General features: G+C 40.2%; 1 protein-coding gene across 1 annotated transcript; it reads right to left on the reverse strand.

Annotated features, from left to right (window-relative positions):
* Window positions 1-26,018: 26,018 nt before the first annotated feature.
* Window positions 26,019-90,133, reverse strand: LOC130181839 (contactin-associated protein-like 4). Its single transcript, XM_056396294.1, has 24 exons — window positions 89,845-90,133; window positions 72,864-72,974; window positions 66,685-66,878; window positions 63,569-63,716; window positions 60,933-61,136; window positions 52,352-52,527; window positions 52,065-52,211; window positions 50,155-50,422; window positions 49,226-49,372; window positions 48,894-49,065; window positions 44,989-45,095; window positions 43,190-43,309; window positions 42,774-42,974; window positions 42,404-42,566; window positions 41,996-42,123; window positions 41,598-41,768; window positions 39,283-39,501; window positions 37,095-37,334; window positions 34,561-34,791; window positions 32,829-32,962; window positions 32,231-32,318; window positions 30,637-30,852; window positions 29,051-29,122; window positions 26,019-27,295 (listed from the first exon to the last, which is right to left on the reverse strand). Exons 1-24 carry the CDS (start codon window positions 89,927-89,929, stop codon window positions 27,099-27,101), a joined length of 3,939 nt encoding a protein of 1,312 aa, XP_056252269.1. The 5' UTR covers window positions 89,930-90,133; the 3' UTR covers window positions 26,019-27,098.
* Window positions 90,134-126,271: the final 36,138 nt, after the last annotated feature.

Consider the following 126,271-nt stretch of genomic DNA (forward strand, 5'->3'; position numbering starts at 1 on the left):
TGCTTCAGGGGCATGAAATATGAACCAGAAATTCCAGTTTCAGGTTTATCAGCCAAAACACGACACAGAGCTGTGTACTAGTGTTGGCCCTCAGTCAAATCTAATGGTGTAGACATGTTCTTTTGTTCTAAAGAGGGCCACTTCAACTCAGTCCCACAGAATCCTTCACCTTTCACCCCTGGGTGTGAAAAACCCACCCATGGACCTGAACCAGCTCCTATTGGTCACTGTGAGTATCAGCAGATCTACAAAACCTCCAGATGCACAGGCTCCTCTCACTGGAACAACTTCAAAATTAATTGATGTAATTACTTAATATTAATATTTTGTTAATTTCTGATAATAATTGATAACAACACTTTAAGACAGTATTCTACAATTTTGGAAAGTTTTCACAGAAGAAATTCTTTTATCTTTTGTCATGTAAACAGCAGGAATATGATGCTCATGTGACAAAATGATCTACCTACAGCCATGCTAGTGACTCTGTGAGAAAGTCCTGAGACACAGTGCTGCTTTGAGCTAAATGTGACATGAAACAAACGGAAACTAGGTAATCATTAAATCTTGCAGGTATTTGGGGGGGGGGGTCAATTTAAAAAATGTCACCTGACGACGCGCCAGACGAGAGGTCGGGATTCATCAAGTGACTCATTCCGAGAGACAGCTGTCAGTAGTTGTCTGATAAATATCAAGACTTTTCATTAAAAAACACAAATGTAAATCTTGTGGTGGCGCTAGAGGAAAAGTCATACATGGTCAAGGAACCGTGAATGTCTGTGTAAAATGTAGAAACTCCAATAATTGTTATTAGATATTTCACCAAAATCCAAAAATGTGAAATGTGAAAAATCAGGGGGTCAGTAAAGTCAGCAGGTTTCATCCTCTGGGGACCATGAATGTCTGTATGAAGGTTCACAGCTTAATGAATAACTAATTAAATAACAAGTCAGCATCTCAGCATGACTTCCTCAGTTAGTCACAATACACCCACATGTTGTTGTACAAGACGACACTGATGATTGCACAAAACACAGGTAACCAAGGTGACATCATCCACCACGTCCTTTTTTTAACCTTGTGAGTGTTTGTGTGAAAGCTCTTTGAGAAAGTGTAGTGTGGGCGCCTGCATCAAACAGCCACACCCAGGAATGTAGGGATTCTCCTCTGCAAACTCCCGTGGGTTAGCTGCTAGCACACACAAACAACCAGATTGCATCATCCAAACCATTTATATCACGATCTATCCACGGCACAGCCAAACACGACAGAATCACCTCACATGGGTTTAAGATCAGATATGGTTAAAGGTTTTTATTCCAAATAAACTTCCCCCATCATATGAGACGGGGATTCCCTCTGAGCTGAACATGTAGAGTGCTTTGTCTGAAAAATTGAAACCAGCACCATCAGGATGTGTCACACACAAATGCACTGCAGATGTAGATGACCAAATTTGGAAGACACTTCCTTTGATAATGACAAAAAGCTGGAAACTTGGCTGGAGGCTGGTACAGGAATGTGTTGTGCAATATCAACACTGACCAGCAAGCGAGCATTTTTATAGTTTTTGACAATTGCTAAAACACATTTCTTGAAATCTTCCATGCTTTTCTCAAAAGTGTAAAACACAAAACCCAAATGTCAAACTACATTCACCAAACCTCAGACCCAAAATCAAAAATTGTTTATGGTTTTACTAAAAGAGTGATTGGTTCAATAAAAATGTGTTCAGGCCACTGAGGATTTGGTTTCAGAGATTGAATTTAGTGTTTTAGCAATTCAAAAAGAACTGTAAACTGCTCTCTGTCCTCGTCCAGGTCACAATCTATTACACAAGAGCTGCATGTCAACAGAATCCCCTCACGTGGGTTTTAAGATCAGCTATAAAATAAAGTTCCCTTATCACATGAAACATGGACTTTCCCCCTTCACTGAACTGAAAATGCCCAGGTTTCACACATGCTGCAGATGTAAATGACCATATTTGGTTTGGACACAGTTACAGTGTTTTTTTTTAATGTTGTGGTTGGTGAGGTTCACCTGAACAGCAACATACGCTGTGTCATTATCAGTGGGGGAGGTAACAAAGTACATTTACTAGAGCACTACACAAGGAACTAACGTCCTTCTTTCTTTAACTTTACTCCATTCAGAGAAAGATTTTATATGTTTTACTTTTACTAGCTGGTCACTTTGAAGATCAAGGTTTTACAAACAAAATGTATGATGAGCTTATAAAATATGATGCATTATTAAATATTAAATGATCCAATAGAGAAGTTAAAATAATCTTTACAATATGCACGCTGCATTCACAGTATTACATAAATAGTGACCGACAGGGACTATTGTGCTGTGCATGAGTGCTTCTGTTTCAGCATGCTCTCCACCCCTCATTAGAAAAAACTGTGTGCTGCGTCTCGTGTGTGATTTACAGGAAGAGCCTGATTTCTCTTAACTCAAATATATTCGTCAGATGTTTGTGTTTTAAAGAGAGGGAGATTGGTGCAGTCCTGTTTGCAACCCCACCCTTCTGAACAATGCCAGCTGGGAAGTCCCGGCAGTACAGACAAACACTGCGATGCAGCACACGTTCACATATGCAAACATACAAGGTCGGGTCAGTTAAATCTTTATCTTTATAGCACCTGAACAACAGAGATCATCTCATGGTGTTTCACTACTCTTTGATTGATTACAGAGACCCAACAAATGAGAGAGAGAGAGAGAGAGAGAGAGAGAGAGAGAAGATTACGGTAAGTACTCAGGCTCAGCACATGCTGCGCCCCGGACTACGTGAGCTACAGGGGAGCCCCCCCCCCCAAGAAAAAAACCCTCCTTTTTAATGGCAGAACCAGGGTGGGAGTTGGGTGGGAGGATGGAAAGAAGAAAGAGAGGGGGATATGGAGGGAGGGAGAGAGAGAGAGAGAGAGAGAGAGAGAGAGAGAGAGAGAGAGAGAGAGAGAGGCATACAGCATGAACAGAGTCAGAGTGACACAGTGGTTTACAGTTGGATCGTGTGTTTGTGCTTTGTGTACCTTACCCAGCCTCATCTCTATCATCCTTATCTAAACATCAAGCTCCTAAATGTGTATGAACAAACATGGAAAAAAGAAAAAAAGACAAGATGAACAAGAAGGAAAGTAAAAAAACAAAAAAGACTAAAGCTCGGATTTGTAACATGAGTGACATGACACCTCTAACACTCACTATCCACAGAGAGACCACAGACCACGATTAGATTTGTCACTTGATCAAATAGAAAATTAATCTGCAGCTAATGTGTAAATAATAAACGACATTGCTGAAGAAATAAATGCCAAATATTCCCTATAGCTTCAGGTCTGCCAATATAATGATCATGATAATCATCACCTGATTATCTCTGTAGGTCAAATAGAACTTATTTTCCACTCTCTTGTAATTTCCTTTAATTAAAATTTTAAGATAAGATAATGCCAAAATCAACAAGTCAATTTCACAGAAAATAAACAAGACGAGGTTTTAAAATAAACAGCAGTTCACAGCTGCAGCAGCTGGGTGTGACCTGCATGAATGGAGAAAATGCACGCATGAATTTGTCTGCTTACACCCATGAGTCCCAATGAATGAGGTTTATACTCTATATGCACTCATGCACACTGTTGCCCATTTGGAATAATTTTGTTTTCAGACACAATCTTCTGTTTATTCCTGTTTAAATGCATCAGTTATCACTTTGGAAGAGATTGACTACTAAAGTTTTGAGAAGATATACACTTTATCTGTCAAGAATAAATCACACTGTCACAATCATTTAATGGAAAGAGTTAAAAAATATTTGATTCCAACTTTATGAGCAACTCTGTATAAGGAAAAACTAAAAGGTAATAGTGTTAATGCAACATATTAGTGTTAATCTTGTTTCTATTTTTATGTTCAATCTGAGACGTGGTCAGGGACAAGTATATTTTATCACTAATATGAAACAAACTGTATAAGAGACCAACAGATGTGCAGCTGCGGCGTTGCTGATGTTCTGTATCCTTCTTATTTATTTAGAGACTTTAAACCAACCAACAATCTACCTCTGTCTCCGACTTCCCTCGCTCCCTACCACAAACAACATGTCACCGAACTGAAGTTTGTGGCTATGAGTTTGAATTTGTTTTTTTTAGTCATTCTGTTGTGTTTGTCACAGGCCTCCCCCCGTTCACACTTATTTTCTACAGAAAGCTTTGATTACAGTAAAACCAACACCTGCTGCCAGCGCCGCCAACACCCACCTCACCAGCCCCTTTCACTTCTAACACGTCTGTGGTTGTTTCTCTCCGACCCACCTCAACCGTCTCTCTCAGGGGACAATTATCAGTGATATTAATTCAGTAAAAGTGAAAGGAACCGTTCTCTCAGTCTCTCAGCTGCTGTAATCAAACTGATTGGATATTTGAAACATCAACACATAAATAAATAGTAAATAAAAACAATTTTTTTTGACCACAAGATGTCAGCAAGGCCTCATGTTTCTCCACAGGCCTCCTGTTTCTTTGTGTTTCAAGTAAAATAAAAAAATACAAATTAATAAAATAACTACATCAGCTATTATCACAGTTTTGGTGTCACTACATATTATCATGAGACTGTGTCACAAATGTGTGAAAGATTTGGAGAAATGAAATTACACCAGCCACACTGGTGGACATGGAAACTTCTCTTCTTTATTCACCACATTTTCCAGAGATTTGACATATTTTTGTAACATCATTTCAACGATAAAAGAATTAACGCAATAAAGTTTTGTTTAAACACCAACCACATTAGCTTCAACATTACTGTGTCACGAACAGACAGCTGTTGGAGCATATTTCAGTTTATTTGTTTTTTTACAGGCCTACTTTTTCATGTGTATATGATAAAAGAACTCATCACATCTGCCCTTTTACAACTTCCTTTTCTTTTTAAATTTCTACTTATAAATAGAATCAGTATCCGGTAACTTCCTCACACAGTGGCTACTACAACCTAACACTGTGGCTAATTGTTGACTGTAGCTGATGTTCATGTGGCTTATATAACTGGAAATTCCACATTGAGTGCATGTTGGAAAGAGAGAAGAAGGCAGAGAGAGAAATTAAGGGGGTGTTGCAACGTTGTTTTTAAATCAGAAGCCAGATTAGGTTAAAAGCTGAATCACCATGATTTAGTACACATCCAGAACGCAGCTGTTACTTTATCTCAAAGGCATATTTTATCTTGAAGTTGGCAGCAAGTGTGATCTCACTGACTCTGGCTAATATCAGTTTAATGGCTTAAATTACATATCACTAGGATAATGGGAAAATTGCTAGGATTGTTTCTTTAAAGTAATAAGTGCAAAGATTGTTAATATGTGGTGATCTGCACTCGGCCACATAGGTCTAAACTTCACACCGAATAAAAGTACAAATAAATCAATGAACAAATAATTAAATAAACTCACAGGGGTCCCGACAAGGGCAGAAGCACAAGAGCACACCCGGACACACAAACCCATACAAAGGGGAAAGTACACAGGACTACCGGGGAACATTGGACTTTCCCATGAGCCACTGGGTTCAGCACAAAAGAAAAAGAAAGTTCTTTAAACACTGCTTAAATGGCTGCTGATTGACAGTCATATTGTCACCGTGTGCCGTCATTAAAGCCCCGTCCTGCAGATTTCTGCGTTGGTTTCAGACCTCTCTACCTCCCTGCTACCTGTCAATCACCCCCAGCCTCTGTCCCGGCTCCAGCTGTCTGGCCCCTCGCCGCCTGCGATTACCCATCACTTCACCTCAGGCAGCAAAACCAATTAGTGGCCGATAGTAAAGCAGAGACCTGCTCCCTAAACTTCTGAGCCCCTGGCATCTCAGGTCAAGTGGAGAGATTTTCAAAGATACAACAATTTTTTCACGCTCCACTGTTCATGGACAGTGAAAAATAAACCGCCTGCCCTTATTAGTGTTTTTAAAATGCTCTTTGTGTCCCCCCCCTGTGCATTTTAAAGTTGAAGTATTTTGATATTTACCGACTACATTTTTGGATCGTGAACATATTAACATAACAAATACTTTTTTCTAGTCCTCTAAATAGAGATGAAACCAAATAATCATAGTAATGGCCCTTGTGAATCAATTAGTTTGGTTTATCTGCATGTATTTGCATCCAAAATGTGCTTTATTGTTTCCCGATGAGGCAGCGTGTGTGTGGTTTCGCATTTGGCTGACGGAATGAGATTCACTGCTGCGATTGTTTTAATTGAACAAAACCCAACACAGGCAGAAACAAAAGGAACAAAATCGTCCTCTAATGTCTCTGTCGGAATCGTCTCATCAAAAGTTCCCACTCCTCTTATAGTGAGAGAAGCTGGTGATTAAGGCTGATCTATCTTGGTGCTTTGTGGGAACATTTCAGCTACAAAGGGCCGAGTGAGGATGGTAGGAGGGTTGTTCACCTGCATCAATAACTTTTTTTCTTCTCCCTGTGTGTGTGTGTGTGTGTGTGTGTGTGTGTGTGTGTGTGTGGTCTCTGTTTGACTGACAGGCTGAGATGCTTCAGGGGAAGATAGATGCTCATTGCTCAGAGATATGGAGGCCTGGGGGTCATTCTGAAGTGTCTGGAAATAACCCGGACTCTGTGGCAGCTATATTATTTTCATAGTTCTATAGTTATGAGTGATAAGTAAAAAGGTTAATTGTTATAGGTTGTGATAATGGCGTGATAATGCAGTGAGGGAGGTCAGAGGTCAGGCTCATTGCAGGGCAGTTGAAAGGATTGACTATCATGTTAAATGACACTTTCACCTGGGTCAGAAAATTGTTGAGTTGTTCTGCTAACTGCTGCTGAAGGGTTGAATCAGCAAGTTTTAAAACTAGATTTTAAAGGTCAGGGAGACATTTCCAGGTGACACTTTTACACATTGTTGGTGTTATTTCAACAGAAGAAAACTATTTTAACTTCTTTTCCACATCAATAAGTTTCATTATAGTTTATACTTGTGATTTAGTGTTGATGATAATGTAACATGCCACTTTAAACACATTCCCTCCAAAATGTGTAATTGTGTTGTTCCCTTGAAGCTCGTGATTACATGGTCACAAGACTACTTCATGGCACAACACCCACCTTCCTTCACGTGTTTAAATACGAGGAAGGAAGGAGGAGGAGATTGTTTCCGACATGTTGCCTCATTGTGTGTTGGTGTGGGAGAAAATGTCAGAAAAGGTTTTGCTTGTGGCAAGAAAATAAACCAAAAGTATTAGTCTTTCTGTGACACCTCCACAAGCAGAACATCAAACCTATGTGTCTTACAAATACAAAACACTGATACATAACATATTCAGAGAAGAGTACCAACGACCTAAAGATGTTTTACCATATGAATAAATAAAAGGAAAGAAAACCTTTTATGCCTGTGAGTTATCTGTAAATAGAAAACAAGTGGCAGCCAGTGGAGCATGACGAGTGTGTAGGCAACATTTTAAAAAGGGCAGCTCCACCTGTGACTCTGTGTTAATCAGACTGAAAATGACGGAAATGTTTGTGTCACTGACAGATTGCTTTGTCTATGAGGCACTAAATGGTCTTGAGCCTGAACACATCTGATTGATTTGCACATTACGAAGCATCTGGACCCGTCAGGTCGTCTGGTTCAGGTTCACTCAGTATTCCCAGACTGAAAACCAAGTAAGGTGAAGCAGCTTTTTAGTTTCTATGCTGCCCACATGTGGGAGTTGGGTGGAAATCAGTTTGCTGAAGCTTTCCAATAAATGTATACTTTTAAAAAAATTATCTATTTGCTTGCTTTTGCTTTTGTTTCTGTTTATATATTTTTTTTAAATACAATTTCAATATCTTCTTAATGCCTTATTTTTAATATATTTCTATTCTATCCCATTTCACACTTTGAAACTGATTTACCACTAATCACATCACCAGTTACAGTAAAGTACAGTTTCAAATTAAATGCTGCTACCTTGCAGTCACAGACACCCACCGACTCATCTATTGAAAATACAGTCCGATGCTATTTAAACTGTATTTTCATGATATGTCATGTCACAAATGCATTACATATCTGGGTCCTACTCGATACTTCAAGGTTATTTAATGTCATATTGCGTTTTAAACATCTTTTACTGTCATCTTAAGCAATTATAACACAAAGCGAATTCACATTATTCATCTGAGACTTGAACCCAAACTGATGCTGCAACAAACTGAGCTAAGAGAGCAGATCAGAGAGGCTGCGTTCAAAGTCTGAGCTCACGGCTCGTCTACAACACGCTGACAAAAGTGTTTTTGCAGTGGTTTGTTTATGCTCCATTTTGTATATGTAACTTGCATGTCTGAGGCCCTGAACATCCCACTTTTGTCTTTTTCCCTAATTGTACAAAGTGACGTGATCTTCGCTCAGAGTTGTTTTGCATATTTGGGATTATTGCATTCAAAAGTGAGTCAACTTGAAACCATGACAGAGAGAAGGAAATGTCTTTAATGTTAATGTATGAGATTATGGCTTGAATTTTATTGTACATCAAAGGTGATGACAAAAAATGAAACACACACACACACACACACACACACACACGAATTGTCACCAGGAAATCTCTGTGGTAGAACAGAAAAAAAGATGCAGAAAGAAGCAGACAGACGGTGACACACAGAGAGAGAGAGAGAGGGAGAGAGAGATCAGAGTTGTCAGGGGGAAACAAAGGAAAGAAAGAACAAACAAACTTTTCTTCTTTCACCTTTACTGTCTGTCTCTATCCTTCTCATCACAGCTCTCTTTCTTCTGAAATCATGAAAAAGGAGAACGCCAACGCCTCTTTCAAAGCTACCAGAAATATATTCAGCTATTCTACAACGTTTCAACTTGAGCTGCTCTTTAGTTTTCTGATGGCTAAAAGACTTCAGGTCAGAATATCAAACATTTTTCATGCATTTTTCTTTTTTGTAGGATCACATTTCTTTTCCTTGTTTTCTTGATTTATTTGTAAGCAGCTAACACGTGTCAGAGGGATATGACAACCCTGTCTCCTAGAAATTACAACTAAACTAACAACAGTGAATGTTTTGTCACAAACGTATTCACTGGCTGGATTAAGATGCAGCTTTCTACATGAATGAATGAAGCTAGAAGTGTATTAACAGCAGCTGGTATGGTTAAGGTTAGGTCACTGTTGATTGTTCAGTATTAAAGCAGAGCACAGTCTTCCCCAAACCGTAAAAGAGCTATTTGGATTTTGCTATTGCTACATAGTTAATGTTAGCATTAACAGCCATTGGACTGGGGCTAGCTGGTTAGCATGCTAACTTCAGTAGAAGAAAGGAAGTGATAGAGACAGAAGCAAAGCAAGAGGGTTGCTTTCCACCACCAAAGACAGCTCTTGGTGAGTAAAGGAAGTTTGATTCTGAACTCACATCGTTTCTTCTAGACTGGTGAGTACACAGCTTTTAATGCTAACGTTGGCTATGTAGCAATAGCAAAACTCACAAATAGCTCCTTTAACCAAGTGCTGTGAGAAAAAGTTTAATAATGATGTAGTCGTTACTGTCCTGCAAGATTTGATATTTTGGCAGAAAACAAACACGGTGTTTGTGAATATTTTACGTAACGAAAATGAACATATATCCTCGTTATGTTAACAGAAAATGTGGTCACAATTATGTTTCCTACAAAACATTTGTTGTTTGTTGTTACAGTTTGGTTGTATAGAAACATGATCTCTAGGAGACAGGGTTGTATATACGCTATGCTTAGTTTAGCATATTTCCTGTATTAGTTTATTTGGAACTGTTTGGAACAAGTGTTTATATATAAAATAAAATAAAATGTTAGCATTAGCCTGTTTACATGCAAGTCCAAATATTCAAAGACACTTTTAAATTAAGATGTAATAAAATCAAAAATTGTTACCTCTATATATAACCTTACTAACAGCTGAATCGACCATAATGTAGCTGTCATCACAGTGGCTTATAGACAAGCTTCACCAGAGAGCAAACAATGTGTTTCTGCAGAGCCTCCCTAACACAACATTACTCTAAACTAATAAGCTGTTTACGCACTAATATCCCCACTGAAGGAACAGCTCTCAGCTGATTAATGGGTTTAATGGGATGCTGCTGTTGTAACTTGGCGGTGTCTTTATGAGGGATGAGATGGAAACAGATGGAAAATCACAATCACTCGCAAAGACAGGAGAGCAGCGATCAATTTATCCCCATCAATTACACTGATTTATTTTCAGTTATAGCCTCTCTTACCTGTCTGTGTTTAGTTTATTAGCGCTGCTATAAACAATCAGAGCAAAATGCTGAAAAAAGAGCACATGCATTGAAATGAACATTCAGGGGAAATGCTTTTACAAGTACAGTTGGTTCCAAGAAAATGTGTGGGAAAGGTCTATAATGCCTCTGTATCCCGTGGCTCTATACAGTACATGCAGAGGAGTGTTAGATATATTTGGACTGAAATGACAGTGTGACACATTCTGGCTGCTGGCCACAGGTGAACATTAAAACGAGAGGCTGAGATATGACTATAATTTAAATGGTAGCAGGATATGACACGGTTGACGTAAAGGGGTTTTACTCTGAGATGGAAAAACAAAACCAGGCAACAATCAAGGCACAATGACAGAGGCCATAATAAACACAGTGAAGAAGAGGATGTGCAGGGAGGAGGATGAAGGCTGTTGTTTCATCTGAACCTTGTGGCACAACCAGCGTTCATCCGTCTTCTGTTGGCAGTAAAAACAACTCTCTCCTGCCCTCTGAATAGAGGCTGTGCATCAACACAATAACAATACAACACGATTCAGTACACAGTGCCAAGAATTCATAATAGAGAGAAGGTTAAAAAGTGATTATGGTAGAGAGAACAGCGGCGGAAGATCAAGCACAACCCTGTTACACTGCAACCTCCATCACGTATTATTAAATATGTTTGGATACACGAATGTACATAGAAATGTACATTTGTTGTCCACCACGGTAAAAATCTGAGTATGATTCACGGTAGCAGGAAGTCCAGCTTGTTCCAACAAACACAATAGACCGATTATAAGTTGGATTCTTGCTATTGTTGTTGCACTAGCTACTCCTATTGGTTAGTCTGTTCAATTGGGGTGGTCTGCTCTGTGAAAGTCAAGGTTAAGTTTGACACGCCAATGTCAGCTGTGATTGGCTCCAGCCCCTCCTGCGACCCTAAAAGGATAAGCGGTATGGCTAATGAATGAATGAATGAATGAATGAATGAATGAATGAATGAACAAGGGGTTGACAGCAGTCCTGCAGCAGATATTGGATGGCATACAGCCCCTTCTCACAATTATAAATATACTTTAGCAAATGACAAAAGTGGTGGACGGACTTAGTGGCAGACTGACATTTTCATCCCAAAAGGCAAACTGCTGTTGTGGCTTAAAATCACAGGTGCTTGTTTTTATTTTTTCTTGGTGGATGACTCACTGTGATATGTAAACAATCAAACCAGGGACAACAGATGGAAATTAGCCTTCTTGGCTAACGATATTTACAGTTGTGGACAACACTGACAAACCTACAGTATATTTCCAATATGAATACATATTTCATTTGATAAATGTCCGTGTGATATCCTGCTGATATAGAGAAAATATTTTAACAATTGGTACCTGATGATTATCCAGTGATAATCAAATATCATCTGGGAATTGCTTCCTACCACCTCCTGTGCTAACCCCTTCACTTAATCCCTTTGTCATTGTAAACTGCCATTTATCACAACTGCACTTAAAGCATCAACTTCATGGGGCGCTGGGCTGATGTTGTAACAGGTAAAGTCCTCTTTCCACACACGCACACACAGAGGATAGAGTTGATTTTACTGTTTAGCGCAGATTACCATGGTAATTAAAGTTAATGAAAAGGGGGGTCAGAGCAATTAGCCATGTAAGACATCAATAGGGAATCCAGTATTTACATTAGTTTCTCTTCACTACCAAGCATCAGTGCAAATCGTTGCCTCCCTAAATTCATTTTATAAGCTCTGTGTGAGAGACGAGACGAGACGAGACAAAAGGAGGGAAAATGGTGTTTAGCTGTTGTTTCAGATGTTGTCTATCATCTGATCTTCATCTAATCCGAGGGAAAAACTATTTTATCCCAGGAAAAAAAAAACTCTCTCACACACTTATATGTTTCTGAGCATATGAATGCATGAATCTCAGCTTGTGTTTCCACCGGGGATTCATGATGTGTTTGATCCCTGTTCTCTCAGAGGGCAGAGGGATGTGTGAAGAGGATAAAAGATGTGAGGAAGCACTGCAGTCAGCTCAAACACTGCCGGCTTTTGACAGACAGCCTCAGCTGCCAAATCTATTGATCTGTTGATCAATTCTAAGAGTCAGATGTGAGCCACACAGGCTGTATGCCATCGCTTTCAGGAGCCTTTAGGGGATCCCTCTGTATTCATCCTGCTGTCTCACTGTAGGACTCAACTCTCTGCATATTAAAAGACAACTAATTGGCTTTCACTGGAACTTGTCAAACATATCACCGTTGATGCTTCAGCCATATTTTCTGTGGGTAAATTTCAAGTTAATTGCAATTGACTCAGAGAGATAACTGTGCTCATTTCTGCTCATATCTGCTTTAATTTGTTGTTAATTGTAGCGTTCTGTATGGACGGCGCTCTGCTCAAAAATCCTTGGCTGGTACATGTCAGGCTGCTCAGATTCATTTGTAGTCCGAACAGCAAAGTGACACAATCTCTGCTTCAGCAGCTGGTGTAGACATGCTCTGGAAAATGGGAAGCGCTGATTTGATCATCCCTCTAATTGTGAATGCAGGTTTTTAATATTTGACAGAGATTATTTGGCCAAAACAAAAGAGTGGCCCTTATTGCAACATATGCTTTGTGGTTTTACTGTCCCAGCCTCTGAGGTCTTTTAATTGGAGCCATGCGGTTCTTTTCAACAAAGCGCCACGTCTCTCTGATTTCACTTCACACATTAATACTCAGGAGATGCCGGGTGTAACAACAGTCTGACAGTCTGGTCTCACCAGAAAGTGGCACGGCAATATTCAGTCACCACCTTTCAAATAGATGCTCCTGGAAGCTCGGTGACGAAGTGACTTGTTGCAGGTTATGTAGCTGTTACCTGGACTTAGTTTGGCTGGTTTCATTTGACACAGAATAGATACTAAGAGGAAAGCTCTATCGGCTTCTCATTCAGCAGAGCAAAATAATATAAGATCTGGATGGTAAAATTATGATCAACAAATTTTTCGTGAAATCAAACCTTGTTTTTCATGCGGTTTATGGGAGGGATTTTTTCAGCAATACCCATCAAATGTATTAAATTCCAGAATTGCCTCTTTATATATTTATTTTCATTGTTAGTTGCAAAGTTTGCCAATCACGCAATGAATTTGCCTAACTATAGGGAGTCACAGGAAACAATGTGGCATGTAATCCAGCATTACCATTTTTTAATTGTACGTCACTTTACTGTTAACTTTTAATTTCTAATGCTGTGTGAAAACTGCATTAAGTTTCTACTGCCGTTGAGGTATGTACGTTTTAATCATTTCATTTGGTGGGTCTAATAACTTTTATTGTAGGTGGAAAAACTGAAGAGAGATGGGAGATTGTCAGCTGCTGCTGAGATATGTAATTCATTAATTTAGCATTGCCAATTAAAAGTCTGGAATACCAACAAGGTGTTTCAGGCACTTCAGGTGCAGTGTTTTCTGAAGGAGACAATAACTCGCTTTGCAGTGGACCTTGGGCTTTGTAACTTAGCTGACCTTTTACATGCACAATGCAGCTATAAAACACTGAAGGAAAGGGAAAATCCTGTGTTTGATCATGTGTTTGACTTTGCTGTAAACAACTGCTCCTTTTCTGTCAAAACAACAAGTTGATTTGTACAATTTATTGAAGAGTTCACATTAGGTCGAGAACTTCCTCTGGAAGTTTTCCAAGATAAAATGCTTCAGTCTTGTCATTTGGTTCTTGATATGTATGTCTCCTATATTTTTCCAGTGTCAGAAGCCATCATTGATTTGCAACATTTCAATGAATATCGTGGCAGTGAGGCTGAGTTGTCACATAGAGACAGCAGAGGAACAAAGTTCGAGGTGCTGGCTGCTGAGGCTGACAAATCAAAAGTCAGATCATGACACTTCTGTTTACATGGAGTCAATGGATGGAAGATTACCCATGAGCCTCTGGGACTGGGCCATGGCATGCAGACAGTGTCTGTGGATTTGACAAAGTAGGAGGCTCTCAGTCAGTATCCCTCAGGGAGCAGGACGTGGCAACGGGCTGAATTCTGAGTGGGTTTCAGAGACTCAGACACACCTCAACACTCCCAACTACTGATGTCTGAACAGCTGCTGGTGTGTTAGTATCACATCATACTGATGCCTGCATGTAGTGCTTCAGTAGCCACACACTGAGGAAAACAAAACCCCAGAACTATTTGTTTATCCATAGTTTCTGTTGCGCTGTAGAATATCAACAAAAAGACATTGAAACTGAATAGAAACTGTGAATCAAAGGTTCACATTCAGGTTGTGCTAATCATCTAATTTTCCTCTCTGCGCTTCATTCCTCCTCCTGGTGTCTGCACAATAAGCATGTATGGAAATATTACGGCTTGTTTTCTTCTCGTCCGAGGAGTCCATTTGTTTCATGCCATTCACTTTATTTAATGTGAAAACATCCACAGAGGAGGATGATCCATCACAGCAAACATGAGGACACCAACAGATGTATCTGCCAGGAAATTTAGCTCGTATCACCTGAGACACTTTGTCACGTTCATATTTTCTTTTTTGTTCTTTATACTATTTTTCGTAGTTACAACACGATGTGGACTATATTGAAAGGGAAATAAATGTGGGGGAAATCACAGACAGAGCGGATAATACAAATGTATAGAGAATTAAACATACTTAGGAGGCACTGGTATTTGTATTTAAAGGAATATTTTGCTCACATATTTTCACCCCTTTAGGGCTACAATGAAATTAAAAGACAATAGTTCAACATTTGGGAAATGCATTTATTTAGCTTGATGAGGATTGTTACCACACACTCTGCCACTCTCACATGTGTGCACCAAGTATCTAGGTGATTTTCTTACCTTAATATTAAAACTGTAAGCATGGGGGAAACACTTTGCCAAGCTCTTTCCGAAGCTAAAACAAGAGGCTGTGCATCAGGCTGAATGCTAACATCGCCATGCTAACATGCTAAAAAAAAAACAATGCTAACACTATGATGTTTAGCAGGTATTATATTTACCATATTCTTCATCTTAGAGTGTTAGCATGCTAACATTGGCTGTTTAGCACACAAAGTGCATCTGAGGAAAATATTGGAGAAACTGAACTTTTGATCAGAAGATGATGCAAGTCATCGTCATCCTCTGAAAGATATTTCAGCAACAACCAAACATGTCGACCTGACGGTGGGGCTAAAGGAAAAGTCAGACGATCACGTTAGGATGTTGAATTTCATGACAATCCATGCAATAGTCAAGATATTTAACTCTAAACCACAAATGGCAGCTTCATGACAGTGCTATAGGAAAAGTGAGGGGATCACCAAGGTCAGAGGAATTGATTCCCTCAGCACAATGAATTTTTGTACAAAATGCTAGGACATTTCATCCAGTAGTTATGTTGTTAGATATTTCTGCCTCGACCAATACTGGCATACCTAAAATCCACCAACTAGCACCTCTTAAGTTCACTAATTAACATTAACATGTCGTATTACATGTTATGTATGTTATTTCTGGTAAGCTCTTACACTAGAATCGATTATTAAACGCTTGGGAGAATATTCTGAATAAAAAGTGTTCCAGTTTTGAGTTTGTTTGCGAGTTTGGAGACCAGTGAGCATCACAGTTTACCTCAGAGCCCATCTACCTAAAAAGAGCCAAAGGGAAATGACAGTACCTCCTGCAGCTGGCTGAATTGGTAAGTCTTAAAATACTTGTACATGATGGTCAAGATGATGAGTGCATCTGCCTGATTTTCATACAAATAAATGCAGTTCTTCATGTGAAAAAGTTCAAATATGTCCTGAAGCAACACTGAAAACATTCCTTAATCTTCAAAGATCTGCACTAAAGACAAATCCTTTGTTTCTTGATCCAAAGCTGAACTTTCCAACAAACCTAATTAAAATGTGTTCACACTTTCGGAGGTATCCTACAAAAACAGAAGCAACTGGTTGAACAGTTGAAAATGGCTTTGCAGCCGAAAGCAGGAGATATCTGAAAATGTGCTGATTTTCTGACTGAGCCAACAGAGGTTATTGTTCCTCTATCCTTTATCCTCCTGAACTCCTCCTCCGAACACACTGATTAACAAACATGACTCAAAACCAATTTCTAACTAAAAATCAAACATTTGTTTTTTCTTTCAAGTGTAGGAATAGAATGTTTTTACCATAATGAAAAGCCCCACTAGTCTCTGGCTGAGGTTGATGTGCTCACAGGTGCCATCTTTTAGCTGAGCATTAATTCATTTCTACTCATTTGGAAGTTGGTGTGATCTAGATGGCAAATATGATGCTTTTAATTTTAATGGGCAGAGTTACAGGGCATTCAGAACATATTCAGACTCCTTTTTTTTTTTTCACGTTTTGTTATGTTGCAGCCTCATGCCAAAATCATTTCAATTTATTTTTTCACCTCATCAATCTAGACTCAGTATCCTATAATGAACAGAATTTTAGACATTTTTGCTATTTTCTTAAGAAGTAAAAAATGGAACGACAGTGACATAAGTATTCAGACCCTTTGCTATGACACTTGAAATTTACCACAGGGGGACTCCAAGGTGTAGTAACATCTCAAAGATGATCAAGAGAAATGGGAGGTACCTGAGCTATTTGTCTTTGTCAAGCACAGACAATGAACATTCTTTCAAAAAGAAGCCAGTAAGATTTTTTTTTCTTATGCAGCAGACTTATGAAATCTTTGCTGAGTGCGAGTTTCCCGTGTCATATTTCTGAATCCCATTTTAAAAAATAACCTGTTTGCTGATAAAAGCAGCCTCAGTAGAAGCCCAGTCTTCTCCCTCTGATCTGCACCACTTTTATGTTTATATCAAGCTGTCGTGATGTTATGGAAGCCCTGCGGAGTTCTGAGTTGTAAAGAGAGAGAGACTGGAAGGAGAAAAGTTAAAAAATTAAAAAACAAAATAAAGAACACACATGTCCTCGACTTTAACCTAAACCCAAACCCAAAAGTCTTAAACCTCAAATAGCCATTTAAATTTGTGGGCACCAGGATTTTGGTCCACAGCACTGCAGAGTTGAATGATTGGTTTGACTTAGTTCACCACACCTTCCATAATACACAGAAGCAAAGTTTAGCATTAGCCTCTGAATACAGGCAGAGCACAGTGTTTACGGCAAAGCATCAACCCTTCAGATAAAGCACAAGAAGAGGAAGAGAAGGAGGAGGAGGAGGAGGAGGAGGGAGGATGACTGAGGCCCCGATGGCAAAGCTTTCCTCTTAACAACTTGGAAATTGTCGTTTCCTCAGAGGGAGACACTCCATTTATCCTACAGTGTGATAAGGATCCACATCAGAGCATCACACGCAGGAAAACTCTGAGGCTACTTTTTCTTCAGGCACTCTGAGGTGTCAATAAAGACTCAGAGAAAAAGGTCTGTTTCTTGATTTGCTGAAATCTGTCATTGTCCTGCAGAGTTCAAGGCTTTGGAAAACAGTAATCCATCACTGCCTCAGCTCTCTGGACACTCGGCTCTGACCTTGAGCCAAAAACAGCATTACTGATGTATTACAGCAACTGAGACTGAATAATTACACAGGAGAGGAGAGGACCTTTAGCACGCGGCTCAGCTCGTTCGTAGATGGCTATAAATATGGATAGAGAGGTGTGATTTAAACATGGATACCGCTGCAAAACTGATTATTTGGAGTGAAAAGCACTGTGTGGGTGGTGATTGTGATAGAGGTGGAACACCAACTTGAGTGGCTTCCATGCAGAGGCCCCCCCACCCCACTGCTCTGTTGTGAAACTATTTGGATTAAAGCCATAAAGTGAACTCTGTTACAGGTTTGTTTTATTCTTGTTTTATTGAGTCTGTTTTAACCTTTTTATTTATCTGCTGGTTTGGGTCACTTACCCTGAAAAACAGAAACAGGTTGGGAGGCATCGTGAGATTGTGCAGTAAAATCGCCAGGACTAATCTTCTGGAACTCAATATCTGTATTGTACAGAGCCAGAGCCATAAAAAAGGTCCAGTCAGAGCTGGCTGACCATAGTCACCCCCTGTTCAGTGAGTATGAGCTGCTCCCATCTGGTTGCAAATATATTATGTCTAACTTCAGGACCAATAAACTCAAAAACTAATTTGTCCCTGCTACCATTGGTTTCTTGAATGGTCTTATGTAACTCTTTGTTTTTTGTGAATATTGTTTGAGTTGGTGCATGTGATTATTGTATTTAATGTATTTACTGGTGGCTGTGCAAAAAATTGCCCCTCAGGGATAATAAAGGTTACCTTGAGGTTTGAACTGATTTGAGAAGTTTTTTATGTTTTGACATAATTTTTGATGCAGCTTTGGGTCGACACTGAACTGCTGTGAGTTCAAGGTGACTGCAGCTGCTGTCCACAGAAAGTGCAAAATGCAGCACTTGTAGAACGGCCAACTTCGATGCCTTCAGTTCTGACTGAGTATTTGATACTTAATTTACATTTTTGCTCATTTTTAATACAAATAACAACACAAAGATGGGTCTGAAGTATTTTCCACTACTTTAAAATTCCAATTTCAAAATTATCTTCCAATTATATCCTCAATACAGAAACATAGGGGTCTTCTGGCTGACCTTAATCTTTTTTAGGCTCTGAGAAGATAGAGTTTTTTTCTTTCAGTTAGGTATAATATTATGGTATGTTAAATATGTTAGCAGAAACACAGCAGGTCAGTCACAACACAGATGTGTATGGTCAGCTGCATGGGATTTATAACTACATATGTACATACACAAAAACCAACAGGGACGGTTATATTACTATAATGAATCCCAATGAACTAAATCTGCCTGGTGGGGAAAACAAACTGCAGCTATCAAACTTCTTTGCTGGCTGGGCTGCTGCAAGCTGTCCAAAGAAATAAATGTAGGAAACTCATCTGGACTTAGATAGATCCATTTGCGGATGCATTACACACATTTTTTAAACCTAGCTCCATCTTTAATTCATTTCTCCTTACTGGGTTCATACATTGTCCTCCTGCAGAGTGCTCAGTTGGTCAGACCAGGACTTGACATGAACACGTTTTAACATCCTGCTCCATCTTTTAAAAGTGATTTTGCATTTTTAAATACACTTTCAGGGTTCAATAAAGTATGGAAATATATGGCTGATCTTAAATGTCAGTCTATTGCTGTTGTGTAAATCATCCAACAGGGAAGAACAGGCACATTATACAAGATCTGTTTAGTTTGATCTTTGCATTCCAAGCTTTAATATAAATATTATATATCACTCATTAAATAATATTTTCTCTTGTTTTAATGAGTTTATAAATCAAAGTAAACTATGACTTCTACAAATAATTTTACAACAGCATTGTCAGAAATGATCTCCTCCCACAGTGCCTTTGATAATGCCCTCAGAAAAAAGAAAAAAAAAAACTGGCAAAGAACCTGCAGCATAACATGATTGTGATTGGCCTCGTGCAAATATTTGAGATGCTTACCTTGCAACTCCCATCCTGCAAACTAGCCTCTGATCAGCACATCAGGCAGCAGCAGCTATATTTATCAGCTACTCCAACTGCCCAGACTTATACCACAACTGCCTCAAACATCCGAAATAGCTCAACCAACACTAACAAATCAACACAAAGCTAGCTTACACAGTGTGTCAGTTAGTATAGAACAAATAGCCATCAAGAAAAGCACAACTCATTATTGGTCTACAAGGTATGAATCAATGGATGAGGTCACCTGATCACACAATCATTTGAATCTAGAAGTTCATCAGCAATGGCACAGTGGCCACATTATCACACACAGATCACAACAACTACGCACTGTTATGGATGTTAATCCCTGAACCCACTCCAGAAACAGAGAAACCTGCAGGCTACTCACCCATGAGAAGTCCAGCGCCGGGCCTCGCGCTCAGCAACGTCACTAACAGCACTGCTCAAGGCCAACTTCCGGTCGACCGTTGCCCATCGTTAATTCGTGAAAACACGAAAGGTTTATTGTCCACACGGACATTGCCATGGTGACTGATGCCCGCTGTGTCACTGGTCACTAGCGGGGGACTTCCGGTTTAGCAGCCTACCGTCCAGCCTCGTTTTGGATTTCAATATGGCCGACAGGTGAATAAGGGAAATTGAGAATGTAGCCAATCAAGCTAACGTTAGCCAACGGCCGCACGTTAACGTTGCTAGCATTCAACGAACTTGAAACATAGTGAGTAAAAAGTGATCTAATGTCATTTATCAGCGAATTCATCCTGTTTGGTTTTATCCTTCCTCTTCTGAGCGCTGCTTTTTTTGTTTGGACTTGCTAAAAATTACACTTTTAACTGAATCGTCCGTTTGCTGAAGGACACTCGCTTTTTGCCGAAAAGGGTGAGAAAAAAATCTGACGTTCACTCACGCAAGTTTTCTCAAATGACACGGAGCAAGCTCATTGGTCAAAAGGGGATTTCCCAGCAAGCCTTACTTCATAACTTTTGAGAAGAAAGTAACCAAATTAAATAAATTGTGGGTAGAAGTAATATTTATTTTTGATAAAACATGCAAACATTTTCAATAAGGGAAATAAAAATATAAACGACTCAAAACCGTAAAATGTGACCTGTATTAAGTTCTGTCACTTTAAAGAGCTAGATCACCACACAGAATTATTTAATCATATACGTGTTTCACCTCGTCAAATGTGTAAGTTGTGCTATGAAGCAATGTAGATCATATTGTATAAAGTAGTTAAAACTGAGTTAAATAAAATCAGTTTGAACATGTGCCATCCACAAGTGATTATGATGAATCTTAGCTCGACTACCGGGTTCATTTGAGAAATATCTGAATAAAACTCCTCCTGTATTACACTCTCTCATATGAACAACAGATCAAAAACTTTTATAATAATGCCTAAGACTAATAATACCAATTTAGTCGTTTAGAAAATTTTTCCAGTTTACTGCAGCAGGAAAAGAAAAATATGAAAAAAGTGCAAATTAATGTTTGTAATAAAATATTATTTTAATCTGGCCACTGATGAGAGACTTCAAATCCACTTAATAGATGAAAACAGAAAATAAACTTTTTAAGCACAAAGAGATGGTCTCATCTTCAGAGAGTCTGTGATTAATGGTTGTCCTCTAGAATTGTTATTATGGCATTGCAGATTAGCCCAACATCCTCTGGGTGTGTTCATTCGTCATCAGACTGGCTCAGTATTATCTCAATTTAAGAGTTACAGGCAGCTGAGCATCTAATATCGTTAGTGCAACTGCATTAACCTCATAAATATTCCCAGCAGGCCGTGGCAGTTTGGGACCATTTCAACCACAGTTCTTTCAGAGGGGCCACTTAAATTAACTCTCAATAAGAACGACTCATTTTAAAAACATCATGGCATGAGAAAAAAAAATTATGAGGAAGCCAAGAACAACAGGACAGACAGAGACCCAACAAACATCATCTAAATGGAGGAGCATTTAGCACTTTTGGAGAGAAAACAAATTTAGAAAATGCAGATGTCAGTGTAGATGTGCAGCTGTACAACAGATGACACTAGTAATGACCTCTGTAAGTTTTACACTTGTGCCACCTGCAGGCAATAAATTATACAGCTGAACTCTTTTTTTTTTTTATAATAGTTTCTCATGCAGCTGGTTGTCTGTCATTTCTCTAATTTAGATATAAAACTTGCAAAATGTACCAGTAAAAGTTTATAAGTACAAAGTATTTTATCTGCTGAATATTGGGAAGAATACACAGGTAGTTCTGCTGTGCATATTTTTTGTCATATGGATTTTAATAGCACAGTATGTATAGGATTTTTTACCCTGCATCTGGATAGGCAGCATAATAGATATTTTCCCCATTCTGGAGAACAACTAAATTTTATGTATTTGTATATGAGTATTTGGCACATCTTTTCTTCTACAAAGTTAGCACCAGCTGCACGCACTGTAGCCGCCAGTCTGCCCTGAAGACGTAGTGCTGCTCAGAGGTTGTAAAGACAACGATGGCTGAAGCTCTTGTCAAGCCACAATCACCACTGCCCTCTACTGGCAAGAAACAACGTTCAGTGGTAAAAAAAACTTCATGTCATGACCTTAAACTCATGAAATTCATCATGTTGAGACATAGCGTTGACACATACATGTGTCATCTCTGAATTTGGTTGCAACTGCACGATGCATTATTTATTATAAAATGCACCACATCTGCAACGATTTGGAAAGAAATACATAAAAAGCACCAAATTTATAACAAAATGTTTTTGGGCTAATGGGCTAATCCCAATATGTTATCTGATTTGGTGAATTTATTACGGGTGGTGGACTGGTAAGTAAACAGCTGTTAATGCTAACGCTAGCTATGTAGCAATAGCAAAACTTACAAATAGCTCCTTTAATCAGAGGAACTGTTTGTGCTCATCACAGTGCAGTTTGCTAAAATGCAAAGCATCTTTAAGTGGCAACCTGATATTGATCTCATTATTTAATATGAGGACCAGGTGTCAGTGGGAACCTGTGTGTATGATTTTTCCCACTGCTGCTTTGCTGCCATCACACCTTGGAAAATGTGAAATGGAGGAAACGGGGGAGGGAGCCAGGGCTGACAGGCATGCTGTGCTCTCTGGCACGGTGTAGGAGGTTAACTATCACAGTGTGGCTCTCTCGCTTCGAATAAAGTTGCATGAAAAACCAAGTCTCCAGCGTTGACAGCTAAAACTGTGAAAAGGAGCAACTGTTCCTGTGATTTTGGTGTCATGTGGTGAGGCTCGCTGCCACTGTGTCTTTTCCCGTCGGCATCAGCAGCCAAACAAAAAAAGTTGTCATGAGCTGAATTTGACTCTGCGGGAGTTTGGCTCTGGCAGTCCAACCTGCGGCCCGTACGCTGCTGACCCCTGACGGCTGCGCTGTCAGCGAGCAAACAGAAGCGGTCCACATGCTGTCAGCAGGGTTTTTAACAGCCCCGGCTGGCTGACACGGGGGGCAGCAGAATCTTGACTGTGACACAGCCGGCAGCTGAAAAGTCTTTTAACATCAATAAATATCACATTTATATTCTGGATGCATTTGCCTGCATGATTATGATGGATGTACAGGCGATACAGAGCCAGAGGTCTGTGCTGTCCCTCATGATCTTTGGGTGGCTTTAATCAGATCTTTAATCTTTAATCAGATGGCAGGCGGCTGTTAATTGTCCAGACCACATGCTGTTTGTAGGAGATCACAACATCACAGAAGCTCCTCTCCTTTTCCGTCCATTGTCACGGCTCCGGCTGCGAGTAGCTATTTTTTTCCCTCGAGTTTCTCTGTGGTCTCCCTGTTCACAGAGAGTCATTTTGTGTTTCCCTGGATCCAGCCACCTCCACACATACTGCCTCAGCTCATCCTCCACCACTCCACCATTCAGTCAGCAACCCACACTCCACTGTTCCTACACCCCTTCATCCTACCCTTATTTTTCATTAAATCCACTTTGTGTCAGCGTTTGGGTCCTTTAAAAACAACAGCCTTAACATTCAGCTTCTGTTTTCTACTGAAGCGTGACGCCTGCTCTGAACAGAATGTAAAGTTCGGTCAGGGTTTTGTCAAGGCTGCGTGATCCGTAAGTCCACTAACTTTTTAAAGGAAAGTGTGAACTTTTATTTTTTTGTGGTCTTCTAAATGCCCTTTTTAAGAACCTTAATCTAACCAGAACATGTCTGTGCATTAATGGGACGCTTCTATACTTTGTTTTTTGCAAAAAGGTCAGAGTCGAAGGGCCTCCTATCCCTCTGTGGTTAGCTCAGGAGACATTCTGTTGTGACCTCGGAGTGAATTGAAGCTTAAATCTTCAGTCCTGCAGAGTTCTTAAATTTCCCCCCATGACTGACCCAGCTGCCTTATTCAGTCCTGAGACCGACCTGAGCCCCAAAGTTTTTCAAACCGAACCAGGGTCAAAGTTATATTTTATTCTGAGCTCCCTCTCTCGTACAGACCTAACTACACCCAGGCGCTGGTGCACTGTTCACAGTCTAGCTGCTGAAACCATCTGTCATGAGCTAAACTGTGAACTGATAAATATCAAACCGAAACAGTGGTAGTGTTAACGTAGCTCCAGTTAACCAGCTATCACGTGCACAGAAAAACACTTTAAACCTCTCCCCCACTAATACCGAAGCCCCGCTTGATTAAAAGATGATTTACACCGAGGTTAAACGGTCGGCCACTTTGGTTTTATGGAGCAGTTGTTTTCTGGTTCATTGTGATGCAAAAAGCAGATTCACTAACCAACGCAAAACCTCGGACAACAAGTTCAGAAGATAGATGCAGAAAGGCTTAAGTTTATTACTATATATTTGCTCCTTGGCAGCTTCCACTGGAGGTCCTCCAGGCATGTTCAAGTGGAAGGAGACCTTGGGTCAGACCCAGAACACATCTGGGAGATTATATATTATTATTATTATTATTATTATAATTATTATATAACTCATCTGGCCTAGGAACGCCTCGGGTTCCCCCAGCAGGAACTGGAAAATGTTTCTAGGGAGAGGGACGTCTGGACTACTTTGTGACCTGCAGCCAACGCGACCTGACCTCAGCTAAGTGGAAGAAAATGGATGGATATATTGGAATCAGTGTATCATTATTGTTCTATTATTGAAAGTAACATTTGATATTTAGTGTTAATATTTGGACTATATTCGAGCCCTGATCCAAACTCAGACTGACATTATGCAAACTAAAATCTAAATAATGTAACCTTAACTTCTTCCCTTACCCTGTAGTGGTGCCTCTCGTCACCCCTGCGCCTCAGAGAATCTGTGCACGCCTCTTTCATTGCCTTATAATGAGAACAATTTCTCATCCCAAATGAAGCTCACATTTTCTGTGTCACTTTTCCCCATTATAATCTAACTTTAATAATATAATTTATGGTGGCATGCTGTCACATAATCCAGGTTTTGTTGGGGGAACATAATATTCACATAATTGTCTTCACTTCAGATAAGTGAGGTGAGGATGATCTTGACTTATGATCTGAATTGTTTTCCCCTCTTGGCGCTGCAGCGTGTGTCATTACAACAAGTCCTCTTGTCGTTCTCCCTAATGAGGTGTTATTAGGTGCACGGAAGAATCCCTCTCTGTAAATAATACCTGCTGACAACCACCCAGCTGCTGTCATCTGGATCATCAGAGTCCTGTTGTGTGTGTGTGTGTGTTTCTGTGTGTGTAAAAGGAGGGCGGATGGGCCATCACATATCAAAGCTGTGTCTGTGTGTTATCGTTTCAGCTCGGAGAGAGGCTAGGTGGGTCTTTTGACAGGAATTAGCTTGACATCTCCAGCACCTGAACGCTTCACAAAGCAGCACAGAGAAGTTATCTCCCCCTCTGCAGACAGATGCATATTAATATCCATCAGAAATGCCACACGGTGAAGAAAAGACCCATCCACCAGCAACTTTTAAAGTGCCAAATGTATGGTAATTAAAATTGTTGTTTCGGCTTCATGTAACAGAGAAATAATTAATTCAGACATTAGGTTTCTAAACCTCAAATGAAGTTGCTTTTTAAATGAGCTAAAGGGTGTTCATTGATCAAACTGAAAATCTCATGTTCATTAATTCAACTCTACTTTGTACCATTTGACAATCACCACTGTTTTCACAATGGAAGCCGTTGGAGTGAGTGATAGAAAATTATGTATAATAGAACAGAACAGTTAATAGCGCAATAAAAATGCATGATTGTAATTTAGCTAAGAGGAAAGATAAAACCACTCCAGAAAAAAGATCAATCATTTAATTTTCACTGAACAGAAGTGTGTTTGTTACTAAAATATCTGTACAAATTAAGATCCAACAGCAGATCACTCAAACTCATTGACATTACAGTAAATCTCCAGCACTGTGAAGATCATTGTGTTGTCGTAGGTCAGAGGTCGTGTAGCGCCTGAAGAGAAAACAAACATCTGTTGGATTTTATCACTTGCTTTTATCCAGCTCTTCTTCATGAGTTTGGCCACTTTCTGTGAAATGCTTTGCTTTGCTCTCCATCAGCTGATACATGATTTTCATTGCAATTTCCAACTTGTTTTACTTCTCTGCCTTTTCAGACAAAGACGTGAGTTTTTAAAAGATAAAATGTTTTTCTCGGACCGATGGTGGGAACAAAAAGGCTGGAATATTTTGTTGTCCTAACTGTATCTGTCTCTCTACCAAAACCAGAAACCAAACAAAGGATATAAAAATAAATAAAAGCGAAACTTTTTCAGAGAATGAAACGAGAAATGTTCAATGTAAATAGATACATCTTGATCGCCCACAGTTCATTCAGTAGATGGCCAAAGGAAGAAGAATATATATATATATATGAATACTTGCCTCACTCACCAACAACAGCAAACACATTATCCACGTCAGAAAATGCATTTAACCCATTAACGCATTTAATTTACCGACTCCATGAAAAATACAGTTGCTCACTTAATAATTTGAAACATCTCAACAGAACAGAAAAAGAGACTGATTGATATAAAGTCATAATTTTAAGATTTACATCATTAGATATTTACAATTGCTCTACTGACAGTATCCACACATTATAAATTCAACACTTTGTTTTTGTGCATCTATGTACAGTCTTTACAAAAATACAACCACAGAAACAAAAACAAAACCAAAGCAAAGACGACAGATCATGAGTGCGTCATTCTGTTTGTATCTTCCCGTCTTGTTGAGCTCTTGTTGCTCGGGCTCAGTCTCTCTCTACACTCTTTTAGTGTAAAGCACTGAGGCTTGACAAGGCATCACTGTCTCCGTCTCCTCAGCTCCAACACCTCCAGGTCAGCAGCGGGTCAAACCTCCACCTAAATAAAATATTCCTTCTGGCTCTCGCTCGGACCGTTGTGCGAGCTGCTCTGGCTGCTGAACGGCAGCTCGGGGCTGTCTTCAGGTTTCACTGTTTTTATTTCCTGGCTCTGACACAACCCTTTCCTCCTGTAGAGGAATCGGGCCATTACGGCTAATGCAGACACGGTCACAAAGATCACCACCGCTATCACACCTGTGAAGCAGAGAAATGGAAAAAGTTACAGCCTTCCTTACTCACAGTTTAGATCTATGTGAGGGAAGTCCACTTTAAAAAGCAAGAACAGGCCGGTAGAATAAATACAATGATTCAAACCTGTCACTGTAAATGTACTGATCCAACTTTGACAGATAAAAGACTCTTTCTTCACAGAGAGAAAAAAATCTACAAAACTAAGTAAAAATACGAAACACAACACAATTGATTTAATAAGCGTTTACCCCTCCTTGTCAATATTTAGAAGAGGAAGCGTTGACAGTAATTACAGCCCTGAGTCTGCATATTTAGGTACGTATCAGCTTCACACATCTGGACACTTTTAAAGCTTTTTCCACTTTCTTCTTTGCGAAACTAATCAAAGTCTGTAATTGTATCGCTGCCAGACAAACGCTCTCATACTGACTGCAGCAGATCTCTGTGTACGCTGCTGCGTTCGTTTTACCTTCAAGGTAAAAAAAAAAAAATTAAAAATTAAAAAAAAAAGTTTCATCTAGACATTAACGACTTTGTGGAGCAAAATGTTGAGACTGCCACTGTATTGAGACAGAGGACACATCAACAGCTGACATTTACTGGTTTTACAGACTTCACTTTTTTATTGTACAGAAACAGAAGTGAAAAAAGACGATGTTCTTCAAAATAAAATCCGCCTCATGCGGTGAAGGTTACGTCACTGTTGATATGAGAGAATACACTTCTCTTCTTGGGCTGAACAGTTAATCAAAATATTATCAAAATCACAATATGGCCAAGTGCAATATTCAAATCGCAGGATAAAATGCATCACAACTCGCCATAAATGAAGCATTGTGGTGCTAAAGAGATACAAATCATATTCTCCACATATGTACATGTTGTTTGGTACAAGCCCCAATAAAAATCACATCATCATCATCTTTATATTATCAATAAATATATTTTAGTGAAAATGAAAATCTGCCAAAATATATGATTTTCTTTTGCATATCGAACACCCCTGACCGTAACATAACAAAAGTAGCGTTTTATTTTGAAGTGAGCTTTCGTAACACAGGTGATGGACTGTGTTGTGCACTTCCTGCAGCTGTATTTAGCTCTACATACAAACTGTATCAGGGTGTGACGTAAGCTCAAACAGATGTGTCAGGAACAGAAAGTGTGAAATCTGTGTGTTGGTTGTGGTACATTTTGAAATGTATAGATATTTTAGGATGCAGGCAGCAGATTACACAGCTCTGTGACTTTACAAGCCTCGTTTTCAAAGGGGACAGAATTGAATTGAAGAACCCAAAATAGAGACGAAACATTATGAAAAAAAAAAACTCCTGCTTAAAAAACAACTGGTAAGAGGCCAAAGAGGCACGAGAAAACATTAGATTGCTTTTGCTTCATCATTAGTGCTGCTGTCTGCTCATTTTCTCCAGGCTCCCGGGGCATTTTCATTTATTAGAAGGTCTCTGCACCAATGTCAGCCAATAAAAAAATGGCCACTAGTTGTACGTGCAGTATAAAGTCATTTGTATTATAATTAGTTGTGTTTTACTTTGTGTACTAAGACACTCAAGGTTTTGTCAAGCTTTCATTTACGCAGTATACAATTCAGTGTCACGTCTTAAAAGAAAAGAATTCAAAGTTTTCAAGTATCTTAAACTCTTGTACATCACATTGTCACAGCTTGATATACAGAGAATTTCTGTCTCATGATTGATGATAATGGCAGAGTGACAGTGAGACATGTTGCAGTTACAGTACCTCCAATTAGAGCCGAGTCACTCCTGATGGCGTTGACCAAAGGCTGACCCGTTCCCACTGATCCAGCCTGGCCTGCAGCGCAGAGAGACAGAGGAAATAGGCAGGAAAGATATGAGGACACGTTTGGAAGGAGGATAACAGGGGAATAAAAAGAGTGAGGAACAAATAGAAGAAATGAAGTCAAACTAAAAGAGACTAAAAGAAAAAAGGAGGGGAGCAGGGAGGTCATCCGTGACATGAAAAATAGAAACGGAGATTCTACACAGAGACGCTCAGCGCAGGAAATGTGCAGGGAAACAGGAATCATCACATACAGTCAGACCATCAGTCAGAGCAGATAAGGCATATTGGAAACCACAGTACGTTTCACTATTATCCGTACGACTGACCACAGGGGAAAGATATAGCGAAGGAAACCCTTTCCAGGTCTGAGTCAATTGCTTCATCTAGTGGCCGTTAACCTGGTGTTGTTACATTATTAGGAACAAGAAGGTCCCATCACAGAGGGCTGGACAGCAGTCGATACAGTAACCTCAATAACATTTATTAATTTCAGCCTCCGGAGAAAAGGGGTGCTCTAATTTACACCTGTAGTATGAGTCTATAGTGTCTATGAGCTCATTATGAAACATGAAGAACTCATTGGCTGCCATCTTACATCAGAAAATCCAACGTTTTGATAAAGTTAGAAGCTGAGCGGAAACAGGTTTAAATAATGAATCAAACAGGAGTTTAAAAGGCCGTCTAAGCTTTAGACCATGAACTACACATCTGTACATTTTACATTATTGTCAATCATTTGTTCGTTGTTCAGTCCTCCATTGTGAACAAGAATGTGCAGAGACATGAAACCTGCCTCAACGTGCAGCATTCATGAAACCAGTTCAGCCGATGGGCCAAACATGCCAAACCACCGTTATGGTCCGTCTAACGGAGGACAGCTCTCCATGAGAGACACGACAACAAAAACCCAAAACAAAACAAACTAAAGCCTGACTGAAGTGTCTGACAGTTGAGAGCTGAGCCTGACAAACTGAGTGTTGAGATGTCCTGAACTGTTTTTTGTGAATGCAAATATAAACTATGACAATAATGGAGCTATTGTGCAGATTTTTCAAAAGAGTAAACAGAGTCCTTAATCCACAGGGTGAGCGTTTCCCAGCAGCAGTTGACTGACATTTGAGAAGTTGCTTTGAGACTTTTGTAGCAATGAATATTTTTTTTTTCCACTTTTCAACATGAAAATATAACATATGGGAAGACCCCTCGTACTATTACCTTTGTATTTTGCTCAGTAAGCTAGTACGCAAAGCTAGTTACAGTAAAAGCTGGCTTAACATGTACAACTATAAGAGCTAATTGTAGCTCACTGCAATAGTGCATGATTTATTCTTCTTGTGCGGTTTTTGGCAGTTACCAAACAGCGTCAGGTGCACCCTGAACTTTGGGCTTACCCCAGTTTGCCTGTAGACGGATTACAGTCAGATTTGTGATCAGGCCGACAGAGACATTATTAAATAGCATGTGGATTCTCGCAATGACAAGTGTGAATGGAGTCCAAGATAAAAACACAATGTCCCTCTGACCTGATTGGTGATGTGTGGTTTCTGCTGCATAGGGATTGGTTGAAGTGGAGCCACAAACGGACTGGACCAGTGGGCCGGTGACAACCACAGGGCTGGTGTCTGGGTGGAGCAGAGCGGCTTTCAGAGGGCTGATGGAGTTAAAGAGGACAGCGGACAGGCAGCCTGTGAAACCCAGAGAGGTGAGCCGAGCCAGGTCTGGATCCAGCTCACCGGAGTCTGGAGAGAAAGAGACACAGCACTATTTTAGCAGTAGACCTTTAAATCTTTGGAACGATAACACACACTTTCCCTGGTTGTAATATGTATCACATGAAACGTGTGATTTTACCTTAAAACCCTCATATCACTGGTTCAGTCAAAGCGTGCTGATGAGGACAAGCGTGACTTTTTATAGTGGGATTGCTGCACCGGCGCTACACCTGGGTCAGGAGGTCCCACAGCCACTCATCTTATTAGCAACCTATTTCTTAGTCCGTCTCTGAGGGCACGATTCTAGGCGAACATAACTAGGTCATGACAAAGCAAATTACAGCGCTGCCGTGTCTCTGTTACACGTCTGATCTGTTTAACAGTCACACCGCACAGACAGAAGACAGCAGCAGATGTATTTTGGTAGAATCGTCGTTCATGCTGTTTTAGTTGAATTTCAATCGATGCAGAAGCCGAATCCTCCAGTCTCCAAACATTTTATCGGAGCACCTGAGGTATATTTTCGTCCGTGTTTAACCAAACTTTATTGTTCAATACTGCGACAAACCCACATGGAAGTAGAAAGCATTGTGCACTGTACTGCTACAGCTCTCCAGACCAGGTAATACTGCAATGCCATCGAAGCAACCTTAACCTCCCAAGAGGAATGAGTACTCTGTTTGGAAAGTTGTTGTGTACACACTGTGAACAATCACAGGAGCAAATAACAAAGGGAAAGCCTTCTTGCCAAGTTACCACCAGGGGAATAATTGGCACATTAGATTGTGTTGTGAATACTACAGTACATGCTGTAATATTATGAGCAGTGTCCTTAATGTTGAACTCCTGCATTAGCGGTTAAGTAGAGGCTTTGTAGCGTAGCGCCCTAAAGACCTGGTGCAAGTGAAGTACGGTAACACCTGCTGGTGGCACGGTTCTGTCGGTCTGTCAGTCTTTAAGTAGCTTCATAAAACTGGAACTGTGTGTTATTAAGCTGCTTTGCCAACAGGTCTGACAGTGCTAACGGTGCTTTACTGTCTTCTTTGAAGCATTGATTTCAATTCTGTTGTTTCCATCATGATGATTAACACGATAAGAGATGTTTACACCCTACTGATACAGTTAATGTAAAATTTGACTCTGGGTAGTTGGTGTCTGAATCTCCAGTCAGGAATGTGTCGAACTGTGATTTTCTTAGTTAAAACAGAATCATACTGTTGCATTTCTCGTGTTAACAGGTGATAAATTCCCATCTTAGTGACAGACATTTATATTAATTTCTGTCTTTGTTCTTTACCTGCTGCATCCTGTACAACAGCATACAAAGTAGAAAATCTCTGAAATGAGTCTGAGTGCTCTGCAGCTTGAAAGGCCTCGTCTGGGTTTTTGAAGCCGTCTCACTTACCGTGCACTCTGCCAAGAACCAGGGACCTGATGCCATTGAATTCTACATCAGATGTCAGGTTGAAGTCCTCTTTGGTGTTCTGGTCGATCTGAAAGAAAATCACTGGTGGGTAAATTCCTCAAAACATACAACTGATGACACAACAGGAAAATGTTAGTAATGCTGCACAGCTTTTTGAGTGTCCAGCGCCCTGATATTTGTTTCTAATAAGTCATGAATACAGTGAAGTTTCATCTGTGATGGAAACAGAGTTAGAGGAACGGCTGTGTGTTTTATCAGCGTAGGAAGTAAAACTTGTGCTAAAACAAACATCATGTCTTTGAATCAGGTGCCCCAAGGTTACACTTTGACTTACAGGGAACCCAACTGCAGAAGAAGTGCTATCTTCAGCAAATGAGAAAAAATGTGTTGAGACGTTTGACTGCAGCTCAGACTTATCGGTGATTCCTGCAGCTCGTCCCTGCTGTCTTCCTGTTGCTTCTCCTGCTGGTCGCTGAAGTTGACTGACGAAGTAGCTGCTGAGAACACCAGGCCGACTCGTGCTTTAAATACTGACTGAGTAGAACAGTGTGATATCCTGTGTGTGTTTGTTTGTTACCTGCACAGAGACAGCGTCTGCCAGTCTGCTGATAGTAACAGCATGTAGCTGTCCATTAGCGAGGTTCCTCACTTTGCTCCTCAGGATTTCTGTGTCTTTGCTGCCGTCCAGTCTGTACCGTACCTCCAGCTTGTCTGAACACACAGAAATCAACAAAACATCACACTGGCACTCAAACACAGAAAGAAACAGGACGTCATGATGAAAATGAAAACATGTTCAAAAGCAACCTCTTGTAGGGTTTTTGGCATCTAAATGCTGATGGTTCTATAGCAATTACATTGTGAAATCAACATTTACTTCAGAATGATAAGTCAAAACAAAAAAGCTGTCTATTGTCACTCTAACATATTAATCAAATATCATTAGTCTTTTGTGATTCTTCATTGATGCAATCGTTTTAAAAATTCACAATTTCACCTTCTACAATAAACATTTCAATTTCCTTAACTGCTTAAAAAACCACCCAACTATGTGCATTAGAATCAGAACCACTGAAATGCTCTACGGATATTTTCTATGCTAAATCTGCCCTTGTACCCATCATCTTCATTAATAGAAATTTATTTTAGTGGGTATTAATATGTATCAAGAGAGGCCTGGATGTTCCAGGGCAACAGCAGCTGAATAATAAACCAAATAAAATTCAATATTTAGAAAATTAGGGCCAAGTAGTGTCAATAATACCTCACAGAAACAAGATCATTTATAGGATTTTTATGGCGTTCCATGGGAGAGAGGGATATAGTCGAACTTAAGGCTTTCCTGGAAAGCTTATTTTCTATTGTACTGTTGAAAAAAAAAAAAGCCATTTAGATGACGACCAATTCACATGAGCATATCTTGAATAATAACTGAGAACGCATGTAATCCTTGTGAGGCCAGTGTAATCTGAACAGAATAGATTATATGTATTCAGGAGACACAGACGGAGTGAGAGGGAAAGAAAGTTTTCAGATCATGCATTATTCATGTTTTCTTCAGCCCTGCTAATTATTTTTAACACTTACCTTTTGTACCACATTTATTAGAGGAGAGGAGACAGAGGGAAGTGAGAGGCAGTCTTACAGTGACCACAATTAACAAGTAACAGGAGATGACTGCAGAGCTGACAGACTCTATACGGATTGTCAGCGAGTTTGTAGGAGGTGAAAAGTTTTAGCTGAAATTTTCACCCTTCAACCGTTGTTAACAAGATCAGATTAACACACGTCTATGTTTTCCAGACAACGAAGCGACACAGACTCGGATAAAAAATTAATTTGAAAAAGAAAGTTTTCAAATGCAAGAAAATGTTTCTTTCATTTCAAAGGATTTCAATAGTGATGCTCTACTGAGACATTCAGGGCCGTCCAGAGAAGCAGATGAGGGTTACAGAAGCTGTGGACTTCGTTTCCAGATTAAAATAGAGCAAGAAACAAAAGCCTCCTTCATGCAGGGAGAGAGAGAGAGAGGAGATGAACCTCATGACGATGCTTAGACACAACATATCGTGTTTTTCCACCACATGGTACCGACTCCACTCGACTCTACTTGCTTTTGGCACCAGGTACTTCTTTCGCTGCAGACAGTACCCCCCCCCCATTTTTTGCCTGATGGAAAACCAAAAAGAGTCGAGTTGAGTTGAGCTGGTACCAGGCAGAAGAAAAGGGCTACTGGTGACCACTCGACTGAGAAAAGTAAGTGTTCCTTGTTAAAAATACGATACAGGTAAGAGGATGTGAGTGCTCACCATGCTTGTTGAGCAGCAGAGCCAGGTACTCTCTGTGGTAAGAGCCGACGTAGAGCAGCAGAGCAGGACTCTGGCTGGTCCTGAAGCTCAGGGAGATGTTTTCTGCTCTCAGGGTCATGTCAGAGTAAAGGGAGGAGGGCAGGGCGCTGTAGCTCCTGTTCGGCTCGTTCATCACCTGCTCCTTGACGGTGTAGGTGATGGAGGTGCCTGACTTTAAGATGGCTGACACCTCTGCAGGGAGGGAGATAATTACATTAAAAAACAAACAAACAACCTTTTGACATTTTCTTTACCATTTCATTTTGTCTGGAAACTAAGGCCCATTAACCTTTTATCCTGTGCATACACTCATTAACAGAGTATGATTTGCATTTAAATTGGCATCCAGTATATATACAGTATACCTTCACACTGCATCTAAGTAACAGCTAATCTCACAGTGGCTATAGCAGTGATTCATACAACACTGACAATGCCTAATTAGTGAATTGGTGAACAGGCAGCCACAGGAAAACCAGCTGACAGGTGAAAAGAAAAATACAAAATCTGGCTGCTAATTCTAACACAGTTGCGACCCAGAGTTGTGACTTACGTCGCAGATATAACTGTGGATCTCCAACAGACAATACAGCTGGGGCTGTTAATTATTGGATACATATGAGGCTGCATGACAGTGCTGACATGATGACTTCCTGTGACGACTTAAAAAACAAGTCGAGTAGGCGTGAGGTCTTTAAGAAAACTAATTTTTGCAATGCATTAGAAAACAACAGTCTGGAATAATGCCCAAGTTACTTTACAGAAAACTTTTTAAGACACCAAGCAGTTGGGAAAATAACAGCATCTACGTTTCTATACAGATGATTACATCTTATTATAAAAGGAGCAGAAGTCTGCACTCAGCTCTTTGCTCTCTAGTATCATACAGTTTAAAAAGCCCAAAATATTAGAAACAGAAAGTTATGTCTCTTAAATACTGAGGAAGACTTCATCGCAGTATATTAACTTTAATGTTTTCCTTCAGTGTTGGAAAAAAGACAATAGACTGATATTTTGTTCCTAAAGTAGAAAGAGTCAAAATTATCAGACAACCACAGACGTCCTCAAGACTTATTTTACCACGGGATTAAGATGATTAGCAGCTGTGTAAAATAAGGATTTCATGTGTTGAGTACACGGCGGTGCAGTGTGCACCTGGACTCGACTTTATTCGTGACCTCCTTTTGGCGTGTATGGTCTCTCCTCATATCTCAAAGTGTGCGTGTGTTTTATTTATAGACCACTTTCAGGTGCTGCACTGTAACAGCAGCTTAGGAGCATCAGTCACTGCTGCTGAAAAGCTACTGAATGACTCACATTCTTGCTCAGCTCTGTGTTGTCTATGAATGAGAACCTCTCCATAATGCCAGTTTGCTTCAGAGCAGCTCATCTACTCAACAAGCTCCTGCGGTATTTAAACCCCGGCTCCTTAATCCACTCTTCATCAGATTGTCCATCCACTCGTGTCGTACCACACTACGGCCAAACTCAGGGTTTTGAGGTCAAGTTTTCCTGGTGTTGCTTTTGACTCCAGCCTAACTATTCTTTGCCTGTGCTCCAGGTTCAACTTTGTCTGTCTGCCAGAACTCCTCATTGTGTCTATGAACCCCAGCCTGAGATCCAGCATCCAGCCCGCTCTGTGTTCCTCCTCCAGTCCCCTGCTCGGCTGCCTGTCCTGCTCTCCAGCGATCCCAGCCCCAGCCTTAAGCATAAAATCTACAATAAACAGCCTTTGTTAAACCGCTCAGCTCTCTCTGTCTGTCCTCCCTTTGGGTCCAACAGAAAGCGTTATTTAAAATGTAACAATGTCAGGATAAATTTGGGGAGATCTTTATAAAACGATGGTCTAATGGAATCGTGCAAACATAAAACATCAAATCTTGAGTTTGAAAATTGAACTCAGGTTTATCATAAATGAAATCTCAGCGACGAGTTGGAACAAGGTGATAAAGATTATATTCTACCAGACAGGTTTGAAGTTACTGAAGGGGAACCTAAGAATGAGAGAAAATGGATATTAAAGGGGCTATTTGTAAGTTTTCTCTGCCACCGTACGTGGTTTCTTGCCAGGAGAGGAGGGTGGCGATTGTCTCGTTGAAGTTTTGAAATTCAGTGATGAGCTACAAAACATCAACATTTGGGGATTTAGGGGTTCAATAAAAAAAAAAAAAAATTAGTGTGTGTGCATTTAACTGAAGCTAGCTGGCGGCTATAGCTCCATTTTAACATTGCTGGTTCACTAGCTAACTAATAGATCTAAAAAGTTCACTGAGATCTCACTCATATGGCTTTGACTACACAAAGAGCTGAAGACAGAATCGGCTTTATCAGAATGTTTCTGAATTGAAAACACCATAACAATCTTTTTAGGCTGACTATGTCTTCAGTCATCCTGTTTCTCATTTAGTCATTATTTGCATAAAAGCTAATTCTGCAGTGTGGCGCTATGATGGCCCCAGGCGCTGGAGGGAGATTGGTGAGAAAAGCTTGTGTACCTCTGTCGCAGAAGGCTCCAGTGTAAGCAGACGGGCCACAGTTGCAGGAAAAGCTGTTGGATCTCTCCACACAGCGTCCCTGGTTCTGGCACAGGGAGCCGTAGCTGCTGCAGTGGCCTGGACATCCCGCCTGAACCCCGGGGGTGATCTTGGCTCTCTCCTCCAGGTCCAGTGTGACGCCATTCAGCTGCAGGGAGCGAATACAACCCCGAAAGCCTTTCTGCCTGGAGGCCGTGCCTCCTGAAGACAAAGGAAAAACTCAGCATTTGGTCTGTCTTTTCCTTTTTCCTGCATGTGACACATATAATCTCTAGTTCAGTCCAGCATAATCTATAGTCATTTGATTACCTGATTAATCATGTAATACATAACGCTGTTAAAAATGCATAAGGTGACATCTTAAAATTGCTTGACCAATAGTTCAAAACCTGAAGTGACAATGATATAAAACATAGAAAAGCTGTAAATCCTCACATTTAAGAAGCTGTGAATCTATAATTGTTGCAGATTCATTTTCTCTCAGTAAACTAATTGATTAATGGAATAATCATCATCAATCAACAGTACACATACAGTGTTGTGTCTTTGAATCATGCTTTTCTGCTGATTTTGACTGCAGAGGATCTCATGCAGAGGCTCAGTTTTTGAAAGCTCAAGTGCCAGTAACTGACATTTTGTGCAGTTTGCCGATTCAGTACCCTAACTGTGACAATCGAAGGCTGTTTAAGACACCTCTGCACCACTTTATGTTCTCCACACAGGTTAATTGATAAGTGGGTGGAAAATAGTGTGAGCCATTTTAAATTTTTGGACAACATAACTATTATTAAACCCTTGCTAATGTTCTTTTAGGTGCGGGTTATAGCATGTCATTACAGAAGCATAGCAGTGCAATATTCTTTAATGTATCTTTGCTACAGTTTTCATTCAGTTCTGAAGGTATGAAAATCAATCTTGAAACTGTCATTATGTTGTGCATCTATCACAGTGAACATCAAGTCTGCATAATTTTCTTTAAGATCCATTATTGTTGCATGGTGATGCAGATTGATTTCATATATGTATTTGATTTTATTATTAACAGCTGAGCAACCTTTGAACCTCCAGAAACAATGATTTGTAACCACACGCATACTGAATCTTTTTCAATCATGAGGTGATGAAACGCATTGAAACACAAACTGGCAGGTGAAAAATTCAAGGAGTTGACTTTTTACTAGCTGTCTGTCTGCCAGCTGAGCACCATGCTGATTGTTGATATCTGGAAAGTTGGCGAGCTGTCAGTCTCTCTGACAGTCTGCTTGTCCTGCCCGACTGGCTGACTGTGACAGGAAAACAGTTTTTTTTCTTTCCTTCACCGGCAGAATTTAAACTCCAGAAGTTATTGTTTTCCGACTTCTCGGATTACAACCTCCAACTGTCCTCAGAGTTCAGGCTCTGCTACTTATAATTGTCTCAGCATGCCAAACTGGCTACCTCAAGACTGCTATGATGAGATAAACAGCTTTCCAGGACTGCCCAGCTGATGAGGTTCATATCAGGACCCAGAGTTTCATCAGGAGCTGTCACTAGCCGACTACCTTAAGTAATGGACTGGATTCAAACACTGCAGCAAGGATATTGCAAGGAAACTGACCAGTGCAAATCATTGTCCTGAGGATATTTATAACAATTTGTGGTGATTTTATCCCAGTCTTTTAGGTCATATAGTATTAGTTCCAAAACCTCGGCCTAAATAACAAGAATATAGGCTCATTAAAGTAACTTAAATGTGTCAGTTTCAATAACCAGACTGCAATATGTTCCCTGTACACCATGAGCCAGGATGGGAAGCAGTGCTATAGTGGGGAGTGTTGCTCAAGGGTTTGGATTCTGTGACAAGATGTAAAATCACCCAGTCTCCCTGGGGTAAGTGAAATGTACCGTACGAGCACAGAGTCGTTTTGTATTATGGTGTGGGTGTGTGAAAAAGAGAGGGACACTAAGTGAGTAAAAGAAACAGAGTGAGAGGAGGGGAAAAACAGAGAGTATTGTTACATGGGGCTCTGGAAGATGTGTCCAGAGCTGCTGAAGAAAAATAATGACAGTAAGAACAAAGGCCTTGTCTGAATATTGTTTTTGTCCATGTTGAGGAATTAAAAAGGCAGCTTTGCATTTCAAACAGAAACACACACACATTCACACTAACCTATGAATAACTGGCTGTTGAGCTGCAGGTGGATGTGCCCGTCAGCAGGAGCCTCCTGCGTGGCGGCAGGGAGCTCGTCGAGGCGAAGCGACGCCTCTTTAACGTTGCGCTCGGCTCGAATGCGATGCCACCTGTTGTCGTTCAGTGGGAAGCCGGCCTTCACGCCGACCTCCAACGGGCCGTTACCCACGTCGAAGGAGAAGAGGACCTCAGTAGAGGCTGCGTCAGGGAAGGAAAAAGAAAATCAAGTCTTACTGTAAATATTGAGCAACATCCCTTTCTTACCACCCAGTGTTCCTGTCTCCCTGCAGCCTATCAACTTGTTCCACCTGTAGACAGACCAGGTGTTGGCCAGTGCTCAGACACACAAACACACATACAAAGGTGTGCTTAGGTATATATGTAATGCACAAGAACATTTCTTAGAGTGTATCTGCATTTGTAAAGCAAAAAATTCAGCTTTTAATTCCATACATTAAAAGAAATATAGAAAAAAAGAGAAGAGTGATTTTACATGAAATGCACTTTCAAGTAAAATCGCTAATGATGTCGCCCTATTTGCATGACAGAAATTGGTGCCAACAAAGCACATCGGCCTGTTGAGCTCATGCTGAACCTGTGAGGCTTTCTCATTAATATCCAGACTATAAAGAGCCTTTTAAATTCGCAAACGCTCTCTCGTCGCCTGTTTTTCACTTGTTAGCCTTTGACCGAGGACCACTCTGAAGCTCTTATTCCCTGTGAGAGTTTCACCGTCTGTGGAGGGAGCAAGATGAAGTGATTTCTGCTGAGGGAGCGCACACAGCTACTTGACACGTTGACACATGAGCTTTACTGGAACTTTGAGAACTATATCCTGACCAAAATAATGTGATGCAAACTACTGACATCGACCAGCTCACAAGGATGTCACCCTAAAAAGAGCGGTTGTCCTAGCAACCAGAAACAATGATTGCTGGACATCTAAACTGCTGTAGTGGTGACAACCAGCGAGATAACCATGGCCTAGACTAGGAGCTGTGTGGCGTACTGAGTCAGGTAAGGTCTGATTTTTTCGATGTTGTATAGAGCAAAGCAGAGAGCTGGTCATCGAAACATGACACCCAGGTTTATCGCAACCTTGGTTGGGGTGAGAGATGAAGAGGCGATTTTGATATCGATATCGTGATGGAGAGAATTAGTGTCAGCACTGGTGACTGATTTCATGAGCCACAAATTGAAAACATTACTCTGCATAAAACGCTTTTTTTGTGTGTGTTTACAGATCGTTGAATGTGTGTGCATGGATCGCCTGATACGTGTGGACTGGGTTACAATTACTGTAAGTGTGGAGCTTTGAGACTGTTTAACAGTCTCCAAGCCACGAAGGCTTGTTGCCTTTTCATGTTGGTGGAAAACTCAGATGTCTGATGCTTTTCAGTAAATTCGTGTGGAATTTTAATGTGGCATCCCCAAAAGATGAAAGATCCACACACGCACATTCAATCATTGGTGAATAAATACTATCTAATATCTTTAAGTATTTATAAACACAAAAACACACTTAATTAGATTAGGGAAGTGAGTGGTGTTTGTTTGATCATAAACTGAGTTTCTGACTTCTTATCCGTGTGCATATGCAGAAGGAAGGAAAGGTATTGCTGTGGCAGCGGTGTGACAGGAGTGATGGTGTGACTGTCCTCATTTTGCACTGTCAGTCTAAAAGCTGCAGTTTCATACTATATATTACTGACAAAAAAAAAAAAAAAAATGGTTCCAGCGGTTCCAGGAAAGAGATCAGATGGCCGGCTTCAACGTTAAACCTAGTTCATAGTGTGGATATATTATATAGTCTGTCATAAAGAGTTACCTGTACTTCTGTTTCTATCAAGACCAGCTACGATGGTAGATTAATTTTAATAAGTAACGTAAAATCATACAACACTTTATCAAGAGCTGAGAGACAGCTACAGCAGCACACACTATGTGAAAGACGATGAAGTGTTCCAGTACAATGCTATTTCAACACCAGTGCAATACAATGATACAGAGAACTATAAACTCTGGTGGTTATAAAGGAAATGTACTGCAGCGGGCTGGAACAATGACACTGCAGTGATTTCCCAGAGGAGGAAAAATAAATGGTGGGGTTGCAGGAGAAGAATATTTTTTTAGGGTTTAGAGGACCTGAGGTTGAGCTCCATGCAGGTCCATCACCCCCAGCTGAGTTCAGTCCACATGAAACTTTAGCTACCAGGATGGTCCCTCCTGCTCAGGTTGTACCCACATTTAAGTGCAGTCCGGATTAGACTCCGGACTTGAAAGGCTTTACTTACAGCTGAGTTCGATCCGAATGAAGTCTTTGATGCCCAGGTTTTCCAGGAAGACGCCAGAGGATGAGGTGGTTTTAAAGAGGAAGGAAATGTCTGCGCTCAGCTCTCCGTGGAATGTGGGAAAGTGGAGGTACGATGTCTCCTTGTCAAAAAACGCAGCGTTCCAGACATTTTCTGTAAATAAATTAAGAAAAACCTTTTCGACCCAGTTTTAAAATTAAAAAAAAAAAATTAGATTAGAAGAAGGAATGAGTTTGCAGTTCAGCTTTTTACTACACTACGATCCATCATTTAAATGCTGCTGATATTTGACCAGTATTGTACAGAGACCTGACACACAACAACCCTTCATTTTAAAACACATGTACAAGGTGACATTGATGGCTCTGGACTGGACTTACTGTCTCCATGGCAACGGAGGGGTCCTACCCTGTAGGCGCTCTCTGAGCCAGGCCTCTGAACATCACCCAGCACCAGAGATCTGACAGGGAGGTTTTCTTTGTGGGTCAACAGGCCGGTGTCATTAGTCCTGGATGGTGGGGAGAGGACGGAGAGGGGTGGGGGTGGCAAGTATAATTGAGAGCATGAGAGGAAGAAAAACAGGAAGGAGGAGGAAGATGATGAGGGAGAAAAAAGGGAAAAATCATTATCACCAGTAAAGTGACCACAAGATGAACCTGTAAACACGATCACTGCCTCCTAGGATATTTGATATATAGCATATAATATTCTTTTGACGTAAATCAGACAAAGGAAATGTTTTAATGCAGCATATTTTACAATCTCGTCGCCCTGTAAACACATAATACCATTCGGTGTAGTCAGCATCACAGTTGCAGTGGTGTTTGAGGTCCACACAGCTCTCCTGTTGTCCGCAGGCACACTGCTGGCTGCCCGGTGAAGCCCCGCCCCAGTACGTTTGCACCTGTCCTTCACCTGGACCTCCCACCCACCAGCTGAGTGCAGAGCCATCTGAGAGAGACACACACACACACACACAACACACACACACACACACACACACACACACACACTTGTTTTTGTCTCTCGTGCCAAAGTGCCAAATCCCAACCTTAACACTAACATTCATCAACAAACATTTTTTTTCATAAATGGAGAACTGTTGAATCATGGATGAACTGTGCTTCTATGTGGTGTCACAGAACATCAACACCTCACCTGGTGTGTGGAGAAGACGTGACTTCCTGCAGTGGTAGGTCACTTCCTGTTCGCAGCGCTCTGATTGGCTGATGATGGCCGCCAGCTGCGCCTCTTCAGATGCGTATTCAAAATGAGCCGAGTGCTGATTCTTTCCCGGCGATGGTCGAACTCTGGTCAGTTCTGTGTTATTGTGCTGAATCACCATCCACGTCTTGTCCTCTGGTGGAGAGAGAGACGGAGAAAAGACAAAGAGTGTGTTTTTAATTTTCTTATCCATTTGTGTGTGTGTGTGTAGGAAATTCAGTGTCAAGACGCCTCACTCAGCTGGAGGACTGACAGGCAGAAACAGAGGCAGGATGAAAGACAGACTGGACACGAAGGCCTCTGCGTGGTGTGATTTGATGTGTGTGTGTTTTGATGTGTGTGTCAGCTACCTGTCATGTTGCAGTATATTAGCTGTGGTCTGATGGGTCCGCTGCCATCCACATCAATGTAATAATAGCCCGACGTGTTCCCTTTGTGCTTGTATGCCTCACAGGACTGCTCGTATATCGCTGAGGACAGAGACAAACATCATCAATATCGCAGCCATTGGACATGTTTTTTTCAGCTGTTTACAGTCGTATGTATCCAGGTTAATATTCTTCTCTCTCTTTTTATTAAAGGAGAGATTATAAGACAATGGACACATAAAAAGCTCACCACACCCGCACTGCTGACTATTATTTTGTTTCTCTTTCAAAATTTGATCTCTTTCAGCGATTAGCAGGTTAACCATGACAACAAAGTGCAGCTTTTTGTTGCATTGGAACTTCAGTAGTTATTCCACAATTATTAAATCACATAACACAAAACAACCTGAAAGGAACCATGTAGTGCACTTTATGTATTTTAGGTATTCTGCTATCAAACATGTTTAAAATGTTTACTTTATTAAATTTTATGACTGTGTAACTGCTGTGCAGATATGTAGGAAAAAAAAAACTGTCAACACCTCAGTGTGAAGACAAGACTCCACGAAGTCTCTGCTCAGAGAGCAGAGATTGACACATGATCCCCTGTGAAACCACAGTGTGATGTTTTCGCAGTTCAGGGTTTTCACTGATTAAACAAACGAGATATAATGTGTTAATTAAAGGTGCTGTTAGGTGGATGTTGTTACCTTTGGACGGAGCCAAGCTAGCTGTTTCCAGACCTTATGCTAAACTAAGCTGCTGGGTTTAGCTTCACATTTAACGTACAGACATGATGTACTTTGTCTAACTCACGGCAAGAATGTGAACAATTATATTTTCCCAAAATGTCTTCTACTACTGCTACTACTGTTCCTTTAATGGAGGTCTTTGTCTTCTTCAGGAGTGTTATTGAGAGCCATTTAAGCAGAAGCTCTGGTTTTAGGAGCCATTCTGTAAAACATCCAAGCTGCTCGCAGGTGCTGAGATTTGCAGTCAGGAAGGCTGCAAAATATTTCTATGACTGATGCTTATCTGATGAATTGTAATTGGAAAATAAGTTAAATGGCTTGGAACACATCACTCTAGACCACAAAAGTGTGTAATAATCAAATTCATATAAGTCAGCAGCTCCCTCCTTGCTTATTGCTTATTGTAGGAACCACTGAGCACCTTATTGATCTTTCTTGCTCCATTTTTGATTAGATTTTGATTAATTTCAGCTTTGACACGTCTGAATACTGTAGTAAATGGTACAAATATCTTGTCTGTAATTTATAGTTTGTGCAGAAGATTGCAAAAGGAGCACTTTACAGGGTCTTTATACAAAATCTTTACACTACATATGGATGCATGGATTGTGAAGAGGCAAAAAACTGACATAGCTTTCTAAGGAAACTCCTTCTTCGCTGAAATTTTAGAGCTAACGACGACCTATTAGTTCTTTGTTCTCTTTAGCTCTTTTCATCTTCCTCCCTTGCTCCTTCTCCTCCTCTAAGTTCCTCTCTTTGTGTTGAGTGGTTTCCCCTGGACTGAGACTCCTCAGCACCCAAACAATGATTATTGCAGCAAAGGTGTTTGATCTCAGCCTGACCTTCTGCTTCAACGGCATCTGCAGGGACCTGACATTAAAAGCAGCTGGTTGTCTCATTACAGGAAACAGCTGAACACAAGTGCAAACATACACAGACACACACACACGTACATGCGAAAACACACAGAATCCATATTGTATTTTTGACCTCTGCAGAACAATAATTGCCAAAGCGTCTGGCTCTTACAGCTGTGACAGGTTGCTCCGCTGTAGCTGGTGCTGGAGCAGTTGCAGTGAAAGGTGCTCCATGATTGACTGCAGCTGCCTCCATGTTCACAGTGATTGGGTGAACACCTGAGAGACAGAGACAGGAAGGAGAGCCCTCATTTAGACCTTATCCCAATAACCGGTCCCCATGACGTACAGGTAATGAGTTACACTGTGCTTTATTAAAATAACTCCACAACAGAGGGGGCACTACTCCTGACTTAAACACATCCTGAGAGGCTGAGAGCAGGACAAAAACTGACAAGGACAATGTGGATAGCTATCTTTTTGACTTGACTACAAAATGTTCACCCACTTGCGATATTAGCACAAACTCTACAACAGAGAACACAAGTTAATAAATACAGTGTGTGTTCAGGGTAGCCTTTTATTTAAAAGTAAGGAGGTGAAACCATTGTGTCAAGGTTAGGGTAACGTTTTCCTGGTGGTAAAATAACACTTCCACTCAAAGTTTGCTGCTTTAGCCGGGACAGATCACTGCATAATTTAGTTAATGTTACTCACCTGCAGTAAACACCTTACTTTTCACTATACCTGTTTACAGCTTGCCTTCATGAAAGTATATGTCACCCATTGGAATGATATGGCAATGACAAGGCACAAAGGCATAAACTATGTCAGACTTCGGCTGAACAGACTTTTCAGTGCTGGTTTTTGTCAAAAATAATAAAACAATAATAGAGTTGTGTAATCATAAAAACAGTGGCCGTCATCATCTGGAGGATTTCTTAAGCCTCTTTCCTAAACACCTCACTCTTCTAAATGTTGAGCACAATTGACAGCATTAATAAATTAAATAATTGACTGTAAAAATCTCAACAGGAGGAGTGAATCAGAAACGCTCTTCCTTCCTTTCCTCCTTCCCTCCCTCTACGACAGCTGTCATGGTGTATCGGAGCACGGCACAGTGAATCCCCTTGGATGCATATATTTGCCCAGAAACATATCTCCAAACTAATAACTGTTGAAGTGAAGGCACACATCTGAAGCGTCTTTCTGACAGCACTGAATGGAACAAAGCTCTGAAAACAATGCTCATACAGGGTTGCTTTTTTTCTTGTCTTCCATGGACATTTTCCTTTGGATCAGTGGAGTGTTTGCGGGTTCTCTGCGATGATTTCTCTGATTGGAAAACAATCCTGGTGTTATTATTTTGTCCTTTAGCATAGATCGTGGTATCCAAAATACTATAGACTAATACTTTATGAGGTGAAGGACTCAAACTAGAATAGTCTTTATATTTTGATATAGGGTGAACAGTGTTTCAGCAAGAAGCCGTGTCTGAGTTACCACTGTCTCTTAAGCTGGTATTTCCTTCACCTTGTACTCAGCCACGACCGTGGCCCAGACAGGGTTACTTACTCAGTATTGGGAGCTGTGAGCACTGCCTCTTTTTTTCCCTCCTAACACTATATGAGCAAACTCTGCTGCAGCTAACTTTTTTTTCTTCTGAATGTCATCCTTGTGTCAGGATGGAGCTGGCGGTGGCAAGCAAAACAAGAAAGAGAGGAGGAGGAGGAGGGGAAGAAAAAAGTGAGAGTGAGAGGAAAGAGACAAAATGATGGAGATACTGCAGGGAGGGAGAAATCCAGGAAGGGGAATTGAGGTTGAGAGAGGGATCGAAGAAGAGGAAGGGGGAAGGCAGCAACAAAGCGGATGAAGGTTGGGATGACTGGAGCTCAGCGGTGACTGGGTAAACATATTAGGAAGGGGAAATGAGGTCAGTGACTGCAGAGAGACTGAAAGAGAAAAGGGAGAGAGCGCAGCGTGTATGTTTAATCTTTTAGCTGGTGGGAAATTCACTGCTGGAAAAGGCCTTACTCAGCAGGATTGTGAGATGGTAAAGTTTGGTTTTTAGCACCAATTTCTTTGCGTTCTTTTTATCTAAAAGTAAGTTGTGATGAAGGCAGGTGCAGCACTTTGTATTTACTTCACTGCTTTGTGCTTTTAAATATATGGATTACATATTATGGCTGTCCTCTGTCGCCTTGTTTACATTTCTTTCTGAGTCCACTGATAAATTCTGTAAACATATGATTAGTCAAGCGGCACATATTTCAGGAAAGTATACTGCAGGTTGGAGGTAAAGGGTTGGAGAGGTGTAAATCAATTTTTCAACTTGACATTTCATTGAAACAAAAGCTGCTTGGTGGATAATATGTATGCCATTTACCAATGGGCTCTAATGATTTGGAAAAAGGTCTAATGTCTGAGAGCAATGTGTTATTGCTCACACATACACAACAACATTAAACTGACACAGTGGAGTTTGACTTGACATTTTCTGGATTACAGACAGAGAAAAGAGACATATTAGAAGCCAGTGTTTCTCCAGTGTTTGATGACACGGAAACGTCTAGAATATTGATTCTGTCTAATGGTTGTAATGGATTTTATAGTGTACAATATATATATTGGTGAAACAGAGTTTTAGTCTCCATATATATCTATACAAAGGTCTGGCACACGTATGTATATATAAATATATTGTATGATGTATCTATATATAAATAAACACCTTGCCAATCGCTTGCCAAAAGCTTCTTTTGTTGAGGCATTTCTAATTTAATTGTCCATATTAAAGGGGCCACTGAACTTGGCAGGAGCGGGTGGTGGTGATTGTCATTTGACAAGAGCTTCAGTCATTGTTGCGTTTACAAGATAAGAGGTTATTATACGCCCTCTGAGCAGCGCTATGTCTTCAGGGCAGATTGGAGGCTGCAGTGAGTTGCTATTGGAAAGTGATGAGACGGGCCGGTGCTAGCTAGTTAGCATGCTAACTTCAGTAGAGGAAAAGATGTGATAGAGACAAGAGTCTGGTGTTGCTTTTCACCGCTGGAGACAGCTGTTGATGAGTAAAGGCCTTGCAACGTTTCTTTTAGACTGGTAAGTAAACACCTGCTAATGCTAACGCTGGCTACGTAGCAATAGCAAAACTTACATATAGCTCCTATAAGAAATTCAGGGTTTGTGACTCGAGTCCAGGAGATACTCTGATAAATTGTGCTTCACACACAGTAGTGCAAAGTTTTACTCCTCAAACTAATAGTCTGTCATGAAAAGAGAAATGCCATCCTGAATGAAAAAACTATAACGAAGATAACAATCATCTGGTAACAACAATCAGAACAGCAGACGCAGAGAGCAAACCAGGCAAATAAGAAATCTTCTTCAAACATGCCAATTTTCTCTGTCCAGTTACAGTAACTTTGAAACATAATATCCTAGAATTTTTCCAAACCCACACACTGAGACACAGTGCGAGTCAGGGCCAAGCAGATAAAACACTGGGAACAGAATGGCAACTTGGCAGAGAAAAAAATGTTTTTCTCACTGTGCTCATTTCACTCTGGTCTCCGCTGAACAATAACTCACTAAATGTTGTGTCTGTGCATGTGCGTCTCCTGGATGCTGTTTTCTCTCCATAACAATCCATACAGGCTCACTGCTTCTCTCAATTAAACAAACAGAGAAGTGAAATCACATTGTGGCACAGCGAAAAGAAGCTCCATCTCATATGATGCTAAATGACGAGAACAACAACAACAACAACAACAAAAAGAAAAGGTTTTTCTGTTGCCATAATTCCCCCTGTATCCAATCCACGTCTGTCTAATAATCCACATGTAACCCCATTTCACAGGAAGCCAGTCACTGAGCCTTCAGAGGGAGATTAACAGGATTTACAAAGGAAGAGTGACAACAAAATCAAACATTTTAACATTATCGCATCCTCTTTGCTGATAATTCCTTCTAAGACACAAAATCTTCTGGATAAATAAAAGTAAAAGCAGATTTAGCATTTGCTTGGGTCAATCCGCCTTATATAAATATCACCAAACAAATGCTGCGTTTAGGTCTGACCTGTCGATGATGCCACACATGTCGATCTGCAGGTGACTGTAGTTTCCGATCATTCTCTGCTGCACCTTGATCAAATCCATCTCTTGGCCGTCCACAGTCAGCAGACGCATGCAGCCCTGGAAAGCTTTGAAAGGGTTCATGCACTCCTGGCTGCTCACATCAGCGGGGCAACCTGCACATGAACAACGCAGAGGAAACCACCACATCAAGCTTCAACCTGAAAAAAACAACTGCACTGACAGATATATCATATATTATCATATACAATTAAAGTGTCTCAAGAACAGAAACCTTGATTCATGCATGTGTTCATTTGTTCGTTCCTCTCTTACCACCAAAGAAAAGTTGACCTGTGGTAATAAGAAATGAGGGACTGGCATGAGCAGTGGCTCCTTCGTCCCCGTCCACTGCGATGGTCAGACGTCCTCGTCTGGAGACCAGCACCACAGAGTGCCACTGACCGTCATTCAGAGCTGAACCTGAGGACACAGAACGACATATCTTTATCTTGATTTTAATTTAATCCTGTAATTCAATATCAGCTGTATCACTCGTAAGGATTTTTTGTCTAAATCTGCAGTGAACCTGGGTCAGGAACTAGAATCGATATGTGCAGGATTTTGTAGGATGTTAAGAGCGAGGATGAGGTTTTAAGAGAAGTACTATAAATGTTGTGACTTATTGGTCTCTGGAGGGAAAATTCTTTATGACTGTTGTACTCTATGTGGAGGTGTGTCAAAGGTTGGGCTCAGCAACAAAGCAGTGCTGTTGCTGGAGCTGGCAGAGACTTTTCCCAGAGATGTATGTTTGGCAGCAGAAGGGGGCTGAATCCGGATCTACTGGCTGAAGAAGATTACCACTCCTTTTTTCTGGCTTTTAGAAATAATAATAATAAAAGCTTTTTTATTTCAGCATTTGTTTCTTGAAATTTGTGCAAATTTGAAAACCTGTCATCTCTGTGTATGACAATGAATATGAGGAGTATTGTCTGATTTGTGCCGAGGGCTCAGCTTCCTGCAAAACGCCACTGCAAAAACAAAGACCAACTTCATTATTAAAATCAAGATGTTCTTCTTAATGATGGGTTACATTACTAAAATCACAAGTAAACAAAACACAAGTCGGTTACAGCTTTGCTGAATCTATACTTTGAATGTGTGAATGCTAATCTGGACCATGATGAGATTTAACTGCACACAAGATAGAGACACTTGGCATGGGTACACTAAGGTCTAAGTTGGAGGCTTGTGGTCAGACTGACCTGCGCTGAGCTCCAGCGGTGCCCTGCCAGGCTTGTGGACCTGAAGATGGAGCATGGCTTTGCTCAGGTACAGCCAGACCGCACCCCCTTGGCTTGGGAGATCAAAGGTCAGCAGCAACCCTGCCTTGTTCCAGGTTCGAAACTGAAGCCCCACTGACATGCCCATTAATGATGGTTCGGTCACCCTTAGCAACCAGAGGAAACTCTGGGGGCTGGTGAACGTCATGGCAACAAAAATGGGTTCAGCACAGGAAAAGGTCACATTGCCCTGAGATAGATGGAGAAGAGAGGGGAAAAGATATGGAGAGAAAGAAATTATTATAGCCAAAGAGGGAAAACACGATAACGTATGAATATAAATTAATTTCCAAGGCTGTGTGGCGGTGCCCTCATGCACAGAGATCTCATCAGCAAGTCTCCTTAAAGAGCATGAGAGCATTACCATAATGATAATGGCCAGGCTTAGAATAAGCACCAGCAGCTCAAACTGAAGGCACCAATGTCACCCAACAGCTATCTAAGGTCGTAGAGGAAGTACGGGCGAGCAGAAAGAGCGAAAAAGTGGAGAGGAGAGAGCGAGAAATAAGATGGCGATAAAAAGACTGGGGGCATTTGGCTTTCTCTGTGCGTAAGTGGTAACTGCAGTAAGTCCACTGCTAGGGCAGTGATACGTTACATCCCGGGTTCCCTACTGGGAATACTGGGTTTCTATTTTCAGTGGCGTATGCAACACACAGACACATGATCATATCTGAAAGCTCTTTGTGGGGCAGTTAAAGTAATAAACAGTAATGCAGACTGAAGAGGAGAGTGCCGCAGGGATTCAGCAGAACCCACAAGCACACATCCATGCATGCACACAAACACACTGACAGAGATACATGTCTTCTCATTATGAGCATTTACAGTAAAACGGATTTTAGTGAGGAGATATTTCCCTCAAAGACCCTTCAGATGCAGCTAAGCAACAGCAAAGGACAATATTTATTCAGTAAACATCTGGTGTGTCATCAATCATACACTGTTAGGCTGATAGACAAAAATGACAGACGAGTAGGAAGCATACCACGACGCAAGGTGGACGCAAGGTGGACTTAACTATCTGTTAATGCACTGTCAAACACAAGTATTATTGCTATGGTTACCAGCAAATTATACTGCACAACGCCTTGTCCAGTCATTTAGATTGTTGAATCAATGTCTGTGAGTGTTAAAGATTTATATTTTTCATGGTCAGTGGTGAAAAGAGTACATTTAGTCCGGCATTGTACTTTCCATTTTATGCTGCTTTGTACTTCTACCACACTGTATTTAAAATATTTAAATTCTATATGAATTCTGATGTAGTTTTATAGATGAAGCTACCTGGCAGTATATTAATTAATTAAAATTAGTCACATCTTTACCAGCTGCAACACTGAAATGATGCTTATATAATGATGCGTCAGTACCAATAGTATCAATTAATATAAAGATATTATTCTGAAATGGGCCATTTCTCATAATTTGTACTTTTATTTTTGGTACTTTCTGTACTATATTTTGGTATTTTGATTATAATACTTCTATAATACACTTGACTTAAGTATTAAGTATACACTCTTCTTCCACCTCTGCAGTGGTTGCTAAATGTTCATTCACATGTATTTGTTGAAATAAAATCTATAATACTTGTTGCTAATGGACTCATGTTGGACTGAAACATATATGAGGCTCATTTCAGGCCACAATGTTACTTATTCCCTTTACAAGCCCTCAAATAGATGACATGCACCAGTGGATCCAACGTGAGGCATCCCTGAGGCATCCACCAAAAGGCATTATGTCTAGCGTGTCCACAGTGCACATGTGGTAATATACAAACACAAACACACACCTGCTTTTCAGTAGCACATTGTGAGCCAGTGTACCTTCACAGAGACCCGCTGGTCTCTCTGTTTGGCGAGGTCCGCCAAGTTCACGCCGTTGTAAACGAGGTTTTCCAAACAGCCGTGGAAATTTCTGTTCGACCCGACTGACCTCAGAGAGCCGAGGCCCTGCTCTGCTCCCACACTCATCTGTAAGGGGAAAACACAAGCACACAGACAAATACATACAAAGATTAAAAAACCAACAAAAAAAACAAAATGAAAGTGGGTGTTTTTCTGTCGCCTACACACACACACACACACACACACACACACACACACAAACACACCTGGTCGTGGTCCCAGTGGGTGAATCTTGGTGGAATCTGCACCCACAGCGTGCTTTTGTCCACAGTGAGGTTGAGGTGATTGCTGTGATGCTCCACGGCGACCTGGTGCCAGTGCTGGTCGTCTAACAGGCTGCCCAGAGACACGAGATGCCGGCTGTCAGGAGAAGAACTCCTGCCTGGAATGTGGGGAGGAGGACAAAGAGATGAAGATGTGGTGATGGTAGATAAAGGACAAGATGAGGAGAGTCTGAAGGAGAAAATTTATTTTTTAAAGTAAATAAGTATAGGTGACAAATTCTGCTCTGATGTCTTTGGATTGAAGGAAATGAACTGGTACAGTAGTGTCACAGTTTTCTGGCGGGGATGACATCTCAGAACCAGAACCAAATCTACATTGACAGCCAAGAAAGAACCAGACACAGTAGATGATAACACATAATTAACACTAAAGGGAGTAGAGGAAGAGGTAGACAGGCAGAGGAAACGACAGAGGAAATACTGCTGGTGTTCTGCACTCCCTAAAGTGTTGGCAGAGCGCAGAGTTATTGCTGAGACAAAGAGGTGAAGATGGAGCTAAATGCAGTCAGTCATTAAATATGAATTAGATATTGTTTGAAAGGAGACAACGTTGTCTATGTGGGGAAAGAGAGAATGAGTGAAAGAGAAAGTGAGACAGACAGAGCCCGAGTCAAATGTGTTTAGTCATCAATCATCACTGATCGATCAGACAGATACTTGGCATAACAGAGGGAGAAAGCAGAGAGAGGGAAGGAGACAGACAGAGACAGAGGAGGAAAAAGTGACGTGTACTCAATCATCATTGATCAGCAGACTGATGTTTATAGAGAGAAAGAGACAGAGAAATTAAGGTAAAGTGTATTTAGTCATCAGTGATACTCAGTATCAGCAGCGAATTTGCAGCAGCAAATATGTTTTGAAAGAAACATAATGCCTTGCATACAGTGTTACATTGTTTATCAACATGACAAAACACGCATAAGGAGTTGCAAAAGGTTGATACTGAACATGTCAACAAAAATGTTCACTGACAATGTTTTCCACTTGTTTTCGCACATCATCAGCTCCTGGCAAATGAAACATTATTAAACTCTCCTATCGCTATGTTTAGATTATCGTCAAGACAGGATGTTTTTACTTTATTAATATTTAAACCACAAAAGCACAGTCTCTTTCAGAGTCACATGGGTTAGAAGCCTTTCCCGCACCCTTGTGGATAAACCAGATATAGTAGATATGACAGATAGTAAATAAGGGTTTGGGCACTGCATTTAAAAATGCTAAATGTTGGACTGAAATCTATTTATTTCAACGGAAACAGTGCGAACAGGGAATTTTCTCGATGACATGAAGTTAATTCATGTGGAGTTTGACTTTGATGAACATTGACATGCTGTTGACCAATTGCAAAGTGTGACAGAGAACCACTATTAGCTTTACATTGCCATCCCATTTTATAGTATCTTGCCAAAAGGAGATTTCCTACTCATATCCATTTTGCCACGAATGATACTGTTCACAACAGCATGAAACTCAAGTACCATTTTGCAAGGAGTTCATGGGTGAATTTTGCTGCATCAGTTTCTGGTGTGAATGTGCACTACCAGTCAGGTGAACAGAAAAATGCCTGATGTTGTATTATCTTTATACTCAAAGCTACTTGAAGGTACTCTGTGGCTGTGATGCAATACATAGTCCTGATAATGGTTTCACACTATTCTTCTGATCTGTAGGGGGCAGTACTGTGCAACAATGTGCCAACAAAGGCAGGGAAGAACAAGACTGGTAATTAGTAAACACGTCAGGTTTCAATGTGCTCAGGCAATCAACTTTTCAAATGTTTTATTTATTTGTTGGACCTCCAGGATTGTGTGTTTCTGGTGAGAAAAGCTGAATGTAAACATGACTTTGGCTTATAACAGGGCACCTTGAAATATTGAAGAAGAACAAGGTTATAAAAACAGGGTGGTTGTAGTAAGGCACAGATTATTTTATACCCTACAGATACAGATGTATGCTTTTGTTTAAATCCCTGTTAGCTTTACTAGCATAGACAATCCATTATCTACAAGGTTAATAAGGTTAGGGTTTGTTCTGTAAGTGCCCTCCATCTCTTTAGTGCTTCACAAAACTCCAGAATCACCAATTGTTCACCGAGGTCATCTTAATTTTTTGTGAGTATCCTCAGGATTCATTCAGCTTTCTTCAAGGAACTGTCTGAACTTCTCCTGCTTTATGACCTGAGGAGCTGCTAAAAGTTTCTCATATCCTTTTTACTTTTTACAGTGTGGGCTCGTGTGTTAGATCATTGCAGACAGCTCCCCAAGGCAATATCACCTAATCATCTTCTGTCTGCTTCTGAATTACAGCTCTTCGCCGCGACTCTAAATCTAATTTTGTCGGAAGACATTGACAGGTCTTATCAGATGACAGACTGCTGTAATTGTGTCAGCATTTTTATTTTATTCTGTTCAGCTTAAATGACTGAGACGGCACACACAATCAGTCAACACAGGTGTAGCGTGTAACCTCGGAACCTGTTCACAACAAGTGCTCCAGGAGGACGTTTCTGAAATCTTGTAAATTTCAAGATGTTTAAAAAGCCAGGTCAAATAAAAGAAATGAGAGAAAAAGTTTTTAGATTTAGTTTTTCCTTACGCAAGCCCTTTGATGATGCAGATTTTAGTCAAATTTAAATTTTCCATCATCGTATACAAGTTGTCAAACTGTCAAAAAAACTGCCTCTGTGATGCTGTTAGAAAAACGCAGACTTTGTTTCTTTCCTGTAATTTTTTTTCCTGTTCCTTGTTGTGGCCGCGATTGTCCATCAACACAATCAGCAACTTTCAAGCTTCAGTACCAATCAGCAGTCTCTAAACATATACATCACAACAACTCCACCAGGAAATTAAAGTTTGATGTGACATGTGTTTGAAGAAGTCACTCGGATTTCTTTGAGACATAGAACAAGCACCTGAATGCGGGACCGTTCGAGCCTCACAGGTTACGCAGCTAATCAGTTTGCCATTGTGAGTCAAACATCACCTCTGTGCTCCCGCAATGAGTCAGCTGCAGGCTGTAAAATTAAGCACAACTGGCTCTGCCTGACATGAGCATGTTGCTTCTTGGATGAAGGCTAAGCTGTTGATTTACAACCCTGTCAGACTGAGCATAACTGAGAGACCTTCCTATAAATCACTATGGATAGAGTAGAATAACAGGGCAAGTCAATACTGCAGTATTGAACACAGCGCACGGCCCACCACTCACTGTGACAACTGAGCTGACAGACTGTATCCAGAATGAGTCATCGTCTGCGTCCAACAGGCATCTGTTTTCCCATCTACAGTAGACAGGGAAAACAGCTACATGACAGGAATAATTTAAATATTTTTCACCTGGAAAATTTGATTATTTATATATTTGAGGGCAAAAAAAAAAAATCTTGTTTTTCTATCGAGAAATAACCATCCATCCATTAGCGATCCTGTTTGTGGGGGATCTGGAGTCAATCCCCGCTGACATTGGGTGAAAGATTACCCACATGAGACATGTCATCAGTCTATCACAGGGCTGACATATGGAGACAAACAACCATTCATGGAGAAACCACAGTACTCAGAGGAATAACAAACTTCACACAGAAAAAGCCCCTGCAGGTTCGAACCCAGAACTTTCTTGCTGTGAAGAGACAGTGCTAACCAAATACCAAAACCAAAATAAAATAAAACAGAGAAAGACCAAACCAGTGCTTATGACATACTTCTGGTGTTCTGATGCTCTGTCTTATAGTCAGTTACTATGTGATGGAGGCTCCAGCAGGAACTGAGCCTCCAGCCCATGCAGTTTTAATACGACCACAAATCAATCTTCTCTATTTCAACAGCTTCTACATGAAACTCTGAGCTTCACAGGCAGCGGCTGTCAGCTCCTCTGGGATAAACCTGAGCCCTTTCCTGCAGGTCATCAGTTAACCTCACGGAGTGATCCGTCTTTCAAATTTACTCTGCTTGCTGTAAACCTGCGCAGAAATGAAAGCGATGACCTCACCATCCCACGAGTTGAATTACCTGGTTCATTTTTTCTGTGTCTTCATTTTGATCTGTCTTGTATGCATATATGAACACCTGTATGAACTGTATTCTGCCTTGTGCAAAGAAATTTCCCATTTGAGATTAGTTTTTAATCTTGAAATTAAGCTTAAGCAGAGTGTAACATATGCATGAATGTCAGCGAGGCAACTCCGTACTTTAGCAAACTGCAGTGCAAGGACTTCACCTGTGTGTCATTATACATAATTTATATCAGGACTGCTTTTTTTATCTTTTACGAAAAAAATCCCCCTAGTTTTATCCTGTCTACCTGTCTGACACCGACTTCATACTTCACCTTGCAAAAGCTCAACCTGAGCGCAGAGGATTACTGAATATTGACCCCTGGTATATTTACTTTAACAAAATATTCTAGGGGTAAAATAAGAACTCATCTTAATTATGAACCAGTGAGCTACAGAACTATAAACTGACATTTTGATGAATATATAGTAACGAGCAAATGGGATGCTTTTGGAGAGAGTGCATGCATTTTAATAAGCCAGTGTATTCATTCAAACAGTTTGGACAGCTCCTGGCAAACAGAGTGGAACTAAGTGTCTTCTGTTAAGTGCTGCTGAAGCTGCTTAGTCTACACAAGGGAACAAAACCCTCATAATGGGTTGTTATGGTGGGGGGTGGGGCGGCAGACTCGTACACACTAATGGGAATCTAATGCAAGTAAAGGTGCAAATCAGTTAACTACCTTTGTTTTAAAAGTTAAACTTTTTAAGGTTTAAAGATGCACAATGACTTGGAATTAGCGAAAAGCAATGCAGCAGAGCAACAAAACTGCTCATGGGACGCTACACTGTGGTCAACTCTTCTGAAGAAATTTACATGTCCTTTCTTCTCTTTATCTGTGAAATTTTTAATGTTAAAACGTCATCATAGTTGACTGTTTCATTGGTTGGTTATGGTTACAAAAACAAACTCCTCTATGAGAGCTTGATGCAAAAATAGGCCTGCTCTTACCAGTGATCAGTTACAAGTAATTTGGCATCTTGGACAAATGTAGGACACAATTTGATGTTTATTCATATGTGCTCTATATAAGGGATGAAGCGGAGTAGCTGAACTTGACACTTCAATACCCCAAATCCATCAATGTGCAAGGAACGAGTTACGGGCTGTGAAGAAACAGCTCAGTGAGAAGTTAGCCTTCAGGGTTTTCTGGCAGAAAGCCAGAAACACTTTTTGGCAGAAAATTCTGTAAAAACTGACAAGGTCTAATTTCAGAGGATGAATGGGTCAAACATAGGACTTTCTTCCAGGAGACTTGGGTTCATGTGCCATTTGACTTTTTGACCCTGTTAACTTATTATTTTCTCTTTTTGTTTACTTTTATTTTCAGTTTTCAGTCACAGTTTGGTTTCGGTTAAGGAAACAAAACTAGTTGGTTAGAAAAGCTTTCTGTCAGAAAGGCCTCAAGGCAAACTTCTCCCATGTGCTGAGAAAACACATCAGAGTAAAGAAACGTGTGGCATATTGCAGAGGGGTTAGAAGAGGTAAGAATGAGAGATAACAGATCTGAAGGTCTTAGAATAAAAACTTAGAACACGTCATGCGAGTCAGTGAAGCCTTAAGCCAATCAGAGCAAAGCTGTGTTGTTACAGAGGTGGTTCCCAGCCGCCGCCTCACAGCTGCGAGATTTTAATGTCGTGTGACATGGTGACGTTCTGCAGCGTTGATGACAGTTGGGCAAAGTTTCTAACCAGCATTTGTTTTAAGTCCAGCATGCATCATGTTAAGTCAGCACCGCAATAAATTGAATGCACCTAATCTGTGTCGGGGGGGACGGATTAAGTGCATTGTGATAACGAATAAACATGAGCTGAGCGAAGTGACAACTCCCCCAACCTGAGCAGCCCACGACAAAGTCGGATTTCTGTGTAACAGCAAAGACAGAGATGATGCTGCACAATGAACCTTGTTGTCACTCTTTCAAGATGGTGTGACTTTCATAACTGTCAGTAATGAATTAAAAGTTCAAGCTTTACTTTTTTCCAGCCTCATGTGGCACCCTCTTCTTTGGGGTTTCTTAATCATATAGACACACATGCAACACACACTTACCAACGTGTGATCAAAAGCTGCTGTGTAGCAATCATTTTGTCGAGTTGCACCAAATTTAAATCTAAATTCTTAAAGGTCCAACTTTGGTGCTTCTGAGTTTCTTTAATAAATGTTTACAGAAAGTGAAAGAATACATAGTGGTGGGTGTGCTTGCTAACTTAAAATATGACATTTTCTTTTCACTCAACAGCATCGTACTGTTGTTGCAGAGAGCTCCATCATGCAGAGGAATCACTGTCAATCATCAACTGTACGTGTTTTGTTCAGGCTGAGGTTTCTTTTACTTCCACACAGTCAGGCAGTAGAATTTGTTTGTACATATGAAAACCCATCTGACATTTACAAAATAGGAAATTAGCTGGTTGAATCATTGAACATACAATTTGCACAAAGGACAGGCAGATTCATGGGCATGTGCCAAATGTATGTATTATTAAATCCTGCTCACAGAAACGCAAACATATAATTTGATGTCTCATGACATGATCTTCTGCAATGTGCTCAAGGCAGATATACAAAGCTCATGACAATAATGATATAGTTTTTATATTTCCCATGACAAGAAGGCACCGCAGGAAGAGACAATTAACTCAGGTGATATGAGATGGAAGAGGAACCAGAAAACGAATATTATACAAAAATAATATTATTAGAAAGAAAATGAATAAAGGGGGAGGGGGAAAAGGGAAGGAGGGGGAAGAGAAGGAAGGAGAAGAAAGAGTGGAAGAGGGGAGAAAGAAGGATAAAAAAGGGAAGAAAAGGGAGAGAGAAAGAGTTTTTAAATGAGCTAAACCTATTTCAGTTACCTTTAGTTTTTCTTTTCATTTTATTTATTTATTTATGTATTTATTTGTTGTCCTAAATTAACCTGTTTATTTAATTATTTTTTGTTTTTTTGGATGGGGGTGGGGAGGATATATACAGTGGCCATCATAAAGTTTCCTTTTGTTCTTTTCTCAGAAATAACTACTGCAAGGGAATGCAACTTAACAAATAAAGAGTATAAAAATATATACATAAATAAATAACTCAGTATGAAAACAAAACATAAGCAGACAGGCAAGAAGAGAAATGTAATGACACATTCAAAGGATGGTAATAAAATTGAAATATAGAGCCATAGAAGTAGAACAGCAGGAGAAGAAAGAGAGCAGAGGCCAGAAAAGGCAGCAACAACCGTGACAACAGCTGCAAATGAACCGGGGAGAGGACCAGCATGGCAAGAGTTTAGGCTCCAGCATCAAACTCAGAATGGCAAGATACAGATTTCAAAGCCATTTATACTACTGTGTAGACCAGGAACTGGCCATCAGTATGGCTGCTGTCCTGCTGCACACCTCAGACCACAAAGAGAATTTACTGTTTAGTGAAATGAGATGGATAAATAGAACGTAATAGAAGTAATAGAAGTAGAAGGAGCATCAACCACAGAACACAAGCTCAGCAATTTAGATGCAACTGAAAGCAATAATAGTAAAGCAAGATGACACATGACTGCAAATCTCTCTAATTCCTATCTGAATATTAAGTATTTCACCACTACATTAATCAGCAGCTGGAAAAATATGCAACATCCAACAGAAGATGAACTCAGCCACAAAAAATTATTCAGTATTCACTTCCATAAAGTTCGGGAACTGCAAGAAAGAGTGATCAGCAGATATTCTGACTTTTAGTCTCCAGTATGGGTCAACCATCAAAAACACTGGATCATAAACCTCCCATAATACCGCTGAATTGTGCCTTTAATTCAATCCTCCTACATGCCAATATCTCTGAAACCCCACACCCCCTGTATATAATGTAGGCGGAGATAACCCTGAAGGCAATAACCCATCAGGGGTCTTTTGTCAGACTTTGGAAAGCTCGCTCAGCGGTAGAGAGAAATTATACAACAAGCCTGAGGAGTGCTGACTCCTCATGACAAGTCACCTGAACATGATGCGTAAAAGCAGTGGAATACCCCTTTAATTCTCAGCAAACACAGCACAGTAGATAGCATCAGCATAAGATCAGAAACTAGTAGTCAGCAAACACCATGCTACTTAACGGTCTACCTGAATTGCTGGAAGAGCAGTAAAACAACCACCCCGTAGCTTATTGAGACATATTGCCCAGCACACAACCTCAGACTAGTCAGAACATGAAATGCATGTTATCACAAACAGTAAATGCTTTGTCAATAAAGAGTCAGTCTGCAGAAATGGGTGTTATGACTTCTATTGCAACAATGACAGAGTTATTTGCATCACCAGAAAAGTGTTTGACATTTGAAAGTAAATAAAGTTAACTTAGCTTGTTTAATTAAAAATCAGACCTGTTTTATAATGTAACGCAGCGCCAGTACGACTTTGAGCAATCATGACATGGTCTGTACGGGGAATTAATCACTTTACCTTTGCGGAGGACAAGGATAAGCTTTCCTTTCTCTAGCTCCAGGGTGAGGCTGTGCTCGCTTTGTCCCTCTGCATGAAGCAGCGTCCCAAAGTTCCTCAGGGTTTTAAATTTCAGAGAGATGCTTTCCCTGGTCACCTGCCTCGGCCTGGGTCTCAGCCTGTACAGGAGGCTGCTGTGGCCATCGAAGCTCACTACGTCAGAGTCTGACAAAGACAAGAAAACCACATGTTACTTAAACTTTAAATGCAAAGTCAAAACAGTTCTTAAACATCCTGTTTGTAGACTTTTCAATTAAATGACTTTTCAAAATTGCTGTTAGTTTGGTTTATGGCACAAAAGACAGAAAAGATTTATTGTAATAAAGAAGAAGAGTTTACTTTTGGTGCAAACAAAGTTAAACTACTGAGAGAAGATACCAAAGACTGACTGAAAAAAAAAATTCACATTAAATAATTTTAGGAAGATGATAACAAATGTTCGTACACACAGATTTGTGCAGGGACTGTGGGAAATGTCTTGATGACTGATGAAAGAGAAACGATAAGAACACAACTTAAAATCAAATATCTGTCAAGTATTAGTTTTGAACAATACACACAATTCACAGTTTCCTCCAGTGCTGAACACATTGATTTATAGATACAACCTTTGGATAGAACTTTAAATCAACACAGAGACATTAAGAGAGGTAAAAGGCAAATGTGGATAGTGCAGAAGCTCTGAAAAGACTGTAATTCAACAGCTAACGTGTAACAATGTAGACCTGTCTTTCTATTAAACTTAAATTAAATTTACCAGCACTAGAAAACATTAACTCTGTACATTATTTGGTGCTGGGACTACCCTCATGGATCATGGATCTTATTTTCATAAAGACATAATTCAATAATATCAGTTTCCATAAACATCCTTTTGATTATCTAAAAAAGTTTCTGAGATTTTAACTTTCATTTAAAAATGTGGACTCTAATGTACTGTATGTCTTAGTTTTTGAATTGCATTATCTTTATTTGTCTGCATCATCATCTAGTTTGTTATTCTGGTAATAAAAAATGACCAAACATCTGTGTAGTCTGCAGTTTGAAGTTTGGATTCTTTATCTAATTTCCATCCAGAGCCAAGAACCAAATTGGGTTTCTTAGTAGAAAGTAAAGTGAGTGAGTGACTGGACACTAAATGCAGACAGTCTATAGAGAAGCTGGTCTTTAAGCTGGTGTCTGAATATGAGAAGCAAATTACAGACTATGGAGCATCTTTCAGGATCCACTACCATCGCCCATCTTGGTGGCGAGTGAGTTGCTGTGCTCACACTAAAAATCTGCCACCTACAGTGTCGCTATTGAAGCATCAAATTAGAAATGTCAGCTGTGATGCATCAATTATTTCATTCAGTGTGTTTGGACCTTTAGTGCTGACAGTGACGCAGGAAACAGCACAAACCCCAAATTTTAATTATTCAAAAGTCAAAGTCCAGAAGTTTTTTGTGGTTTTTTTTTCTCTCTTTTCCATCACCTTTTGGCTGAAACGAGGAAGTGTTGCCAACATCCTCAGAGGCAAATTTATTCATTTCCCTGAGCTGAAAGCAACCGTTAAATCAAACTGAATCTACAGGCAAACACACACTTTTGTGCCAAGCACTCTGTCAGAGATAATTGATTCTTGCACAAAGGTTATAAAAACAATGTATTTTCATAATAATATTTTCATGTATTGAACTGTTGTTGTTTACAAATGTCATAACTTCTGTTATTCCTCTTTTAAATGTGAGATATTTCCATACTAATTGAATTTAATTGTTTTACCTGTGGCGTGTGTAGTGCCTCAAGTTTAAAAGTAAAAACAAGCAAAAAAAAAAAAAAAACTGTTGCAGAAAAACTTCTCACACTTGGTTGAGGTGAAAAAGCTTCAATGTTGCTGAATAGAGGATGCAAAAAAATGGAAATGATGGAGACATATTTTGTGAATAAATAATAACATTACAATATGTTACACCCCTCGCTAAACCAGAAGGCCAGAGAAGATAAAGAATTGAAAGGAGGAGCTGTAATGTAACCCAGTAATGCTGCACATCACCCTCCTCTTGTTTGTGTCAGCCATGAGAGCTGATAAAAATGCCAAACGATATGGGTGGATGAGAGAAGACAAATTGATTCATTAAACTAAAGTAACGTGAATGCCATCTTAAATTATGGAAATGCCATGATGTATCATCAGTGGTGCGTGACTAATTATGAAATCCTGGAAGCATCTAAACTGTTTAACATAAACATTAAACAGTGGAAATTGGCATTGTCGTGGGATATACGACAAAACAAAAATTATTACTGACAAGGAAATAGACATAGGCTAATTTAATCTGCACCAAATAAAACTTGAATTTGTTCTTATAATTACGGGAAATTCAAGACGTCTTTAGATATTGAATTTGAAACATAAAATATAAGACAGGGTCAACCATAATGGCCACTGAAAAACAAAACAAAACAAAAAAGAACAGTGGGCTAATTGCATCTCTGCTAAAATGCTTATTGCTAAAACAAAAAAAAATCTGTATTTTTGTACTTCCACCGTCATGTTTTCAGTTTATGCCTGTAAGTGGGAGATTTAAAAAAAAAAAAAAAAAGACAGAACTGACTGTAAGGACATCCATAGGTCTCCAGTCTGAGTCCGATGCGACCATTGGGATTCCAGTCCAGGGGGAGGAGGCGGACATAGCGAGCAATCACTGGATGCTGGAGCTTGTGCTGAACCACACTGTCTGCATTACTGTTGCCTGGAAAGGCCTGGGAAAACACATCAGCAGCAGAGAGTTACCTCATTTTCTGGCTTCCCATCCATGCATCTGTCCATCATTAGCTTGTGAAATAGCACTGCAAAGATAACGGTGAAATTTCTCCCTCTGGATCTTTATTGTAGTCAAGCTTACGACTAAATGCGTGAACGTGTTCTTTCATCTGTTCATTGAAGTTGAACTGCAATCCCCAAGGCTTCTGTGGGAAGTGATGCGTTTGGTTTTCCTCTTAATGAAGGGAATATTGTGGAGATAGGGCCATGCTCCTAGTGAATGGTTTCTCAATCAGGTAGAAAATTAGATTTGTGAAGCATTAGCTGTAGCTTAATACGTAGTAAACCTTTTGGTAAACACTTGGTCCGTGGAGAACAACATTTATTAACCTCACACTCTTTCTGGTTGGACTTGATCTTAAGCCCTTTGATCAACTTTCTATATAAACCATATACATTTTCTCTACTTTTAGTCTCTATTGGTTTCAGGTAGCTCTGCTTCTTTTCGCAGTGACATAGAAGTAAAATAGTGTTACATAAATAAATAAAATTTTGTTTGATTATGCTTTTAATTGAGATGCAAATAAACTCAATCTACAATTAAAGACCAGAATTTCAGCACCGTTAGGAAGGACAGGGGCTGAAGTATGGCTTAGTGACTGATGTCCTTCTTCGGAGGGAGGACGTTTACTTAGCTACTAGCTCCAGCCTGCTGTGCTGTAGCCGACCCTGACCTCTGACCTCTTATTATTAGGTTCGATTTATAAGTTAGATTTCCTTGGGGCTGTTGTTGCATAGAGAGTTTATGCACATGTGAATATTTGCATCCCTGTGTGATACTGTGACCCTTCTTCTGAATCATCTGAACCATAGGCTACAATTCTGTGTTGCACATGTTCTGACAGCTTTGAACAGCTGAGCCTGTCCTAACCTCCACTAATGACTGCATCCTGCTGAGGAGAACACTGCCTCATATATTTTTGGCTCTGGCTTTTGAAATACGACCTGAGTTGAGGTATTAAATCCTTGTAGGTTCGAGAGAGAGTCTTAGAATAAAGCAGAATGTCAGACATGATATGACAGAACTCTTTCTTACAGTGCACCAAAGAAACAAGAAATACCAGGTTTGTCTGACCTAATTATCTAAGAAACTTTCTGAAGGCCTGGACACACCAGGATTTAAAAAAAAGCTAAACTTTCAGTTCACTCGAAGGGATTCACCACAATTAGATCAGCTTGAGGAGGCAAATGTTCCACATAGGTTCAACTTTTGTGAACTTTGACACAAGCCTTGGCGCCGCTGACCGAGAGCAAACTGTCTTGAGTTCTGATCTCTGAAGGAACGGAGAAGCAAAGAGTCCAAAATAGAGAAGCTACTGTGGCTTAATAGCTCTGTTGCACCGATCACTTTTATTAACCTACTCTGTCAAAAGTATGAACTGCTCCACAAAGGACAGTAATGACACAGGAATCAATGGTACAAATAAGTCTTATACTAAAGAGAAAATTGGGATGCTGTGTTGCCTCCGCTTAAAGCAAAATTAAAGTTTAGAAATATCATATTATTCATTATTAGGAGTGTATGAGTCAAAAATAGTCAACTACTCTGCTTTATTTCACTGTGTGGAGGTGGTTTCATCAGGTTTGACTGACAGTGCTGGCAACTTCAGCAAACTGTCATCACATTCTGATTGAAATGCTGCAAAACTGTGGATGGTGCACAGAAATATGTGGCATCTTCTACATCACTTGCATGAGAAAAAATAGGGATCAGTAAAGGTAAATAAAGCCAATATCTATAACCTCAAACTTCACACTGACACTTTCTACAGCCAGTTCGTAGCTGTTCTCACAGAGCCCATATTTGCATTTCAGGATGACGCTCATTAACAGAATCTGCGACTTCGCCTGTCCTACTGGGAAATCTGTTATGTACTTCCAATCCCTTTACCTCCATTGACACATAACGATGCTATATCCCATGGTTAGAAGAGTATATACTTCCAACAACATCTGCACTTTCACATCCTTTGTAGCAGACATAAAGAGGAAGAAAAAAAGAGGAGAAAAGATGAGACAGGAGGAGAAAATTAGCGAACGAGAGAGTATTACTCAGCCTCACTAACTCTGGCCCCTAAGCTTACAGGAAAGAGGGGTCCTCGAGGAGTTGCGACCGACGAAGCAGCCTCACCAGTCAACTCTGTTACCCGAAAGCCATACTAAACTAGGCTGACTAATATGAGGAGCTTCAGAGGGACTTTTGAGGCATGCAGCGGATTTATCCCGATTTATGCTGAGTGTGAAATCAACAAGCTTTTAAGCTGTGAAAAGCCCCTTTCTGTTCTTTCTCTGAAGAAGTCTTAGCCTGACATTACTTTTACCCTCACTGTGAGAGTCTTACATCTCACCAACTTTAAACTGAAGCTGTTTGTCACAGCGTCGCTGTAATAGGGAGAATTTTCCGTCTATGTCACGAGATGTGAGGTAATGCTTGACTACCTCTATCTACTATCTAAGTGTAATTTGGTTAACACAATGGATGAGAGAGCCCCCACTGGAATAAAATAACATGTAAGCAGAATTGTATGAGTAAAACTGATGCTAATTCCTTTGGATTTGGTGAATCTGAATAAATCAGAGACATACCTACTTTGGTCGGGCCTTCAGCACAGTGGCAGAGCTTTACTGAAAGACAATTTTTCAGTTAATTCTGCTTCTCCAGTGCAGTGCTGTACCCAAAATGTCATACGCACTGTTATGGCTCACTGGGACACAGAGACATCAGTAAGCTAATGTTATTCAATTGAAATGCCTTTCCTAACTCGACAAGTGAAAATATCTGTTGTGACAAAAGGCCTATTGTCTCTGCTGATAGTGTCTGATACAGCAGCAGCAAAATCACCGACCAACTGATGTTTATTACACCAACAACATGGGTGTCAGTATGATTTTATACAGTGCACTCACCCCTATGTTGTCCTCCTGTCGATACTGTTTCCAGTTGTGTCCTGTGTCACTGAACATCAGCAGGTAGGCCGTCAGCCAATCGGAGCTGCCATAGCGACCTTGCGTGGCAACAGCAGTGATTTGTGTTCGCCCACCCAGGTCGACCTCCAGCCACTGATACCTGTCTGAACTCAGAGGAGACCAACCTCCAGCGCCTGTGTAGGGAGAGAGAAACACCTCTGAATGATCCAAAGAATGAAGTGAAGACTTTTATTCCTAAACATAGAAATCATATTTGGGTGGTTCAAAAAACTCACAGAATAATGACAGAATAAACACTGATAATAAGATTAATTGTTACATTAATTTACACTTTTCTCAAGAAAGTTAAGAGTGCTGGAAAATCAAAGGGGAATAAAAATTAATTAAAACATATGATCTGCTGAATCCTTTAAAATACTATCAATGCATTAACAAGAACAAAAAAGTTTTCAGACAAATGCAAATCCATCCAGAGTTTTCAGCTGTTTCTTAAAAGAAGACAAATCTTACTATCTAACGTCTTTCATCAGACACAAACTTTTCCATAGTTTAAAAGCCCTGAGCACAAAGGCTTTATCAACGTCTCTCTTTGATGTTTAATTTGGAACAGTCAAAAGAGTTTAATCTGTAGCTTAAGGACTGCTCTGCACATAATATAAGCTGCAGCTGAGGCATTTATGGTGGACACCGCCAGCCTTATACAATATTAAAACTGGCCAGCTCATAGAAGACCTTCATATAATCTGACTACCAGAGCACAGGACCATAAAATGAAGATGTGTTAAATAATTAAAACACCAAAAGGTGTGTGTGTGTGTGTGTATTTGTGTGCATGTCAAAGTGCTGAGTCATACCAAAGTGACATTTTGCCGCTAGAACACCATCCTATACGTATTCATTACCAGTTCTACTTTTGTGAGAATTTTCATGGTGTAATACATTCTCTAAACCCTAGACCTAAACCTTTCCTAGTGGCGATTGCAGCATTTATGGCTTTTATTTCACCTTCCTTTCCTGTGAAATTACTTTATTCCTTTAAATCCTTTAATTTCCCACAAGTTAGGTTCCTAACCTTAATGGTGCCGTACGGAGTTTTGAACGCTAGTAGCAGAATGTTTTTATAAGTGGGTCCCTGTTGTGTTTGTGCCATGCATGTGCAATAGCACGTGGGCAGCATGACTCATGTCCTGCCCTCGGTTTCACACTGTTTTGCTGATCGACACTTGATGACGCCAACAAACTTCGCAATGCACCACTAAAAGTAGGAAGAGAGGACTCTGAACGGGTCAACATGGATGTGAACAATGGAGGATATTTTTTTTTTTAAAATTGCAAATATTTTATGAAGAAGGAAATGTACCCAACATGTTTGTTACACCTCGAGGACACAAGGAAGTTACGGTTTACACTGAATGTAAAGGTAACTTTTAATTGTTTACAAGAAAGCTCCTCAGGGCGTCTTTAACAGTCCCTCATCTGCCCTGCAGAATCTTCTGAGCAGCTTATCCCACTGACAAATGATTGGTTCTTTTCTTAACCGTTGCTATTTCAATGTTTCACCCCCAACATCTTACCCAAGCACCATTTCTGGATCCATTATCCCCATGAACACCGATGGCCCTCACCTCCACCGCCACTTGGTGATTGGCATTAGAGCTGCCATTATTTTGCTCTTTCTATGAGGTTTCAGATGGAGCAGAGTCTGGGACAGGGGGAAACAATAACCTAACTCACAATACACCCAATAAGTCATAACGGGCCATAACCCACACACAGTTCAGATGTGTTTTTAATTTTAGCCGCCTGCCCACTTTTGGGTGACTTTGAAGACATATCTAACTAATAATTACAACCTGTAATCAGTCTCATCCTTTTGAGACTGAGGTATCTGGTTTGGTGACAGCAATAGATTAGAAGAAGAAATATATTGATGTCTGTAACACAGCTCCTTTTAGAAAGAACTTTTTGGATCTGGGCTCTCTGCCAGCTCAGCCACTTGGTATCAGCAGAGTTAGAAGTTGCGCGAGAGCCTTCGGGATAAAATAAAGAAAAATGACTTGGTGCTTGCATAAGCCTTTGTATCTTCTTCTTAGGAGCAAGATGTTTCAACATTTTCACCAATAAGCATAGTACAGGAATCAGACCCCTATTTCATGTGGAAAAATGTAAACATTTCACACAGCAAAGGACTTCTGGAGCCAGCATCTCGTAGTCATTAGATGGTGTTACTTCCCCTCCCAAGGCAGATATTAGATTACGCAACTTTGATGACTTACTACAGCAGAGTCAGAGTCAGAAACTCAAAGTTGTACCCAAGTCTCTGTCTGCCCAGAATGAAATGTGATGAAATGCCTTCTGCATTTTTTGAACATAGAAGAGCTGGTAATTTAGATGGCTTGAATATCAACTGTTACAGGAGACGCAGAACTACAATAAGCTATAAGCATCTAACCATAGACCTAGCTGGTCAAGCTTGACATCATCACATTGTAATCGTTAAAAGGTAAGAAAAACATATAAATGAAGCTGACATTTCTTGATAAAACACATTTAAAGCTTCATTTGATATGAGAAAGATTTTCATTAAGTACTTAGAGAATACCATTTTCTATAGGGATTTAATTAATCTACAGTATTGTTAAGTGGCAGTAAAAACAACATGCACAATAATGAGCCTGACAGTATTTGTGAATACTTAATTACTTCTTTGACTTTGCAGTCCATGGCTTGTGTACAGAGACTGATGCAAATGACAAAAAATAAACAAATTAAGAAAACATCAATATGACAAGTCATCCACAGCAAATAAAGAAACGTACCACAAGTAGCACAGACAACAATGGAAGTGTTTCCTGGGGACATAAGAGTGATGAACCCGGCTGGTCCGAGCCAGGTTCATCTATGTTACTTGCAGTGCGTTTGTCTATTTGTTTGTGTTGTGAGTTCTTGCTGTACACATGTTGATGAACAAAGATGCTTACATAATTTGCCTGTATCTTCTTCAGTTCCAGTGCAGTGAGCTCTCTCAGCCACTGTACTTGTGACTACCTAATAAGCATTTATAGGGTAGAGCACTTTTCATTTATACAAGGAAGCATCCGCATTGTTTTTCAGTGGCCTCCATGTTTTGTCTCATTCAATTGCAACCTACCATCTGCACAGAATTACTAGGTTAAATCTTTTTCACATTTTGTGGGAGGTTTATTAAATAACCACCAGCAGTGCTGGAGCAGAGGCAGCAATTTTGATCAAAGGGATTTCAATTTTTTAAAGGCACTATAATCACAGTTTATATGTGATTACAGCATTTGTTAAATTAGTATGATTGCAATAGGGTTTGTGGAAAAATGTGGCAATGCTGGTGAAGTCTGTGTCGATGCTTTCACTTAGATCCATATCAGTCAGACATTTTAAAATCCTACACATATGGGCTTTAATGTATGATTCAAATAAGCAACATGAATTATGCTGTAAAAATCACATCAATTGTTTAAAAACAGCTTTGACAAAGGAAAAACATGCATCTTGTATTTTGTAAGGTTTTAATGAGTAATCAATGATTGATCAAGGATGTTCCCAACAACCAGTTAAGGAATTTGGGTAAACTTGCATTCCTATCAATTCTCTCACAGGTTAATGTGCAGGCTAATAGTGCAACAAGACTGCAGAGTGCTGGGAGGAAGCAGAAATCGCTCTGTGTTTCCCTTAAACAGAGCTGTGTATTGTGCTGTGCAAGTCTTTGCTCATTTTGCTTGTAAATTAACTCTGAATGAAGCGGTTCCTCAGAGAATGACTGTAGAGGATGAGGAGCATTAGCGGCAGCTGGAGGAGGCGTAAATGAGCAGCGGTTTGATTTCTACAAAGAACAGCTGGGATTCAGGAATCAAAGCACTTTTTTATTTTTTACATCAATTAAGCATTTTGTTATATTGTGGATTCCTTCTGAAGTTAGGGTTGTTGCTTTCAAAACTTAATTAGATTTATTGATCAGTCAAATTCAGTTCTAAAACAGAGAATTAATAAGGCATTGTAACCTGTGAGGCGGTTTTGTTAGTAAGAAATCATTGATGAGGCTCACGTTTAGCTCAAGACATAATGAGCTAAAGCCTCACCAATATGAAACAGGAGATACTGAGATTTGTTTCATGGAACACCCTCAGCTCTAACGTTTCATCTGAAAGGAGGTTGTTGCACTGGCTCTATAATTTCGCTTGTGCATGTTTAACTTTGCATGTAAAGCAGCTGCTTGTTTGTGTGCATAGAGGCACGTATGCATGAATCCATACCATGAAATAGCTTTCTAACTATCAAGTGAAATATAAAATGATGCTGAAAAGGTATGTTTTACGTGTGTTTCCATCCTTTCTTTGTTTGTGTGCCAGGTAAAACATATACAAAATCAGAAGCACATCTTCAGTTTCCATCTTGTTTCATCACTTCCTCTCTTTGCTTCTCAGTTTTTCAGCTGTACCAAAAAAACCCAAAAGAAAAAGTATGTTTTGCCATTCAGATGCATCTGATCTTTCTTTAGAAGCATCTGATACTCCTTTATGCAGATCAAACTCAGATCGGTAAACAGACAGAGCAGGTTGACTGAAGCGGGGGAACACAGCGGGTGTGTTTGCTCACAGCTTTTGCCATCAAACACACCAAGGGAACAGCATCCTGCTGGCTGCGCTTCCTGCAGTCTCACAGGTGGTGAAAATCATTCAGATCCTCTGTCGTGTTGAAGACAAAGACATCACTGCGCTTCTATCGGATTCGTGGCTCTAGTATTAGTGGAAAACAGCCAACTCTTCATGCCAGAGTACACCAAAAAAAAGGGCATCATTTCTCACACCTCTGTGTATCAGCACATAAGTTTTATGGGGTTTTTTTTTAACTACTTGTCAGCTTACTTAGTTTTTGTGACAAACGTCAACCTTTTGCTAAGTGTGTGGTGCACTTATCTAATATATTCACCTAAAAACAGCACAAAAAGGAGGCAATAGGCAGTGTACTCTCCTCTGTCTGTACAACTGGTGAAAACACTGGAGATAAAAGAAAAGAAAGAGCGAGAAGAAAGAAAGACAAGGATGCGGCAATAATTTATTGATGTTAAACTGCTAAATTTTATATGTGAATACTGGGGAGTATTGCTGAGGCAGACATGGAACAGTTGAAAGACCACTGTGGCTTAGCTGACATGTAGGAAATTGTAGTTGTCCGTTTCTAAAGAACAGTAACATCCAGTCCCTTGATGGTCAAGCTAATTCTTACTTTACCTTAAACTGGAACAATATACTGGAACAATATACTCTCTTTAAACATAGTATGAGGAACAACCTGGTTGAAGGACAGTTATCACTGAAATGTGTATGGGAAATTTATGAGCACAACTCACTACTGCACTGGTGAAGTATCTGCAGTGGGAAGCCATGGCTGTGTAAAAGTGTCCATAAATATGGAGAGAGTTCAGCTGGAAAAGGTCATCTTTAAATAGGCAACTGAAAAATATCTGCCTGAGATGTTTTCATTTGGGTAGAATGAAACAACCCAGATATACGTACATTTGGATTATCACCTGCAAAAGGCCAAACTGTTAGCAAACAAGTGCCTTCTAACACACCCAGCCTGTTCACTGGAAACAGCAGCCTACAGTGTTTCATCTGGAGCTGATGAGAGCAGTGAGACTCAATCATGTGTGAACTGCAAAAAACTAAAAGCTGCAGAGTTTTTCTGTTAACCATTTGATTAAGTGTTTATATGGAAAGCATTGTCTGCCTTGTGCATGTTAATGTCTTTAAAGCAGCAAGAAGTGCAACACAACACTGTAATGGAAAGTTTCTCTATATTTTCTGTTAATATAAATAAGCTATTGCCGAAGCGATTGATGTATAACATTTTTTTCCTTGCATTTTGATGAGTAAAACCACAAACATGGTGTGTAATGTGGCCCAGTATTACAAGGATTTGCCATTGTCAGCTAAGACAGATGTTATCCAACAAACTAATTAACCTTTCCTGGTGGAATAGTTTGGGGGGAGTCCCCAGCTGTATATATATATATGAATATGTCGGTTTGTGTTGTACATTACCCCACCACCCAGATTTACAGTCCAAACACACATTACAGCTCACAGGCATGACAATGGTTTGTGGTAGCTACTGTTACTCACCTTCTCTCCGGTTCAGTTTAGCAAAGCCTGGCCCATGGCTGCTCGACAGCTGTGAGGAGCTCCTGAAGGAGGATGGCAGCAGATTCGACACCAGTGGACTGTGACACACCTCTGTTAATCACAGAACAAGGGGAACAGGTTATTTAAAATCGTGATGTAACTTGCAGAAGACAAAACGCTGCTGAAAACTGTGCTCCTTCCCTGAACAATCAGTTGCCTCACAATGAGAATGCTATCCTCAATTTCAGGGCTGAAAATGTGCCTTGTGTAAACAGCTGTTTTGACTATAATGAGAAACTGCTGGAGAATTAATGCATTGTGTCCTAGCTGCCTGAGGAGACACATAAAATAGACAAACTGGCCACTGGTGGAGTGGATCAGTGACAGAAGAGGCTTTTCATACTACATACACAATGGTGGTTAAAGCCATTATAACATTAATGCAGCATATACAATAATACATATTTGACCTGCTTTTGAGTGATTTACAGACACAACTGAATATATGTAAACATAAGCTGTACTCCATCTGACAGTACATGTTTAACTTTGTGTTGGTGAACAATACAAATGCAAACTCGTACATGTAGTCTGCACAAAAAAATATGCATTCATGTTTGATTTAATTTATTAAATTAGTTGAATTCCTCTTGTAATACACTACAATGCAAACTTAAACAACCCGGTGGAGTTGTCAGCTAAATCCTCTCTTTGATAAAAGATGTTTAGCTGAGAGCTGATACATCTCTTGGTGAGATTATATTAATGAAGGATCTTATGCTGTCTTTATTTTGTTTAGTTGAGATTTAATCAGACTTGGCCTCACTGCTTTGATATTGGATTTCTGCCCACTGAGGGAACTTACACAGAGAGTTTGACTTTGGTCTCTCTTTCATGGTACTTTGATTTTATCTGGCTTTTGTCCATTGATGTGTTCTGTTTTCACAATGCTCTACGTAATCAGTTAGTGTTACAATAACAGTCATGAACTATTATTACAGATTAAAATGTTCTTCATCGAGTCTCTGAAAACCTAAAATACTAGCAATGTATACATGATAAAAAAGTGCAATTTTTTACGTTTATTCATTGTTTTATCCAGAAATATTTGCTGGTTTTTGAAAGCAAAATAAATTGATTGGCCAGTAGCCAAATATAACTAAACGTGTTGTAATGACAAACTAGATTAGCATATAAAGCGTATGAAACTGCAATAAACAAAATTGGGAACAGCTTGAGTACACTGCTGTGATTCTGAGTCTGTAGAGTTAATATGCTAATTCTCTGCTCTGAAAGCTCGAAGTCAACATCTGAGCACTTCATCTCGAAATAAAAACACATACTGATGGCAGTTGCTAGAGGGGAACAACTGTGCACAAGAGAATATTTGATTTTAAAAAAGTTGATGTGTGAAAGGTTTTTCCAAGCTGCCTGTGTGTGTGGTTGATTTAAATTGATCAATTAACGACCTCTGTGCCAGTGACAATTGTTGTTTTGCAATAAATCTATGGGTTTCCTCATTAGTTCTCACTCATGGGTAAGGTGCCCTTAAGCAAGGCACCTCACCCCCAACTGCTCCCTAGGCGCTTCACCGCGGCTGCCCACTGCTCCTGTGTATGTGTGCGTTCACTACTCACACAGAGGTCATATTTCCTTTGTATGTATAACATAACAACTAATTAAATGAGCTGTGGTGGTAGAGACTGAAGGCAAGAACCTAATGAACTAAACATAAACACATGAGGGGCTGTGCATTCATCACCTCTCAATATAACATGACAAACACAACACGACAAATTGTCATAGTGAGTTATCATCCAGCATATGTGTTAAATTAAAAGCTTGCATGAGACCTTGAAAACATAAGAACATACAATATAATTAAAAATATATAACATTTATAATACCGCAAAATTACTTTTGTCCATATTGCGGTACAAGCAATGTTTCATAGCAGGGGAACCCAGAGAGCACAGTTGTCTACTTACTGAAATATGAACATACTTCTTTATTTATCTATCTCTCATTTTTTATTGCATACTTGGATCCCGTGTATTTTTTGTCTGTGTCTTTGATTGTATTTCATTGTTTTTAACTGAGTTGGTTTGACATTTTAATCTATCTATCTATCATTTTATGATACAACATGTGCAGCAACAAACCCCTGGTCTGTACAACTCAACGGTTCAATTACAAACCATTATAATGCACTTTACAAACGGTACATACAATTTATAAGGCTCTAAACTGTCATAAACCTGCTGCGTGAAAACAGGTTGAAATAGAAATTAATAAAGTTATAAAATATTAAACAACTGACTTAAATTTTAAGTTAATACTTCTGTTACTAGACATAACGGTTAAGCTAACTTAGCCAAATCTTTCGTTTCATCCACTCCATCACTTACTGAATTTAACACGACGTTTTGCAGTGTATTCTGCGAGCATGTGGATGTTCCGTGATACAGAGTTGAGCTAGCAGTAGCCGGTCAGTGTAACAAAGTTGAGCTTCACAAAAGCTGAGAAACTGTAGAAATTAAGTGAAAACAATGAATAATGCCGAGCGTTTATCACATGAGAGGGAAACGGTTTACCTGAGGAAGCCACGAGACCACCGGAAGTAGTTGCACTTGCCTCGGTAACGGTAAGCTAGCTTCTTAGCCCTTAGCTAGTTTTGTTGTGTGTTAGCAACGAAGTTACCGCCATGTAAAGCTCGTTTTAGCATTTTACTGTGGTTTGGGGTTACCAGGTGCCCAAAGGGAAACGTAGCTGATGCTTAAAAAGTAAGTTTCATCCTAATATTCATCATGTTACTGAAAGAGTAAAATGTGGAGTTCTACATAACTTCCTCTTCATGCTGCTAGAGATGATTGATTTGCAAAGCTGAATATTGGCTGAGCTGGAGCAGTTTAATTCTAATTACATGTGTGATATTTGTATTGTGTCAATACATTCTAAGCATATTTTCTTAGAACAAAATAAGTTTGGAAGTTGAACTAGAGAGTAAATATGTTAAGTATTTGCATTCAGTCCTCACTCACTTTTATTTCGTACAACATAAGAGAAACATAAGATGAGATATGAAGGAAATAAGAACAGAGACTATAAGCCTGTTTGTAAATGCAGGTTGGGTGAAGAAGATCCAACAATCCCAGTAGATGATGAGCTTCCCAAGCTTGGAACCCAGGAGCCCAGATTTACATTGCCACTGAAACAGCCGGATGAACTATCTGCCTTGTGGTAGGATCGTGCCAGTCTCTTGGCTTGGTACCAACTTGAACACACATCATAGCTAAACAGGGCACTCTGACTCATCAAACGCTGACGAATCAGTCCTCTATCTGATCTGAACAGTTGACTTTGACCAATTTTGGACCAACTTGAAAGTTACTTGAACTGTGGGAAATCCCATACAAGGGCAATTTTCTTAGGTTGAGTTAATTGTTATTGCACTTGAAACTTTGCTCCTTCTGAATCTAGAGGTGTCCTCACCCAGGACTGGGTTACACCGTTTTACTCTTGTCAGCTCTGCTGATCAGATGAAATTTATCTGCTTGCTAATGTTGACACTGTAGATTATGTTATTTGGCTTTGGCTTAGCTAGCTGTTAGACCAGTGTTTCTCAACCTGTGTGCCATGAAGTAAGATCAATTGTACCATGGAATTTTATAATGCATCAGCCAGTATTTTTGTAAAATGAAAATTGACGTCTACCCTAAAACCATGAAATATTAGGGCTGCTGGCTCTGTTAGCCCAGTTTATTTTGTATCACCAGAGCTGTACACATTTTCTTTCTCTCTCTCTCTCGCCCAACTTCACACGCCTCCTCTCACAGCTGTATGTGCTTATTAACAACACATTTTGTCAACTCTAGACATCCTTTTAACACCACAGGGCTACCCCATTAAATATTACTAGAACCGGCTCTGTGTGAAGGTCCACTAGGGTCGGAGAGACGTAACTTTTGTCATCAGAGGGAGTATTCAAGGCTCTGTGCAGACACCTGTGTACCCTCCAATCTGTTGTGACTGCACAGCCACAAGGGCACCATTGACAGTCCAAGTGGACTCCAAAAGGAGTAGAAAGTAGTATAATAACAACTATGTGTCCATGGTGTTTGCAACTTTCCATGTGCACGTCTGCAAGAGAATATGTTTTAGGCTTAACACACAAAACCACTTGACTAGCCAACAGCTGGCTGACCCCTTTTTTCTCTTTCAGTGGTTAGGTTTGCTCAATAATTAACACAAGGAACATAAGAGTAGTGAGCATAATTTCAGAATCACTGTGTCCATCAGAAATTGCTTTTGATGCGGAGATAAATTCACAATCGTTAAGAGTAGTCTTTTGAAATGCTTCAATAATAAGCTGTTGTTAAGCCACTGAGATACGCAAAGTGATCAACTATCTTGCAAAGCGCAGGAAATTACATAAGTACACTCTTAGCTGTACATAATCATGTTTGGAAACACAACACTTACTCAGTAGATAGTTAACTGCTCTTGGTTTGCATTGTTGGCTCCATTTAGCTTTTTCTCCCAGATATTTTTAAGCACTCAACATATTCGCATTCACAGTCTGCCAGTTTTAACACTCAACATGCTGAAGAAGCATTTCAGAGGCACGCATGAGGACTGAGTGTTGTGGTTGCTAATGGAGTGTTAGGCCAACAGCCCTTGGCCTAAACAGAGATATTGTGAATCATTAGTCTCTCCCACCTTGTCAGCTCTCACATTCAAAGCTCTGCAGGTTTGAGAGCACTATAAAGTGAAAAAAATCCCTCTCGACTCTCAGTATCCTTTACATACATGACGTGTTTAAACATTATTCATCCAGCAGAGTGAGCTCCATCAGTATGCTCTCGTTCATCATCTTATCCCCCTATCTCTCCATCTATAGCATCCACTTTATGGTGTCGCTGAAATAGCAGCAAAATCAAGCTGATGAGCATCTTCTTCCACTTCAATAAACAACAACAATCAGACAATTTACAGGTTCACAGCTCTTTAAGAGTCCGGGACAGTCATAGTTCAGTGCTGCTCGATGTGCATCTCTTTACAGTGATGTAACCATTAAACCCTGTTTCACTGAGCACAATAATCACACCGCGCCTGTTTGTCCTCTCAATCATGAATCGTCATCCGCAAACAGAGAATTGTGGTGATCTTTTGTCAAACTGGCACCTCAGTCCACATTTTAAACAAGAAGAACCAAGACTGCTCATTGTATATTTGTTCTATAATGTGAAGAAATATGTCTAGATATACAGCAATGTATTATTGGCTTTTCCCTGCTGCTGATGCAGTCATTGAAGTTTAATATATTATAAGGATAAAAGGAGAACGAGAGTCAGGGAGCAGCATCAATAGTGCATGCACTATACATTTACATTACATTTTTGGTATTTGGATGTTATCCAGAGTGACATTTTGAACAAAACCCAGGGGAAGAAAATTTCCGAGTACTGCATGCAGAAGTGATAGCAGCAGTAATAATACAAAGATCTTAGGATCTATAATTAAGATCATGAAAGCTGTCATGGGTGGAAAAACAATACGGTAACTGAAATAATTAAGCTGTGAATGTTGCCTCCCACTCTTCAAGACCTTTGTGATCCCAGGAGAGTACGTGCGTCTGTGCTGCAGTGTGTTATATTGAATTTAATTTCTTCAAACTTTTTTTAAAAGCAGAAGGCTAGCAGACTTGTGACTTGTTTAGTCTGAGATGTCAGTGATTATCATTTAAGTGCTGAAGAGAAAATGGAAAGAGAAATGCTTTCTTTACTACTTCGACTGAGGATTTTTTGAGACATAAGTTGTCTGACATTAATGGGCCTCTGATTTGATCTGGTGTGATTTATCAAGCTGTCTTTCATCAGTCTGGTCTGATTTTTTTTTTTTTTCCCGTTCTGAGCTGCCTGCCTTCCTCCCCGCATGTCTCTCTGGCTAGAGAAAGGACTCTGTTTGTCTAACAGCTGCTGAGCTGTGAGGATTAGCACATGGATGCTGAAAAACAATGCTTCCAGCACATCATCAGCTGGTCATGAACGTACCTCACACACTGATATTTTTTATGTCGAAAAACAGCCGTCGACAGCTGTAGCCACAGGCATTATGTTATCTGGTTGTCTGTCAGTCCGTCCCAATCTCATGAACGCGATATCTCTGTAACACCTTGAGGGAATGTCTTTGGCCATAATTTAATAAGAATTCATACGCTAATTATGACACAATTTAACACAAATAGGATAAGATCAAACTTTACTGTGACATCATCATGACCAATATTCAATGATGTAACTCAGGAACAGAAGGGGAGATTGTGAGCATATTTCCTGCAATTTGATTGGTCAGCGGAGGCATACAACCACAAGGAAGTAATTCCACTTGTGACTCAAGGCCTTCTGAAGCTTGCTCAGTCAGAAAATGCCAGTCAGTAGCTCAATATACTGTCAATGTTTGTGTTTACGATACATACATTTTAAAGTTCTTCTCGGGAGAATATTATAATTTTTAGAAATTAATTATACAACTCTGTGTTTTTCTAGAAATCGTAAAACTGAGGGCATGGTCACATGTGAAACTAGGGACAAAATAACATGAACTCAAACAATAATGAACAGTTGATTAAATAACAAAACTGTATAGAACAAATATTGCAATTGATCTAATCCGACATGCAGATATGGAGTGTGTTTGTAAAGTCCCTGATTATAAACAGCTGAACATTCAAGCGCATGTCCCTGATGATGTCCCTCTGGGTGTATGGTACACAGATTAAAAATCCACAGGGCCCCTGCTCCGAGCCGAAACTCTTTGTAGTCTCCTCCCCTGATGGGAGGCCCTGACCTGATCTGTGTGGTGGAGAATTTCAACGCTGTGAACGTGTCCGCACTCCATGCAGGAAATTGTAAGCAACAAGGGAGGCAGCAAGTCCTTCCTGTTGGTGCTGCTCTTGTGTTCAGTGATGCATGTCCTACTCCCAAGTATACTCACTGCCTCACCCACATATAATTTAGGGCAAGGGCATTCAAAAACATTAATAGCACCTTGAGAAGCAGAATCGCTTCTCTAGCTTATACATTCAAGTTTAAGTATCTGGCAGAATGCCTCTCCTCTCCTCACCACAACTACTTCCACTTCTTCTCTTTAGAAGCAGCACTAACATTTAAAGTTGTAACCATTTGCTTTTTATACTCACTGCAACTTCACTTCAGAATCACATTTTCAGTCTGTTTTCTGACATCAACACATATTGCATATCGTGCAGATTATTCTCCCAATTTGATCACCAATTCGGAGGTTCTCTCTTGCAAATCCCTTGTCCTCAGAATTTGCCAGGTTTAACTTTCATCCCATCTACACAGGCAGAAAACTGAAACCCCTAATGGCTGGAGTGATGGAAAGGTTAGAGAATCTGGCTCGTGAAGAGAAAGTCACAGACTTTAATCACCGACCTGGCAAGAAAAATACAGCGGATATTGTGCCCTTGAACAAGGCATTTCAAAACTTTTCCAGAGGACTGATGTTGGGATAAAAGGAACAAAATGACTGAAATCATCAATACATTGGTGGAAGAGAGATTCATTAAAATCATTAAAACACTTCACAGTCCAATTCATTAATTGTTGGAATGTCTTCAAAACAGCTTGTAGCTGCTAGTTAATGATATGAAATAGAATATTATTATATGTCACAGCAGGTGACTCATTCTCCTTTTCTGCACATTATACTTTTTCTCATTTGAGCAAAGTCTGCAGGCTCTTCCATTACGTTAAATCACAGCAGAAAAGTGTCCAGCCCCTCGGTGAGGAAAAAAAGAAAACATATTTCAAAACTGAGATAGTGAGTCCAACAAACATACTGCACCAGTAGAAGAATTTAGTCTCCACAATATTAATGGGACAATAAAAAAACAGTGATGACTGCCTTGACTGTCTTTGCTCATGCTGTTGCCATCCTGAGGCCAGCTGGTCTTTGTATAATCCAGGTTTTGTACAACACCCATCACATGCGCTCATTTAGCTTTCACCGGCACTGCAGTATTCTAAATTATACATAAACATCAAAGACAGACGGTGTGCAAGTGTATGTGTGTGTGTGTGTGTGTGGTGCAGGTCAGTGACACGTGACCACTTCACTGCCAACACCACTGCTGCAGTCACACTTCATTATGTCTTTGTGTTGCAGCCTCCGCCCTGAAGAGATGTTAAGAACCAATCACCTGTTGGAAAGTTCTGCACTGATCACACAGACACATTTTTGAAGTGTCAAACTGACACAGGGGACTGAACCTGGGCTTCGTCTTTGAAGGGCAGACTTCTAAACTTCAACCTGCTGTCTCACATTTACACCCAGAGTTGGTCTTTTTCACAGTCAAGTGTTTTTAAAAATTTAAATCTGCTTCACTGATTCCCAACCTTAAATAAAGAACTGTATAAATGGTACACTCCCTGGGCTTAGATGTTTGGGATGAAATTGTGTTAATCAACACTGGATGTTTCTTTTTCCTTTTTTGGGAATCAGCATGCGAAAAAATACACTAATGACCACCTAGTTTATGATGTTTTTAAATGAAATTTATTAGAAATCATCAACACTACTTGAAGAAACTGCCTAATATCTTAATTACCCTATAGGCTGTTCTGTAAGATTCAAGCTTTAGTTTGTGTTACAGTTTGTTTGAGCTCAGCATAACACTTTTATAAATATGCAAAGCTTTGCTTATGCATATTTCACAACATTTCCTTCCGTGGAGCAACAAGAAATTAACGTGGATGTAATGACGGAGGCAAAGACGTTTGTCTTGAAATAATGATGAAGCATGGGTCAGTCTTTTCATAGGATAAAGTTGCTGAAAAATCATCTTCATCACATTTAACTTGATGTGCATTAGGTTCTACTGAACCACTCGACCCAGAAGATCAGAATGTGGAAGATTTTTCTCACATGCATGATGTGAAGAATTAGTCTTTTCTCAGTGTTGCAGTATTGGAGGGAAATCTTTGCTTCATTATCCCAGTGAGCGCATCGGCTGCCAGTGCTGTGACAGATTTTATGATCATTACAAACAGTCCTCTGATGTTTTCTCATAAGTGTGACAGGTATGCATGATATAGAGACTTAAATTATCCTTCATTGGTACATGTAGTATTTATATTGTGTCAGCTGAGGATTCACCACTATGGACAGATAATAACTGGGCTCTGCAGTGACCCAATATTTGCAATATATCCAATGTGTGGCCTCATGAGTGACCTGTAGATTTGTCACTCTGTTCCCACGGATCCTTGATATCCTTGAAAGTTTGAATTTGAAAATAGACATAAATCGATATTGGCCATTGAATTTACATATCCAGTGCAAAAAAAAGAAAATGCAAGTTGTTTTGGAACAGTAATAACTGTGATCTTTGTCTCAAATTATGCTGTGTTTTGGTCATTGAATTTGAGGGAATTGGGCCTGGAGAGTCCTTGAAAAGTGTGGTCACTGAATTGCTGCCAGCTGCAGAGCTGCAGTTCTGTAAGTGACTCTGATCCTAAGTACCATAAAAATCAGGTGAAGTGGGAAAAAGTTTCAGAAATGCTTTGGCACTGGAGCAACTGCAGGTGTGCGCCCCTCTTCCACCTCATTAACTGAGTTATTAAATTTCTGATCAGATACCTTATCTCTGTTGCATCTTAAAGTTTTGGCATCGACTTAGCTTTGTCCTGCGGTGTTCAATGTCAGCTACGGTCTTTAATACCAGTGACATTTCTTATGCACTCACATTTACCTAGACATTGCATCTGATCTAATTATCCCTTGTGGCAGCTCGGAGTGAGAGAGGTTGCAGCTGGCGATTTACAGTCTAAAGAAATGTGGAGGCAGCTCCAATATGTAGATGTTTTGTTAAATTATGCCCAGACCTCCTCCACAAGCCTCAGAAGTAGACTCTCGCAAAATATAGAATACCACATTAGTTGTCAGCTGAATTCTCAACACACCATCAAGGCTCGGCTATTCTTGAAATGTATGTTAGGAACAATATTCAACTGTCAGCTGCGTCCATTAGAGCTACATTAAGTTAATATATTACACAGTGGCAATGAATAACAAGTCATTCACTGTGCCACAATGAGGTGACGGGAAAATATAAGCAGCATCCAGCACAGAAGGAATATGGTCATTCATCAGAAGTGGAAACAGTTGTAGAGTAAATACAGAACTGATTTCACTGGGGTTTAGGAGAAAATTAGAGAGGTCAGTTGTAAACTGAAGATGAAGGAATGTTCTCCTCTTCCTCATCATCGATTATTTCTTCTTCTTCTTCTGCTTCTTCATTGTCATTATCTTCCTCTTGATCTTTTTCCTAATCATTATCATCATCCTAATGTTCATTATCGTTTTCATCATCTTTATCATAATCATTGTCATCATCATCACCATGACCTTCTCTTTCTTCTTCATCACATTTGTCATCAACATCTTCATCTGAGTCTACTCTTTCTTCATAATCATCATCATCATCATCCTCTTCTTCGTCGTCCGCCTCACCTTCTTTATCGTCATTATATTCATCCTGTTCTTCATCTTTTGTCACCAAGTTCATGACGTCATCATCATCAGTGGAAGGGTTGTTGGTCATCATAATCATCTACTCTGTCTTCATCTTCATCATCATCTACATGTTCATAAGGACAACCATCATCATACTCTGTTTCATCTACTTCTACATCATCATCATTAATTTTATCATCTTCTTCTTCTTCTTTCCCTCATGAGCTGGTCCGAGTATCTGCATGGATTCTCACCAGTGTTGCTTCTCTCCGGTCCAAACCTGGACCCACGATGAGTGACAGAGTCCCCTGACCTTAGCAGAGTTTGACAGATTCTTCACCCGACTACAAGTCATCTAAGGTGATGACAGGACCGTGTGATGAATGAGTGTGTGTGTGTAGTGAGCCAGAGCTCCAGTGGGACTGGCCTTGAGTACATATCAATGCATCACAAACTCAGATGGATGGACTGCAGGCCTCTGTCAGTTTTATCACTTAACTACTTGTCCCTGGGTTAATAAATCTAGATTCCTGACTGATGGCTCCAAGTTTACCCCGATGGCTGCCGCTGCCGTAACGTAGCCTTGACTTCATCAGATCGCATTTATGGCTCCCCTTCTTTGAACACACATATTCATAAATGACACTAAAGAAGAAATATGAGAGGGGCTTTCCCCCTCTGCTTCCTCTCACTTTCCTCATCTCCGCTGTCACAAACTCCAGTGTCTCATGAATCATAAATGACAGTGGGATTTTGAAGTATATATTTTTTTTTGGGGCTTTTATGCCTTTAATGGACAGCACAGTGGAGAGTGACAGGAAACAGGGAGGCAGAGAGAGGGGGAATGACATGCAGCGAAAGGCCGTCCGATGCGGGATTCGAACCGGGGCCGACTGCAGCGAGGACTGTAGCCTCTACACATGGGGCGCCTGCTTAAACCGCTACGCTACACGACGCCCCAACAGTGGGATTTTGCAGGGAAATCCATGACGCATCCAGACTAATTAGATTATATCATATGTTTATCTTCCTCTCAGGGCATCTAGATCATTGTAAAATAGCACATTCTCATCACATTTAAAAACGTGTGATGTCAAATAATGTGATGATAGCTTGAACAATTATGTTTTTGTAGTAATAATATTACACAAACTTGTTGGTCCTGGTGAAACTTTAAAAGTAACACAACATGTTTGCACAGAACAGCTTTCAGGTGCTTTACTTCTATCATTTAGTCCTTTGCTGAATTACCAAAGCACCAGAGTCAACAGCACTGCCTTCATCATCAGCCAACAATGCCCACTTCAAACGATCTGACTGAGAGAAGACAACACTCCGTCTGCCTCCTCTCTCTGTAGAAGCAGCACCTCGTGACACATTAGTCATAAGTTGAGAACCTCTCGCCTCGAAGACGTGGCTGTTAGTGGTGAGTCATTCGTTATCTGAACACAACACGAGCACACACTAGGACATTATCCACATTTGTAGGCATTATGTATACACACACACACACACACACACACACACACACACACACGACCGGCGTGCTGCCTGGCATTCCCTCACCGTCTTTACATCATGCTCGCATGTGGATATTTGCTTCTTATCTGAAGATACACGCTTGCACACACAAACACATAGATACATGTGTATTTACATACACACACACACACACACACACGCACACACACACATATGCACAGGCACACAGGTTAGGAGAGCAGCAGCACTATCAGTCATTAGGCTGTGATTAAAGCACACACTCCACTGACTCCAAATCAGCTGAGAGAAGAGATAACAATCCCATGGGGGTCTTATGTAACCAAACTGGAGAGACGGAGCGGGAGAAAATACAACATTAAGCGCCTCCTTTGTGTTTCCAGCTGTGTGTTTTTTATCGGACATTCACAGCATCCTGGAAACACACTTTGCCTCATCAGAATCACTCTCTGTATGTTAGCCGTGACGAGCGCTCCTGCCTGTTACCAGCACCTCCACCAAGGACGTTATGTTTTCCACCGTGTCTGTTTATTTGTCAGCAGCATTACACAAAAAGTACTGAGCCAATTTCCACCAAACTTGGATGGAGCATGGGTTAGGAAAGAACCCATTAAATCCAGATGTGGATAATTTGCTATGAATTTGAGTTTTTTTTCCCTGTAGACTGGTGTATGTTGTTTGTCACTGGCATTGGCAGAGGTCTGTGCAGTCTGAGTGCCATTCTAGTCGCTCATGCAATTTGAGGGGGTCCTTATGCATTTGCATAGGGATGCTTATAGATTGTGCAGTTAATTGGAAGAGCTATGACAAGTGCTTGTGCTTCCACGTGGACTTACTAGGTTCACACAATTTGTGAGATGCAATTATGAATTGAAAATTGTACACCTTTGAAGAGCAAATGCAAACAGAGTGCATGAGCTTGAAAGAAAGGTTGTGGTAGGAGAAAGAACTCAACTTTTTCACCCATCGCATAAAAAAACATAAACGTCCCAATCATTTTTAATATCTGACTTTGCTGCCCCCTCATGGTAGAATCAAAAAATCAGTCTGCCAAAAACTAAAAATACAGGCTATCTCCAAAACCACTCCCAATTCACTGTATACAATAGGGCAATGTGTCCAGATTCATCCACCATGTCGCCCTCAAAAAGAGAACAGAACAAAAAAGTAGTGTCCATGTACAGGTATTTCTTTTAACAGTCCCATAATGCAGTGCACTGCATCGTAGAGATAAGTGAACTATGGTTAACTCTAAATGACAAAATAGTGACAAAAGTTATTGACATTTCACCGTGAGATCTTGAAAAGTAGATGTGACTGAGCCGTTCATGTGTGACAATTTACACCTTTATCATTCTTACTATCATTGTAAATGAGATCTCGATCTCAATCTCAATGTGACTTACTGATTAAATTGTGTGTGTGTGTGTGTGTGTGTGTGTGTGTGTGTGTGTGTGTGTGTGTGTGTACATATGTATATATATTAGTTTGGTGAACCCAGCCCAACTGCAGCCTGAGCTGAGCTTTAATCAGCCAGAATAACTGAAATGTCTGCATGGGTGTTGGAGGACATTTAAATAAGGCAAATCAATGAATATTGAATAACCTGAACATATTTTTTTAGGGAAATTTTTATAAGGAAAAGGTCTGTAATAATAATAAGTGAGCACAATATATGACTATTATACAGTATAACGCCAATCAGGAATGAGAACTTGTGGTTTTGCCCTCATTAAGACTGAACATGAACTTGACATGGATTCCCAAATCGCTGTTGGCAAATCACTGCACTCTTTCGATAAATGATGCTGCATTTACCTCGTTGTTCTAATGAGACATCACCCATATCAACACCATCTCCTCCCTCCACCTGCTCTGCTCAGAGCTGCTTCTGGCTTTCTTGCTCAGTCCTGCTCAGCTCTCTCTGCTCCGCTGCTCCACAACCATAACTTCATTAAACCGCATTTCTATGCAGCATATGATTTCCTCTCTGAGCTCCGTGATCTCAGACAAATCCCACCACTAAACTGCAGCCGAGCTCTCCGTCACACGCAGAATCACCTGAAGGCAGTCACAGGTGCTGAGTGAGCCGCTGCTTTATTGTATCAGGAGGAAGTGACACATAGATAGTGAACACAAGTTGAAGGAAACAAGCGGCACAGATTAGCTCTGTGTTTGCATGCTGGTTCAGTGTTGCATTAGATCAGTAATGTATTGGCAGGCAGCATGTACAGTATCTGTAGGAAAAAAGTTTCAATAAAAAATAAACCGGTGAGTTGCAGAAACTGTTTCTACATTGCCATCCATATCTAATTAGCTTCTTAGCTTGCTGACTCAACCACTCTCCACATCTGTATCTATTGCAGGGACATCAACACTCTTTAAAGGTAGAATATATGCAAAGTTCTTCTTGTCTGCAGCACTGAAAAAAAGGGTTTGTTGATCATCTGTAATGATTTGACAACGGATTTGCCAAGTGCTGAAAGTTCTGGCTTGAAAAACAAATTCCGCACCTTTGGAAATCTCAGGATGCTCTCCCTCTCCCCAACCCCTCCCCCCACACCTGCAGTATTAATATTACATGACTTTGAATTATTATATATTGCCTCCTCCTCAGATGTTTCTGTTAAATGTCTGTTCTAATTATCCAATGCAGGCATCTCTAATGTAATTCCTCTGTTCATAATAAGCTGTCAGCGAAAGCTTGGGCCATTTAGTATAGAAACTTATATTTAGAACAGATTCTTATTGTATTTTTTTTTAGTTATAATACATTTTTTATACATTTCAATATACATTTATTTATTATTATTAGTTTTTTTTTACTGATTGGATAATTGCATGAATAAGCAGGTGCACAGGTGTTTCTTATAAAGGGCTCTGTGAGTGTAAATCCTGAGGCGGGGATTTGTCCTTATCATAACCACCTCCAAACGTTACTGGGCTGAATCTTCTCGTGTTCTCCAAAAACATGGCCGCCACCCACCAAGCAGCATGATTGTCTGTCTCTGTGTAATTTGATGGAGGTTACATAATAATTTTTCTTAGAATTTACCTTTATTTAACTATAGTCTGAGATCCTCTCTAGTTGCTCCTTTTGCTTTTCTTGAGGATTCTTCATGGAGGAACAATGCTCTCAGCTGTCAGTGGGCTCAAACATCCTGTCACAGACCGGCCTCTGCAACCACTCCACCCACTGCTTCCCCTAAATAAGCACACTGCTGCCTCAGTGCTGAGCAGGGTCACAGCGACCGGCTGCAGAAACAGAAACATCTGCCCTCGCGTGATGTTTTTCACCTCTTTTGTTCACTCTGACAAATGGCTCCAGTCAGACCTTGCCTGTAGCACTGGCTCAGCAGTAACACAAAGTCAAATAAAATCAGGAGAGAGGTCTGGGCATCTGAGATTATTAAGTGGATGATGTACTGTATGTTTGCTCTCTTAAGAGGACGAAAAAGGGTTTCACGCAATACTTATTGATTTGAGAGAGACAGCAGCATTTTCTGCTCTTTTGAAGACACTTTGCTGAGTCCAAACCATTTCCTTCAGGGCAAGGAAATCTCTTTATCTCCTTATTTTTCTCTTTCAAAGCCCATAATGTGTGTGCGTCTCTCTCTCCAGCAGCTGTTGTCTGTCAAGGGGAATATAAACCTGACGAGGTAATATCTACCATCTATCTTTCCCCTCTCTGCTCACCCTGAATCCCATAGTGCCATTTTATCTTCTCAAATGTTTAATGAATATTATTTGCTCACAGATCTTCATTCAAAATTAAATTTAATAGAGCACCAGTCTCATGCTAGATAAACATTTATCCTCTGACAACCACTTTATGAGGCTGTGTTAGCAGTATATCCACTGCTGTGACAGTATTTGGCACATGCAAACAGCTCCTATGTAAAATGATCCCTCTGTTGACATTTCCATCAGCACAGTGTTTGATGCAGGATAACAAATGGGCCATCGATGATGTGTGTGCTCATGAGACCCAAGCTTTTTGGGCTAGTTTTTTTAAATTGCAGCTTAAGAGATAACATAGCAGTTGATATTCCACACTGTGCCAAATTACCAAAGTTTAAAGTTTATTATGCAGAGAAATTAGAGAAAAATATGAATTGTATTAAAAATGCAAAGCAGAGAAAAAATAATTTTTAAATTTTTTTTTAATTTTTCTATTTTTTTTTTAAAATAAATAATTAAGTAACAAAACATCCCACCACAAAAGAATGCGAAGAAACAAGAAGAATCAAGTTGACAAATAAATTTTGAAGAGAAAAATCAGTATTTTAATCTTAAATTTGCTTTTGACCAGTCTCTCCACCTGCTGGCCATTTCTTCTTCTCTTCTCAACACTGAATGCATTTTGGTTCCATCAGCATCAAAGAATAAAAAAATACTAATGAAATTATGAAAATACACAAAACTTCTCCTGTAAGAACGGTGTTTCTGCTTCACAGTCATATACTTTAAATTGCAACCACAGACTTCTGCAACCTGAGCAGGTGGGGCTCTGAGTGCCTTGCTCAAGGGGTAACCGTTTAATAAGCTCGGGGGGGGGGGGGGGGGGGGGGGTGTTTTTCATAAAGCTTCGCCACCCACATGCTTCCTACACTGGCTCCCACCGCCTCATTTAGGTGCAGTGTGTGGAAATCTGCAGAGAATGTGTGAAAAGAAATCAATGAAAAGATATTGCTGTGCATGTTTCCTGAATCCATGTGCTGTTCAAAAAGGCTCATTTGAATTAATTAATTCTCAACATGCTCAACTAAGCACTAAGTTCATTTTTGCATGAGCTCAGGAACTTAACACCTTTTCCTGCTCCACATGAGCTACACTTTTTAAAACATTTTTAACATGAATGTAAACTGAACAGCAGCAGCTCCACAACTCCACATCAGATCTCTGCTGTCACCCGAAATAAAAATCTCAAAAAAGCACTCACCTCCTCTTGTTACGCCACATGAGCTGAAAAGTATCAGGGCGACCTGTGTAATAATTCCCAGGACTTTTTTACTCCAGAGATCCATGATGAAGTGAAAGGATGCTGCAGAAAAAGCCCGCCAAGTGAAGGAGAGAGACAGTGTGCCTCTCCTCTCCTCTTTACTCCACCCCACCTCCTCCTCCACACTATGACACTTTCCAGATCCCTGATGAATTTTGCACTTCTGGGTCCGCAGCTCTCAGCGGCATCCGCCTGGTCCACAGCGATGACAGCAGAGGCAAGAGGCTGCTTTCTGTTTGGCTGCACTCTGCAGAGTGAAGGGATCGAGGAGGGAGAGGGAGTGAGACGTGGGGGGGAGATGGAGGGAGGGAGAGTGAGAGAGAGAGACACAGGGAGGGGGGCTTTCACTTCTGTCACTGCTCGAGTGAAAGGTACTTTAGTCATTAAAAGGACTTGATCCTTCAGCAGAAAACCCACTGCGGGCTACACTCTTCTGCCCCGACAATGTTCGAGAAAGAGTCATCTCAGGTCCCATTAGGCTCCGGGCTGCTGCTCACAGTCTGTTTGTCATCATGTAATCCAGCAGTTCAGGTCCGGTGGTCACGGAAAAGATCCCCAGCACACCGGCTTAGTCATAGCAAATCAGTTGAAAGTAGCCCACAGAGAGAAGGTAGAAGAATTAAAATGACTATTCAAAATGTAATTATAGATTTTATTGTACTGTACTGTACTTGGACTGTTGCTGTATCTCATCTTATATAGTAACCTACAGATTTAGAACAAAATTAATAAGATTACCACCCCATCCTATTAAAGAAGTCTAGTGAAACTGGCCACGTTTCATTTCCTTTATTAAACCACAAAAAGTGAGATTAAAAACTCTTTTTCAGGGATAAAAGCCAGAGTAAAACATTGTAGTGGCAATGAACACTCTGAAGTACAGAAGACATTAACAGGCTAAAACACTGTCAAAGTGCAAAAACAATATGCAGTTAGGATGAACACGCCTAATCGTCAGGAGTCAAGGCCGTATTGGTTTTAGTTTGGAAACATAAATGTACACAGACGAGGAAGACTTATTATGATGATTTAAGAAGCCTTAATTCAATATAACATCTGTAAATATGTGCTTTTTAATTTGTTCTGAAGCTGCATTTGAAACACACAACACATTGTGCAGCAATACACCTGTTTAACCAGCCTTTCAAATAAAGTCAGGTGTTGCCCCAATGGTGGATGGGAACGTCCCTACAAACCTCCACATGTGAAAGTCTTGAGTCCTCTTCCCACAGGAAGTTAGAAAGTAAAATTTAGGAGTGAAAACTCTTTCACAGCATCAGGGGAGCGCTGTCTCCCGAGGAAGCTGGATTAATCGTCAGTTTCACCCTCTTTTTTTTTTTGGTGCCAAATTCCAGTTTAAATTCAAGAGGCTTTATTTCCGTACAAGAAAGAGAAATCCAAAGCTTTTAGTGTTGCAGACTGACACCAATACGCTTCAGCTAACCTGACCCCAGACATCTTTTTCAGTAGTTATGGTCTGATCTATAAATATTCCGTCGTGAAGACAGATGACATGTCTGTACTGGAGAGGTGTCACAATGCCTCTTCATTGATCTCTGTGATTCCTGCAGCGCCGCCTTCCTCTTGATGTCCTTTCACACTCAATTATGGCCACTCCTGTGCCATTTAAGTGTCTGTCTTTGTTATTTGTTATTTTCATTATCGACCAATCTGCCTTTTATTTGTCGATTAATCAATTAATTGGTTTCCCTGTTGTAATTTCCCTCAGTCCAAGGTGAGGTCCTCAAACGTCTTGTTTAGTCCAAAACCCAAAGAGAATCAGTTTAATATCATGTTTGACAAAGAAAAGCATCAAATCGTCAGATGTGAGAAGCTGGTATCAGCAAATCTTTGGTATCTTTGCTTAAAAAATGCCTGAAACAATAATTTGATAATCAGAAAATGCTTGCTGATTAACTTTCTATTCATGAATTGATTAACTGACTTTTTAATTCAGCACCATTAAGTTTTTTTTCTCATTTAGGACTCAGAGTCTCGTGAATTTCTTCTTCTTGTTTGCAACTTCTGGGGCTCTTGACTCCAAAAAGCACCTTTGCTCGTTGAGTCTGACTTTTTAAAAATCCCTTCTTGTTTATAAAGTAAAGACACACCCTGTTTGTGTACTTTTTTGGTGATCGTTGTTGGCTTAACCAAATTGAAGTTGTGATATGACCTTGATTTTCTTGCCACGAATATTGACATAAACTTTGAGTATATTCAGAAATGTGTTAAAGAGGGAAATAAAAAGGAAACACATTTTAAACATTTAAAGACATTTAAAACACAAATTAAAAGTCAAGAAACAGATTAGAAAATAAGTTTAATGGCAGGAAAATAAGAAATGAAATTGTGGGAAATAACAGAAAAACATAGGACATTATTTTAGAGAAAGAAACAGTCAGAAAAAAACTTTTTTTTTTAAGTTTCCAGTGTGTGATTTAACAAAAAGACCTGGAAAGGAGGACTAGTGATGCGTCTCCTGCGTGACGAACAGATGTGTGTGTGGGATAGTTTTACTATACTCGTGGCGTCTGAAAAACCGGGAGCCCACCGTACTTGTGGGGTCCGTCGGCTTCGTGCTGGACCCCGTTGGTCTAAATGGCTGTTTGAGGACGTTGAAGACTTGGCTTTAGGGTTGGGCGTTCAGGTGTGATGGTTCAGGTAAGGGGCTAAGGAATGTAATATGTGAATGACGGGTCCCCACGACTAAGTAAAAACACGGACCTGTGTGTGTGTGTTTGAAAAGTCTGACACGACGACTCCACAGTCATCTGTCATTTGAAAACCACCACACAATGTGAAGGTGAGAGAAGTAATTTCTCTGTCTAAATTGGGTTTTCACACTCTTATTTGAATGCTGGGTAAATATCTCAGTTCTGGCGAGTGAAGAAAGAGAATGTGCTGCAGTCTTTATCAGGATTATCACAGCTAACATTACCATTCGTGGTTCATGTGACTGTGCTTGTTTTATCCGCCGTGATGACTTAGCGTACAGCTACGTGGTGATGTTAGAGAGGCTTTTCAGAGGCAGAGATGCGGACGGCATGTGAATGAGGGAGGCTTGTGTGTGGAGAGGGAGCAGAGATACCGGCTAATCCTGCCTGCATCGCACTGGCACCAGAGTTTTTGTTTTAAAAACACTTTAGAAAGTGAGAGGGAGAGAAGCAGGAAGGAAAATGTTGTAGTTGTGCATCTGTTTGTCTGGAAGCTGGAGACAGAACTAGGCAAAAACCACATTGAGCTTTTACACTTACAGGATTCTCATTATGTCTTTCATCTGTGAATTTGGTGTCTACATTCGGATGAACTGTTTCCTCTCACTAACCTTTGTCTAAGTGATAAGACGATTGTCAATACTACTGTAGATGAATGCCCGAGCTGCCAGTGAATATTTGCAAGGACAACATTTACTCTACATTTGTAAATATTTCTGTGTCATCAACTGCTTCAATCTCTAAATACTGATGTGGAACTGAAACCATCCAGTTAACTCGTTTCATCTCAGTGTTGTTGTTAGATATTGTATCTTTGTCTAAGCAGATCAATAAACATGAGCTTCTTTGCTTTATCGCTGTGTTATTACATGAATTCTGTTGCCATGTTAGTGGCATGTCTGTATGGATGTGAGTGTCCGTGTGTCTTATGGCAGGTCGGTCAGATATCTCAACAACTACTGCATGGATTGGCATAAAATTTGGTGCCAACATTCATGGTCCCCAGAGGATGAAATCCCCTGATTTTAATCTAGTGCCATCATGAGGTCAAAGTTTCCGACTGATACTTTTATGAACAAATACCTGCATAACTAACAGCATTCCCATCAGCCTCAGCTGCATAGGCGGAGCGAGTGGGCAGCTTGTAGGGCCCCTGCCCCGGATGTTTTCCCGAAAGCCCTGAATCTTTCAGAGTTTATAATAGAACTTCAACTTTGTGTCATTTCCCCTCAGTCTCTCTGACTGGACCGCAAATCAATGGAGCTCTCTTTGCTACTGGGGAAAATATCGCCATCTATAGGTCGCCTGACAACCAGCAGAAAAAGATGTGACAGTTTCATTTTTGGCCCTTTAAGTTTGCGTTAAGACTCGAATGTGTCCGATGTCTGGCTCCACCCCTGCTCAGCTGCAATTTTTCTTTAGTGTCAATTAGCAAATGTCCTGATTTGTCAATCACACAAATAAAACGCACTTTCCAGCAGTCTCCCAATATTTGTGATAAGTTGCAATTTTAAAGAGTTTTCTTGCAATTTTTCCAGAGAAAAAGGGTTAGTAATAGAAAAGTAGAAAATGTTTATAGAGGAACCTCCAACTCCCTGAGTAGCTAACTGCACACAACGGCCATTTCTTCCTGAGATCCAAAGAGGTTACTGAAGTCATTTTTTTTTCTGACTGGAGCATAATCACTGCTAAGGAAACAAAAGTGGAGCAGGGCAACTATCTCTGATAATAACTGGATATTGTGTTGTACTTTTATTGTTGTTGTTGCTGTTCCATTCTATAAAATATCTGTATGGAGAAAAAAAAGGTTCCTTAAACAGTCTCAAATTTTCACTCTTGCCTTGCAACTTTTAAATATTACTCTAATTACAACTTTTAGCTTTGGAGGATTCGGAAAAGTCACAGCAAATTCATTCTTGACGTGTCACAGTCAAAAGACTTTCACAGAGGTCTGAGACTCCGTCCTCAGGTAATATGGATTTGGGGTTGAATATTATTAATAATTTAACTTTCATTGTAAACACCTGGCTTTGGTTTACTTCATCCATTTTGCATTCAATTAGACTGTTGACAACCGAACAGCTGATGAACTAATTTGGCTCGAACAACTTGACATTGCTTTGACATTGTGTTTTTCTTTGTTGTTTTTTTTGACTTTGTCACTTTGCTTTGCAGCTGTATTTGAGCCCGTCTGCAGTCTCCTGCCAGGCTTCGTTTTGTATAACTCATTTTTATTTTGCATACCAAATGAGGCCGGCCAATGACTGATGCACTCCCACTCTACTTTATATTCACAACACCTGCTGCAGCCTGTGTAGGGCTTTTGCTTTGGCCGGCCAACTGGTCGGCCAAAACAGAAAAGACTCTTGGTTTGTTTAAGAGATGAGCTGGGATGTTTTCAACTTGTTGAAAGGAGGAAAAAGTAAATATGTTTTTTTTCTCCACCATAAATGTGAAAGCATTTTAAGGATGATGAAGGCTTGAATAAAATCCCAGTCCATTTCTTACTGTGAGAAAATACCATTAAAACTTACCTTTCTCAAACCAGCACAATATCGTCTGTTAAACCTGCGACTGTGGACGATCTGAAAGGATCAACATGCATCATCCAACCTGTAATAACCCTCTTCCCACCAAGGCCAGACATGGTCTTTATTTAGCCGTGAAGATGAGAATGAAATGTATTATTTCTTATGCTCATTGACATTCTTGAACATTTTGCTCTCTAATCTAAAAAATTAAAAAGAGCAACAGAGACAGGGGGAGCACAAATCTCTACAGCTGAACTATTGGGTTATTGCTTTCATACCATGTAATTCGATGTAAATCTGTGACTTAGCAACAATGTGTATGGAGCTATAGTCTCTGAGCAGACACAGCCTGTGCAGCAGTCTCGTATTCACTGGGTCAGACGCAGTTTTAATGCGCTTTTGCTATAACACAAGCCTCCAATTTGGAAGTGGTGTACTGGCAGATTAAGGGGTTTGAGCTATTATTATTTCCTGTATCAACTTTGCTGGGAGAACATCAGTTGGAGCACTTCTGAACAAACATGAAGGTCTCCTAGCTTAAATCGTCAATACAAGAGATGAACAGTTGTTTTGGGGAATATCTGGTTCTGGAGAGAAAGCAGCTACGACCTCCAAAGATAATTTCCATCAGAAACATCCACTGAGTATAAAATATCATCGCTTCATGTGAAATATTAATAAGATGGAATGAGTCCACCGTCAGATTCTGGGTCAGTTGGAAGAATTCATCAACACTGTCACAATTTTTTGTTTCCTATTTACAACAACAGCTCTGATTCGCACCTTCTGAGTGGTCGCTTCTCCATGGTAACGGCAGCCGAGGCTCATGGCTATCTATAAGTACACTGAACAAAAATATAAACGCAACATTTTTGTTTTTGCTCCCATTTTCTACTTTTTCTAAACCCACATGAGGCTTGTTTGTTGTTCACAACTGTGTTTAAATCCGTGTTAGTGAGCATTTATCATCCATCTGCCTGACAGGTGTCACCTATCAAGACGCTGATTGCACAGCATGATTTTTGCACAGGTGTGACTTGGGCTGGTCCCAAGAATATGCCACTTTAAAATGTGTAGTTTTATCATTTATGGATTTCACGTGACTTGGGCTACAGATGAGCACTTTTTTTTAGGGTGGGGGTGGGGGTGGGGGTCATGGATTAGAAAACGAGAGCTTCATGCAGTGCAACACGTCCTTTGCACAGTTACTTGTGGCCTTCATCAGGTCACAAGCCGAGACACGTATGTGTAATTATAAAGTTCTTTTGTAAACTGCAAGTGTTGCTGATGTTCTGACCTCAATAATCTTCCTGTGTAATCAGCATCTTGATATGCCACACAGGTGTCAGGTGGAGGGATTATCCTGGGCAGAGAGCAGGTGCTCACTAACACGGATTTAAACAAATTTAAGAGGAATAAGCCGTTTGTGTTTATAAAAAAAATTTTAGATCTTTAATGTCAACTCATGAAAGAGTATTTTTGTTCAATATATGTAAAGGTCACATATTGTGTAAAGGTAGATTTCCATATGTTTGATTATAGATCAGGTCTAGGTTTTATATTAATACTGTGAAATATCAAAGCCTCAGTCCACAGAGAAATGCACACAGCCTGTATTCAGAAACTGAGCCTTAAAACCAGCCGTCACGACTTCTGTAACTTTGTGATGTCACAGCAAAGCAGTCACCACTCTCAACCATGCCCCAAGCCACGCCCACCCATCCAACCTCTCAGGATTTGGTTTCTCTGAGTGTTTACCTGAAATCTGCTGTATTTTTATTCGATCTTTCAGAAAACAGTCTGCTAACTTGTTGTTAGTGGAGCTCCAGAGAGAGGAGATGTAAAATCCACAAATATATCTTCTTATGGATATCAACACGTCAAGTAAAACACTGGGAAGTGTAAAATATGGGACCTTTAAAGCCATTCACTAACCTGATGCCAAAAACATGATTTCTCAGCAAAACTGAAATAATGAAAAACCGACAGCTTCACTAAATACTCCGAGAGACTGTGGAGTTTTTCTGTAGAGAAACATTTCATGTCATTACCAGAACACTCTGCGATGGGAATTTAGCGTGGTAAGAAATACCTCTGGATGGGTTGAGCGTCTGGGCAATTTAATTAGCTGTTTGAAAATTGAAAATTGTTATTCAAGACCTTTTTTTTTTTTTTCATTGTCAACCTCTTAAAATGCTAAAAAGAAAAAGAGGAAACGAGATGCTAGGGTTCAGGCTGTGGTCACCTTGAATATGAATGAAAGATTATCCTGCAACATGCAGACTGACTTGTTTACGAGAGGTCTCAGCACAGCACAGGCTTGTTTTGTTTATTGGGCCGCCTGAAGCATTACCCTTCCAGAAAACTGCATCCTCATGCAGTTTGGATTTTTTTATTTTTATTTTTTTTTTCAATTAATTGCACCGCCCGCACCCTAAAGAATATGACAAACAACAGCGCTCGTCTACATAAAGACTTCTGGTTTATGTGCAGCTTCGCCTTGTGCTGCTCATTTCACAGAAGTGGCTTCGTTTCCATTATCGACGGCAGGTTTTTTTTTCTATTATTGACCCCAAGAAATGTTTGTTTTCTTTGTGCTACAGCCAACCTCCACACAATTACCTTGAATACAATCTCCACATGAATAATGTTAAGAAACATCAATGAAAGGGAGTGATTGTGACTCTCGTTCCCTTTTTTAAAGATCCAACAATGAAGAGGCTGATTACTGTAGCAACAACTTCTAAATTTCAGTGCATTGCAGGAGTTAGTTTGCGATGAAGTGTTGGAGTTCAGTTTCTTCAGCATTTTATAGTTTTAGGTTACCAGAACAGACAGCAGCAGTGTTGTGGCTTGGGTGAAGTTGATCAAAACACAGTGGAACCACAGAAGCAGTGGATGGATTTCATGCCAACAAGAGTTCCCTGGAGATATGAGCTGCGGCTGCGTTGCATTCAAGTCTTTTCTGGCTGCTACCAGTGAAGCTATTATCTCTGTATCTCTGAGACGTTCAAACATGAATTGGCCTTACTCAAAAATATCTCTCATTTTTTAGGACTCCTCATGTGTTTCCCCCCCTGATCAACAAATGGGGCTCTGCTCTGCTGGTGACCAGGCCTTTGCTGTTTGTTCCCAGACTGTGTATCTCACGTTAATAACATCTTTAACTTCTTCTAAAACATTATTTTAGCCTCTCTGGGTATTTTATGTTTGTCGTGGTGTTTGTTACATTTTCATTTACTTTTCCTTCTTGTATTTTTATTTCATCAGCTGCGGTTACATGCACACGTCCCTTTACTCCAATTGTAGATTTCAGGTCAGCTGTTTACATGAGGTAATACGGTCAGCTGATTACACGCACCAACTGATTGAGGTATCTATACTGTATGAAGCATTTTTATATTTATATATTTTAAACCAATTATGATCCAAATATTAGGCTCCACGTTGCATTATTCCTTTCCCTCTAAGGCAAGGCAAGTTTATTTATATAGTGCTTTAGAGAGGCATGGAAATACATAGAAAATAGGACATTAATGTGACATTAAAATAGCATTTCAAAACAAACTTAATAAGATAAGTCATTTCAAAATTGCATAAAATCAGGTAGGACACTACTTAATAACTTTTTTCTAAGAAATCTACTGTACAAATAAAATTGTATTATTAGATTCAAGATTGAAAGGTTTTTTTTGTCATATTCTAAGTTGACAAGTTCAATGAAATAAAGGATGGCTTCCTCTTGAGAATTATGATTAAAAACAAAAACTAAAATACATTACTACTTCATGTCGGCCTGATGTGTACGTGGCTTGTACACTGTCTCAGTTTCATTATGGTTTTATGATTATTTTCCAGTTTAATTATGTTCTTCCTCTGTGAATGATTCTCAGTTACACAAAGCTTTTTTTTTTAATGAACCTTGGATAAATTGTAAAAGACTAAATCTCTCTCAGTGTATCACCATCATAATCTTGTCAGAAGCGATGTGTGCATTTTAGTTGCACTGTTTTGACCCTGAGCTATGAACCAGAAGCAGCTACTCACCATCAACTAATGATGTGAACAACAGTTGTTTGTGACATGGATGCAAGAAAACTATGAACTCAGTCGTACAAGCGGTGGCTCTTTGACTAACTGACTGCATGACTAGCTAAATGGCTCTCCTACTCACTGAATGTCTGACCGCCTTGCTTGTTGACTGACTGCTCTTACATCTCCCTCCAGACGGATGACAGCTGATTTCTTCTTGGTGGCTTTGACCTGAGTTGGCAGCGGGGTGAATGAATGTGTGTCCTTTGGTGTTCTGGGAGCACTTAGGTTGAGCTTGCCTCTTTTTTTTTTTTCTTTTCTTTTTTTTACGTGGTGCTGCGGGGTATTGACGGGGTTGTGGAGCGTGATATTAGGTGCAGGTCTTCGCGCCAGGATGCCTCAGAGCCTTAACGATCTCGAAGCATCGCTGACCCACCGGCAGTGACTGACAGGAGTCGCTCAGCTGGAAGAAAACGTTGCTCTGGGCTATGACTTCCACTAGCTGGACAACGGGAAGAGAGTCAGAGGGTAAACCTATAGTCAGAAAAACAAAGGGAATATAGTTCATACTCAAGCATACATGCAGAGCTCTGTGTCCCTTATTGTTGAATAATGAAATGAGATGGGTCACCCTGTCTGAAGAGGTTTTAGTGAAGTGAAAGGTGGCGGTGGCTCAGGAGGGGTCGTTCACTAATTTGATCCCCGGCTCCTCCAGACCTCATCTCGAAGGGTCCCGGGGGTGATGTCTGAGTGTGCGTGTGTGTGTGTGTGTGTGTGTGTGTGTGTGTGTGTGTGTGTGTGTGTGTGTGTGTGTGTGTGTGTGTGTGTGAGTGGGTGAATGTGAACTGCAGTGTGGAGCGCTTTCAGCTTTATGCAGCCAGATGTGGCTCTTTAAGACACATCTGCTGCGCACATTTGCAGCCAGGATGAACATGAAATAAAATAAACCTACATAAGCTGCATAAAAAGTAATAATACATAAAAAAATATGATGTAAATATCTAAAACATGCTAAAAACCTATCACATGAGCTTGAAAACATTTACAGGCTGATTTCTTAGCCATATTTTCCACTGAAAAGCAGTAGTTAATTTTATGCATCACACTATTTCGTGGAAACTGATAATTTAATGCATTAGTTTTTCAACTGTTCCATTCAAGTTCAAACCAGAACAAAATGTTAAAAACTGTAAGACTGCTGCTACTTTTACGTTTCATAAACTTTTTTTTTCCCCCTGATTTGTTTTTGCCTAAATTAAAAGCCAGAAAAAATGTGCAGACAAAATGTCTCAAAAAGTCTATTTGATTTACATGAGATTGATCTGCTGGTTTATGGGCACAGTGATTGATTTACTTTGCATTTTAAAACCATTTTGAGGTCTGCTTTTCAGCCAGTGAAACCAAGGACACCTTCATACACTTCCTGCACATCAGTATTTACCATTTGATATGTCTATTCCGGCTTTATCGTAACCACCCTGTGGTGTGTCAGTGCCACGTTTTACAAAATGCACAGATGTGATTATTTTCCCCAAATACAAACATCGTATCGCCCAGTGAAACTAGTTTAAAGATTAATATCGCTCTCTCTGTCCAGTATCTCTGTTAACAACATTACACTCGGCCAGTAAATCAGTCACAGTGGTGACCTCTGACCCCTGCAGTGGGGTTATTCTGTTTGTAATCATTCTGTGAATTCAACCCCACAGATTTGTTTCGTCTCTCTTCCTTGTCGTCGGGTGCAGCAGCACCATAAATACCCCACATCTCTGGCTGTTATTCCATTTCTCTGTGAGTGCTGCACTAAATTTATGAAGGCAGTAAAGATCTCTCTGCGGTTGCTCTGCAGATTTTCTCCACACAGCGTGTATCTCTGCTGCCCGGCTCAGGACGCCGTGATCAGGAACAGGGGAATTTATATCAGAGGCAGCGATAACCTCTGCTCTCCAGCCCTCTGACCATCCATATCCAGGCTAACGATTTCCTCTCTGTCTGCCTCACTTCTTTCTTCTCGCCTTTTCTGTGTCTCTGTTTCCTGGACGTCTCTTTTCTTTGTCACTGCCAACACCTGCTTCCTCTCAACCAATCTCCTGCTGACAAAAAAAAAAAACGTCTTTCTTTTGTGAAAGTTACAATACAGAAGAGCTTCTCTTTGTCGCCTTTGTTCTCAAGTTGTGATGTTCGGCTGTAATTTCAGTTCAGTACGAGTTATGATGTAAAGAAAAACAAACATGGCATTAAGTAAAAACTCAAAAGAAAAGTAATATTTCTACACTTGATTTCTTTTCTCTCACGCTTCAAATGTCATTTTTGAGAGAGTTCAAATATCAGACCCAAATGATTATTTTTTCCAAATAGTCAATTAATCACCTAAAATTACATTCATTATAACTCCACTATACTGTGTAAGTAAAGTAATTCAAATCCTCACAATTGAGAAGCTGGAATGAGATCATTTTAATGCTAATTTTTCCCTGATTAATGACTAAATTGTTTGATTAATTGTCAATTGACTATTGATTAATTGACCAGTTGTTTCAGCCCTGATATCTAATATCTTGTTAACCTGTTGCTTGGTTGGTTGCTTGGTTAACCAACCTACAGAAATTAAGACTTCATTCACGAATCAGAGAAGTTGAAAACCTCCTGACAGAGGGACAACAAGTCTTAATCCTTCCCTCCTGTCTGTTTCATCAAATTCCTGTATAAAATATAAATCCCATGTAAGATTGTCAGAGTGATGCTAAATTAAAACTAAATTAAACACCTCACAATTTCTTCTTCTCAGTCAACAAATTTCAGGCTCTCACTTTTGATGCTGTAAAAGCTGCTGCCTCCACACGCAGCATTATGAGGCTCTGAGTCCGTCCTCTGTAACCAGATCCACTTTAATCACCTTTAATCACCAGGCTGTTTGATATGCCTACCGCTGGGCAGTTTTATTGCAGTAAACAAGCCGAGTATGGAGGGGGACAAATTAATGGAGATCCCTAACAACTGTCCAGGATGGCATAATGGAGCTCTCTGTGCATCAGTGGCTTCAGGTTCACAGGGTTAATGAGGTATTACAGTGATGGCAAGTAAAGCTGCTACAGAGGGCTGAGAGCGACATGGAGAGAAGAGAGGAGTCAAAGAAGAAGAAAGGAGTGGAGAGAAGGAATTATCTTTCTATATAATGGCACATTAAAAGTTGTCCAAAGATGTTGCACATTAGTGATATAAAGCTCTCAGTAGACAGGAGGAGAAAGTCTGACATTGATGTTTTTCTTAATTATTCCTCTGTTTTCTTCTTCCTTCTTGTCCACCTCTCCGTCTCCATGCTTTTATACATTATATTACTAAATATTCAGTAGGCTCACATAATTGGTTTAATGGATCAGTTAAACCGTCACTCACGCTTTACATTATTCTCCCCCAGTGTAATTCAGACAGAAGTGAATGCATTAGTATTTGAATGACACTGGTTTTAATTAGCTTTCCAACTCTACAGCCTCACACACACAGCAGCACACGGGGTTCATATTACTGATATTCATTATTCATATTATCAGGGGCCACATGGAGGAAAACGTTACAGCTTGTGTTTCGTCACAGTCAGCACTGAGAGTATCGGCAGAGCTGTTAGCGGCATTGATGTCGGGGCTGAGCTGCCGTCAGCTGCTCATTGTAAATCAACTGTTTCTGTACCTGACGGCAGGGAGATAATGACGGGTTCGTGTTGATCATAGTATAAAAATACTTAAATGCAAGATACAGCGAAGATGGACTGACAGTATCGTGTCCTCTCACATGCACAGTATCATATATTAAATGGTAAATATCCAATATGCAAATGAGCCCCAAAACAACTTGTTTACTTTCAAGCGACAAAGCCCTCTAGTGGTCAAAGTATTTATGACGGGGGCGAAGGAGGAAGTCAGGTGATGTTACAGCAAAGGTCGTCTGACCTTGTTGAAGTACTTTTAAACCCAAAACATGATCTTTCCTTCAACCTAACCAAGTTGTTTTTGTGCCGAAACCTATCCAAACATTTACCATAGCATTGTCATAACATAACAGGATTAGTTATTTATTTATAAGATTTATATCTGCAGCTCTAAATATCAAATTCTGTTAGTTAGTTAGTTTAGTTTTTGTTTGGAGGGATCTGAATAACTGAATGTTGTAAAGCAGAAACACAGTATGATCATATTTAACCACAGTTTGAGTCCACTGAAAGATATTGAACTACTGTTGAACCCAGATCTGGAGTAGAGATGAACTTACACAAGATAAACAGTTTTTCAAAGTGCAGTGCGTCACTTAGCGACAGAGTAATATGTTTGGAAAGTCACAGCTACACAAAGATTAATTTCAGACTTGCAGTTTGTTTCCTTTTTCTCAGACCCAAGAAGAAAACAATCTTTGAGCTTTGTCCACACATTTTTCTTGTGTGAACAGATCCAAACACTGCACACGTTTAATTAATGAGATTTGATTCATTCCTGCAGGAAAGATTTGTGTAAACTCCACAAGGTTCAAACCTTCATCTTCCTCTGCCGCCACCTTCTTTAATTAAGAGTGTTTTTGTTTGGGGCTTGAATTTATGCACATACATATATGGCAGTGTTGCACTTGACATTGTCTCTCTGTTGTATTTCTGCTCACTGTTGCACTGAAGGTCGTCACGTGGGGCAATTTTTCATCTGTGTTGAAATTAATTTTAGCCGTCTGACTCTATCTCTGTCTCTCTCTTTCTGTTTGGTGGAAGAAGACGATCAATCAGATAACTTAACTTTTCCTTTTGTCTCTGGGGGCAAAGAGCTCTGCAGTAAAGAAGCGAGAGTAAAAACTTTATTTTTTGCTGAACTGAGACAATGACACATTTTATTGCAGTGCCACTGTATGTGACTTGTGCACTGAAGTGCTTTCCCAGAGTTTGAGAGCGGTTGGATTGTTTTTTGTTAATTAGATTTGGTGGCAAGGCAATGTTCAGTCCAGAAGCCTTACAAATAAGCTCTGAATCCTCTAGCTCTGGTTCTTGTGAAATATTTAAGATTAGTAATGTCATTTATAAACCGTGTTTTCATGTATTTATATTTATTATGATAATGTTAAAGTCATCGTCACATCATAAGAAAAGAAGAAATGGATTAACCTGTTGCAGTTTGCATTATTGCTTTTGCACCTGGAAGCATGTAATGAATGGCTTTAATTGTGTGTGTGTGTGTGTGTGTGTGTGTGTGTGTGTACCGTTCTAACAGTGGACCTTCACATTTACCTGTAGGGGCATTTTGGAGGTCCCACATTGGTCATGCTGCAAACCATATTAAAATCATATCTAAAACTATCTGGAGGTTATTTTTTAATTTTAGCCAAATGTGGACCTGCATGTGTGTGACTGTTAAAGCTGGTTCTCTGCAGGGCCCCTGCAGGCTGGAGCAGATGCATTTATAAATCTATTTATCACCTACAGAGTCGATTATTGTAACGCACAGTTCGTCCTCAATGCAGCACGAAAAAATCTCCAGTCCGTCCAACGTGCAGCTGCCAAAACTCTTGTAGGAATTACAAAGCTTGAACTCTGTGTACCAGCCTCAGGGTAGACCTTATCTCGTCTCCTCCCATTGGCTGCGCTCCTCCTTTTTTATCCAGGAAGTCAGAGAGCGGAGTGGAGACCTTGTCAGAGGTTCAGTGCACCTGAGCAGGCTGCGCTCACGGATCTATAGCCCTGAAAGAACCGCTGTGATTCGTGCTTCACACCCAGACGCTCACACACTCCAGACACACCACTCACACAGACACTGCTTTCATTACTGACCTGCTCACATTTGTATTTCATATATTTGATTAAAACATTATTTTCAAAACATAATTTTTTTTAAGAGCCATGCTTGGTCTCCCTCCTTGTCACACACTTCTGAGCTGGGTTGGGATCTGTCCTCACTTCACTGGCTCCTTGTTTCATTCAGGTCAGAACACAAGCAGCTTCCTCTCACCTACAAAACTCTTCTATTCTTTCACCTTGGAAAGAATATGTCTCTATAGAACTATGTATATATTTTTACACAGTATATGCCCTTCAAGCCCCTCTGTATAGAAATATAAATCATGTTGAGGGTTGTGTATTTGACTGATTAAAACTTGGCCACACTTGCAGCCAACTGAACACACACACACACACACAACCAAATAACATTTTATACACAGTGTTGGGCTGAAAGATTTATGGCCTATAGGAACCAGGTAGCGACACGCCACTGCACTTGAACTTCTTGAATTAAAGGGAAAAAATGGAAAAATGAGGGTGAGCTAAAACTTTTGAGTGGTAGTGTATAGATACAGTGTTGGGGAGTAACTAGTTAAATCCTATTATATTAAATTACTAAGTAAATATAATTTTATTTTTACTGAGAAAAATGTGTAATTAAATTAAGGTCACTAAAATGATTGCAAAGAGCTTACATCTCAATATATTCTTTTTCAATCAAAAGCTGATGTGTGCAACATAAGATTAATTCTCTTGCATCTTTTCATCGTGCAGGAACGTCTTCTTTTGGCAAATCTGTGGGTCAGGTCGGTGTGTGAGTTCTAACAACACTCACTAACTGAATTCAGCATCGTGTTTTCATTAAATATTAACTTGGTCAGGTCAGTAGGTGCTGAAATTTCTCCACGGGACAAAGAGACTGAATCAGTGTTGCTGAAAAGTCATCAGAAAAATCAAATGTAATGAGTTGCATTACTTTGAAGGAATTAAAACAGTTACATTACCTCACTCGGTAATTACTAATCTATAACCTATTACAGTCTATCTATCTATCATATAACATATATATAAATATACGGTATATATACATATATCTTTTAACAACTAGCTTGAGGTGTTAGAGGAGTCCTTGGAAGTTTTGAGGACGTGGGTTCAGTCCTTATTACGTTCTCTGAATTCTGAAGTGCAACAGCCAAAGACTTTCTAAGAAATCCAGCTCATAAGTGTCGGACCAGGTGCCTCAGGGTGTTAAAAACTGTTCTGAAGTTTTGGGTTCAGTACATGGTGAATTTTGAAGTTCGGACCAGTGTCCAAGTTTGTGTTGGTAGACATCAGCCGAGTCCCCTCTCGACAACTTTTATAGAGGGAAATTGCAAAATAAGTTTTGCACATTTATTCTGAAAAAAGACATTAAATAAAAATTTGTATTTCCTTTTTTTGTGTGTGCGTGCGTGGGTGCGTGGGTGGGTGCGTGCGTGGGTGCAAGAGATATTTGTACATTTGAGCTTGCATAGCTTGCATGAGTTTGCATGCCCTGCAATTCATGTATACCTGTGTGTGTGCGTTTGTTTTTCTGTTTGTTTGTGTGTGTGTGTGTGTGTGTCCTTCAAATTAATAGCAGGATTTTTTTTCCCATCTCTTAACGGTTCTGCCAAAAACTAACATGTACTTGAAACACTTAGGAAGAGACAAACACAAATGACTGAAAATTGGCTCCAAACAGAGCCAACATTAAAGTATTAAATCATCAACAAACTAAAATTGGGTCCTTCATGTCCATTTAATGATAATCAAGAAGTGGTGACAAAGCCCGGGCAGATGAAAGGACTGCATTCAGTCCGGGCCATGCAGCGAGCAGTCTGTCTAATGTATTCCTGTCCCTTTGTAAATTTGTCATTTGTTGCATTTCAGTTTGTCGCTTGCGAGCGCTGATAAGGGAAATGAAAAAGGGAGGCTTGGATCTCCTCCAAGTTTTTAAAAATGATTTTTCCCTCTTGTCGTCCTTCGTTCTGGAAGGTCTCACACCCTAAAAATTTCATCAGGGGCTCTTTAAGGGACCATAGTGGTGTTTTGGATGTTTAAGCCCATTAACTACAAATCATGAATATTTCATACTACCGCTGAGTATTTTCTAAAGCGTACTAAAAGTTTTCTGAATAATTACCCATCTCATTTCATTTCAACGTAAAATGTATTTTACAGAAATGTGGCATTTTCTTAATATTCATTTGAATTTACTGGCACACTGAGCTTGTACACAGAAACTTGGGTTTGTACCTTACGTGTTGTTGTTCGGCAGCTGACTTATTTCCAATGACAGGCTGTTCTTGAACACACCGCACGGGAAGAGTTTTCTAAAAAGAAGTGGAATAAATACACGCACTGAGCACTTTATTAGGAACACCAAACAAATACTGGGTAGATCCTGCTCCATGTTGTGGTGACTGTGACTCTACCACGTCCCAAAGGTGTCCTGTCGGATTCAGATCAGGTGAAGTTCACGGAGCTCTGTCATGTTCATGAAACCAGTTTGAGACGACCGTTGCTTTGATGTTGATGTTTCTGCAGCTTCAGAATAAAATCCAGATCCATCAGACCAGGCCACATATTTCCAGTCTTCAACTGTCCAGCTTGGTTGAGCCTGTGTCCACTGCAGCCTCAGATTCCTGCTCTTGACTGACAGGAGTGGAACCTGTCGTGGTCTTCTCGTGTCGTAGTCCATCTGCCCAAAGGTTCGACGTGTTGTTCATTCTGAGAAGTGACTGCCTGAGCTACTGTAGCCTCTCTGTCAGTTTGAACCGGTCTGGCCTTTCTCCTCTGACCTCTCCTCATCAACAAGACATTTTCTGTCTGCAGAGCCGCTGCTCACTGGACAGTTTGTGTTTGTTAGGCTCTAGAGACTGTTCCAGGGGGATCAGCACTTTCAGAAATACTGAAACAAGCCCGTCTGGCACCAGCGACCACGCCACAGTCAAAATCACTGAGATCACACTCTGATACTTGATGTGAACATTAACTGAAGCTCCTGATCTGTATCTGTCTGGGTGATTGGATGATAGTATGAATACAAGTTTACAGGTGGTCTGGTTGCCTACATGACAAGCAAGCTTGTCAGCAGGTTGATGCTGAAAATGACCAGCACTAATGTAAAACAGAATAACACCATAACTGGTTTGATCCTCAGTTATGCAGAGGGTGTGACCAAATGCTATTTTTCTTACTAGATCAAATATTCTTGGAGGCAACCTCTAAGGACTCTTGTACATCAAAGTCAAAGAAGCATCTAAACGTTTCTGGGATTGACTGGTTTGTAATCAGAACAAAAAAAAAAAAAAGCCTCTAAATGTTCTTCAAAGCCTTTTCAGTTTCCGAGTGCAGCTGCTTCACGCTGCCATTTGGTATTCTGTTTATGACTGTGGAAACAGAAACTGTGTCATTTTAGCTGCGCAGCACAATCAAAGCCAATCCAAGAGCTTTGATTACATTTTAAAAACAAAAATTACAGTTCTTGTCAGGCCGGCAGAGGAGCTGCCCTGTCTAATCGTGATTTAGCTTCTTTTGTTTGCTCAAAGGAATCTGTGATTGTGAAGTTTACATGTCATCAGCTCCTCACACACACACACACACACACACACACACACACACACACACACACACACACATCCGACCAATCAGTATTTGGAGCAGCCATCTGCACTGCACCATTAGTGAACTATGAAATGGGAGTTAACAGATTCATATCATGAAATATGGCCAGCAAAGGCCAAGTGTGATAGGACTGCACTGTAAAAACCGCATCTTATGTTCTTTGCCGTTAATATAAAAATTTGGTGTTTTCAGGCCTTAGCAACTTAAATTATCAGCATTTAAAGTAAAAATTAAAATTGTCCCAACAAATGAAGCCAGTGTCTGATAACTTAGATTCTTAATCTGCGATTCGTTACAAATGGAAAAAGTTCTGCTAACTGCTAACTGCTAACTGCTAACTTGTGTTGATCAGATTCAAGTTTAAATTGTTTGATCATCACTTTCAGTAATAATCATGAGTTCAGATGACAAAATTTCCATCGATTAAAGTTATTTAGGAACATTGTTAGCTTCTTCACATATACTGTACTTCCCAGCATGCATTGCATTAATTTTAAATATGCACTGAAATCCTTCTGTAAGTCTGTAATCCAGACACTTCCTGCAACGTTCTTCTGTAAGATGTGAGTTATATATTGGTGATTTGGAAGAACAATGTTCCAGGGACGAACAGAAACAGCTGCTGCAGTAAAAAAAAAAAATGGGTAGATAATAGAAATATGGGTCACTTTAACTTAAGTAAATTAATAAAAGTAAAAGATCTGAGTTAAATGTTACTCATACTTGTAATAAATTAACTAAATTAACGTGCTGCATTTACAATCAAACTTACTCAAAACATTTCTGAAGTTTGTTGCCTTAAAATTTTGAGTCGTCTCAACTTTGTCTTTTGTACAGTGTGTGCTGAATCACAATGCTGCAACTACTCAGTAGTAACGTTATCTGACTCGCTCCCATATGTGCTCTGTATCTGCACTAATTTACTCATCGCTGCTGTACGTATTTCAACCTATGATAGGAAAAATTACAGTAATTTAACAGTCGCAGAATCATGAACCAGCTGCAGCACGGACAAACTGAGGAACTGTTTTACAGATGTTTTATAGTATGTACATACAAGTGGTTATATCATAAAGGCATATGTTCATTAGAGGCAGGAGTGTGTGTGTGTGTGTGTGTGTGTGTGTGTGTGTGTGTGTGTGTGTGTGTGTGTGTGTGTGTGTGTGTGTGTGTGTGTGTGTTTGTGTGTGTGTAAGGCTCAAGACAAACCTCTCTCCACTGCTGGGTTCCAGCTGAATCAGGTTGACTTTAACATTTGATTTCTTGCTGCTGAATTAATAACTGAGTTCTTCCCCAGCGCATATTGCAGAACTTTCATCATCCTTCAGATCTATAGTCAAAGCTGTTTCACATGGGTCGAGTATAGAAAAGAGATAAAATGAGATAAAGTGTTTGTTTCAGGGGAATCCTGCCTTATTAACACACCTGCGTCATCCATTTGCCTATGTATTGATTTTATTATAGTCATTTTATGAGTAGAAATCACAAACATTAGTTTAACTGAGCTTGTTTTCTTTTTATAAAAAAAAAAAAAAACAGGCTTGATTCAATAAACTGCTTTATCATTCATCACAGGTCTGTTATTAAATCTAATATTAAGGTTTTCACTTAGTGTGAAAACTTAACAATCACTGTTCAGTATCAATAATAAGGCTCGCAGAGTAATACTGATTTTAACCAGCATGACGGTGATCGTTATATCATTAGAATAAAACAGTGCTCTGAGAGTTCGTTATTTGGCCTCCGGGTCAAATGTCAGCGGGTCGGACGTGGGCCGTCAACAGTTCTGAGATTTTCAAGTGGTGCCATGAGTTGGAAAGAATCGGTTAAAATCTATTAGTTCATCCTGTTCTGTTCCCTGCATTGACAATTCTGCCACAACTCACCGACGACCTTTCTGTTCCTCGAGCCACTCGCCTCCTGGATGCCCTTCTTTAAACATGATTGCGTTTCTCTTTTTCAGACCTATTACTAAGAATCTCCCGTCTTCATATGGGCCTTTACTGATGCATACAGAGTCGTTTCATAAATGTGTTAATTTAACATGTGTAATCCATCTGCATGTTTTAATTCATCCTCCTTTTCACACGTCTTTATGATAGCGTGCGTATGAATAAATAACTCTGTCACAGGTCGTCCTTTCCCTTCATATTTAAATCCGATTACAGATGAACTGGCTGGTACATGATCCCAGAGACCTGCATTAACTGGCAGTTACTGTTAATAATAACTACCATTTCAGCTGTATTATAATCATAAATATCAGTATCAGAATTATTATCATATCAGCATGTGGGGAGCAGCTGGATGATTGTGTTTGATGTCTGCTCCTCACTGAGCCCTGCAGATCCGATGCCGTTTAATTAATGATTTGAGAAGTGGCGAGGTGTTAAGAGGAGCGTAGGCATGATGTACGGGCGAGGAGCGGTAGTGGAGCGAAGCAGGATTTCTCTCCACCTGGTTCTCCATATGCTCCGCATCTCGTTGCGTTCGTCCCTCCTTGTCTTTGCCCTGCTCTCTCAGTTTTCCATCTGTCTCCCCGTTTCACTCAGTGTACATCCTACTCCCTCGCTTTGTCTCACACACAACCCAAGCAGCAGGAGATGGGTTAAGAGCTTGGCAGACACTTTACTGTAGGAGCTAAGAGGATATGTGGAGAAGAGAGTGTTGTTTTGTCTCATTAAAAAGCAGCAGTGGTTCCACTTGTATCAGGACAGTGTCAACAGAGAGTCAGCGATGCTATCTGCGAGTCAGCCTGTCGCAGGAACAGACGATTAGCACCTGTGGGGCTGAATCAGCTGTGTGGGACCTTATCGGTGTGCAGGTGTGCAGTGTTAAAGAGGCTTTCGCTGCTGGAGGTAATAACTGTCGGAATGAGTGTCTGAGGATGCAGATGTTGAATTAATATCTCGCATTGTCAGTACATTTACATTGAGCTTCTCCGTCTCACACACTTTATCAGCAGCAAACACCTGAAGAGATGTTTTGATTGTAGAGTTGGAGCTGAAATGGATGATGAAACATTTTTCTATTAAAGTAAAGTAGTCTGTTTTTTTGTTTTTGTACAAACCTTTCATAACATCAGAAAATATTAATACCGATGTATGTTTTTGAAAGTTGGTTGGTGGTTGCGCCAGGATTTTGTTTCCATTTGGACGACAGCTTGAATGTTTGATTGGCGTATGTCAAATATGAAATACACTCATCTATCTTATCTCTTATCTCCACCACTATTCATTAGATTGCTGTGAAATGTTGTACAGACATTCATGTTCCTTCATGGTCACACCGTTGATCCCCTGACTTTCCCTCCAGCCCCTCCAATGAGGTTCACATTTGTGGTTTTGAGTGAAACGAATGTCAGCCTGGTTGCTGGACACTTTGGCTTGGATGTCTCTCTGCTTTGCCCTCGTCTGCCTCTGTGTGTTTGGCTAGCAGCGTGTGAAGAGCAGCCATCTGTTCGGGAGGAGAGCTCGTCCTTTGGCTGGTTCTTTGTTAGAAATAGAACATCCCCTAATTTTGTTCTTTTTATCTAAGAACTAATTGAAATGTCATCTAAATTTCACACAATGAATGTGTAAATGAATAGATAACGTTATGTTATGTTATGATTTATGATAACATCAATAAATCACTAGAAAACTTTTAAGCCACAATAATTCTCTCTGTTTCCAGTTTTCATGCAGGCTCCGGCTACACATTAACTATACACAAGAGAGTGGCATCAATCTTCTCATCTAACATGGGGCAAGAAGGCAAATAAGTTAATTTCCCAAAAGCTATTGCTTTAAAACACTATAATAATGACCAGGAACAAATATTGTCAGGAGACAAGAAGCTTCGACACTTTGTCCTGCCTCATGTTTTGCAGCACAGAAAAACAACAGAGCTGCAGCTGCACGCCAAAACTATCTTTAGCTAATATGCTAAATCATGTATATTGGTGTTTAAAAACAGCACATTTATTAACTGTAAGTATAGCTAAGTAATTTGATGTCCAGTTTCCAGAACAACATTTGATCAAAGTATCACATCGCAGTCAACAAGTCTCAGCTCAGACTCTTTCCACAGGAGAGTCACCCTCTCCCAGGCTGGGGAGGGAATTACGACGCCTATATGCAAAATAAATATCCAGCCTTACCTCATTATAATGATGCTCTGACAACAGCAGTTTAAGGTCGTAAGCACACAATTGATTCCTGCTAAATCTACTCATTGTTAACGAAGTTGAATGTGTGCATTGAGTAACGGAGGAAAAGGCCGACCTGGATGGAGCAGTGCTGAGTTTGTTTACAGTAACACCACTGTGACAGCGCTCCGCCTGCTGTGTACCGCATGAGCAAATTTTTGCCATCCGCTGCTGTCAACTAGTCACTCTAAAAAAATAAATTAAAAAGTTGCTGTGAAAGCACATCTACTTAAAAACAAATTACCACCACTTTATGCTGACATTTCATCTTATGGCGACAGCCTGTCACATCTCTCTGATCAAAGTAAACTGACCGCAAAGTTTTTTGTAGCGGTCTGTAAAAGCTTTATTTTAACTAAACATCCGACACAAGTAAAAGAAACAGAAAACTTTCAACATGTACATGTGATAAGACAGAGAATATAGATTTTTACATACATCTGGTGCAGTGTGTCATATTAAAAATGACTGTTTATGGTAAAAACAGTCCGCTGAAAATGCAGATTTTTTCATGTTTAAATATTTTTGGTTTCTTTGCATAAATGATTTGACAGGAATTTGAACCAGGGTTTTTTTTTTTTATAAGAAATGAAGTCAATGAGCAGAATCAGAATCAAAATGTAAATGATGCCCCACCTGACTCTCATGGGAAGACACAGCATGTACAATCAATATCATCTGGTTCACACTACAACATGGCAACATAACCTTCAAATAATTCATGTCGGCCTGAAGTTCAGAGGCATTTCATTAGATCTTGTATAAAAACTGTGTTGGATTTTCTGTCAGTGGAAGCAGTTGCTGTCCGAGGTGCTGAACTTTAATGGAGGACTTTGCTGTTGCACCCTGGGAACTCCAGCAACGTTTTAAATGCTGTGTATATTATTCAGCATTTACGCGCTGCTGTGGCTTCATTAGCTGCCATTAATTTCCCTAATTACAGATTTAACAGGCCCTCTATTATTGCAGCATGCATTTGCAGAAGTGCCAAGTTTTATCTAATTCTAATAATCTCGCCCTCAGCCTGAACAGTTTTACTCTATAAAAGGTTATTATGATTTGGGTCGTTGAAAACCTTTCACAGGGCCCTTAGCAGTAATTATGAATCCTTTATTCTGAGCAGCTTAAAGTCACGAAGGCATGAAGCTGCTCTGTCCTCTGCGCTAAGCCTGAGCAGTCTGAAGCGAAGCTATTCAGTGCGGAGGATGTGTCTGTTTAAATCCCACTGATGAAGGTGCAGTTTATTAAAAAGGATTTAAAGCTCAAAGGAACAGAGCAGGCGTCCACGAGGGACTCTGAGTTGCTAAAGTGTTGAACAATTGTTTGTCAGTGACGCTTCATGAAATAAGGATTGCAATTTAATTAAAAAATAATCCTGGTGGTCGAGTGGTTGAGATGGATATCATTTAGTCCCGGTTTGATTTTGGGCCAAGACCCTCATGTGGAATAGATTGTTTAGACTGAATATTGTGACGGCGACTGTACGTCTTTCATCCTTAGGGAAATAGACTCTGATCCTACAAGTGGATGCTAGGGTGGAGGCGGGGCTTTTGAGACTCCGAACAAGTCCTCCAAATTAAACAACAAACTACAGCTGTCAGTGATGCAGCTGTGGGTGTCTAACCCATGTGTGGTCCCTGCTGCAAGATTGGGTGCAGCTGCTGGAGCCGTGTCCCACTTCCTGGTTTACTGAGTCCTGGAACCCGATTGGAGCGGCACCCGGTCCGGCCCTCCAATCAACCACATGTAATTTGGTACCGTGAGTATAAAAGCTATTCCCGCCTGTCATTCGTTGCGGCTGCTACACACCACAGCTCGCCAGCTTGTAGTTGTTGCTAATTGTTAAACTAACTCGTTAAACCTTGTGTATTAGTTGAGCTACTTGTTGGACTACCTGGGGACTGTGCCAGGTGTAGACTTCGACATCTGGTTTCATGTTGTAACAGTCCAGCGTTCAGACGACACCAGGTGCAGATATCCTCTGCTTGAACCTTTTTTAACCCAGATTTTCCCTTTACATTTCCTCTCAAGTAGCTTTAAAGTTAAATAAAACACATTTCTATACAGTTAAACACTGCCGAGAAATTCTCACAGCCATTGTAGATGTCTTGTACATCACATTCAGTCTCATGCGACAACAAGTCCTCTGACAGATGTACGAAGAAAGACTGAAAGCTAAAGTTTTCAGGCTCAAAGTCTAGTGAAGAATCTCTGCAGTATTTACTAAGGTGATACATCAGCTTTTCTGCTCTCATTAACAAGCTTCATTATCGCTCTGACACATGTGAGTTTATTGGTGGGAATTAATTTTCCGACTTCAGTCTTTGAAACCACAGCACACATGACCTTAAAGCAAAGAATGTGTTCAGATGACTCAGTTCACTGTTAACATTTGAAATAATAATGTTAACCCATATGCAAATGTAATATGTTGAATTTCCATAAATAATAAAATAATAGAAATTATTTTTAGATGTACAGAAACTATGGATATTTCATATATGTTATAAGGACATGCAGTATATATGTGATAATCATATATCCCCTTACATCACTCTTGATATAGGGACATATATTCTCATATATTACATTTCTGTATGTATATATCTCAGGACGAACTACAGTCTTCTTCTTTATCTGAATCCATATTGATCAGATAGATGTCCTAGAGCGGGACGGAGAAGGATGATGTCAGAGATGACGCATGGAAGATCTCAAATGTGTCACGAGCGGGTTTTTTTAGACCGGTCACGTCCTCGCCTGCTTCACTGTGCTCATCTCATGTTTGCATTTGTCATCGGCGCCTCTGAACATCTGAACTCAAGCCAGGCGACAGAGAAGGAGAGAAACGTCTTTTTGTAGACGCTTTCTGTTTGGCTGCTTAAACTGACTCCAGCAGAGTTTTTTTTTCCTCTAGTGTGTTATCAGCAGCAGCCAGCAACCAAAGACACACTGTGTAATGAGTCTAATAATCTGAGAATTTACACTGTTTGCATCGCAGGTTTTATGTCACTATAACTATCTCCCTCCCCCCTGAACTCCCTTTCTTCCTGTTTCTTTGTCTGTTTACAAAAGGAGCAGATTAGTTCCAGTTGATTTTCACATTTGTATGAATATTTTTTTTGTCCCCCACGCATCAAAAAGTTGTTTTGTTGCTTAGAAGACAGTGTTCCTCTCATGATGAGAACAATATGCATCCAGTAATGCAAACGTGAAGGCAAGAATAGGAGAGAAGCCAAACAAGTACACGGCTGATCAGTCCCTCAAAGAGTGTATATGTGTGTGCACTCTAAATGGTATTTTATAACCTCACTTTAACCCATGTTTTTTTCATTACTAATCTTTTCAAATCACATTTCCCGGGTCTTTTGCAGGGGGAAAAAAACGAAATGAGATTTACCTAAAATACACACAGCATTCAAGCTGTCACAGTCTGCCAGGTGCTCTCTGCTTGGCGGCAGCAGCGGTGTGGTAAAGCAGAACCAGCTATCCTAAACTAATCCCATCTAAAATAGCTTCACTTTAGCAGCGCTGCCTGTCCTCAAAGCCGTTAACATGCCATACATGGAGCAAATTGATTTTTCCAACCTGATTAAACTCACCTTGCCTGTGATTGGTGCTGTCGATTGACTGCTCAGTGATTCCTCAGACTGATTCTGGTGGCTGTGATTGCCAGGGTCTGTTGTGTTGGCAGAGACTTCATTCAAACACGGATTAGTAAGGGGGGGGGGGGCATGGAAAATACATGTCTGTGCTTCCAATGAAAAGAAAACATACTGATTTCCAGTTTACAGAGGACACCATTTTTAATTTATCCTGTTCTTCGCTCTCGATAAACACCCCGATAATCAATGCTCACCAGCTGTTTAGAAAATCTCATAGAAGAAAAAAAACTCACTTTAGGAACCAAACTACATCATATTCAGTACAACACACTTTCACTACAAATGAGCACACACACACTTTAAGGGAAAGTGTGTGAGAGATGAGAAAGGGGGGTGGGGGGTGATCATGCAGGTGAAAACATGTCTCCTGTTGAAATCGTCATCGGATGAGCGCAAACATGTGAACAAGCTTATGGGAGGGTGTAAAATCACACACACACACACACACACACACATTAACAGAGACACTGTGCAGATTTGTGATTGTGATTCAGCGCCATACGTTGTTGTCGGGTTCCAATAAATCACAACTTGAATTTCTTGGGAGGCAAAACAACATTTCATAGAAAAATCATCATGAGGAATCGAATGAAATAAAATGCTTTTGTAATGGATTGTGTTTCCAGCTTTGTGTGTAACCTCCACTTTTATAGAAAAGGGGCAACTGCTGCTGATAATTACTGATGGCACATTAACATTATCAGTTTATAAAGATATAACACATTTACAGACTAAATAAGATTCATGTGATATTTTTTAATCCTATATAGAAATGCTGCATATCACACAAATATGATAATAAGGTGGAGCTCAGGAAAAATCCTTGAAATACAAATTCGAGTGATACAGACCAGTACTTTTTGTTAATGCCATGAGCTCACCACGACAAAGTAGCGGCGTATCTCTGATGCAGTCAGGCTGGTATATTGTTTGCATATGGTGTTCAGTGTTGCATAATTAGAATCATCTTCCACTGACTGAATGAATATGATTCAGTGTGTTTAATTGCATTTATTATAGATCTAATTAATACAGCACTGATTCTAAATTTACATTTTGTCACACTTTCACAGTTTTTTCTCTCAACATCACATTAATGTTTAAAGACACACACACACACACACACGGGCGCTGGTAGAAAGTCATTGAAGTCATTGAAACTTGTTGACTTTCTGTGAGGCTCAGGGATTCTCAGGATGTGACCCCACAGTGTGTTTTTTGTTTTTTTTTGGAGAATATAAAAAGTGTAAAAACAGGTTCTTGACGCCTGTATGCTAATCTGCTCTAATATCTGATTAGCATTTGTCCTTGGTGGAGACCAGTGAACCCTCAAGCCTGTTGGTTATAGAGTGAAAGGATTACTGTCTGCCATCAGGGGGTGTGAACACACACACACACACACACACACACACACACACACACACTGATTCTGATTACAGAAAACACACAAATAAAACATCAAATCTCAAACACACATACAATCACTCACGCACACAGACACACACACAGTTATACTTCTATGCTGCACTTTGGGAGGACCCTTGTTGGATTCCCTCACACACCTTTAAACCAGCCTCTCTCAGTTTCACACACACACACACAGTCCTTTAACGACAGCGCACACACACTGTCCGATGACCTTGGCCCTATAAGTCAGCTGCCATACTGTAACTACAACACCACAACGACTGAATCACAGCACACAGTGAACATAATGTGCGAGTCAGGTGAGGAACAAATAAACACCTGCACTAATGTTTTCTAATGTTTGTTTGTGTTGACGCTGTGTCACAAAGATGGTGCTTCATCTGTGTAATATTTGAAGTGGCGTGTTGTTTTGTTCCTGTTCACGTTACCTCGGCTCTCCTTTAATGAGTGGGTTGATAGAGTTGTTGGACGATGTTGGACGATGTTGGACAATGATTCAGCTTCGCCAGGTGCTGAGTCAAAGCTCAGTTTTTAATCACACACTATCACACTGAACACAGATTCAGCATTTACATGAGAAATGTTCAACACGGCTAAATTTGTTTGAAAACTGAAAAGCTCATTTAGATTTACTGTTGTTTTAACTGCTTTTCTGACTACATTTAAATGTTTAACCAGGACCAGGTACATATTGAAATATAGTCATTTTAACTGTGGTTATATGTAACAGGAGACGTCCTAGAATTGTTCACTTTTCAACCAGGTTTTGCCTGGTTTTAACGTAATATGGACAACATTTAACCTGAAAATCAACTAATCCACGCTTACTTGGCTGTTTCAAAATAAAAGTTTACCACCAAACATTGTATTTGCGCCCTTAAATTGGAAACAGAACACATTGTTCTGAGAACAAAAAAGAAAATGACAAGTTGGTGGATTTTCCTTGGTTTTCATGAGACGTTTCTGTCGGACCACCCGCGTCTCTAATTAGTTATCCTGCCTTCATCTGATGCTGTCTGTGTCATTTGTTGCGCTCCCCCGAGGTAATAAGATGTCTTGTCAGCTCTCATGTTTGCAGCAGAGGAACCGGCTCTTCACTGTAGCTATGACATGAATAACGCTCGCTCCTAAAGCGTCCCACTAATGGATTTGATGGTGTGAAGTTGGAGTCTTGTCCTCTCGTTTGGCCTGTGGGGAAAGTCGGCTGTTCTGGCCGGTAAATGATCAATCTAAAAGGGGAAAGAATTGCCATTTGATCAGAAGATTGGCCTTTCTGGATAAATCTCATTAACTCAGGAACATGCCATTCCCCCCAACCCCCGTCACTCATCAAGCCAAAATGTCACAGAAAATTGGCACCTTTGCTCCGTGTGCAGCGAGAATTCTTATGAGCGTATAAATGTTCCAGAAACCCTTCTGTTCACTACCTTAAAGGGCTGATACCTCTGCTTTTTATTGCTCACTCATCTCAGCTGTACCAGCTTCACAGGAACGGTGCCTCGTAATATATTACATCCACCCCGGTGAGGAGAAACACAACGGGTAGAGAGAGCGCTGTTGTCGAAAGGGTTTCAAAAAGAATTTGAGCTTGTAATATGATTTTTACAAACCTGCATTTCTAAATCAAAGTTGTGAAAAGAAAAAAAGTGTCAAGGCTCTTTTTAACTAAATTCTTTTTAATCAGCTTGTCTTCATTTTGCACATCTGAGCAGGTTTGGGTATATTATGTAAATATATTTATTACGTTTGACATTGCTTTGTTTTTTTTTTATATTGCATGATTTTACTAGTGTGTTTATTGCCTGGTGGACTGTTTAATATTGCATGATTTGGACTTGCTGTGGTGTTGGTTTGGACTGGGTTGATGAAAGACAGCTGTGCAGTAAAGTTTAGCTTACAAATATCTCCTTTAAACCTTTAGGTGGAATATATTCTGCCTGTAAGTACAGGAGCTCATATCTTACAGAAACTGCTCGCCTGCCTCTGTCGAAGATACAATTTCGACCTACCAGCACCTTTTTCGTGCAGATTAAATACATGAGACATGCTGTGTTATTTTGTGAGCTTTAGAGGTGCTGGGAGGCAGATTCAGATAGAGCCAGGCTAGCTGTTTAACCTCTATTTCCAGCCTTAATGCTAAGCTAACCATCAAACAAAAAATGTAGAAGTCAGATTTCATTTTTGTGTCATTCGTGTGAGCAGGCAGTTTCAACCAAAGAAAGACTCCACTGTTCATGTCTGATTGGCATGCATGTAATAACGGGGGGGAAACTTTGTGGTGGCAAACGTGCAACTGTAGGTAAGCAGTTTTGATTGGAATGAATACACCACCATGTTTACAACATTCAGGGTCAGATTGAGCCTCCTATGCTGCATGAATGTATCCGACCGGAGAAAGGTGAATTAGTAATGCTGAACTTCATCAACAGGTAGCATCACGATATCCTTGAGGAAAATATTCATTTTTCAACAAGAGATGTTTGGGTGCTCTGGGAGGCGGCAAGGTCACGGAAAAGACCTGTGGTCAGCTATTTAACTAGATATAGTAATTCATAAAATCTTCAATACCCCTCTGAGTGACTAGCGAGGGCAAAAGATACTGTATGTGAATAATAGGCCTGCCATGCAGCGCTGATATGTGGTGTTACTTTAAAGAAATTCAGCTATTGTATTCAGAAATGAAACTCTCACACGGCCTTTGGATCAAGACTATCTGAACCTTTGCTACACCAGCGGCGGTCATTCAAGCTAATCGTAGTGCCAGTGCTAGCAGTAGAGGAAAAGGTGAAGGTGTTACGAGAGCTAACGAATAACAAGAGGAGGAGGGTGAGATCCTGACCCTAACCCAGTTGTTGTTACAATGCTATTTAGCTAAGAAAAGTAGTTTTGTGATATCAAGCGACGGCGTTACCTCGACAACTCAAAGGGTTTGCTGTAAGGTTTTAGTTTTTGCTGTGCTGAGAATCGATTGAGCCAACTCCCAAGTACGTTTTTAAACTTTGAGTGGCAAATAAAAAAAAAACAGCACATAAAGTGTTTAAAGTGTAAAGTGTATAAACAAGAACGGCCTCCTGCCTCAGATGCAGTTCTCTATAACATGTTGACACTATTAAGTGTATTCATATTTCCAAGGAATCTTCTTCAGTGATCCAATAAAGAAATCCCTGTATGGTTGACACCCCAGCATCTGTTTGAAAAGATGTTAGATTAAAAAACAACTTTGTCCCGTACATATCGCCTCAAATTCATCGAGAGATATCGGGGAGTACATTTTTGAAAACAGAATCTGTGCGTGTTTGTTTCCTTGTCGTCTTGCTGGTCCCTGTTGTTGGTTAGTTGGCCTCGGCCTTGTTAGTTTAGCTTTGACACTTCCCACTCATCACCCAAACTCTCATCCATCTGCTGACACACTGACAACACTGATTAACTCACCTCATCATGTCGACTATATGTGGGAATTATTGTTTCGGTGATACATTTGTTCACCTTTTGTATTTGTAGTTTAAAAACCGTGCCTCTCTTGTTTTTGTCGCGGCCTAAGAGCCGGGTCGTGACAAATTGGGGGCTCATCCGGGGATTTGAACCCAGGAACTCTCGCTAAAGAGACTAATGGCAGTTGAGTGAGCTGTGTGTTCGTCCGGTCAGATGTGAGAAGAGTTCACACTGGTTCCTGAGTAAAGGACAGTAGACGTTGTCATTCGTTCCCAAGTTGTGAACTGCTGACAAAAGTCATGTTGCAACTTCTAAAGTCAATAGTGTTTGTTGATGTTTTTGAATCTTAACAGCTGCATCGTGGTTCACACACTTGGATATTGCCTCGTATACAAAGATCTGCTTTCATGTTCAGCTGAAAGGTGCAAGGTTAGAAGAGCCAGAGCAGATCCACTTCCGCTTCTCTCCAACCACAGAGCCAGATATCTGTGCCAAGGAGGAGACGACCTACGATCAACTATCACTGTCTCAAACGTTTTCTCACCTCTCTGGGTCACACCCTGATAACCGGACAGATGCTGACAGGGAGGAAATTCAGACGAGGATATTTTTAGAGGAGTATGACGAGGAAAAAGACACAGGAGGACGGGCATTTTGCAGTTTGTTGTATTCACAATTTGGAGGTTAAAAAAAAGAAAGATACAAAATACAAAACAAGCACAAGCGGCCGATATACAGTCTGAGTAAGTCTGCTTTGTGTTGATCCTGCGGGTGTTTTTCCTTTTACGCTTGTAAACGAGGCTGTGGAGCCTGTACCTTTAGGGAGGGAGTGAAAGCTTCAAAGATAAAAATCATGCAAAAGCTCTGAGACATTTCCAGAACAAGAGCGAATACGAGCTAACATATGCTTTGAAAGCATCAGGGATAGTAGGCAAAAAAAAAAACCAGAAGGCAGCTGAAAAACCTACAAAACAAGAGAACTATTATTAGAGAGAGACTGCTGGATGCTGAGCTTTATTTGGCCTGCAAATATGGCAGCTCAAACAGAAACGACAATCCTAACATTGTCATTTCCAGATTTTCTGGATGGATGCAGTCCAGTATCGGACCGATAGACTGCCAACAGCACCAACTAAAATGCAGGCTCACTGCCTCTTCACAGGTGGTTCAAACGAAATCATCGACATCTTCACTGACCACATGATACACACAGCGCATACAGAGAAAAAACAAGACGGTTTCACGTGACCCCCGTAGGAGAGGAGAAAATAAAAAGGAATTTAAGCCGAGGTCTGAGAAAGGACCAGGGGATTGATACTGTAGAGTTCAAAGGTCAGGGGTATGACAGTCCAGTGAAGGTGACACATATTAGAGCAAAATTGATGCTCAACCAATAGAATAGACCGGCCTTTGGACTTAATCTCACACTGGGCAGCAGATGTCACATCGTAGTTTATTTGTTTAAACATACAAGTGACAAGTGCCAATTTAAAAAGCATACCGTTACATGTTTCTTTACATATTTCATTGTTTTTCTTTTATGTATCATAGTATAAAGACATATTTTTAGATTTTTGTGCATATATTTATCTTGTATATACATGTGTTTGTATTTATCTTTATATTTATAACCTACTTCATATTTTCCTTTGCTGAGGGAGCAACTGCAACCCAACCTAATTGTCCCCCTGGGGATCAATAAAGTATTCTGATTCTGAAAATCCACTAGCAGATTTTTCTTTCTTTTTTCCTGCCGTACCGTCACCGTGGCTGGAATATGAATGGATACCCAGTGTGAACTTGTTTCATTGCCAGCTCGAAATAATCAGACTAACATTTGTAGTGTAGTGAATAAACTTCTTCCAAATCCTTTTTCCACTGCAGTGGTCAAGAACCTGATGAGCATATGCTCAGATCACAGGAGATGCAGTGGGCCGCTGAAGAGAGAATCTTCATCTTGTAGCCCTTCACTGTTTGATCAGTGCTGTGGTTGAGCACTCAGATCGCAGAAAGTGCAATGTTTCTGTCTCATTTTTCTCAGAGATTACTGAAATAAATGCAAGTTGTGCACAAGTTTACAATGAGTTTTCTGTCCCTGGAAACTCTGCAGGATCCCTGTCTGACTCATTAGACTAGTGGGTGGTGGATAAGCGTGCTGTAGCGTTCTGCTTCCTTCAGCACTCCAGTCTGCTCCTCAAAGTAACAAATGTTAAAATGTGCTCGCAGACTGGTTGAGTTCATACTAAACACCCTGAGCTTTGTCTGTTTATTCCAACAAAAAAAAGAAGTTTTGTTGCTGCAACACATCACTTACTGTGTGAAAGACATTTTCTAGGAAAATCTTAAACGCCAAAGCACATGTATATGAGAAAAGTCCAAGATTTTTACTTTCACATTCTCATTACCTTCTCTGCGCTGTGGGATTCCCAACTGCTGAAACAGCCTGAAAGTAAAGCGAGGCAGCGCTGAAGAGTGGTTTGCATGCACAGCAAACAGCTCCCGTGTAAACACAGGTGAAATAAATAAAACAAAATGGTCGGCCCTTTGTTCTAATAGAGTCCATAAATAGCACAAAAGAGTCCATAAATACAGAACAGCGCTCTGTGAGGCAGAACAGCTTCCCAGGGGTTTTTATTCAACCGGTGCTGTGCTCGTCTTCCACCTGGTCCCGTTTCAGCCCGGTGTGATTCCCATTATCGGCTGGAGAGGCTGCTCAGCTCTTAAAGCCTGCAGTCACTCAGACCTATCTTAATAGAGATCTCCCTCTTACACTGAACAATCTATTGAATCTCATCACTTTGGCAGCGAATGCCAGCCCAAAAACAAAAGATGGTGCAGAGTAAATGCCTGTAGTGTGAGAAGGGGCAGGTGTCATGGCAACCAAAGATTGCGTTTTACAGAATAGACTGAACGTCCGTAGATTTCATGTTGCATTGGGACCAAGGTTTTCTTAAACTCATCTGGTCACTTGAACCATTTCAAGAAATTCAAAACGAAAATTCAAATTAAAAGTTAAAAAATTAGAAATTCTAATATGTGAATCAAATCAAAAGAAATCCCATACATCCCTTTGTCTGTCAGTGTTATCGGCTGGAACAGAAATATCACCAAGTGTAATTTGAAAGTAAAGTAATGCAAATTAATAGCACAGGTGTATTATGGTACTGTGGTGAGATTTGCCACACAAAGGGCTGAGGAAGGAATCGACCTTTGGGAGGGTTAACTGGGTTGAACACTGAATGAAACTTGGAACAAGGAGAAGTTTATTTAAAACCTTATTCAAATTAATTTTAATTTCATAATTGATAACACACATTAATTTAACATTCAACAGTGTAAATTTCACTAAGAAGTGGTCAGAGTCAGTCTGGGTCTGTGTAGCATTAAGTCATTCTGTATTCTGAGTGGACCCAAAACCCAATAGATGGTGTGTGTCTTTGCAAAATCAATCAGCGCTGCCAACAAGCTCGAAAATAACAAAAGAACTTTTCATATCAAACCTTAATACCAAGTGCCCAGTATCTAAAGACTTGTCTACCCTTTCTTTGATTCATAAGATATTTATTTGGTCTATGCAAATCAAACTGTGCTAACTTTCAAGTGTATTTTATTTTGGCAGCGTTCTTTATTTAACACGGATGCAATAAATCTTAAAGCATTTAACATATTTATTATTTAAATTAATGTCCTGAAGAAAATCTCAAACAACAACTAGTGGCTGATTCGTATAATTAGCACAGCTGTAAGATATATGAGGTTTTTCCCTTTACTTGATTACAGTAAATACGTGTAGCCAACATAAGGTGTAAGATACAGTAGTTTTAAACAGCAAAGGATTTCAGCACCAATTCCCCAGATCACTGTTCATGGAATATTAATGTGATATTTTATTGATCCCACATTCCAGCTGAGCTGTCCTCATTTGAAATGCCAGCAGCCTCTAAATTGACTGGAAATCCAAAGAACAGCGTAAGTGAATGGTTCACCCCATACAATATATGTACGGCTAAAACATGGGATCTTTGAAGTGGAGCTTTTTTCTCCCCCACTGTTTTCCTACTATCTGCTGTCCTTTGAAATTTTCATCACCCACTTAGATTTTTTATGCTGACAAATGTCTGATAGTTCATTTTGGAGCCGCAATCTTCAGTTACCGTTAGAGAAATAAGAAAGTAATGCATCAGGCGGAGATGATTTTCCTCTAAAACCCCTGTGTGCTGCATTGTTCCTTTTCTCCTCAGCCTCTCCTTTTTCCAGCCATCAGGGCACTAAACCCTGAAACCCCTCATAACTCACAGCGCGACATCAGCGTCATCCTCAAAAACAGCTTCCTTGTAACGGCGTCTCATTTCAGAGTAAAATAGGTCGGCGCTCAGCTGGAAGTTTCCATTGCCCCGGAAGACTGTAGGGCGACAACAAAAGTGCTCAGATATAGATAGATAGATAGATAGATAGATAGATAGATAGATAGATAGATAGATAGATAGATGGATAGATAGATAGATAGATAGATAGATAGATAGATAGATAGATAGATGGATAGATGGATATATAGATGGATGGACAGCCTGAGTCCTTTGCCATCTATCATCATTCGCTCTGTCTCCATTAAAACGCCCATCACTGCAGACTTCATTCAGCAGTCAGTCAGTTTCTGCTCTAGAGCCAAATATGAATTCGACTGAGAGCAGCAGACAGGCCGCACTGGCAGAGCATAATTACAGTAAAAGGTCAACAGAGACCCAATCTGCTCTAATGACAGGATGGGAGATGTTGGCCGACCCCAGGAGTGTTCGACACTGGCAGAGACAGAGTCACAGCTGCTGGTCATTACCGGGCTGTTAAACTGGAGCGTTTACACTTTACAACCTGTTTGTTCTTCGCTGTAGAGAAGATGAGCTTGTATCTATATAGGCTGACTGTTTTTGGTGCTACATGGTCATGAATCTGCACTGCACTAACTGTGCGAGTTTCTCTTG

Source organism: Seriola aureovittata, chromosome 14, assembly GCF_021018895.1.
Source record: "Seriola aureovittata isolate HTS-2021-v1 ecotype China chromosome 14, ASM2101889v1, whole genome shotgun sequence".
NCBI lineage: Eukaryota > Metazoa > Chordata > Actinopteri > Carangiformes > Carangidae > Seriola > Seriola aureovittata.

Excerpts from the sequence above, each read along its gene's own strand:
- LOC130181839 (XM_056396294.1), bottom strand. The coding sequence starts at position 89,929 with ATGGATCTCTGGAGTAAAAAAGTCCTGGGAATTATTACACAGGTCGCC. Across the intron at positions 43,310-44,988 it reads CGGAGCAACCTGTCACAGCT|CGATATACGAGCAGTCCTGT; the intron begins GTAAGAGCCAGA and ends CTCTGTCCTCAG. Across the intron at positions 39,502-41,597 it reads CATTCGGATCGAACTCAGCT|CCTCTACTGAGGTCCTCTTC; the intron begins GTAAGTAAAGCC and ends TCCCTGACGCAG.